This window comes from Oryctolagus cuniculus, chromosome 9 (genome assembly GCF_964237555.1).
Source record: "Oryctolagus cuniculus chromosome 9, mOryCun1.1, whole genome shotgun sequence".
Classification (NCBI taxonomy): domain Eukaryota; kingdom Metazoa; phylum Chordata; class Mammalia; order Lagomorpha; family Leporidae; genus Oryctolagus; species Oryctolagus cuniculus.
This window is the reverse complement of record NC_091440.1, coordinates 56,642,643-56,786,821: the sequence shown is the minus strand read 5'-3', so window position 1 is coordinate 56,786,821 and position 144,179 is coordinate 56,642,643. Positions and strand designations below refer to the sequence as shown.

The following is a 144,179-nucleotide window of genomic DNA, read 5'->3' as shown; positions in this document are numbered from 1 at the left end:
GAATGGTGTAATATTGTAAACACGGTAAGTAAATGATGTGTATCTTTACTGTGAAGACAAAATGTAATCACCTTAAAATGTTGAGGTGGTATTGAAAGAAAGATTTAACATCAAAAACTGAATATGAGAAGAATAAAGAACAAATGTAGAGTTTTTTTATTAGGATTTTTTCTCTTTTTTTAGTTTGTTTCTTTACCTTTGCTTATAATACATTATAAATTGATATTTCAGTAAACTTTATTTATAGCCAAAACAATTTTTGTAAGCCTAATTATAGTCACAAAGCAAGAATCTATAAGAAGCTCACCAAAATCTATAAGCAAGGATCCAAAATACTGCATTTGAAAAAAAAAAAAAAAAACACTTACCAAAAAATGAAAATTCTCAGAGCAGGAGGAAAAACAAGTTACTACAGTAAAAAATACCAATCAACTATAAAAATGGCAATATTAAGATGTTATACATCAACAATGATCTTAATCATCAAGAGACTAAATTCTCCAATTAAAACACATAGAGTTACTGGATGTATCAAAAAAATGACCCAACTATATGTTGCTTACAAGAATTATACTTTACCTCTGAGGACACAGATAGACTGAAAGTGAATGAAAGCAAGAAGATATTTCATGTAAACAGAACCCAGAAGAAAGCTAAAACAGATATACTTCTATCAAAAAATACTATATAAAAATTACTAAAAAGAAACCTGGATGATAATATTGTAATGATGAGGGTCTCAGTCAAGCAGAGAGAAATAGCTCTTATAAATATATATGCCCAAAACACTGGAGCTTTGGATCACCCAAACACATAAAACAGATTAATACACCTAAATGGAGAGAAAAACTATAGACTGCTATACAATGGTAGTGGGGGATATAATGTACACTTTCAGAAATGTGCATATTATCCAGAAAAATATCAATAAGGAAAGAGTAAAATTGAACTACAGATTGATGGAATTTAATAGACATCTACAGAATGCTCCATTCAACATCTTCAGAATAAATATTCATCTCAATGGTACATGAAAGGTTCCCCTACATAGGTCATGCTATAAGTCATAAAACAAGTCTCAACAAATTTAAAAAATAAAAATCATATCAAGTATGTTTTTGAATTAGGATGCAAAAGTACCAATCAATAAAAATAAAATTATTGAAAACACACAAAAGCAGGGAAATCAAACAACTTGCTCATGAGGCAAGCATTGGGGTATTGTAGGTTAAGCTGCCTCTTGGACTGCCCAATAGCTCTGCTTCTGATCCTAATCCTTGGTAATGCACCTGGAATGCATCATATGGTGTTTTACATACATGATTCTCTGCCATCCCTGCGAGAGACCAGGTAGACTCCCTGACCCCTGGTTTAACCTGGCCTACACCTGCCCTGACTCTTTCAGCCATTTGAGAGAATGAACCAGGGGATGGAAGATTGGAAGATTCTCTCTGTCTCTCTGTGTGTCTCTCTGTCTCTCTCTCTCTCTCTCTTCCACTGTCTTCCTCTCTCTCTGCCTTTCAAATAAATACATATTTCTTTACAAATGTAAATTAAGAGCAATATTTTTTGAAAAAAAATCTTTGTTTATTTTGAAAGGTAAAATTACAGAGAGACAGGGAGATACAGAAATACAGATATATTCTCTGGGTAGCTCCCTAGATGGGCACAATAGTCAGCATTACACCAGACTGAAACTAGGAGCCAAGAGCTGCATCTGGGGCTCCCAAATGGGTGGTAGGAGCTCTATGCCACATTGATAGCTCCAGTAATTTACATTTAGATGATAAATGGGTCAAGGAAGAAATTGAGAGGAAGGTAATTAAAAATGACTTGAAACAAATGAAAAGGGATACTCAACATCCCAAAACATATGGGATATAGCAAACTCAGAACTAAAGTAGAAATTGATAGCAATTAATGCCTGGAAAGAAAAAAAAAAAAACTGAAAAATCTCAATAGTTTATTATTGCATTCCAAAAACCTATGAAAAAAGAACAAATTAAACCAAAAGTTGGTAGAAGGAAGAAATAATAAGTACAAATTATAACATAGACACCAAAACATACACACATACACTACACACACATTTTTTTAAAATTAAACAAAGAGCTGGTTCTTTGAAAAGAAAAATGAAATTGATAACCCCTTAGCTGAACTAACCTAAGAAAAAAGATAAGATTCAAGTACATGGAATAAGAGGTAAAAATGGAGACACTTCAACTGACACTACAGAAATATAAATAATTGTTAGAGATTTTTATGTACAATTAAATGGCAACAAATTTTGATAACATTTAAGAAATGGACAACTTCTTGAACACAAGAACCTTACCAAAAACGAATCATGAGGAAGCAGAATATCTGAAATTGAATCAGTAATTTCAAAAATTTTTCAAAGAAAAGCCCAAGACCAGATATATTCATTCATTAAAAGTTTTAGCACCAATTAATTTCTATTCATTTCAAAAATTTTAAGGGAAGGTAATGACTACAAAGTCACGAAATCAAGATAAGAACAGGACAAGAAAAATTATGGACCAAACCTTGATGAAAATAGATACAAATATCCTTGACAAAATGCCAGAAAATTGAATCCAATAATAGCACATGGAAAAAATCTTTCATCACGATTAAATGAGATTCATTCTAGGGATATGAAGGAGAAAATATAATCTATCATTTCATTAAAATGGATGCAGTTGTAGGGCATTATGTTGAGTGAAATAAACTGGACTCAGTAAAAAAAAAGGTGCATTTTCTTCTTTATATGTGAGAAATAAATTTTGTAAAAAAAATTCAAAAAACAAAAACAAAGTACTCAATGCCTGTGTGTATCAGCATTGCAGCAAATAAGGTTTTATAAAGCATTCTATTATACCTTGTCAAAAAATGCTTATGAATGTTATGCCACTATAATTGTAATGATCTCTGACTATTTTAGAATTTGCTGTATATAGGTGAAATGGTCATTTTTCCATATGGTAGTTCTTCATTATTCTTGCTTGTATTGCAACTGAACTGGGGTATTTGCCCTTTTGCTTGTTGAACTTCTTGTCTGGTGTAACATGGATTTAAAATCTTATCTGAAAAATGAAAGAAAGGAAGGAAAGAGAAAGAAAGAAGGAAAGAGGGAGGGAAGGAAAGATACTAAACAAGACAAGAATGCTCACTTGTACCACATTTATTCAAGAAAGTACTGGAAGTTCTAGCTAGACCTGAAACTTTGAGACTACTATATGAAAACATGGGGAAGACATTTCAGGACATTGGTAAATGCAATGATTTACTAGTAAAATATAAATGGAACTCAAACAACTCAATAGCTAAAAATTAAGAAATTTTATTTTTTAGAACTAAACATACATTTCTCCATGTAAGACATAAAAATTGTCAACTCTTGCCTGGGAAAATGTTCATCACTAATCATCAGAGAAATAAACATCAAAGCAACAATGGGATGTCACCTCCCTCATTAAAACATATTATATATATATTTATATATAAAGTATTATAATATAATATATATTATATATACTATAATATATAATATATAATACATATCCCTCATTAAACATATTATATATATTTATATATAAAGTATTATATATAAGGGAATCCTTGGCACACTGTTGATGTGAATATAAATTAGCACAACCAATGTACAAAATTGTATGGAGGTTCTTCAAAAATAGACCTACCATATGATCCTTCAATCACATTTCTGTTTGCATAGCTAAATGAAATGAAATCTGTCTGCATTTTCGTGTTTATTACAGCACTATTAAAATAGTTAAGATGTGGAAATAACCAAAATGTGTAGCTACCAGTGAATAAATAACTGTGGTACATACACAAAATGTGATGTTATTCAGCCATTTGAAGGGATCAAATCAAATTATACGCAACGACATGCACGGACTGGAGGTTGCCGAAATAGTCAATCAAGAAGGAAAATACTAATCGTAGGTGGAGTCTAAAAATATATGACCTCATAGAAGTTGAAAATGTAAGGGATGGCATTGTGGCACAGCAGGTTAAGCTGCCACCTGTAATGCTCACGTATCATGTCAGAGAGCTGGTTCAAGTCCCAGCTGCTCTGCTTACAATCCAGCTCCCTGCTGATGTGACTCGAAGGCAGCAGAAGACAGACCAAGTACCTGGGAACATACTACACATGTAGGAGACCCAGATAGAGTTCCTGCCTCCTAGTTTCAGCCTGGCCCAGTCCTGGATGTGGCTGCTATCTGGGGAATGAAGCAGTGGGGGTAGAAGATAGATTGCACTCTCTGTCTCTCTCTGTCTTTCTTTCTCTCTCTCTCTATATATATATATATATCTTTCTGTGTCACTGTTTCAATAAATAAATAAACCTTTAAAAATTATAGAATGGTGATCACCAGAGGATGAGAAGGCAATTCAGGGCCAGGGATTAGGAACAGTGGATTTTTGAGTACTAGGTTGTACCTACATAGGAGTCAGAAAGTCTGGGGTTCTCTTTAGAACAGTAGGGTAACTATACATGTTAATGTGCTATATATTTCTGCATTTTAAAAAAGTGAAAGATAGGAATTTAGATGCTTACTGTATAAAGAAATATTAAATGGTTGAAAGAATAAATATATTTAACCTGACTGGATATTACATATTGTATACATTTAATAAAATATCACATAATACCTCATAAATATGCACAATTTTATTTGTCTAATAATTCTTTCAAATATAAACATTAAAACTTTCAGAAAAAAACTTCCTTAATTCTATTGATTAAATCATGTCTGATTAAATGGTTGGATATCAGAAGCCTATTTTTGAAGCGCTAATAGACTTCTGAAAAACATCTTGAATTGAGAAAATTTTATCCTAGAACAAAATGTATTTTATTTTTTATGGTATGTTTTTCATACAGTTGAACAGAAAAGAGAAACACTGATAGTCTATAAGAATTACTTAAAATTTCATTATATTCACTTTTAATAATCTGAATTATAGAATTCCATTGAGAGAAAATTCTTTAAATTTAATATGATGAAATATAAGCTAAGGTATTAATAGATTTTCATTATGAAAACAACAACATAAGAACAGATCCTTTTATTTCTAAGATACAAATGAGAGGAAGCTTCTACCCATAGATACTTACCTAATCCTTCATTGAAAGAGCCATTTTAACTGCTAAAGTAATGTCCTTTCCTGTGTATTCATTCTAATTTTTAAATTACTGGTAAAAGAAAATATAAACATTTCAAATAAATTAATAAAATAATAAATTAATATGAAAATATATAGAGACTTGGAATCTGTATTAAATATTATATAGCAAAATTGGTATGATAAAATAGACTTATTAACTGTAATTAAAGAAATAACTAATACTCTAAAATATGGTATCAGTGAAAAGAACCGTGAATGTTTATTAAAAACATACAAGGAGCCAGTTTTTTGCCTGGCTGTAGTATAAGGAGTGTCATGGCTACTTGCTGTGAGGTTTTGAGTTAAGATATTAATTCATATTTCTGATCATTTGCCTAGTTCCTTGTAATTACTTTAATTTTTTAAAGATTTGTTGTATTTTTACTTGAAAGGGAGAGAAATAGAAAGAGAAAGAGAACTTACATCTGATGTTCAATCCCCAAATGGCCAGATTGCCATGGCTGGGCCACAGCAAAGCCAGGGGTCATGAGTTCCATAATGGTCTTCTACATGGGAAGCAGGAGCCTAAGTACTTTGGACATTTTCAACTACTTTCCAAGGTGCATTGGCAGGAAGCTGGATGAGAAGCAGAGCAGCCCAGATTGAACTGACACTGATAGGGGAATGCCAATGTCACAAAGGGCGGCTTAAGATGCTGTGCTACAACACCAGCTTCTGTACTTATTGTGTAACTTACACTGCTATCAAGAATTTTTAAATTTTCTTATCATGACTTGAAGACTATTCAAAAGACAGCTTTTAATGCCCAAATCCATATTATATCCTCTATTCAGAGTAGTCCCTAATCAAATTTCCCATGTATATACATCAAGCTCACTTGTGTCACATTTCTTAGATTTAATTTTTCTTTTCAGATATTTGCTAAATTTTAATATTTAACAATTGAAAAAAAGCACTAGTATTCATTTTTGTATAACAAAGTAACAAATTACCACAAAATTGGTAGTTTAAAACCATACTTCTTATTATTCCACAATTTTGTTGGTCCAGAATGGTTCAGCTGAATGGTCTGCTCAATATCAGAAACCCATCGATGTTTTGGCCCTACAGGCTCTTATATTTATGCTCCAGGTGAGAATCCAATTCCAAGCTGATTCAGGTTGAGAGAAACCGGTTTCTTAGTGATATGGGAATTTATTTCCCATTTTCTTGCTGGTTGTTAGCCAAGAGCTACTCGTGACAGCCAGCTGCTTCGCTCTTCCGTGACCCTTTCTGTACAGAAACTAGCAGAGTGATGGCATAGCTTTCTCATGCTTTGAAACCCTCTGCTTTCCTCTTTTAACCAGATGTGACTTTTTCCTTCTGTTTTTAAAATTCATGTGGCTAGATTTTACTCATCAAGATAGTCTCCCCCTTTTTAGGTCACAAGGATGATAGTCACATACAAGATGATAGTCATACACAAATTCTAATAATTAGTGTGTAAAATCTCAGGAAAGTGAATTTTTGGAATTCTGCTAACTACAATCCATATCTGAGAGGCTTAAATAAAGGCAACACACATCAGGAAGTGTTTGGGGGAAAAACTAGTAACCAGAAACACGGGGTCCTGCCATTAAGACAAAGGATGCTATGCATTTTTGTCAACATTATGATAACAGCAACAGAAATAAAAGCTTGTGCTGGTAACATGTACTTAGTTTCTAGAAATTCACAGATTTATAGTTCCCCTTACTAAAACCTTGTATCAAATCATTCTAAAATGTAAAATTAATCATTCTTTATGCTTACAGATCTCCTGGATCTGGAATTCTGACAGCTTGTCTCAACCCATGATATCCAGGGCCTCAGCTGGAATGTTTGAAGATCAGGGTTTGGAATTAGTTGAACACTTGTTTTGTCATGTTTATTTTTTGATGCTGGCTGTCAGCTGGGATGCAGACCTGGCACAACTATGTGTAGTCTCTCCATTTGCTCTGGGCTTCCTTACAACATGGCAGCTGGGGTTCAAGGATAAGCATCCCAAGAGAGAAAGATCTGGTTTAAATTCAGGTTGATTTTTATAAGCTTGCCTTGGAATTCACTGTATCACTTCCACTGTCATGAAAAATGGACTGTGCCATTCAGAACAAGAGATGGCAACTACATCCAAATTTGTAACTTTAACTTTCAAAAAAATAAATCTCTTTTTTTAAAAGATTTATTTATTTATTTGAAAGTCAGAGTTACACAGAGAGAGAAGGAGAGGTAGAGAGAGAGAGAGAGAGAAAGAGAGAGGAAGAGAGAGAGAGGGAGGGAAAGAGAGAGAGAGGTCTTCCATCTGCTAATTCACTCCCCAGTTGGCTGCAATGGCCTTAGCTGTGCCAATCCAAAGCCAGGAGCCAGGAGCTTCTTCTGGGTCTCCTGGACAGATGCAGGGGCCCAAGTACTTAGATCATCTTCTACTGCTATCCCAAGCCGTAACAGAGAGCTGGATCGGAAGTGGAGCAGCCGGGACACGAACAGGTGCCTATATGGGATGCCAGCACTGCAGGTGGCAGCATTGCCTGCTACGCCACAGTGCCAGTCCCAAATAAATCTCTTTTTAAAAGAGAGGTTGCTCCTCCTCCAGTCCAGCTCTCTGCTGTGGCCCGGGAGGGCAGTGGAGGATGGCCCAAGTGTTTGGGCCCTGCACCCGCATGGGAGCCAGCAGGAAGCACCTGGCTCTTGGCTTCGGATCAACTCAGCACGCCAGCCAAAACGGACATCTGGGGGGTGAACCAAGGGAAGGAAGACCTTTCTCTCTCTCTGTCTCTCTCTCTCTCACTGTCTAACTCTGCCTGTCAAAAAAAAAAAAAAAAAAAAAAAAGCTAAGTTGCCCTGCACTCTGTTCTGGTGATCCACAAGAAAGAAACTATAATATACTTCTTTGCTATCAGAGATATAAGATCAGGATCACTAGTTGCTGGTTGTCATGTAAAATTTTACATTTAGTATGTTTGTGAAATATTTTGCATTCTTTTTTTATTTTGGAGAAGATAAAAATACCCCAGTCTAAGTATGATCTGATTTTATTAGGTAGAAAAAGATGTGAGAAACAAATTAACTCTCTTTAAATATTAGTGTCATTCTACCACACAAGCATAGGAGTAGCAAATGAGTTTGTCAGCAAGTGAAATTAAAATATGGAGTATTATTTTAATGATATGCCTTCAGAAACAAAAGAATTTTCTATATCATGTTTCAGAAACTAACAAAATACAACATAATTCCTTTCCAGAACAATGAAAGTCCTCAGTATTGGCTTACAAACTTAGTAAATATTATTTGTCATCCTTCTAAGATTATCTCACCACATACTAAAGGTGATATACTTCAACATGCTTAAAACTAAATCTAAGGTAACTAGCATCAACCTACTCATTGGAACTGTTAATTTTATTATTATTTATTATTTTTCTATGTTATTCATGATTAGAACATTTCAGTTGCAGGATTCTCTGTCGTTCTCTTCTAATTGATTTCCATGTGGATCTCTTCACTTTATTCACATTTTGCCCAAAAGCATCTCATGTACCACATTCAATCATTATTCATTGCTTTCCATTCATTTATTTTTCTTGCACTTTTCTCAACTGAATATTTTAGTTATATATTTACGTATTCATTTTTATTATATTAATAATAATTTAGCTATTAGGAGTAACAGGTGGATGAGAACAACTACTCAGGTGCACTGCCATTTCCCAAATACCTTTAAAAAAGCTTAGCAAATTAAGTGTGGAATAAATATTTTGGGAAGGAAAGCAGGAACTATTGGACAAAGGAAATGATGAAAATGTTGGTCCAAATTTTGGGGAAAAATTAAACAACAAATAACTGTCATGTTTTAAAATAAATGATGCAATGAACATATATAGACACAATATATATATTCTTATATACAGTGGCCCTTCCTTACCTGTGAGGGTACATTCCAGGAGTTCCATTGGATGCTTGAAATTCTGGATAGTGCCCACAATGCTTTCTAGTGCAAAGTGTTGCCGCCAATTGGAACACAAAATTCATTTGTGTCTTTCAACACAAGTTTTATGTATTTTTTTAACTTTTATTTAATGAATATAAATTCCAAAGCACAGCTTATGGATTACAATGGCTTCCCCCCCATAACTTCCCTCACACCCACAACCCTCCCCTTTCCCGTTCCCTCTCCCCTTCCATTCATATCAAGATTCATTTTCGATTCTCTTTATATACAGAAGATCAGTTTAGCATACATTAAGTAAAGATTTCAACAGTTTGCACCCCCATAGAAACACAAAGTGAAAAATACTGTTTGAGTACTAGTTATAGCAATAAATCACAATGTACAGCACATTAAGGACAGAGATCGTACATGAGGATTAAGTGCACAGTGACTTCTGTTGTTGACTTAACAAATTGACACTCTTGTTTATGGCATCAGTAATCACCCTAGGCTCTTGTCATGAGTTGCCAAGGCTATGGAAGCCCTTTTGAGTTCACCGACTCTGATCATATTTGGACAAGGTCGTAGTCAGAGTGGAAGTTCTCTCCTCCCTTCAGACAAAGGTACCTCCTTCTTTGATGACCCATTCTTTCCACTGGGATCTCACTCGCAGAGATCTTTCATTTAGGTTTTGTTTTTTTTTTTTTTTTTTTTTTTCCCAGAGTGTCTTGGCTTTCCATGCCTGAAATACTCTCATGGGCATTTCAGCCAGATCCGCATGCCTTAAGGGCTTATGAGGCCAGTGTGCTGTTTAGGACATCTGCCATTCTATGAGTCTGCTGTGTATCTCACTTCCCATGTTGGATCGTTCTCTCCCTTTCTTATTCTATCAGCTAGTATTTGCAGACACTAGTTTTGTTTATGTGATCCCTTTGGCTCTTAGTGCTATCATTATGATCAATTGTGAACAGAAATTGATTACTGGGACTAGTGAGATGGCATTTGTACATGCTACCTTGATGGGATTGAATTCGAATCCCCTGGTATGTTTCTAACTCCACCGTTTGAGGCAAGTCAGCTTGAGCATGTCCCGAATTGCACATCTCTTCCCTCTCTTATTCCCACTCTTATATTTAACAGTGATAACTTTTCAGTTAAGTTTCAACACTTAAGAATAACTGTGTATTGATTACAGAATTCAACCAAAACTATTAAGCAGGACAAACAAACAAAAAAAAAATACTAAGAGGGATAACATATTAATTGTTCATCAACAGTCAGGGTGAGGGCTGATCAAGTCACCGTTTCTCATAGTGTTCATTTCATTTTAACAGGTTTCCTTTTTGGTGCTCAGTTAGTTGTCACCAATCAGGGAGAACATATGATATTTGTCCCTTTGGGATTGGCTTATTTCACTCAGCATAATGTTTTCCAAATTCCTAAAAGGGATCACTTTTCAGTTAAAATTTAAACACTTAAGAATAACTGTGTGTTAAATACAGAGTTCAACCAATGGTACTAGCACAAAAAAAAATACTAAAATGGATAAAGTATTACATTGTACATCAACCATCAGGACAAGAGCTGATCACATCACTGTTTCTCATAGTGTCCATTTCTATCTTAACTAATAACTAAAACGTATGGGAGTCATAACTTTTCAGTTTAAGTGTCAATGGTTATGTTGGCATAGATCTGGATTTTTCTTCACTAGTTCATGCATAGAAGATTTATTATTACCATAGTTCTTAGCAATCTAGCAACTTTAGCAATGATAATTTTTTGTTTATTATGTCAAGAACTTCAACCTTTTTAACGAAAGGAGGTATCATACTGCTTCTCTTTGACATACTTGACTTTCACCATCATTAATATTGTACTCTCAGGCTATTGTTAAGTAAAATAAAGATTAACAGAAATACTTCAACACTGCCACGATGGGTTTAATAGCAGAGATAGCTATGATGTGACTAATGGGTGGATAGCTTATATGACATGGATAGTGTCAGATAAAGAGATCATTCTCATCCTTACCTGGACAGAATGCTTTTTTAATCATAGTATGCAGAGCAGCATGCAATTTAAAACTTAATGAATTATTTTTCCAAAACTTTCCATTCAACATTTTTTGGAGAGCTTGACAATAAATCACTAAAACAACAGAAGCAAACATGCAGATAAGGAGGGATTATCATAAATAAATACATTAATTATATACAATAAATGCACATGTACACAAACATCAATCATTTAAATTATAGTCAATTGGACATAAATATTTGCATAAACATTGGGGATATGAAATTTTTAAGCCACTTTAAATTACATGTGATTTTGGACTTTATTTACCTTATTTTTCCTTGTACTACCTAGACATGCAATCAGTAAGAAACCAGAAGCAGAAACCTACTCAAACTACACTAACATATTGATAGGAAAGAGTCAATTGGGAAGATTTTTGAATATTTCACAATATTGTGGCAAAAAGGATAGTTACTTACACAAGATACTCACAGAGATTGAGAGAACAAAGAAGAAAGATAGTAAAAGAGGGAGAATTGCAGAAAAAAAAATTTTAATTTTAATTTGATTTGATTTTGTTAACAGGGCATCTTACTTTTGTCAATATAACCATTCAACTATCATTATGATTTCCAGCTGTTGTGACAACATAGTATAGGTTTTTGGTCCTACTTCTATTCTGGAACAAATAAGTTATACCTCAACATGCAGATAGAATAAATTATCCAAGAAAGTGGCCCAGACTGATTTATCCCACTCTCTGAGTCACCCAGTGACATGGAGCATTGTTTTGTACAGGGCTATGGCAAATATTTCATTTATATGGGCAAATGTACTTATCTTTCAATTTGTGTTTTAGTGCAATGAGCTGTAGAAGAAGCTTATTCCCTCATCTGTAGTGCCATAAGTTTTCTGATTTGAAGAAATAGTCCTTTAAATACAATTATAAAACAATGAGTCCTAGTTACCCAAAATACAGTTTTCTACATTATCAAGTTTAATAAACAAAATCACTGTTAGCTTTTCCAGGATATTTAAATATCTATTTTGATTTATTTCTAGAATAACAAGCTATTTTTATGTACTCCTTCCCTGCACATTAAAATTATAAAATCACTAACGTCTTCTCCTTGCTTCTACTGAACGGATGCACTGCAATATTCTCATTCACTTGGTCATATCATGAGTCAAGAAGGTAAACCACTGAACAAAATGCAGCTCAAAAATGTTGTATTTCATTGTTCATGTTTTTCTATTTTCTTAGAACATTTGAATAAAACTCTCTCAGTCTCTCATCTTCTTTATAAAATGAAAATAAACTCAATTAGTTCTACCTGCTTGAGGTCTGGAAGTCATGCTATGTTAAATAAATATAAGGCATAATTTTTATTTTTCATATTTTTTTTTAATTTGACAGGCAGAGTCACAGACAGAGGACAGAGAAAGGTCTTCCTTCCCTTGGTTCACCACCCAAATGGCCCCCCTGGCAGGCACTGCGCTGATCCGAAGCCAGGAGCCAGGCGCTTCCTCCCAGTCCCCCATGTGGGTGCAGGGCCCAAGCACTTGGGCCATCCTCCACTGCCTTCCCGGGGCCACAGCAGAGAGCTGGACTGGAAGAGGAGCAACTGGGACTAGAACCGGCGCCCATATGGATTGCCGGCGCCACAGGCAGAGGATTAATCAAGTGAGCCAGAATGTACCTGCTCCCTATAAGTTATTTTCTGTCACTTTAATATTATAAATAAGTACACAATAATTAAATATTTATAACATCTTCTATGGAAAATGATATACCAAGACTGTTGTAGTTTCACCTATTCATACTACATATAAGTATAAATGAAAAAGCAGATTATGTATATTACATTTTAAGTTATAAAAGCAGTTTCTTTCATTAGTAAAAGAGTGGCAAGAATAATCAGATTAATTTGGTGATTTTTAAGTACTAACTAGGAGGTAGAAATCTCTTAAAAAAAAAAAAAAACTACTTCAAGATACCTATCTGGTTTTGATTATTTGAACCAACCAAGTAAAGATTAAAGTCTTTGAACTGGTCTTCTTCCAAATAGATAGTCCCAGAGATAGGACTGCCAAGAAGAAGAATTCAGATTCTATTATCTCCCATTATCTTACAAGGCATTTTACTTCTGCTAGCTTTAATTAAGTTAAAATCTGTTTCACTTACATTATTGATTAAAACTAATTGAGTTTGTTGCTTAATCCTATCAAGAAAGTCTTCTGTTGCTTAAAACATGTTTAGCTCCAAATGGAATTGTTCTAGAGAGGAAGTGTGTACAATATTAGAGTCAGAATTTACTTCAGCAATTTTATTAATACATTCCCAGGATTTATCCCATTTAAGAAAATTTCTCACATTCAATTACTAAAGAATATTTGTTTTATACATTTGGGCAAAAAGAATTATTTAACAGTGATGAAACATAATCTTTGTAATTTAATGAAAAAGTTGGTAAAGTGAAAAAGAAATCTTGCAATGTTTCGATTCATAGAGACCAGTTTGCTTTACACTTTATCTAATTTCAAAAATATGCTAATATGACATAAAAGTTTTTTAATAAATGGTTTAAAATATTAAATTGTAAAATATTATATGAGGTAGTAAACATTCTATGTATATAATAAAAAGGTCAACTAACCTTGTATAAAAAAGAAAGAAATAACATAGGAACTCTTGTTTTGTCTTTATTCTGAGTTTTAAAAATATAGCATCTTAAAAACAATCAATATTGATCCAAATTTACAATTGATGTTGTTTTACAAATTTTCCAGCTCATGTAGTTCAACCATTGCACTGTAGCCAAATCTCATAGGAGCTCTTTAATCTTCAGCAACCACTGAGAAGATGGCAAGAATATAATCCTCAAAGCAGAGAAGAGCTAGGATAAAACACAAGTCCCAAGCTCACTGGTCCATGGCTCACAGCAGGCTGAAATCAACAGACTGTCACTCTTGGGCTATTTTGCTTTAGTTTTGCCCAAGGGTCATTATACCTCTGGCAAAAAAATCTAATTTGTAAATAGAAAAGAAAACAACAGCAAGATCTGTTCAGAAACTTGCAAGCTAACAGTTAACATAACTTTCCTTTTGTAATTAAGGTAGTATATATTTTTAGACATAGTGATATCTTAGCTACTTGAGATTGAGCAATCGATTTTCATGCTTAAAAACATTTACGATATACTGTCATTTGGAGATATTATCAAGACATGAATGTGAAATCTGGAACAAGCATACCAACTAAGTATGAGTACCTGAGTGTGTACCTCACATAACACAATGCAATATTACTGAGCACTGTGCACTTCTGCATTTAAACAGGTCTTTTTGAAGTGAATATAAATCAGCTTATTTTGCATTAAGATATATTCCCCAAAAGAAAGCCCATTAAAATCTTAATTATCTTTAATTTGGTGGAAGCATTACATGCATAATATGCCTGTACTGTGTTCTTTAAGAGAATAAGAAAAACAGACTCAAGTTTTACAGAATAATTTATGGCTGTACTTCCAAATATGGCTATTTGCAAAGCTATCATATTTCTATATCTCTGGAACTTAGAAAAAGAAAAAGTCATAGAGAAAGTGTAGTTTCAAGTGGGTTCCCCATTCTCATGTCTTAGATTCAATGATGTTTGATGTAAGTGTGATATTCTTAGTATATCTTGCCATCAATCATGAGAAATACCAATGATATTTCAAGAATAATTATAACCCGGATTTTAGGAGGAAAAGGTAATGTTAAACTTTTGAAATTACATCTAGGGAGAAATGAAGTATTAACAATGATTTCCTAACTATTGTTCTTATTTTGTTTTAATATGAGAAATTTGGTGCATTGAAAGAATATACATTTGGTGGGAGATGGTATTTGGTTTCCATGCCAACAGGTTAGGAAAACTAACCCACAAAGTAGAATTTGTCCGTATTTAACACTTTCATTAAGTAACACATACATCAGCTTAAAAATCCCTGAGTGGGAATTTTTAAGTGTAATTATTTTGTAAGGTATACATTCTTATATAATTATTTTAAAATTCTAATTTATGTATAAATTTTAATAAAAACTGAAAGATCAAATATGGAATGTGCTCTTTAGAGAGATAATTATATGAATTGCTTATAGATGAGTATTGTTCTGTATATCAGTATATCTTTGCTTATAGATGAGTAATGCTCAGTATTTTGAACATTAAAATGTATTATTTTAAGTTTTGAAGATAATACTAAAATACAGAAAATTAAAGTTGAATTGTAATATTCATAAAGTAAACAATATACAAAATCTTACAATTATTTAAATATTCTACATCTAATCTATGCTCTTCAATTTGCCATTTTGTACCCTAAACAGCAGCTTGACGTAATGTATTTAATATATTCTTAAGTAAAATGGACATTAGAGATATAAATACTTCTCTAAAAATAATATAAGCAGAATAATTATTGGTAGTTAACTATTAAAAAAGATTCCCAATTCATCTGGACAGCCTCATTTTCTGAATTTGTAATGAAAGTCTTGCTTCAGGCTGGTAGTGCTGTGGTGTTTTTGTTACCTTTCTCAGAGCCATCACAGCTAGATAATTCCCTATGTATCAGGGAATGACAATAATCCTGTGTTGAATTTCAATACCACCAGTTCTCAGTAATTCAGTGAAGTGTAAAGATCTATCCTAGATGTACTTTCCTTCAAGCAATGCCATACACTACAGTCTTTGAAAACCTCAGAGGCCCATGGCTCAGCAGTATCCGGCCAACCTGGCAATATGCCTGTAGCAGCATTAACTTGATTTTTGCTGTTGTTTGTTTTTGTTTCTTATTTTTAATATTACACATGAGTATCGGAATTCAGACAGTTATATAAATGGTAATACCCAAAAGCAGTGAGATCATTGACTGTACCAAGCAACCATTCTTTATTTCCTGAACCCCTTCTTAACCACATAATTTGTCTCTAATCATTATGATGGACTTATCACCGTTAATGTTTCTTATGCATTTTGAATAGGTGGTGAAAGCAAGAGAGGCTGGACAACTTTAAAAGGATGATTTACAGTGAATAAACTTGCTTTGTGGCCTGGAACCTGTGGCTTTATCCTTACGGTGTTTTCTGATTGAAGACCAGCTTCAATTCTGCATAGTGTGCAATGCATCTAAAAACAAATCAAAATTTTGAGAGCACTCATAATAGATCCTAGGTAGCCTCAGCAACGAAGAGATGAGAAAATGTAATTATCCCTTAAAAATTCGCATTTTGAAAGAATATTAAGCTAGAAGTCAATGAATAATTTACAATAGCATTAGGAGAAGTAGTTCTTGGAGAGGTAAACAGAGTTATTTCTACAAATAAATTTCAATGTACCAAGTTACACAAGAAACAAAATACACCGACATATTACCTATATGAATTTAGCATAGAATAATTTTGGAAAGGACGAATAGTTGTTTAATAGCTATTTACTGGAGCCAACATTAAAGTGCAGCAGACTAAGCTCTGCTTGCAACACTTGCAGCCCATATCTACACTGAGGACTTAAGTACCAGTAGCTCTGCTTCTCCTCCAGCTTGCTGGAATGCTCCCTGGAAAGCAGTGGATGATAGCCCAGGTACGTGGACCCACACCCATGTGGGATTCCTGGATAGAGTTCCAGGCTCCTGGTTCAGCCTGGCCCAGACCAAGCCACTGGGGAGTGAACCAGAGGAGAAAAGACCTCTCTCTCTCTGTCTCTCACTTCCTCTCTTCTCTCTTTCTCTCTTCCTGTCTCTGCCACTCTGTCTTTTAAAAGATGAATAAATTCAAACATTTTAAATATCTATTTACTAAAACATTAGTAATCTTTATGAAACCATTATTTAATTTGAAACCATTTCTAATAAGTGTAGGGATTCAGTGTCTAGTCACATAAATGTGACAAAAAGGAAATGAAAAAAACATGGACAGAAAGTTACAAAATTCGGGGCCAGTGCTGTGGCACAGCAGGTTAAAGCCCTGGCCTGAAGCGCTGGCATCCCCTGAGGATGCTGGTTCTAGTCCTGGCTGCTCTTCTTCCAATCCAGCTCTCTGCTTTGGCCTGGGAAAGCAGTAGAAGATGGCCCAAGTCCTTGGGCTCCTGCACTCACGTTGGAGATCTTGGAGAGGCTCCTGGCTCCTGGCTGTTGGGACCATCTGGGAAGTGAACCAGTAGATGGAAGACCTCTCTCTCTGCTTCTGCCTACCTCTGTAACTCTGTCTTTCAAATAAATAAAATAAATCTTAAAAAAGTTATAAAATTCAAATATAATAATTAATAACAAGAAAAATTCTGAGCATAAAGAGACCCCCCAAAAAGAAGCAACACTCTGAGATGATTTTGCACATGTTTAAATGACCCTGAACCACAGAGTGAAAACAAGGCTATAAACCATGAACCCGTGAACAATTACACAACTGTCTCAATATAACAATATTTAAGAAAGGTTTCAAAACTCCCTGAAAATATCAAGAAAACTATATAGCTTTGTGTCTGTGTTGATGTAGATGTGCTGTTTCTATAATTGAAAACAATTTCCTGGTTTATATAATCTGAATTTGAACAGATATATTCCATTGCATAGCTGAATAATGAATTTAAGTGGAAAATCATGAGATAGAGCAGTTCAGAATTTTCTTTGAATTAATTTGCTAATGAATTATAGATTTGCAAAATAACTTTTCTCTTTAATAGTGATTACCTATAAAAGGTTTGAAATTTTTATAACTATCATAACATTAGAATAAGGCACAGAAATGCATGTTTAAAAAGGACCTCAGTTGGACCATGTTAGAAGCAGTAGTTATGTTGCCTCTTTTAACACCCATATCTCATATCAGAGTACCTGACTTTTTGTCTGACCTCTGTTTCTGATTCAGGTTCATGCTAAAGCACACTGGATAAGGCAACAGATAATGATCTGATTACTTGGGTCCCTACAACTCACATGGGAGGCCCATATTTAGTTCTTGACTTCTGAATTCATCCTGGCTCAGCCATGGCTGTTGCAGGCATTTAGGGAGTGAACCTGCAGATAGAAGATCAATTTTCTCTCTCTCTCCATGTGTGTGTGTGTGTGTGTGTGTATCTCCTCTATCTGTATGTTTATTCTCTGCCTTTCAAATAAATAAAAGGACATATACTAAATGATAACCTTTATCACAATTAGAAGAGTTAAACTAGCTTTGAGATGAACATTTGAGAGATATCCCCAGAGCGTAACCCTTAATGGCTTCTTTAGGTAAATCTCTGAAAGAAACTCCTGAGCTTAGTGCATATTCAGTGTACCTGTATTTTCTTTTTATATTAAAGCAGCAGAGAGAGAGAAGGGACATTAATAGAGTTATCAAATGTAGACAAGACTGTGCACACAGGTTTTTAGGAAATTTCAAGGTCATTCAGTGTTGGCTTAGAAATCTCTGTGGAGGAAATACATATCAGGATTGCCTCATATTTTGCAATGCCTAAGGATGGCTTCAGGCATTGTTCAATCAAAGGAAATGTATAATACGGTCAACAGCTTCCTTGGGGCTGGTGCTGTGGCATAGCGGGCAATGCTGCCACCTGCAGTGCCGGCATCCCATATGGGTGCCGGTTTGAATCCCAGCAGCTCCACTTCCAATCCAACTCTCTGCTTTGGCCTGGGAAAGCAGAGAAGATAGCCCAAGTCCTTGGCCCCCTGCACCTGCATGGGAGACCCAGAAGAAGCTCCTGGCTCCTGGCTTCGAATCAGCTCAGCTCTAACCATTGCAGTTTATTTGGGGAGTGAACCAGCACATGGAAAACCTCACTCTCTCCCACTTTCTCCCTGGCTCTGCTTTTCTCTGTAACTCTGCCTTTTTTTTTTAATTTAACAGGCAGAGTTAGACAGTGAGAGAGAGAGAAAGACAGAGAGAAAGGTTTTCCTTCCATTGGTTCACCCTCTAAATGGCCGCCCCGGCCGGCGCTGCGCCTATCTGAAGCCAGGAGCCAGGTGCTTCCTCCTGGCCTCCCATGTGGGTGCGGGGCCCAAGCACTTGGGCCATCCTCCACTACCTTCCCGGTCCACAGCAGAGAGCTGGACTGGAAGAGGAGCAACCAGGACAAAATCTGGTGCCCCAACCGGGACCAGAACCTGGGGTGCCAGTGCCTCAGGTGGAGGATTAGGCTAGTGAGCCGCGGCGCCTGCGGTAACTCTTTCAAATAAATAAAATAAATCTTTAAAAAACAAAAACAAAAACAAAAACAAAACAAAAAAACAGTTTCCTGACACAATTTTCTTGCCATCTTGGTTTTTCACCTTTGTGCTGTAAATATCATCTTCTATGTAGATTAGGGATACAGTCACTTGGTGTCCCTCCAAGAGAAGTAACTTTAGGTTTCCTCAAAGGCAAGAGAAATTTTCTAAACTGATTACAGCAGATACAATTTGAAAAATATTTTCCCAGCCTGGCACAACTTACATGTTTCTATCAGAACAAATCGCTATGACCTATCTAGCAAATATGAAACCATAGTTGTATAGTCTGGGTTAAATGTTCTCTTTGAATTTGTTTAAGAATAGAGTGGTGTGACTGAGAGCCCCACCAGGTCCACAATAGGAGAACAATTCACCAAAGGAAGAAAATACTAGCAAATGCAAACTTTTTGCATTTGATAGTAACTTAGGTCAATATTCTCACAGGAAGAATGAACAAATGCTTTAAAGAGAAGAAAGCTTATGTGACTCCTTATAGGATGAGACCACTAACCCATATTCTATAAAAGTACTGACATGTTGGGTAAGGTATGTATGAGAAAACAAAATTTAAAGTAATGTGATCTGCTGCAATTACTGAATCTTTATAATACTAAATTTTACTATAGTGATGACTATTATTACTCTAACTGATATATATTGAGCATCTGTGATAAGCCTATATTAAGCCTCAATGGTATGCTGTGTATACTTCATCTTATTTGATTTTAAACAGACATTAAGCGAGACAGATTTTATTATTGCCATGTAAGGAAAGGGGAGGCTGAAAATTTTCTAGTTTCATTAACTTGCCCAAGTTCATAACTAGTATAAGCAAGACATAAGATTCACAGTCTAATTTGATTTCAAATGCCATGTTCTTAACTAAATAGCACATTACATTTTTAGTTTCTCAAAGCAGGAACTTTGCTTTTTAAATGTGTATGCAGAGTGGCTATGATTTCATCTGGCATATACAGTATGTGAACATGTGTTTATTTAATGACTGTATAAATGCAGCTTGAAGCCTCATATTTTCCCTTTGACCTATGCTTAGCACAAAGCTTCCCAACACAAAAAGCAAAATTTCTATCTTATATACTTAAAAACCAGCAGGAGGAAAGGCCAGCAAATATTGTTTCTTAATGTACTAGTAGATTCATTCACTGTGTCACTCAAAAACACAAAGTTAGAGGATTCTAAATTCCAGATATTGCTTTGGCCCTGAAGACCAAAGAAAGATATCTGACTGCAGAATTTAAATGCTTGGGGAAAAATAGGATAAAAGGGAATTGAACATACAGAAGGTTAGAAAAGACAGTGGGTAGTAAATGAGATCTAGCTTGAAAACATTTAGTATTGATTAGTAGTTGCCTTGATATAGTCAATGCTTATAAATATAAGTGAGATTTTAAACTTAGCTTAGTAAGCATCCAGTGGATTACTCTGTTTTACTCTGTATTTTGATTTTTAGCTCATTTATTATATGAATGCATAATATAACATGCCTTTTGAAAATATGGACTGGGAGATAATTACCATGAGTTAAGACTGCAGGATACATATAAAAAGAAAAATGCTATGTAACATTTACATAGTAGTGACAGATTTGAGCTGTTTAAATAAACAGTTTAATGTTAGCATGCGAAAAAGGAGGAATGTATTCGACTCACTTTTTCATTGCTGGAATTCTACCGACCTAATTGAAAAAAATCACAGCTTTGCTTCTGTCTATAATGGAAAAATAGGTATTTTTGCCTACCTATAAGACTATATAATTAATTAAGGAAGGAATTAATATTTCAATTTTCTGGGAGTTATAACATATCACATTAACTTATTAGATAAAATATATTTGACCTATATATATTTGATAAAATATATATAAATAAATATATAAATATATATAATATATATAAAATTTATATAAATATATATTAGATAAAATATATTTGACCTATGATAACCCAAGTTAACATAATGACAGAAATGCAGATTATAAGAGATTTCTTTTGTAGCTTCTTGATAATACCTAGAGAGCATCTCTATGATGCAATCTTTAAAAACTACTAACAAATCTGTAATTACCACATGATTTTACAAGCACAAGCACCATCAAAATGTTAAATGTTCTTAAAAACACTGTTCTCCAAAACATTTCAATCTTTCCCAGAAAACATATTTATTTTGGTTAAACTTCAACACCAGTTTAGTCAACGGAAGAAACTTTAACCAGATGCTATGAAAATTATCACTTAATTCTGAGTTTGTGAAATATAAATTAATTATCTTTGGTGGTTACCATTCAATATGTTATCTATCAGGTGTATTTTTAATTAAAAAATAAGTATATTGGAATATCTGCTCAGTAACTTAGCCTACTACTGCATAAATAAGCAATTTTAATGACAGTTCATATCATGCAGTATCACTTCACAACACTAAAAAAGCTATGATTATATGCCCTTTATAAAATCTGTTAATATATGAATGTGTAAACAATTTTATTTTAAATTGTCCACATTTCAAAAAACTAAATATGAGTAAAAATAACATGAAAATTGAGAAATCTGAATTCATAGGGCCAGCTCCATCACTCACTAATGACTTTTTTGCACCTCATTGAGTTTCATTTTCTTGACCTAGAAAAGAGCAAAATAATGCCTAAATCACAAGAGTTTTCTGAGAATTAAATTGCTAATGTGGATGGAATCGCTTGGTAAATTTATAAGTATATTATGACTGCATAGCAATATTCTTTTGCAACCAGAAAGCAGAGGTTTTTTTTTTTTTAATTTTTTTTCTCCAAATCTAGTTTCTGGCATCTAGATGGCTTTTTGTTGAATGTTGAATAAAAGTCCCCTATAAGAATAAATTCTAAATGAAGCTCTCTGATAAATTTTTAACACTTTAACACACACACACACACACACACACGTTTTTATCCATTCATGCAAGACCATTTGCTAAGTAAATATAGAAAGTATATGGCAAGCCAGCAGTTAGCTATAAAAATTAAAGGAAAAAAATATTGAGAAAAATAAAAGGTTACTGCAGAGCAGTTGATCCATTCTGTCAAAATGCCAGCTGTCTCTTACTCTTTGCTTCTGGATATTATTAAAGCTGGCTTCAAGACTTCTGTGTCTATCTTTCTCTCATTTTCTTTCTCTCTCCTTTTCCCAATCAACATGCTGTCTGCGTTACTCAATTAGGAGACAAATGTATCTTCCTGTCTTTCTCTGCCCAACCACTTTTATAGCAGCACTAGCAGATGCTATCATTAAGACCCTCAATGAGAAAGCATGAACTAAGCATATTCTCTGCCCTTTCTGGTTTTCAATTTTCTTTAAAATATAAACCATATGCTTTAACCCTCTTAGAATTTCTTTGTGATGACAGTTGCATTTATCTTAGTAATAAATAGAAATTTAAACCTCATGTTTGAAAGTTTAATTTTGTGTAGCTACTTGTTTGTGTTGATATAAATTCTCAGTGTCATAGACTTGGTCTTATTTTCTGGTAATAATTTAATATTTTAAATTATATACATATAAACCCTAATGATCACGCTTATCAGATTTTATCCTGTGCAGTTTTAGCAAAACATGTACTTCCATTAGATATGCAGTAAAATTGTTCTGAAAACATTAAATAAATATTGTGCTTATGGGGACATTAAGGGATATTAACATTACATGGACAATTAGAACTAATAGTGATATTTCTATAAAAATTATCAGTACTAGCTTACTAAATATATAAAATATCAAACTGAAACAAATTATAAGGTCCTGGTACTTAAATGAATAGGTTAGGTTATTAAAATAAAGGACTATCTTTGAATTAATTCAAAGTTCAAGATGTGCATTAATTGCATTTTGAGTTCCATGAATGACTTTATTCTACAAAAACTTCAAATAATTATGTCATTATATCTCCACCTTAATTCTGTGAGTTATGGAACATTGATAGAGTTTTTTGTAAAAATTAGCTAAGAGTTTTGAGAGCTTAATTTAGATAGAGGGTAGATTTAAAATATTTTTGTTGTTTTTATTAGTTTCCAGTTATGAAATTGCTGCAGCAAAATAAGATGCATAGTTCACAGCCATAATAAAGAACAATTTTACTTAGATTATCCACTGTCACTATTGTACAATCACTATTCCCTTTCCATTTACCTACCAAATGCTTACTTTTTATTAATTACTCTTCCAGGACTCTGAATCTGAGAACCTGTGGTTTCTTTGCTTCCTATTACTTCCCCAGAACTGCACGATTTCTTAGGCGTTTGACTGTAAAGTTACTAAGGATTCAAAAATGTATATCACCAAACTAAAGTTTTCTCCCAATACACATTTCCATTTTAAAATATCCTACTGAAATCTTGATTTCCTGTTCAAAAATAAAATTCCTTCTCCCTGCCCATAAATAACTCATATATAACTCAGTAAATATCACCTTACTCACTCTCCTATTTTTTTCTTATTTTGCTTCAGAATTGCTATCAAGTGAAATATTATATATGTTTATGTTCATGTCTTCAAATCTGCTACAGCCCATGTCTTAGAAAAGAACTTAATGCACATTTCTAAAAAGAAAGAATGAATATGAAAGTAAATAAGAATCCTGATGAACCTTTAACAAAAAAGTGATACATTTAATGTTATATCAGTTTTCTATACTTCTGTAACAAATCACCACATATTCATAGACTTTAAGACCACTTTTTTCCCTGTAGGATAGAAATCTGCAATTGTCTCAATGGGCTAAAATCAAATATCATATCCTTGTTTTCTTGAATTATCTGGTGAGAGCTTATTTCTTCCTTCTTTGTTATTTATAGACCCCGTCCTCATTTCATGGTTTATTTTTCTCCTTCTCCATCTTCAATCCAGCATTATTGCATTTCCTTGATCACCGTTCTCTAATTCCTTTTCCCTTTGCTTTTCTTCTTCTAACTTCCCCTTTCCCTTCATCTTCTAAAGTCTTTTGTGACCACACTGGTCTTGGCTGAGTAATAAAAGGTACTTTCCTATTAGCAAACAATTTCATCTGCAATTTTGTCATGAAACCTAGAACAGTCACAGATAGGAATTAGGATTTGGATATCTGACTGAGAGACATTATTCATTCTACTCCAGAAAACCCAAAATGCAATCATTACATAATATATATACAATGTGGGTTTTAAAGTCTTTAAAGAAATGCAGGGTACTAGGGTCTGCCTTGTGGCACAGCATATGAAGCTGAAGCCTGTGAGGTCAGCAGCCCAAAGGGGCGCCGGTTCGAATCCCAGCTGCTTCACTTATAATCCAGTACCCTGCTAATGGCCTGAAAAAAGCAGCAAGGATGGTCCAAGTGTTTGTTCCCTGCCACCCAAGTGAGAGACCTGGATGAAGCGCTTGGCTCTGGATTTGGCCTGGCCCAGCACTGGCTGTTGTTGCCATCTGGGGAATGAACCAGCTGATGGAAGATTCTCTCTCTCTCTCTCTCTGCCCCTAACTCCCCCCCCCCCCATAACTCTGACTTCCAAATAAATGAATAAATCTTAGAAAAAGAAATATAGGATACAAAAGTAAAAATTCTTGCAAGTTGCCCTCTCATTGATGATAAAAGCATTAGTGAAATCATGCCTTCATGGAAGATCTCACAAAAAACACCAGAATATTGTGCTGAAAGAGGAAAAAGAATAACACAATAACATCATTGTACTGTTGGGAATGGAGTTGGAAATTATAAAAACACCAATTGAGTGATGAATTGTAAAAAGTTATAGAATTCATAAGATACAACAACTTCATTAATAGCAAGGATTAAAAGGCACAACTCGAAATGAGAATTATACGTTTAGCGAACATGAAAGATACGATGCTGAGGCCTTAGATCTAAAAGAATTCTTGAAATGTATTTAAAAGCAAAAAGGGAGAGAAAAAAAACAACCCAAAATGTATAAAAATGAAATTCATAAAATCAAAAAATTAATTAATAAACCAATGAAAATTTTTGATATCATAGTAGTTAATTTAATGAATTAAAATCTTCTGTTCATAAGGTCTCCTATCAGAAAGTTGAACATGATAACACTATATACTCACTAGGCTATAGTAAATCACTGGATATTTCTTAAAATTTTAATGCGGAATTTTTACTTGAGGTCTATAAATCAGTTTATTTTATCATACCACTTTGAATTATTGTATAGCATTTTGTAAAATTTTATTATTTTTATAATTATTACTGGCATAAATGGCTATGAAATGCCTGGAATGGTACAGGGGAGGAGGATTTCTGTATCAGTTTTTCTGTTTTTCTGGGGTTGGTGCTGTGATGTAGGTTGCCTCCTACAGTGCCGACATCCCATATGGGTGCCCCTTGGAGTCCCTGGTGTTCCACACTTGATCGGCTCACTGCTAATCCTCGTGGGAAGCAGCAAAGAATGGCTCAAGTACCTGAGGCCATGTACTCACATGTGAGACCCTGAAGAAGCTCCTGGCTCCTGGCTCCTGGCTTCAGCTGGCCCAGTAATGGCTGTGGAGTCCATTTGGAGAGTGAACTAGTAGATGGAAGATTCACTCTCTTCTCTCTCTGTGTCTCTGCCTTTATTATATAAATAAATTCTGGAAAATGACCTCAGGAAACTATCTTTTTTTGTGTGTGTGACTCATACATTTATTTGAAAGGAAGAGTTACAGAGAGAGAAAGGGAGAGATAGAAACAGAGGTCCTCCATCCACTCGTTCTATTCCTAAACGGCTGCAATGGCCAGGGTTGGGCCAGAACTGAGGACCCAGGAGTTTCTTCCATATCTCCCATATGGGTGGAGGGGTCCAAGCCATTGTGCCCTCTTCTGCTACTTTCCTTGGCACATTAGCAGGGAGCTGGATCAGAAGTGGAATAGCCAGGATTCTAACTGGCTTTAATGCATATATTGGTTGCCAGAGTTGCAGACAGTGGCTTAACCCATTTTTCATGGCACCACCCACAGGGAAAAAAAATAGTAAAATGCTATGAAAATTATAATAAGAATAAGAAGTAGTGGAAAAGAAAGTGGAGACAGAAGCAATATCAGGAAGAATCCGTAGTTCAAAACCACTTTAAAATAATGTATTCAATTCACTCCTCTCACATCTAACTGAGTCCCAGAATCCTGATATGGAGTTTGTTATTGTTTTGCTTCATTCTATTTGACAAAACATAATAATGTCATTTTTTTCCAATTGTATCATTATATAAAAATGATGAAGTATTGGAAAAGTATATACACACGCACGCGTAAATTGTCCTACATCAAAATTAATTGATGCAACACCTAATATTTCACTGACCACTGAACACTACTTTTTTTTCTGGTTAAAGGTGACCTGAAAAAATTGCTGACAATTTGTAATTACCTTAGTAAAGTCTGTCCAAAGCCTGTTGCTTTCCTTCCCCGTTCTCTGTCTAGTGTACTTTATTCTAATTATGGGATCTGTCCTTTTGGGATCACAATGTTTCCTGGCATTTGTGAGGAATTGAAATTCATTTTTAGAGCTAAGTATGCCTAGAAGTCATGAGCAGGTTTAGATAACAAGTTGGTATTTTGTCATTTTCTGTGTTATTTATTATTTTGCCCTTATCTCCCTGAGTAAAATAAAGTGTATTGCTTCCAGCCTTTTCACCCACAATAAGAATGGATAAAGCTGTTGTAATAATATTTTCACCTAAAAATCATGTGAGATAAGATTCAGGGTTTTTGTTTGTTTGTTTTTTTGAAGACTGATGTTATTATTTGTTTGGTTTTGTTGAACAAAATATAAGTGAATTGACAATGGAAGGAAATCACAAATAAAGTGCACTTCAGTGCTTAGAGATGAATACTCAGTCAATATAGTAGTTCTATTTGGGGGATATTTGTACTCACTCAGAAATAATCTGTTATATATTACTTTATAACTTCTTAATAATCTATGAGAAATATACTAATTTCTATTCATTTGTTCCGTTAATTTATTTTGTCACGACTATATTCTTTAGTGCTATTTTAACTAAGCATCTTAATCTTTTCCTTTTTTGTATTTATGTTTTTCCTTTGTTATTAAAGACTTATTTTATTGATTTGAAAGGCAGAGTTATCAAGAGAAGGAGATGGAGAGATAGAGAAAGAGAGCTCTTCTATCTGATGGTCCACTCCCCAAATGGCTGCATTGGCCAGGGCTGGGCCACGCCAAACCAGGAACCAGAAGCTTCTTCTGGGTTTCCTATGTGGGTGCAGAGGCCCAAGCACTTGGATCACCTTTCACTACTTTCCAAGGAGCATTAGCAGGGGTGAGATTGGAAGTGAAGCAAATAACACTTGAACAAGTGTCCATGTGGGATGTTAGTGCTGCAGGTGGCAGCTTAATCCACTATGCCACAATGCTGACCCCTTCTGTGTCATTCTGAGATGTGAAATAGCAAGCTAAAGAAAACTTCAAAGCATTCATTACGTAATAGATGCAAGATAAATGTCCTAGGAGAGGAATGTCTCATGGGTCCATCATTTACTTCCTCACAAGTTGCTTTTGCTTATAAGGTGCCAAGGAATATTTGTTCCTACTTACAAATACAGTTGATTCAAATTACTTTTTATTCCAAATAGAATATTTTGTTTTTACTTTTTTTCCATGCATACAAAGGCAACTGTTTGAGAAAAACTATAGACGTTTCTAAATACTTTCCTTGTCTGAAAAGTGCCATGCAGGTAGCTCAGATAATGATCAGATCCTTGAATTCCTGAACACTCCCTGGGTGACTCTTCCCTGAGGTTGCAAGCTTGTGACACTCCTAAGCAATTGATCCCCAGGCACAGGCACTGTGAACCAGCAGCTCTCCTCTCATTAGCCTTCAACTGTGCAGGCTTTCACCTCCATTCAGGGCTAAATTAATCATTATTACATATCACATTGACAATGTTACAAAGGACTTTACAATAACTTGTATTCTCCCTTCCTCAGGTCAGACCTGGCTACTCTGAAGGTCAGAGACTTCTAGGCGATTATTTCAGCCTATGTTATCTTCCTCCATGAGTTTCTCTCCTGCCTTCCAATTTAAATGGTGTAAGGACTTATGTTTACCTAGCCCTCTCTGTTCCTTCCTCCTGTCCTCTGCCTAGTTATCTTAATGGATTGAATTTTTATCTTCTATTATTCAAAAGATTGAAAGAATACTTTAGAGTAACTAGCAACCTTTCTTTCAAATGATTTTATAATCTTTATCATTTTCTGGGAATTATATTCACTCTTCAGAAAAGAGCTGATAATACTCTTCATTATTTGTCTTAATATAAAATTGATTAAAGGTCCTTTCTCCAAAATATTTTGTTCATTAAGTTGTTCTATGGGATGAACATGAGTTAATGTGGTTTTCAGGGGGCACACACAGGTCTGCAGTCTCTATATCAAGACATGCCACAGCATATTCTTCTTTAAAAAGCCAAATTCATTCTGCCCTACTACCGAGAATCTATTTGGGTTATTTGGAAACAGTTAAAATGCCATCTTTCTTTTGTAAAAAGGCTCACTAATACAAAGGTCAATTTTTGTCTGCCTTTAACAGAATAAATAGAACATCATACCCATTAAATTTACACAGATGAAACACCTTGCCTTGGAGAACTATGTTGCAGATAGGAAAAGGAAGAGAAGATACCTATGAAATAATATCTATTCACAAGCATTTTCTTCAATATAAATGTGTGACAGTGAAAGATATGGATACAAAAGATTTAATTACCATAAGCTATTGGCAAAAAGAGAATATAATAATATACAAAAAAGAAAAGTATTTAATTTTTAAAAGATTTATTTATTTAAAAGGCAGAGTTATAGAGAGGCAGAGGCAGTTGCAGAGAGAGGCAAGCAAATTAGCAGGGAGCTGTATCAAAAGCAGAACAATCAGGACTAGAACCAACACTCTGATATGAGACCCAGGCCTCCCAGTGGCAGCTTAACTTCCTGTACCACAACACCTATGCTGGGATGCATTACTTTCAACCATTTAATTTTATAAATACAGAAGGAAAAAGGATGAGATATGCTGCAAGATAATTACAGGAGAGCAAGAGTGCATTTTCTCAGTGCACTGAATATCAGGATGTTGTCTTCTAGAGTTGTAATTCTGAAATCATGATAGCATAGAATTATCACTACTATAATTTTGCACCAGTGATTTTACCTGTCTGTGTCATTGTTTCTTCATAAAATGGGCATATGGCCACACACTGTCTACACAGGAGTATTACAAGAGTTGATAATGTGAAATTATCTGAAATTCTGAGTCTGTTATTGGTCTTCTGGGCACATCTTATTTCTCTGGGCTGATAGACTGACTACCTCAGTAAAGCCCACTTTTCTTTATATTCTTTTAATATCAATCTTAAAGTAGAAAACAATAGCTTTAGCGGTGATATGAAAAGCATTCACTATTCCTACTGAAATATAATTTATATTGAGAGTAAATAATATATATATTAACTTTAAAATATTATATCCATATTGACAGTTTTAAAGTGTAATTGTGTATTATTTTCAGTATTTGTTAGTTGAGTCTAAAAAATAGAATGAGCTAGAATTACTTTCCTGCAGAATGATGATTTCTAGATTGAAACCTGCTTTTTTCTAAGTGTTTCTTTTCCCTTTTTTCTCTTTGCTAGCATCCCCTAAGATGAATAATACTTTCTCTAAGGCAACATTTCTACATCTGAAACTTAATAGATCCTTCTCTTTCCTTTGTACTCTTTGTTAAAAGCCTTTGTAAAGGAGAATACCTTTCCTTGCTTCCTGCATTTTCCCTTATCTAAAGAGAGGGCTGCCTGCAGGCAGTGCCTTTGAGTTCTAGGAGGTTGCTATCACCTTTTTTTTCTTGTGATTAGATTACCATCTCTCTGCTACTTTTCTACACAATGCATTTCTAAAACACTAATGAAAGAAAAATGATCCAAACAATGACTTCCTATGGTTAGGGTGGAGTGGAAAGTGAATCATTGTTCTGTCCTCATAGAGACAGAACATTTATAATATCTCACTTTCAGCTCACCATTATTTTGGTTTCTGCTGCTTACTTTATACACAATGGGACTTGTTTAAACTATAGCTACGTTAAAAGCTATGGGGAGGGTATTTGGCTTAATGGTTAACATGCTACTTGGAATATCTGCATCCCATATTGTAGTACCTGAGTTAGAGTCCTGACTCCAACCCCTGATTACAGTTTTCTGCTAATTGTGGACCCTGGGAGGCAGCAGGTGATGTGTCAAGTACTTGGGTCCTTGTTATTCATAGAGGGGACCTGGACTTAGTTCTTGGCTCTTGGCTTTGGCCTGATTTGTCCCTAGCTTTTAAATCCAATTTGGTAGTAAACTAGCAGAGGGGAAATTCTCTCCCCCTATCCTTTCTTGGCTTTCTGACTTTCTGCGTTCCAAGTAAGATAAAATATGTTTTTAAAAAGGAGTTTACATATTTTTTACTGTAGGCATCCTAATGACTTTTTATCATATAAATAATACACAAAGAAAACTTACACTAAGTATGAAAAAAAACTTTACAATCTGTACATTTTTTCTTGCAGTTCGTATACAGCATTCATCTTTAGACAGAAATTCACAAATGATCAGTAAAAAAGGAAGTTCATTAACACAATGACAGATGACATCACTATTAAATCAAGATTTGTCCTTGCTTTTGGCAGAGAAATATTTAACCAAACTTAAGTCAGAGTGAGACAAATTTACATTCTTGGCTTGACAACAAAAAATTCGTTTTATATTATTTCTTAGATTCCACTAAGTCTCTAGCTAATCATGAATAATAATATTTTTTAACTTTTATTTAATAAACATAAATTTCTGAAGTACAACTTTTGGATTATAGTGGCTTTCCCCCCCCATAACCACCCTCCTACCCGCAATCATCCCATCGCTCACTCCCTCTCCCATCCATTCACATCAAGATTCATTTTCAATTATCTTTATTTACAGAGATCAATTTAGTATACACTAAGTAGATTTCAACAGTTTGCAACCACACAGAAACACAAAATATAAAGTACTGTTTGAGTACTAGTTATACCCTTAATTCACATAGTACAACACATTAAGGACATAGATCCTACATGGGGAGTAAGTGCACTTAACATAGTAATATAGTAAGTAACATAACATAACATAGTAAGTAACATAACATAGTAAGTAACTTAACATAGTAAGTAACTTCTGTTGTTGATTTAACAGTTAACTTCTGTTGTTGATTAAACAGTTATTTATGATGTCAGTGATCACCCGAGGCTCTTGTCATGAGCTGACAAGGCTACGGAAGGCTCTTGATTTTGCCAGCTCCGATTTAGACAAGGCCATAATCAAAGTGGAATTTCTCTCCTCCCTTCAGAGAAAAGTACCTTCTTCTTTGATGGCCCGTTCTTTCCACTGGGATTTCGTTCACAGAGATCTTTCATTTAGGTCATTTTTTTTTTTTTTCCAGAGTGTCTTGGCTTTCCATGTCTTAAATACTCTCATGGGCTTTTTAGCTGGATCTGAATGCCTTAAGGGCTGATTCTGATGCCAGAGTGCTGTTTAGGGCTTCTGCACATCTCCCCCCTCTTTTATTCCCACTCTTATATTTAACAGGATCACTTTTAAGTTAAATTTAAACACTAAAGAATAATTGTGTGTTAATGAAAGAGTTTAACCAATAGTATTAAGCAGAGCAAAAAAATACTAAAAGGGATAAAGTATTAAGTTGTTCCTCGACAGTCAGGACAAGGGCTAATTAAGTCATTGTTTCTCATAGTGTCCATTTCACTTCAACAGGTTTCCTTTTAGGTGCACAGTTAGGAGTTTAAATATTATTAAAGCTAATTTTTTAACATTTTCATGCTTTTTTAATTTATGTAATTGTGGCATGATTCTGTATACCTTTAAAATGCTTTTCCACTACGTGATAAGAGTTAAAGAACAAAATGTGATAAAGTACATCAAGAATTTCTCAGTATATTATAATCCTAACAAAAATGGCAAACTGTCATGTAGCATCCACAAACTAATTAACAAAATGTTGATTTTTCAGTTGATTCAATAATATTTGAATAAATGCAGAAGCAAAACTGCTCACTGAATTTTTACATTCTGTATTTGGAATGGGATTTAAGGAATTATAGAAGAAAATATTGTAAGTTTTAGGAGAAAACAAACATTTTGTTCTGTCAAAAAACATTCAGGACAGGCTTTTGGAAGACAGTTCTCAGGCCACCCCTTGAATTCTCATGAGAAAGATTTGGTATATGAAGCAAGTCTGGTGCTATCCTTCTCTCTCTGCTTTCCTGGCTGACAGAGTGGTCCTTCCTCTGAACGTGCTCAATCATCCATCATCAGTAATGGACTTGTCACAAAATCCAGAGCATGCACCACACTGTTTGGACTTTGAACTTCCAAAACTGTCTGATTAATAAGTCTCTTTTTCTTAAGTAGCCTATGTCAGGCATTTTCTTATGGTAACAGAAAGCTGACCAATATAACTACTAAAGAATCAGCTCCCTGTATCTGTGGGTTTCTAATCCATGGATTCTATTAACGAAAGTAGAAAATATTCTTAAAACCAAATATATCTCTTCTGAACATGTAGATACACTTCTGTCATTATTCCCTAAATTATATACTATCTACTATTTACATATAATTCATATTGTATTAGGTATTGTAAGTGATAGAGTTGGATTAAGATATGCAAAGGAATGTGCATAGGTTATTTGCAAATAGTACTTCACTTTTCTTAAAGATACTTCAATGCTCACTGATTTTGGTAACTTCTGGGCCCTGTGGATACCAAGAGGCAACTCTAGCAATTGTAAAAAACTCAATGTGATGCAAGAGAATACAGATAGCTTAAATACATGAGGAAATCAATAGGGGAAATGAATGAAAATTTCACTAAGGGGATTGAAATCATTAAGAAGAGGCTGGCGCCACAGCTCAATAGGCTAATCCTCCACTTGCCGCGCTGGCACATCGGGTTCTAGTCCCGGTCAGGGCGCCGGATTCTGTCCCGGTTGCCCCTTTTCCAGTCCAGCTCTCTGCTATGGCCTGGGAGTGCAGTGGAGAACGGCCCAAGTGCTTTGGGCCCTGCATCCGCATGGGAGACCAGGAGAAGCATCTGGCTCCTGGCTTCAGATCAGCGCAATGCACCTGCCGCAGCAGTCATTGGTGGGTGAACCAACAGTAAAGGAAGACCTTGCTCTCTCTCTCTCTCTCTCTCTCTCTCACTGTCCACTCTGCCTGTCAAAAAAAAAAAAAAAAAGAAAGAAAGAAAGAAAGAAAGAAAGAAAGAAAAGAAAGAAACAAATCTTTAAGAAGAACAAAGCAGAAATTTGGGAAGTGAATATTTCAATTAATGATATAAAAATTAGAGATCTATGAGTTTCAAGAGCAGAATAGACCAAGTGGATGAAAGAATTTCTGATGTGAGGATAAGACTTTGAAATAACCCAATCAGAAAAGATCAAGAGAAAATAATTTAAAAGAATAAAGAATGTCGTTTATAACTATGACATACCATTAAGTGAACAGATATTTGTATTATGGTGATTCCTAAAAATAGAGAGAGAGAAAAATCATTAAGAATCTGCTAAATAAAATAAGAGACAAAATTCCCAAGTTTGGAAAATGACTTGGACATCCAGATACAAAATTTTAAAGGACCCCAATCAGACTCAATTAAAAAAACATCTTCTCTAAGGCATATTTTAGTCAAATTGTCAAGAGTTAGGAATAAGGAGAGAATCATAGACAATAAAAGATAACTATCAAGTTACAAATAAAGGAAAACCAACTAGACTAACAGCAGAATTCTCAATAGGTATATCACAGGCCACAGAGAGTGGGATGCTATACTTAAGTTATTTAAAGTACAAAACAACCTTCCTCCTAAAAAAAAAAAACCCACAAAAACCAAAACAATCATTCCAACCAAGAACATTATATTCAGTGAAGTGTTCTTTAGAAGTGAAGGGGAAATATGTTATTTCTCTAGTCAGCAAAAATTGAGCAAATTCACAATCACAGCAGCATTACAAGAAATTCTGAGTGGAATCCCACAGTTTTAGTAGGCATTATAGGCCGGCGCCGCGGCTCACTAGGCTAATCCTCCGCCTAGCGGCGCCGGCACACCGGGTTCTAGTCCCGGTTGGGGCACCGGATTCTGTCCCGGTTGCCCCTCTTCCAGGCCAGCCCTCTGCTGTGGCCAGGGAGTGCAGTGGAGGATGGCCCAGGTGCTTGGGCCCTGCACCCCATGGGAGACCAGGAAAAAGCACCTGGCTCCTGGCTCCTGCCATCGGATCAGCGCGGTGCGCCGGCCGCAGCGCGCCAGCCGCGGCGGCCATTGGAGGGTGAATCAACGGCAAAAGGAAGACCTTTCTGTCTCTCTCTCTCTCTCACTGTCCACTCTGCCTGTCAAAAAAAAAAAATAAAAAATAATAAAAAAAAAGTAGGCATTATAAAAACATTGTATACTACAAAAATTCACCAACAGCGTAGGTGTCATCAGTAACCAAGTGATGAAATGGCAGGTGTTAGTTTTTATATATTACTGTGAATCAATTAATGCCCCAGCAAAAGTATTTATATTACCTGAATGAGAAAAAAAAAAAAAAAAACACAAGATTCAACTATATGCTGCTTACAAGAAACTCACTTTACAAATGAAATATACATAACTTGAAGTGAATATCTGAAAAGATAAACCAGGCAAATGGAAGCCATAAATGAGCAGGAATAGTTCCTCATATCAGATAAAACAGACATTAATTTAAAAACTATTAAAAGGGACGAAGATACACATTATACATTGGAAAATGAACAATTTAGCAAGAATATAACAATTGTAAACATAAACACACCTAATTCAAGAACACCTAGATATGAACAGCAAATACTACTAGACGTGAAAGGAGAAACAGACCCCAATACAATCATAGAAGGGACATCAACATCCCACTGTCATCAATAGGCAGATCAAACAGACATAAAATCAACAAAGATGCATCACATTTGAACCATACAATTGAGCAAGTGAACCTAACAGACATTTTCAAGACATTCACCAACGAAGGGCAAAGCACACATTCCTCTCATCAGTACATGGAACATTCTCTAGCACAAATCACATATCAGTTCAGAAATCAAGTCTCAGTAAATTAAAAGGCATTGAAATTGTACTACATATCCTCTCAGAATACAAAAGAATAACATTAGAAATCAAGAACAAAAAGAACAGAACATTCACAAATACATGGAAATTAAAATAACCTGCTACTGAATGACCAACGGGTCATTGAAATTTTAAAAGGAAGTAAAAAACTTTCTTGAAATGAATGAAAATGAAAATACAACATATCAAAGCCTGTGGGATACAGCAAGAACAGTATTAAGAGGGAAGCTTGTTTATTTTTAAGATTTTTTTTTATTTGAAAGAAAGGATTTGGAGCCCGGCAGAGACAGAGAGATATCTCCCATCCTCTGGTTCAATCCACAGATGGTCACAACATCCTGGGCTGGGCCAGAACAAAGCCAGGAGTCAGGAGCTGCTTCTGCATTTCCCATGTGGGTGCAGGGGCCCAAGCACTTGGGTCATCTGCTGCTGCTTTCCCAGGCTCATTAGCAGGGAGCTGGATCAGAAGTGGAGCAGCCTGGTCTCTAACCAGCAGCCATAGGGGATGCCAGTAGGACTCACAGGCTACACTACAATGCCGGACCCACAATTTCTATTTTTTAATTTTGGATCTTTTATTTAGTGAAGCATTTAGCATTTGACTATAATTCAAATTAAAGCGCTATCTCGGGAATTATAAAAGAATGACAGAGAGGAAAGTGTGAATGAAAGTGAGAGAGAAGGAAAGAAGGAAGGAGGGACATTTCATGTCACTTCATGTTTCTGAATATTTGATTCCAAAAGATATATGCAAACATTTACTAAATAAGTAAAACTTCCTATTTTCCAAAAGAAACATATAGCTTTTTAAAATCACAGAAATAGCAGAAAGATCTACTGTTATTTGTAAACTGCACAATTTTCCTTGGCTGGTAGCATAACGGTTGCATTTTTTGGCCACAGGAGTCAGAGTGATATAGTTCAGAGCCTATGAAATAAAGCAACATGAAGACACCTATTTTTAAGTACTTTATAATGCATTCACTTTTAGTTAAAACTGAAGGGCACTTTCTGTTTTTTTTTTTTGTTTTGTTTTGTTTACCTGTATTCTTTTACTTAATATCAAGTAAATACAAGGTGTACAAAGATTTTGCTTTTCCCTAAAAAGACAGCAGTATTTGCTACTTATTTACATTGCAAAGTTGCATGTCATGCTTGATACATTCTTTAATATAGTTCTAGCAACATAGATCATGGAATAGCTGTTTTTGACTCACACAAATCAGTGGGTGAGAGATGTAAAGGATTGTGACCAAACACAATGTACTCAGTCGCAGTAAGTACACCTCACTTGTCTTCATGTCAGACATTCATGGTTCCTTTAACAATTGACATTTTTCAGATTTTGCTTGTTGATTGGGTAAATGGAGTATTTTTCTCTTCAGTTCGTTTAAGAAATATAAAATGCAGTTTTTATGCTGGTAATAAGATGCTTACTTTGGTAACACTTTAGTGTTCATTTAGTCTATTTAACATGCTTAAGTTCTATTTCAAGAAATCATTTTTTGAATTAAAAAAAATTTCCTAAATAGCATCTAAGAAATACTCCCTTGCTTTATAAAGTTTTAAGAAACTTTAATTATAAAAATTGTTCCATTGGAGGGAGACACAAGTATCAAAGAAAAATAAAAGAGTTGAAAGGTCCTAGAATATTGGAACTTAAATTATTATAACTCATCTTACAGAAAGTATGTCAACTTTTGTACAAGAATATATTCACTAAGAACATGGATTAGTATCAACAAAATGATGAGGGTGGAGAAATTCAAATCAAAACTAAAATAAAACACCCTCACACCTCTGTCAGAATAGCTATGAAAAGAATGTCACAAATGGTGATGAAGAGAATATACTGTTGAGGAAACGTAAATTAGTACAACTACTATAGAAAAGAGTATGGCAATTTCTTTTCAAAACTAGAAATAGAATTTGCCAGGCCAGCACTTTGGCACAGTAGATTAAGCCTATGCCTCTGGTGTCGGCATCCCATATGGGCACGAGTTCGAATGCATGCGGTTCCAGTTCTGATCCAGATCCCTGCTAATGACCTAGGAAAGCAGTGGAAGATGGTCCAAGTGTTATGGCCCCTGCACACATGTGGGAGACGCAGAAGAAGCTTCAAGCTCCTGGCTTTGGGTGGCCTCAGCTCTGACCATTGCGCCCATTTGGGGCGTTAACCAGTGGATGAAAGAACTTCCTCTTTGTCTCTCTTTCTCTTAGTTTATTACTCTGTCTCTAAAATAAATAAATAGGTCTTTTAAAAATAAACAGAATTTTCATATGATTCAGCAATCCCATTACCTGATATATATCCAAAGAAGTTCTAATCATTTTGTCAAATATATTTGTGATCCACCATATTTATGGCAGCACTATTCACATTATCTGAGACATGGCATCAATTAAGGTATCAATTAATAGAAGAATAGAAAAAGAAAATGTGGTATATATAAATTGAATGTTATTCAGCCATAAAAATTAAAATCTATCATTTGCAGCAAAACAGGTGGAAGTAGAGAAACTCAAGTGCAGTGAAATAAACTACAGAGAGACATATAAAGCATGTTCTTTCTCATGTGTGGATGCTACAAAAACACAAAAACAAAAATGAAGCAAACAAACAAAAAAAGCCTCAATCTTCTCAGAAAATAGGGATTATCAGACACTAGGAGGTTTAGGTGAATGGAAGGATTTTGGATAGTGGGAACCAAATGCAAGTGTGATCAAAGGAGTACATTTCTAGCATTACAAACATAGTGACTATAGTTCATAACAAACTATTATATATTTTATAAGCAAGCAGATGAAAGGGTTCCAAGCCTCCCCTCATAAAGTAATATCATAAAAGGAAAAATATTGTTTATTCTGATTTTGTCTGTGTAAGTTATGCACATATTAAAATGTCATACTGTAGCCCATAAATATGTATATTTATAGTCAATAAAAGTTTTTTTACAGTTAAAGAAAAATTAAAAAAAAATGTAATTGGCTGCAGTATAGGAAGTGGTTAGTATTCTTTTTTCCCCCAAAGGAACTTTGCTAGAGATCAGCTCAGTTTTTTTTTTTTTTTTTTTTTTAGAGTAACAGTAATTTTAAGCTTCTGTCTTTTTTTTTTTTCCTAATTCTGAAGACATTCATTCTAGCTAATTTGTTGCAAGCATTACTGAAATTCATACCTGTGAAATGCTTCTGTGGCACTGTAAATTTGCAGATGAGTAGCTTAAGCTAAAACTCATCTCTGTTATACTGTAAAGCAGAGTTGGAAAACTTTTGGTCCACAGGCTCAAAAGGCCCTCAAAATCATTTGGCTTAGCCCTGCCAAGACAACCACAAGGAGGAATTGAAATTCAAACTAGGAGTTTTCATAGCAGCATAAATCATAATAATAATAATGTAAATTTGGAGACAAAAAAGGAATGTCCATTATTACAGAGAACATAAAAGTACCTGAAAGAACAAACGTGTATGCTCTTCCTCAGCCGGCAAAGCCTGTCCGCCTGTTTGACTCAGAGGACAATTCCAGGAAGCATGGGATTGTACATGTGCCAAAGTGTAACACACTATGGCTAATCTATGACTATCTAGTGATAATGAGACAAGATGTGATAAGATGATTCCTCCCAACACTGATGACCTTGCCTCTGATGATTGACCATGAAGTTGTTAACTAAGCAATGCTGCAATGCAACCATCATACACATGTCCAAGAATCTCAGGTGAGAATTAAGGAAATTGCAGTATGAAGAAAAGACCTGAGAATTGATGATATGAATATCGGATATGTTCTCTTTTTTAAAGATGTTATTTATCTATTTGAGAGGTAGAATTACAGAGACTGAGAGGAAGGGACAGAGAGAAAGGTCTTCCATCTGCTGGTTCACTCCCCAAATGGCCACAATGGTCGGAGCTGCTCTGATCCGAAGCCAGGAGCCAGGAGCTTCTTAAGGGTCTTCCACGTAGGTGTAGGGGCTCAAGGACTTGGACCATCATTTACTGCTTTCCTAGGCTATAGCAGAGAGCTGGATTAGAAGAGGAGCATCCGGGACTAGAACAAGCACCTATATGGGATGCCAGCGCTGCAGGCAGAAGATTAACCTACTGTGCCACAGCATTGGCCCCGATGATATGAATGCTGGATATGTGCTACATTTAATGCAGAATTATAACAGCAATCAAAGCAAAATAATCACATTACTGTCAATCTTCAAACTGGATAATTATCAAAACATTAGTGTGTGCCATCCTACAAATGGCAATTACAAAGGAAAGTTAGTGCAGTTGTTGACGTAAAAGGCAGATCTGTATGCAGTTTATGGTGTTGGATTACCAATAATGGGAAAAAGCTAATCTGGAGTATCATTACAGTACAAAGCAAGCTAAGCTCAGTGATTTGGGAAGCCAAATGCATCTGGATAAATCAACGTTCTTCAGCATAGTTTCGAATCACAAGAAGCCACTTTCACAAGACCTCCTTGTAACAGAAACAATATTATTCAGAAAAGTCATGTAGTTAGCAAGCTAATCACAAAGAAGCTAAAGCCTCATTTAGAGGAAGAGTTTGTGAAAGAGTACATGGTGACCGCTCTGGAGTTGTTAGTACCCGACATAGTAAAATTGCTTCAGAGTATTTGTCTTGGAAATTCAACTCAGATCTGATTACTGACTTAGCACAAGATGTTGAAAAACACTGAAAGATTCTGCAGGAGACTTCCAATTTTATCTCTGGCTTATGATACAACAAACATAGCAAATACCACCCAACTGGCTATTTTCATTAGTATGATAACTGCAGATTTTGATGTGTGAGTGGAAATGTTGTCATGGGAAGTTGTACATGACAGTACAAGAGGGACAAGGACTTAAGTTTGAGAGGCTTGTCTTATGGAAAAAAAAAAAAAAACTTGAGTTTTCAAAAAGTGTTAATTTTTAAAGATTTATATGTGGGGAGCAACCCGGACTGGACTGAGTTGCTGGAATTAAGACTTATTCTATGCATCTGCTCTCCCACAATATGGCGCTGAGAAGGGAGAAGCAGCTTCTACACAGCTGCCTCCAGTTCAACCAATAAACAGCAGGACCTGCTCCTGATTGGAGGAGAGCAGTGTACTCGGCGTGTGGGTAGCAGAGTTGGGATTGGTGGAAGAGGACTATAAAGGAGGAGAGAGACAACATGCACCAGGAACATCTAAGGGGAACACCTGAGGAACATCTGAGCAGCCCCCGAGAGAGCCGGCCGGCGGTGTGCCGCTCCCCCGCGGAAGTGGGGAATGTGGCAGGAGGAACCGCCCTTCCACGGAGGTGGAAGGGACGGTAGCCAACCCGGGAAGAACCAGCAGCAAACCCGGGGAGGGCCGAGCAGACGAAAGAACAGCGCAGGGTCCTGTGTCGTTCCTCCACGAAGATGGGGAGCGACATAATGGTGCCGTGACTCGGATATGAAGCCTAGGCAGGGTTTACTGTCGTTCCTCCACGAAGAGGGGAGCGACATTTATATATTTAACTAAGAGGCAGAGTTACAGACATGGATAGGGAGAGACAGAGAGAAATGTTTTCCATCCACTGGTTCATTCCTCAAATAGCCACAACAGCTGGAGCGAAGCCAAGCTGAAATCAGAAGCTAGGAGCTTCTTCCTTGTCTCTAATGCAGGTGCAGGGGCCCAAGCACTTGGGCCATCTTCCCCTGCTTTCCTTGCTAATGTGTCTCATTAGCAGAGAGCTGGATCAGAAAAGGAGCAGCAAATGGCATCCAGATGGGATGACAGTGCCACAGGCAGAGGCTTAGTCAACTGTGGTACAGTGCTAGTCCCATGGCTGGTTCTCAGAAAGGGTTAATTGCACTTGTCAAGAAAGAGAGTCATCTCAGTCTTGACCCAAGTGATTTACTTTTATGCCAATGCATCATCCACCAAGAATGTCTCTGCATATCCGTTGCAATTCAACAGTGTGATGACAGCAGTAGTGTCATTCATGAATTTTACTGAGAGGTGATTTACCCACCACTGGTTTAAGGATTACTGAATTATCTTTACTCTGAATACAGTAATCTTGTGAAGTTTGTGGTTGAGCCACAGGAACATGCTCACAAGGTGTAACTAACTGTGGGATGAAGCCAACTATTTTGGGGGGATGTTAGGGAACTCAGTGAAAACAAGAGGCTGTGTGATCTAACTTTCATGATGGACATTACCAAGTAGCTCTTAGAGCTGAATATTAACCTGGAGGGCCCCAAGCAGTTTCTCAGATACTTGCCTCCAAAAATGAAATCATTTGAAGCTAAATTAAGGCTGTGGAAAGTATAGCTCAAAAGGAATAACACAATATTTCTCTCTCTGTGGATGAACAAAAGCCCTCTGTGACACTTGAATATGCTAGTGAATATACAAAACCAAAGTAGACATTTAATGAAAGATTCAAAGACTTGAAAAATAAATAAATGAACCAGTATACCTTTGCTACATCATTCCATATAGAATCTGCTGATTTGCCTGATAACCTCCAGAAGGAAATAATTTGGTTGCAAAGCAATGTTATACTGAAAACAAGGTGCAACAACTCAAACCACTTGAGTTCTATAAACGTTACATAGGCAATGAAGAATTTTCCCCTTTGAGGATATATGCATTAAAATATGCATTTGTGTTTGGAACAACTTATTGTTGCCAGCATTTCTTTTTAAAAGTTACTATCTCAAAGAGTTGACTGTGTGGTAAAATGACACGCAAACCTGAAAAAAGCAGTTATAAGGAGCAATATTGTCAATACCAGCTACCATCACACACCTCACAAAAGAGAAGCAGGTCCAGCTATTACTTTAAGAATGATTGAATTAAATTTCTGGCCAAATATAGCACATTAATTTTTGAGCTGGTAATTTTTTACAGTCCATGAATGTCGTTATAAATATCCAAATGGTCCTTGACATGACAATGTTCCCTACACCTAAAATAAAATTTTCTATCTGTAAATACCTAGTTAAATATGTGACTGGTAATTTCTTCATTTTAAATAGCATTTTAAAAGTAACTGAATGTGGAAGTAAGAATAACTGATTAGAAATCTGCAAAATGCAGTATTACAGAGTTCTGAGTATAAAAGATGCAAATCTCACCTAATTCACAGGATATTAAGATATGGCTATGTGAACAAATTAGTCTAATGTTATACTTAAGCATCACAAAAGTAACCTAAAAAACTAATACTGAAATTGTAAAAATGATATCAAAAGTTAGGCCTCTTTTAATGATAAGATTCATATTTATATAATTGCAAGGAATGCCTAAGAAGATATAGTTTTACCATTGTGTGCATAACCATATGGGAGCTTCACTTTCTACTCTGCGTACAGTTGATTTATGCCAACACATTAGCATTATTTTCCTAAGTATATTTTTAACGGGGTTTCCATGTAAAGCATTTTGCATTTCTGGGCTTAAGCTTTGAAAAGGTGAAATATGTATCAACCAAAGAACTATAGAATTGACAGAATCATAAAAAAAACACTCTTCAAATGTTTTTCCTTATTTTACTGACAAATTTTATATAGACTTATAAAGAAAATATAATATAGTACAATTTCCTAACTGATGTCAGATGGCATTACTTGGGCTAATCAAATAAGATTTTTCAACTTCTATCTGCATACTGTTTATTCCATCTGCTTGCTTGCTTCTTCCCATATATTTTAGCATATGAAAGCCTTTTAGCTTTCAAAGTTTTCAACTTTTAACATTCATTTTTATGTGTACTTTGCAGTTGAAGAGTTGGAAGAAGGTCATTGAAAATACAAAAACTTGTTGTTTTTTTTTTTTTTTTTTTTTTTTTTTTTTTTTAAACTTTTATTTAATGCATATAATTTTCCAAAGTACGACTTATGGATTACAATGGCTTCCCCCCCATACCGTCCCTCCCACCCACAACCCTCCCCTTTCCCACTCCCTCTCCCCTTCCATTCACATCATGATTCATTTTCGATTGTCTTAATATACAGAAGATCAGCTTAGTATACATTAAGTATGGATTTCAGCAGTTTGCTCCCACACAGAAACATAAAGTGAAAAATAATAGATGATTTTTTTAAATGATGATGAAATCAGAGCAGACCTATTGTCATGTTTAATCCCAGTGAGAGTCAAGTTGGGAATTGATAATTTCTTTTTTTTTTTCTTTTTTTTCTTTTTTTTTTTTTACAGAGGATCAGTTTAGTATGCATTAAGTAAGGATTTCAACAGTTTGCACCCCCATAGAAACACAAAGTGAAATATATTGTTTGAGTACTCGTTATAACATTAAATCTCAATGTACAGCACATTAAGGATAGAGATCCTACATGAGGAGTAAGTGCACAGTGACTCCTGTTGTTGACTTTACCAATTGACACTCCTGTCTATGGCATCAGTAATCTCCCTATGCTCCAGTCATGAGTTTCCAAGGCTATGGAAGCCCTCTGAGTTCTCCGACTCTTATCTTGTTTAGACAAGGTCATAGTCAAAGTGGAGGTTCTCTCCTCCCTTCAGAAAAAGGTACCTCCTTCTTTGATGACCTGTTCTTTCCACTGGGATCTCACTCGCAGAGATCTTTTGCCAGAGTGTCTTGGCTTTCCATGCCTGAAATACTCTCATGAGCTTTTCAGCCAGCTCCGAATGCCTTTAGGGCTGATTCTGAGGCCAGAGTGCTATTTAGGACATCTGCCATTCTATGAGTCTGCTGAGTATCTCACTTCCCATGTTGGATCACTCTCCCCTTTATTTACTCCATCGGTTAGTGTTAGCAGGTACTAGACTTGTCTATGTGTTCCCTTTGACTCCCAGTCCCTTCACCATGACCAACTGTGAACTGAAACTGATCACCTGGAACAGTGAGATGGCATTGGTACATGCCACCTCGATGGGATTGAATTGGAATCCCCTGGGAATTGGGAAATGGGAAATGGTGGCTTGATCAGCATAGCCCTGACTGTTAATGAACAACTTAACACATTATCCCTCTTAGTAGTTTTTTTTTTATCTGTTCTACTTAATATGACTGGTTTAGATCTGTAATTGATGCACAGTTATTCTTAAGTGTTGAAAATTAACTGAAATGTGATCCCTGTTGAACATGGTGGTGGGAATGGGAGAGGGAAGAGATGTATAATTTGGGACATGCTCAGGCTGACTTGCCCCAAGTGGTGGAGTTGGAAGCATACCAGGGGATTCCAAAAACTTGTTTTTAAGGGACTAATGTTATAGCACAGCAGGTTAAGCTATAACCTCCTTCAACTCCAGCATCCTATATGAGCACCAGTTTAAGACCTAGCTCCTCTACTTCCAATCCAGTTCCCTACTAATGTGCCTTTGAAGGCAAGGGAAGATGGCTCAAGTAGTTGGCCTCTCGCTACCCAAGTGGGAGATTTGGAATGGAGTTCCATGCTCCTGGCTTTGGCTTGGCCCAGCACTGGTCCTTGTGGCTATTTGTGGAGTGATCCAGTGGATGAAAGATCTCTGTATGTTTCTCCTTTACTCTATTTCTGTAACTCTGCATTTCAAACAAATCAATAAATCTTTCAGAAAAACTTATTTTTCAGTGATTAATATTTCAAATTCAAAATTTTATATCATTAACGGGCATCAATCACTTTTTTGGGGGAGATACTACTCTCAAGATGTCTTTCTGTTTATGAAGTAGACAATGTTCAGTCTAAACTACATGTTGAGATTTCATTATTGTTTGTAGCCTTTGTTAATATTTTGAGGAACAGTAACTTTTCTACACACTGCTTGTTGAAGTCTGTGTTTAGTGTAGGGTTAAGCTTCTGATGGTAAAGAAAATTGAAACTATGTTATTGTAAAAAATTAAAAGAAAAATAAGAAAAGAATGAGGAGGAAATTTGGGAGTGAGGAAGGGATGGGAAGTAGAATGGGAGATACCATCATGCTTTTAAAACTTTCTATATGAAGTATATGAAATTTGTTCCTTTAATATAAATGAAAAAATTTAAAATTTATTTAAAAATGTATTTGGGACAGTGCTTACTCTTTACCTGTGATGCTTGCATCCCCTAACTGAGTGCCTAGTTTGAGTCCCAGTTCCTCTGTTTTCTTTTCTTTTCTTTCTTTTTTTTTTTTTTTTTTTTTTTTTCTTTTTTGGCCAGGCAGAGTTAGACAGTGAAAGAGAGAGACATAGAGAAAGGTTTTCCTTTTTCCGTTGGTTCACCCCCCAAATGGCCACTAAGGCTGGTGTGTTGCGGCCAGCACACTGCGCCAATCTGAAGCTAGGAGCCAGGTGCTTCCTCCTGGTCTCCCATGCGGATGCAGGGCCCAAGCACTTGGGCCATCCTCCACTGCACTCCTGGACCACAGCAGAGAGCTGGACTGGAAGAGGAGCAACCGGAACAGAACTGGCGCCCCAACCGGGACTAGAACCCTGTGTGCTGGCGCCGCAGGTGGAGGATTAGCCTAGTGAGCCTGGGTGCCGACCTCCTCTGTTTTCAATCCAGTTTACTGCTATGTGCACCCTGGGACGCAAAAGATGATGGCTCAAATTCTTTTGTTCCTGTCAACTACTTATATACGGAAGTGGATGGAATAAGTAAATAATTAAAAAAAAAATGTATTGGTGCCGGCGCTGTGGCGCAGGAGGTTAATCCTCCGCCTGCGGCGCCAGCATCCCATATAGGCACCGGTTCTAGTCCCTGCTGCTCTTCTTCCAATCCAGCTCTCTGCTATGGCCTGCGAAAACAGTGAAAGATGGCCCAAGTCCTTGGGCCTCTGCATCCACATGGGAGACCAGAAAGCTCCTGGCTCCTGGCTTCAGATCGGCGCAGGTCTGGCCCTTGCAGCCATCTGGGGAGCAAACCAGTGGACGGAAGACCTTTCTCTCTGTCTCTCCCTCTCACTGTCTGTAACTCTCTCAAATAAAAACAACACATAATTAATACATAGAAACGTTCATTATCAGGTTGATTGCCAATTGAGGGACATGTTATTTCAGTAAGTTTCTGTGCATACTTAAATTTCCCTTTGTCATGCCATGCTTTCTTTTCTTTCTTTGCATGTGTGTGTGTATGCATGTGTGTTTGCGTGTGTGTGTGTGTTTGTGTAGAAAGAATTGTTTTCAGAATTTGTAGGTTAAGTTCTAAGGGTCTCTGAAATAAATCAGAAGAACGGATTTTATTGACAAGCAGAACATCTCCTAGAAACAGATATGTGGTTATTCATCAAATTGTGTAATTTTATAGCTCCTTGTTTGATCCTCGAATCTTTTTGTAACAGCAAAAATAAGAGTAAACACTGCAGCGATGGACTCTTCCAACCCTTTCAAAGGCCGAATTTATTTCTAAATTTGATCTGATCCCATGAACCACTGCTTTTCAAATTCCTGAACCTGTAGATGAAGAATTTCAGTCTAGGCAATTATCTTGAAACCATAACACATGAAACTCACTCTAATTTATCAATCTCCTGTAAAGCATGAGTGATACATTTGAATAGATAAGAAAACAATCCAAAATTCCCTTGAACACAGCATTTTTATTCTCAAGTCAAGACCCGTTTTGTTATTACTGAGTTATGAAACAATATATTAGTAACAAGAGTGTAACCTGATGGAATAAAGTTGAATTTTTTTAATATAGGGAATGTATTTTTAAAAGATTTATTTATTTGAAAGGCAGAATTACAGAGAGAGAAATGGAGAGAGAGAGAGAGAGAGAGAGAGAGAGAAGAGAGAAGAGAGACAGAAGAGAGAAGAGAGTGAGAGAGAGAAAGAGAGAGAAAGAGAAATGCTCAAATGGTTACAACGGCCGGAGTTGGGCAGGTCCAAATTCAGGAGCCAGGAGCTTCATCCAGGCCTTCCACATCAGTATAGGGGCCCAAAGACTTGGGCTATCCTCTGCTGCTTTCCCATGCACATTAGCAGGAGTTGGATCAAAAGTGAGCAGCTGAGACTCAAATCAGTGCCTAAATTGGAGGCTGATATTGCAGGCTGTGGCTTTGCCAGCTACACTGGATCCTAATGTTAACTCTTGTCAATGTTAGGGATTGTCTTGAAGGAAGGAATTCATTTACCAAGTTTGTATCCAGGTATCAGAAATGACCAATTGGTTTTGCTGCCACACAGATGACATGAGGCACCTGAGATCAATTCAACTATTTGTAATTGGCCAAAACACTCTTTTAGATTCTTAAATACTGTTGTGATATTCTGGTGCTACTCATTCAGAATGTTCCAGTGCTAGGTAATCAAAAATGTAATGGCAAGATCATTAGGTAGTTCTAAAACTGAGAAGAAATTAAGCCTTACTTTAAGAACTATGAAAATGAGATAAGCTCTAAATATGTACCATCTGTTCTCTTTCTTTATTCCAAGTTCTATTTCCTTAAAGTTCAGTTACAAAAGCTAGTTTCCACATAAGGTCCCCAAGTCATATTTTATTAACCAAAGTAATTTACTTTTCTATGAATGGTGGAATTTTTAGATTTTTGGATGGCTGTCCTGTTGCTATTTCTAAAGTCATGCATAGGAGGTGACAAGAGAATAAACTTGTTAGTCAACTGGCGCAGGCGCAGTCTCCTATCTGTGGCATGATCTACATTCTGTGCCCCGGTACCCGCCACCATTACTGACATTCTATGCCCCGGTACCAGCTGCCATTACTGAAAGCCAGGTAGCCACATGGCCCAAATTACCTGTGCCTAGCTCCACCCCCAACCTAATGGGATTGGCTAATTCCTACTTCACTGCCCACCCCCTGGAAAAACTATATTAGACCCCCATCCCAGACACGCGGCCTCTTTTTTCCCTCGCCGCCCCTTCACTCTGGTCTGTAGGGTGTTCCCCAATAAACCCTTTCCCTTAATCCGTTGTCCGGTGTGCTTTGCGATGGCTAACATTAAGATATAACAAAACTGATTCATTACAAAGAACTAGTATCAAAGGAAACTGATAGTTCTCAAAGATACATGTACTAATACAACACTCTATTTTTTTGTATTAGTGAGTTTCACAACCCAACTGTAGCTAAATTTTGGATTCATACAAAAAAGTACATAAAGAGGACCAAAAAAGCACACAGAGTTAAAAACAAAAAAAGCAATGTTTAGAATATGGGAAAGAAAGAAAGAAAGAAAGAAAGAAAGAAAGAAAGAAAGAAAGAAAGAAAGAAAGAAAGGAGGGAGGGAGGGAGGGAGGGAGGGAGGGAGGGAGGGAGGGAGGGAGGGAAAGAAAAAAGGAAGGAGAGGTAGAAAGAGGGAGGGAGGAAGAAAGAAACAAAGAAAGAGGGAGGGAAAGGGTTTGAGGGAGAAAGGGAATGTCATAATTTTAGAGTTGTATCTATGAACTACATTGAATCTGTTCCCTTTGTATTATCTGTGTATTAACATGAAAAAAGCATTAGAAAGAAAAAGAAATTTAAAAATGAGTTTAAAGGAGACCCTAAAATAGAATCACCAGAAGACTTCTGTGTATGTAGAATGATTCTTATTAAAATTAAAGTGTCTTGGTTTTGCCACAGGATACAGAAAGACAGTTGTTAGCTATTGGCTGAGGGTCATTTCCCAAACATTAATCAAGAAACTAAGGCCTTGTGCAAAGAAGCCCTCATATATTAATAGGCAGAAAAGTTTACAAATATCAAGCAAGCCCATGTAAGATTTTCTGAAGAGCTAAAATTAGCTCACATAAACACAAAATCTGTCCCTCTTTAGATTTCTAGGCAAGAAGCTCAATTAATAAGGATATGATTAATTTAAGGAATATTGATACTAACTGCCTGCAGTATTCAAAAACACTCAGGTGTTTCTTTTAACTGTGCCTGTTCTATTTTCCAGGTAGAGTTTTGAATGGTTTTTAATCTGTCATGAGTAAGAAATTTACCTCTTTGAAATAAAGCATATCTTAGTTAATAAAATTTATTTACAAAAATATGTAAATTTTCTTTGGAAACCTTATGATATTTTTAAACTCCAATAGTAAGCAAAATTATAAAATCAATTGCAGATGCATCATTATTTTTAAAGCACAACAAATGATTATACACATATTGAATAAGGACAGAATAACAGAGAGAAGTAATGTTTCCTGTCTTAGGACTTGTGAAAACAATGATTCCTTACTAAATCCGTGGGGTATAATAACCGTGGTGTTTGTTATCTTGTTTTTGGTTGTTTTGTCCCCTGCCACACTGGAGAAGGCAAACAAATACTCACTATATTTATCAGTTCTAAAGAAATACAGGTGGGAAAAAAAGCACAGAGAACCACAACTGCAAATTATGTGGAGTCAGAGCCAGGAGCTACTGAAGGTTAAAAAAATAAAATTAAAAAATTCTGTCTGTACTACAGTGAAACAAAATGACTATTACTTTTTCCATGCTACTCAAGTGTTAAAGTTATATCACTGCAGTGCCCACTGTATTTTGCACAGGGAGGTAGAAATATTCCAAAAATCAGGAAAGGTGTGATGAGCCCTTTCTTTACAACTTGACTTTGACTATAGGTTTTTGCATCTTGACAAACTTTTGGTTCAAGAGTACATTCAGTGACTCTGGCAAGAGGTTTACATATGTCATTGTGAATATGAATGCGTTTAGTCCCAATTCCTGATCATATAACCTATGTAAATGTATTTGTTTTCCCCTCACCGAAGTTGATGCCTCATTGAAGTGTTCAATTTGATTTTCATTAATGCAAAGAGAAAGCAAGAAGTCATTGTTTAAATTACTAGTGACTTTATTGTGACGAGGCAACTTCTTGAGGATTTCGAGGAAGATATTACCAGAACATTTAAATAGGTTGTTCCTTTCACACAGTTAAAGCCTCAGACTGTTTTAATTGTGTGTGTGGTCTCAAAAAGAAGAAAAACGGGGCTGACATGGCATAGTGGGTTAAGCCACAACTTGTGACACAAGCATCGCCTATGATTGCAGGTTGTAGCCACAACTGCTCCACTTCTGAACCAGTTTCCTCCTAATGGGCCTGAGAACACAATGGAAGATGGTCCAACTAGTTGGGCTCCTGCCACCCATCTTGGATGGAGTTCCAGACTCCTGGTTTTGGCCTGGCCCAACTTGGCCCATTGAGGAGTGAACCAGCAGAAGGAAGATATCTCCATCTCTCCCTTTATGTTGTATAGATCAGCATTTCAAATTAATAAAAAATCTTAAAGAAGAATGTTGCTTGTTTAGACATATGTCATGTCAAGAATCAATAGGTACACAACGAAGTTTGAAAAATTGTTAAGAGATACACAAAATCTGAATAATTTGCTGATCCCAAAAGAGAAATTGTACAACATTGGTGGGAACTAAGATCATATAAAGTGCCCACAAAAAATCAGTCTTTTTAAAATTTTTTATTAAAAGAATAAACTTCTTTATTCATCCTTTATTTTTTTTGTGTGTATATATCTGAGAAGCAAAGGGAAGGGGGTAGACAGAGCAAGCACTCTCATCTCCCCATCTGCTGGTATACTCTCCTAATGCTATCAATGACCAAAGCTGAGCCTTGGGCCAGAATCAGAAGCTGAGAACACAATTCAGGCCATCTACATGGGTGGCAGGAACCCAGTAACTGGGACTAAGTTCTCCATCGGCAGGAGGCTGAAGTCTTGAACTGCAGCCATGAATTGAACCGCGAACTTGAATGTAGGATATTGGCATCTTAACCTCTAAGCTAAATACCTGCTTTTGTGTTCACTTTCATTTTACAGTTTTATTTAATATATATATATTTCACATACATAAAATCCGCCTAAATAAAGTGTACATTTCTGTATTTAATATATCCAGAGTTATGTATCATCTAGGTTTGATTCTAGAACACATTTACTACTCCACCAATAAAATTGTATATACTGGATATCACTCCACATTGGCACCCAACCTCCACCTGAACCTCAAACAAGCAGGAATCAAATTTCAGTCTATACGGATTTGCCTATTTTGGAAATTACATATAAATTAAATTATTTATTATGAAAATTACTCAAAAAGTTCTTAGAAAAAACTTATATGAAAAAAATTATTCATGGACTTCAAAATAAACTTATTTGCACTAAAACAAATTTATTTTAATTCTATTTTACCCCAAACATATTGGAGTACATTAGTGCATGGTCTCTGTTACTGTCTTCTTTGATTTAACATATTTGCAAAGTTCATCCATATTACAGAATGTATAAATTCTTTTTCATTTCTAAGTAATATTTCATTGCAAGAATACATCAAACTTTGTTTATTCAGACATGAACTGATAGGGATTTTGTTATTTCCACTTCTATTATTTATGAATAATATATTACTATGTTCCTCTGTAAACAAACAAAAAATCCCTTAAATTTGTTTACAAGTTTCTCACTCCACATATATTTTCACTTCTTTTAGACATGTAGAGTGCCTGAGTACAAGTAACTCTATATTCAGGAGTTAGAGGAATGACAAATCCTTTTTCAATGAGCCTGAATGAGTCTTCTCATGTATTCACATTAGGAATCTATGAAGAATCTAATTTCCCCACATTTACACTAACATTTCTTGTTTCATATCTTCTTTTAAAAAATTCATAGTGGTTATAAAGTGACATTTCATTGTGACTTTGCGTTGCAATTCCCTAGTAACTAATTATGTGTATTTATTCATTTGTTTACTGGTCATTTGCATATTTTATTTTTGGAAGTGTCTGTACAAATCATTTACCAGTTTGTATATTTTTAAATTTTTAATTATTTATTTGAAAGGCAGAGAGACAGTCACAGACAGATCCTCCATCCACTGCTTCACTCATCAAATATTTGTAAGAGCCTAAGGTGAGCCAGGAGCTAAGGAACCAAGAACTCAATCCAGATCTACCATATCAGTCTCAGGAACCCAAGAATTTGGGCCATAATCTGCTGTCTCCCAGAGTTCTCATTAGTAGGTAGTTGAATCAGAGGCCAAGGCAAGACTCAAACCCAGGCACTACAATATGGGGTGTGATTATCAAATGGCATCTTAACCACCTACCCAAATGCCTGATATTGTGCCTATTTATTTACCTTGATTGTTGAGTTGAATTCATTATATTGCCTGTTGAGATATGTTGGATCTGGAATTATTTGTTTAAAAAGTATTATTTCCTCTTTGAATTATAGTGAAGCTTCTGTTCAAAATCAACTGACCATACATTGAAGGTAAATCTGGCTCTGGGTTCTAATCCCTTGATCTGAATGTAGATTCTTATTGCAGATCTTTGCTGCCATTTCTACTAAAATTTTGTAGAACTTTTTAAAAGATTTATTTATTTATTTGAAAGAGTTACACAGAGAGAGAAGGAGAGGCAGAGAGAGAGAGAGAAAGGTCTTCCATCCACTGGTTTGCAATGGCCAGAGCTGCACTGATCTGAAGCCAGAAGCTTCTTCAGGGTCTCCCACGTGAATACAAGGGCCCTAGGACTTGCGCCATCATCTACTGCTTTCCCAGGCCAAAGCAGAGAACTGGATCAGAAGTAGAGCAGCCAGGTCTTGAACCAGTGCCCATATGGGATTCCGGCACTGCAGGCACTTTACGTGCTATGCCACAGCGTGGGCCCCTAGAATATTTTAAAGTTAAGAAAAATTAGTGTCAAAGGCTTGTCAATTGGTGTAGTTTGTGGGAGGATGCAATCCAGGGCTTCCAGTAGTGTGGTTCTACTGGTATTGCCATCTTTGCAGGTGACTTTCTATCCCTTGAACCACAGCATATTAGCACTTGGCTCCAGCATGCAGTCATTGTTCTAACCAGGTATTGGCACAAATGCTACTGCCTCAGGGTTATAGCCAATTTTTTTAATGTTCGTGCTCATCTCCTAAATGATTTCCTACTATCTCTTCCAGCTGAAGGGTTGCTCAGTGGAATCCATCATGATGACACCAACAGTTAGCTGTTTCATATCAGTGTATAATACAGAGGGCAGGGTCACTGATCTGCCCATTCTTGGAGATAGCAGCTTCCAATTCTCTGACACTAGCAGCATGGTCAGCATGAATGTGCCTGTAGTCATGTTTTTGGTAAAGTCTCTGTGTCCTGGGACATCAATGATCTTCACACAATACTTGATGGGCTCAAATTTACACAGGGAAATGTTGATGGTGGAAACCTGCTCACACTGCTGGAGCTGGCAAGATGACCAAGTCTGCCCAGAAAGCTTAGAAGGCTGAACAAATATTATCCCTAAAAGTTGTTACCCCAGTCTTAATCAGTAGTGGAAGAACAGTCTCAGAATTGATGTCTCAATTGACACTTAAGTTTAATGGTAAAAGATTGGTTAATGATAACAAGGCATCGTAAAACTTTCAGAAGAAGAACGCTTTGTGAACCATTTGTGTGTGTGTATGTGGCAGCTTTAAGTTACTAGTTTTTAAACTCAGTACTTTTTAATGGAAAAAAGTGACCAAAAATCTGTCACAGAATTTTGAGACCCATTACAACAAAGTTGAGTTAAAAAAAATCCTCCAAATTTACTAATTTAATAATACTTTTGGTTGTTTTAAATATTGTATTTCCATATAAATTTCAGGTTTAAATTGTCTATTTCTCAAAAGAAAGAAAAAAAATACTTGGAGTTATAACATTCAATATGTATACCAATTTGCATCTTAACAATATTAAGTAGTCCAATCCATGAACATGGACTGTCTCATTTACTAGATAACTCAATTTCTTTAAAATTTATTCTATAATTTTCAGTGTAAAAATGCACATTTCGTTAATATTTTCCCTAGTATTTCACTCTTTTTGATACTACTCTGAATAACGATATTTTCTTATTTTCATTTGTAGATTATCATAACTAGTGGAAAAAATAAAATACATAGTGTGTATTAAAATGTATACTGTCAAATTGCTAATTTTTATTTGTTCTAATAATTGTGTGTGCTTCTAAATATTTTGTACATAAAATAATGCTATATAGAAATGGAAATAGTTAACATCTTCCTTTCCACTCCTGTTGCCTTCTACTTCTGTTTTGCTTAATTACTGTAGCTAAAACCTCCAGTATCATTGCTGAATAGAAATAGTGAGACTGGATAGCCTTGCCTGGTAGCAATTAAGTCTTTCTGCATTAAACATGATGTTAGTTGTGACTTATATGTAGATGTCCTTCGATAAATGCAGAAAATTTCCTTCTATTACTGGATTCTAAAGTGTTTTATTTAAATACAAAAGGATTTTTGGATTTATGAGATGATTTTCATGTGTCTTTTGAAATGATCATGTGTTTCTTTTGTCTTGTATTCTGTAAAAATGGTGTATTGTACTGATTGATATTTAGATGTTAAATGCATATTATATCCTAGGAAAATTGCTTCTTGATTATACTATACTATACTGTGCTATTATATTATATAATATTATGCTAGACATTGCTACTTGGTTATAGTTGTTGCTGGTTTCAACTTTCTGGTATTGTGTTGAGATTGTTTATATTTGTACTCATAAAATATGTTGATCCATGTCATTCTTTTGATGTTTTGTTTGGTTTCGCTATTAAGGAAACAATGACTTCATAGAACAAATTAGCAAGTGTTCCTCCTCTCCTATATATTGAAAAAATTGTGGAAGACTAATTTCAATTATTTTTTTAAAGATTTATTTGAAATCAGAGTTACAGAGAAGCAGAGGCAGAGGTAGAGGCAGAAGCAGAGAAGTGTTCACTCCCCAGATGGCCGCAACTGCTAGATTGGCACAGGCCAATCTGAAGCCCGGAGCCAGGAGCTTCTTCCAGGTCTCTCACATGAGTGCAGTGGCCCAAGCACTTGGGCCATCTTCCACTGCTTTCCCAGGCCACAGCAGAGAGCTGGATCAGAAGTGGAGCAACCAGAACTCAAACCGGAGCCCATGTGGGATGCTGGCACGGCAGGCACTTTACCAGCTACCACAGCACTGGCCCCTCAATTATTTTTGAAATTCTTTGTATAAATAAATTAGACATTAAAATTATGTGTCCCTATAGTTGCTTTTGTTGTTGCTGAGATGTTTTTAATTAAAAATTAAGATTTTTGTCTTATATATCTATTCGGATTACGTATTTCTTCTGCAGACAGATCAGTAATTTGATTATATCTAGGTATTCAGTCATGTTGCTAAAATTATACTATTTGTTAATTTGTAGTTGTTCATAGTATTGCTATATTAACTTTTTATCTTCTTTAAAGGCTGGGATGATGTCTTCATTTTCACTCCTCTTTTCAGTTTGAATCTTTTTCTTTTTTACTGGATCTACCCGAAGTATTTTTACTTTATTTTATTTTTAACCATTTCAACCATATAGTTTTTGCTTAATTAATTTTCTCATTTTTACATCTTCTCTATTTCAGTAATTTTAATTTTAATTTTTAATTAGTAGTTGATCGGTTTCAGTTTGGAATTCTCCCATTTTATTGAGTTTTTTGAGGTGTTTAATTGTTGATTTTATGTCTTGTTTTTTTTTTCAAATTAATTAATTTATTTGAAATTTAGAGTGACAAAGAAAGACAGACATAGCATGATCATCCATTCACTGATTCACTCCCCAAATGGTTGAAGCAATCATGGTGGGGCCAGTTGAAGAGAAGAGCCAAGAACATCACTCAGGTATCCCACCTAGAGGCCAAGTACTTGGGTCATCCATCGTCTGCTACTTTCCTAGGCATATTATCTGAAATCTGTATCACTAGCAAAATAGCTAGGAACTGAACTGGCACTCTAACATGTGATGCTGATGTCCTAAGAGGTGGATTAACCTTCTGAGCCACAATCATAGGCCTAGCTTTCTTCTTCTTCTTCTTTTTTTTTTTTTTTTTTGTTTTTGGTAGGCATTTGTAAGTATATAAATAAATATATAAATACATATATATATATAATAAACAAGTACATACATTAATACCATAAGCACTATTTTTGCCATGCTCTATAATATTTGGGTTTTTATTTTATTTTCTTTCATGTATAAGAATTTCCTAGTTTAGTTTTACTTGTGGTTTTGTTTTTAACACATTAGTATTTATGTGGGATCATTGGACTGAGAATCATACTCCTAAATTCACCCTCATCCTGCCCCAGCTTTTCATTTGAGGAGTAAAACAACAGATGTAAGATCTCTCTTCATCTATCTGTCTCTCTGCCTTTGAAATAAAATAAAAATAAGCAAATTAAAAACAGAGAACAAATAGTAAAATATATTTATAGTTCAAAGTGACAGATAATGAATTTATAATCACATTTTTTCTAAAGTTAATGCTCTAAGATATGGGGAGGGAGCTGTGGTTATGCCGTAAGGCTAGAGTGAGACCTAGAGGCAGGAAGAAGCCTGTTTAAGTCTATTTGAGTTGGCTGAAATGTTGCTACGTAGTTAATGGTCAGTCAGTGACTGATGGTATTTTTCTCAAATGATTCTGAAGTCGCACGCTCTTTACAACAGTGTTCTGTATCAGATGGTATGGCTTCAAGCTTCAGATATCCTACATGATATTCTTAGCTTTCAGTACCTGATTGGGCAAGACTTAAGAACCAGAGTGAATGATGCATTCTCCTTTTTTCAGATCTTCCTTGGGTAAGTATAAAACATTGCATAAGACCCCCAGGGACATGTCAGAAGTTTTCAAAATTTCCTGTTTTCTTGAGGATTTTATTCTAAAATTTTGCACAAGTTTTTGTTTTCCTCAATTAAAGTCACAGCCTTAGGCATCTGAATTTGCTATTATTCAGGTAGTGTCCAGGGAGTAAATTACTGCCACCCTACATCCCTACTAGGTGCAGAGCTGAGCTTGGGGCAAATCAATTAAATGCCACATTCTGAGGACAGAGAATTTCCTGGGGGCTGCAAGTTCAGACAAAACATTGACTGTTCCTCTATATGGAGCCTTTTACAGAGCTGCAATGCTGTGTTGTCTGCAATGCAGCAGTATATCTGCTGTCATACCACTGGGCTATGAAAGGAGCAGGCATGGGAGCAACTTCAAGTTAAATGTGATAGAACTCATCTTACTGAATTTAGTAATTGCTGTGATATAGATAATGTGCAACTGATTCCATGATTTTGATTAAAATTGCTAAAATTCAGGTATGGCTATTTTGTTTTGTTTTATTTTCTTGCCTACAGTTTTTCTGCTATAGCAAGATAGCAAATTCCCTTTCCACACATTCAAGCTGGAAGTCAGTTTCTCAAGTTGATCTTAAATACTTTGAGAAAATTCTTGTTGAGTTGAAGGGAACAGGAGAGTGTTCCACCTTTCTGTAATCCGCCCTTATTGATCATTAACTTTTTTTTTAGCCAAAACTGTACACTGCTTTTAAAATCAGTAACCTCCCATTTGCAGTGTCCAGAGACGCTGCTTATTCGCTAGGATGTGAAATTTATTTATTTGTTTGTTTATTTATTTATTTATATATTTATTTATTTTTGTTGTACAGTCTGTAAAGCAGCACATTTATCTTCAATACATTCTGATCTTTATCTATGTCTCTTTTAGAATGTTTGCCTGAGTATTAGAGGTTTGACAACAGGGTGATTTCTGATCCTAGATTTTTTTTCTTCTCTGTCAAATCCTCTGTTTCTCAGGTAAGACCTTAAAATATCATGTGAAGCGTGCTGGAGTAACCCATAACTTAGAATTTACTACTGAATGTTATCTCTTCAAAAATGGTTAAAGAATTTCCTCTAAAATCTCCAAAAGACTAAACACTAAAAAAGTGCTGAACCATGATAAACCATTTCACAGGAACAACTTTGGAAATAGGCGCTAAAATGCCATGTCTACTTCTAGTTGTTTTCTAAACATTTCTGATTTCCAAATTCAATTTGAGCATTTTTTAAACAGCTTTTTAAAAATTTATTTGAAAGAGTTACATAGAGAGGGAGAAAAAAGCCGATAGACAGGTCCTCCTTCTGCTGGTTCACTCCCCAAAACGGTCTCAAAGGTCAAGGTTGTGCTAGGCTAAAGCCAGGAGCCTGGAATTCCATCCAGCTCTCCCAAGCGGGTGCAGGGGCCAAATAACTTAACCATCTTCTGCTAAAGTCCCAGGCATAATATCAGGGACCTGGATAGGAACTGGAGCAGGCAAAGCAGGAACAGGCACACAATATGGGATGCAGGAGTTTAAAGTGGAGGCTTAACAGGCTGTGGATTTCTATAACACTTGAAATATTCTCTTTCAGTATGTTACATTACACTTTTTTTTTTTTTCTGCTTAGATTGCTACGAACATATGAATTGGTAGATGTGTATCGTGTATCTAAGAGCATTGGGTTACACATTCTTATAACTAATTTATATTCCACTGCAAATTTCTTTCTATCTTGTGTAAGCTTTGAAAAGTCTTTGATGATGGCTATTAGTTCAGAGCTAGACCATTTCTTGAAATGCTCTTTCCCTTTTCTAAGAATGATTTAACTTTGAGAAGCAATTTAGTGTTCGGGGTTTTTGGCCTGGCAGAGAGGGAGAAGGGCAATCAGAGAGAGATAGGGATAGAGTGAAATGTAAGAGCAAAGAATAAAAAAAAAAATTAGTAACATAAAGGTATTTAGCTTCTGGTTATCATGCATAGAATCTAAAAGACTAAATTTTATCTTTGTTTTTATAATTTCTCTTAGCTTTAACTTAGGAAAAGCCTAAATAAATAATTTTTGAATCCAAATTGTTTTAGGAAGTATTCTAATTCAAATTAAAATACACTACATTTTGGTAGTATTTTTTTCCTTTCTTGTCCACACAAGAAAGACATGGTAAGAAAAGAGTTCTTTGATGCTATTTATCAAGGAGTTGAAAAATTTCATATACAGTTAAGCATTTCTTTCAAAATTTCCTGGAAGAAAAAATGATTGTTTACAGTTGTTATCTTTCAGTGCAAACATTTTCAAGAATAGTAAAACCATGTTGATAAACAAGGTAAAATAGTACTATTATCTTAAAACAGATAAAGGGTAAACTGTGTTTATGCAGTGTCTATTCTCAGTAAAAATGCCCAAAGAACAGTGAAACATAATTATCCACAAATTTTCACATTACCATCTACGTTACTGTTCAAAAAAATAAAGCAGAAAATGATGATTTCAGATCATAATTTAAGGGATGTATTCAAGGTAGCTTTTTTCTGTAATTGTTATGTGATACATGCTATACTCATATGTGTAGGACAGTTAACTTCATAAATGTGAGATAGTACATTTTAATGTTTTCAGATTGACCGCTCATGAAGCCACTTGCAAAATATATTAATGTTCAGAAACATTTTGCAAAACACTTGGTTGAACATAAAGTTAAGTGTGATGCTTAACAAGGTAAATGGAGAAACACAAAAGGTAAAGTCTCCTTCAAAGTGGCATTGTAAAAATAGGCACTTTTTTTTTTTTTTTTGACAGGCAGAGTGGACAGTGAGAGAGAGAGAGAGAGAGAGAGAGAGAGAGAGAGAAAGGTCTTCCTTTGCCTTTGTTTCACCCTCCAATGGCCGCCGTGCCCTGCACGCTGGGGCCGGAGCACCGCGCTGATCTGAAGGCAGGAGCCAGGTGCTTCTCCTGGTCTCCCATGGGGTGCAGGGCCCAAGCACTTGGGCCATCCTCCACTGCACTCCCTGGCCACAGCAGAGAGCTGGCCTGGAAGAGGGGCAACAGGGACAGAATCTGGTGCCCCGACCGGGACTAGAACCCGGTGTGCCGGCGCCGCAAGGCAGAGGATTAGCCTAGTGAGCCACGGCGCCGGAAAATATAGGCACTTTTAACAATTCCCACTGTCTGTTGCTGGCTGTCTTATATGGTGTGGATGATTTCATGAATTTCTAAAAGCTCAGGGCTTCACATACCTGCCTGAATGTCGGGACCTCACGTAAAGGAGTGTTTCAAAAGCAACTAAAATGTAGTTAACTTTTCTATGGTCTATACATTTAGCTCTTAATTGAAAGAAAATATTTTTTGTATCCCTGGGGACTAAAGTCACCTTTGCAACACATTTTCTGCTTCAGTCTGTGTTTCCGTATCTTTAAAATGTAAATAAAATACTTCTTACCTAAAGGGATCTTCACAATTAAAATTTCTAGAATAATGCCTATGACAGTTTTTTTTCTTACCGTTTACATTTATCAATGTCTAGAGGGAAGGAATTTTAATTAATCCAAACCTTATAAAATTATGAAGACTTTGGTTCCTGAACTTCCTCAGGTGGAAAAACAAAATTCATAACACTTTTTTAAGTTTATTGAACATTTTATTTATAAAGTTTGTTACTCCTGAATTACCTTGAAAATCCATGTATATTGCTAGGCTATGCAATTTGAGACCCAAGAATATTTTATAAGCCTTAGAGAAGATTCAAAACGATGGCTTTTTAAAAATATTATCTTTCTCCAAAGTGTAAATATGAGAACTAATGTTGCACTATTTTTCAAAATTCCATAGCCCTTTTCTATGGAACCTGAAGCCATGAATATGGGTTAGTAGCATTTTTGAAAGTATTTGCATAACTTCTTACTTACTCTTCATTCAGTTTCTCTGTGTCTATTTCTCTCTCTTTGTCTCTATTCTCTTTGTGAGTGTGTGTGTCCAAGATTTATTTTTATTTATTTGAAAGTCAGAGTTACAGAAAGAGAGGGAGAGAAATACAAGGAGAGAGTTTCCTCCTGTGGATTCACTTCTCAAGTGACCTCAATGGTCAGGGCTGGGCCAGGCCGAAGTTAGGAGCCAGGAGCTCCTTCCAGGTCTCTCACAAGCATTGTTATTGAAGAAACGTAGATAGTCAGCTGAGGTGTATTCTTGTCTTAAAGATCGATAATCACAAAAGTAATAATAATTTATTAAATGATTTTTATGATTTAACAAATACTTGTTTCCTCAGCATTTTTATACATGTCTCTAATGAAATACAAGGAATCTTTAGAAAGGGAATTTTTGTATACATTATTTTGCTAGTATCCACACATATTTTCTTTCTTTTTTTAAAAGATTTATTTATTTACTTGAAAGGCAGAGTTATAGAGAGACAGAGGCAGAGAGAGAGAGAGAAGTCTCCCATTCCCTGGTTCACTCCCCAGATGGCTGCAATGGCCAGAGCTGCAGCAATCCAAAACCAGGAGCCAGGAGCTTCCTCCAGATCTCCCCTGTGGGTGCAGGGTCCCAAGGATTTGGGCCATCCTCTACTGCTTTTCCAGGCCATAGCAGAGAGCTAGATGGGACGTGGAGCAGCCAGGACTCTAAACAGGGCTTATATGGGATGCTGGCAATTTAGGCGGTGACTTTACCCACTACACCACAGCACCAATCCCTCACACATATTTTCAAGTATGTGTGTATGTATAGAATCAAGGAACCTATATTGGAATATGGATAATCATTGTTTATGACATTTATTTCTAGTTGTGGGCTCCATGCTTACTTATTACCTCTTGTGAAATGAAAAACCCTTTCAAACTGAGTTAGGTTAGATAAAAATATAACATTATTTTATATATCTATTCTGAAGACTTATTCTTAAATGAATTGCAAATTATTTTGTGATTGTACTTCTTTGTATTTCCTCTTAGTGCCTAGTGACATAAAAACATATTTCTGGAATTCAAGAAAGGTGTGTAAGCATGTCTGTAGTAATGTAATTGCCACCCTGATACTATTGAAATCATAAAATCAGAGCTGAGATCTTTAGCAAAGCAACAGATATGAGCAGTCCTACTAAAAGCTTGAATAACTTTTTTGTTTATTTTGAATCTATGTACTGACTAAAATATGTTAGAAAATATTAGAATTCCTTGATAATGGCATTTTTTCATTTCTATACACATTATTATGTTGCACAACATTATAATAAGTATTTTATAGTTATCCTAAACTTTCCTACTGTGTACCATCCATGAATTTCTAAATAAAAATAGTAAAATATCTAAACATGAATATTTAATTGGTTAAAAGGAATAAGAAACATTTAATTTCATACAGATTTCAAATGCTAACTTTTGTCTTCTTTGGGATTCTATTTCACATCATAATATGTAAATAATATTATATTTAAGTAGAAAATGAAGTATTAGCTCCATTTTTTTTCTTTTTTTAAACTTTTATTTAATGAATATAAATTTCCAAAGTACGACTTATGGGTTACAATGGCTTCCCCCCATACCGTCCCTCCCACCCACAACCCTCCCCTTTCCCACTCCCTCTCCCCTTCCATTCACATCAAGATTCATTTTCGATTATCTTAATATACGGAAGATCAGCTTAGTATACATCAAGTATGGATTTCAACAGTTTGCTCCCACACAGAAACATAAAGTGAAAAATAATAGATGATTTTTTTTTAAATGATGATGAAATCAGAGCAGACCTATTGTCATGTTTAATCCCAGTGAGAGTCAAGTTGGGAATTGATAATTTCTTTTTTTTTAGCTCCATTTTGTACATTTACTTTTAATTTTTTAAGTTTCAGTAGGTTTGAAAAATAAATATGTTTTATTTGGATTGAACTCTTTCTATTGTGTATTTCTCAGTATAGCAAACCGTTTCCTCAGAGTTATTGCTCATCCAGTTTTTGAGCTCTGAAATTTATTTCATTTGATCAAACATATTTGTATTTATGCTTGAAATATTACTGAAAATAATATTTATGAAAACATTTCTGAAAAATAACTAAATAATTCATAATAAACTATACTATCTGAAGCTACATTCAGTCCAATAGTGACAGATAAACATGTCATGGTTCAGACCTATTCCAGTCATTGAATTCCAGTCAATGAGCTGTTTGAGTGTTTCAGGTGTTGCATTCTTCATGCCCAAGTTTATGATTCTTTAAACACCAGTACCAGAAAATATTTTGGGGAGGATGCAACAAAGTCCTAATGTATTTCTCTTCCAAAATGGTTAAAAAACAAAACAAAGTAAAAAATCAACTTATAATTGAGAAATAAGACATTCCTTACTAAATAAGCATAGACTTGGCAGACAATAGTAGTTGAGTCTCCCTGGGTAAGACCCTTGTGTATGGTTACACTGATAATATGTCTGCCTGGATGAGAGGAGAAAGAATACCGACAAAGCAAAGACAAATTGGAGATTGTGGGAAATCATCACGAATTTAATTTTTCAAAACAGTATTTTTTTAACATCAGGCACACATAGGGGAAAATCATGAAGGTGAGTTTTTTTTTTTGATCTTCCAAATGAAGATTTGCTCTTTATTTATTGAAAGTAGCAATTACAATAATTAACTCCACATCAAACTGCACTGCAAGTTCGAAATTCAAAACTATATTATATTAGGCAGGTAGTTTACAGTCTTTGCATACTTCTTTCATAATATATAAACAAAGAAATTATAATGCCACAAAATAATACTTTTATTGATTAAGAAGCTTAGTATTAGCAGAAAATATGGGATATACAGATAATTATTAATAAATGTTGGTTATTGTGGCATATGTTCCTTTCAATCTTGTGTACTTTCAAAGTAGAATGTTATATGCCACCTTCTGTCAATAGAATGACTACTACTTGAATGGAAAGTTCAATGTCATCATGAATAATAACAATTTAAAATAAAATGAAAAAACTCTTCCAAATGTGCTGCTAGAACAAGGAACAGGATAACTGAAGAAAAACTGAGATATATTTAAAATATCTAATATAGGCTATGATCATATTAGATGGTGAAATTCTAGCAATTATTTGACTTCCTGATTTTTCAGAAAATTATATTTATTTATGTATTTACTTGAAGGAGTTACAGAGAGAAAAGGAGAGACAGAGAGAAAGGAAGAGATTTTCCATCCACTAGCTCAGTCCCACAGTAGCTAAAACAGCTGAAGCCAGGAGACAGGATGTTAATGTGGGGTCCTCCCATAGGTGGCAGGGGCCATGCTCTCTGTCCAATATCAGGGAGCTGGCTCAAAAGTGCAGCAGCTGGGACACAAACCAGCACTTACATAGGATGCAGCATTTCAGGCGGCAGCTTTACCCACTATGCCATAACACTGGTTTTTAAAAACTGACTTCTCTTTTCCCTCCCCTCCCCTCCCCTTCCCTCCCCTCCCATTTTCTTCCCTTCCCTTCCCTCTTCTTTGCTCATTTTTTTGCTTAATATTTTATTTATTTATCTGAGAGGTAGAGTAGCAGAGAGAGGGAGAGACAGAGAAAAAAGTCTTCTATCCACTGGTTTACTCCCCAAATGGCAGCAACTGCCAGAACTGAGCCACTCCAATGCTAGGAGCCAGGATCTTCAGGATTTCCCATGTGGGTGTGGTGTCCCTAGCACTTGAGCCATCTTCCACTGCTCTCCCAGGCCATAAGCAGAGAGCTGGATCAGAAGAGGAACAGCCAGGACATGAACCAGCACCACAGGCGGAAGCTTCGCCCACTACAGAACATTGGCCCCTGATTTTTCTTTAACAAATGTGTGCAATCACATGTGAATGATTTTACTTAATAACATTATTCATATAGTATGTGAAGCCTGAATAAATATAGATCTTTTGAGAAAAAATGATGTAAATACTAATATATACATATTTCCAATGACCACACAATTTTTATCAAAATACACAGCTTTATATGACTTATTTAATGTAAAGACAAAAAATAACAATCTTTACTTAGTATCACTCACTGTGGACAAGCTTAGACTTTATTTCTCAACACACTGGAATGAAACACTCACATATTTTCTCTATTTGAACATGAATATAAATATGTTAAGAATGCTCTAGAGTAATTGCAATTAGTGCTTGATAGGGGTTTAATTAGCAACAAAGAAAACATACATTAATGAAGTAGGCTATTTTTATTAATAGATTATCTAAATTAATTATGAACAGTATGTTACTATTTAATATATATTGTTTAAAATATGGCTCGAATTCTGAAACAAGTGGAAAGAAATTATTTTGTTGTACCTTATTTTCAGCATCTTAGCCTGAAAAATTTGTTTCAAAGATTTATGTATTTATATGAAAAACAGTGCTACAGGGAGGGAAAGGGAGAGGGAGAGTCAGAAAGGTCTTCCATCTGCTCATTGACTCCCCAAATGGCCAAAAGGTGGGAGTTGTGCCAGACAGAAGCCAAGATCCAGGAGCCTCTTCTATGTCTCCCACATGGGTACAAGAGCCCAAGTACTTGGGCCATCCTCCACTGCTTTCCCAGGTGCATTAGCAAGGAGATGGATCAGAAGTGGATCAGGCTGGGACTTGAACTGCCTCCCACATGGGATGCCAGCCTGCAGGTGATGGCTTATTCTTCTATATCACAACACTAACCTTGCCTTAAACATGTTTTACAGATTTTTTTATAGCCTTAAAAATAGAAAATACAATATACAAATTTTGCAAAGCTAAATCATATTAGTAGTACATATTTAGTACATTATTTTTATTTCTCCATGTTTATAAAATGCTGTATTATATTTGTTTAATAACTCCATCATCCAATAGGTCTCTCTGATAAAAAAAAAATCTCTGAAACATACAGTGATTGACTTAAGGAAAGAGTCTTTCATTTCTAAATGATGACAGGGGTCTTAGTAAGTTATTATATAAAAATAGATATTAGCACAAAAGGACTCCTGAGAAAGTCTTTTTCTGGCTCATTTTACTAGGGATTGATATTGGCCTAATGGCTAAGATTCCATTTTGGAATCCCATTTCAGAGGAGATGGGTTCATTCTCAGTTCTGACTGACAACTCATACTTAATGCTGATGGTGCAAGTAACTCTGCTCCTGTCACCCATACAGGAGACATGGATTCTACCCTCAGGCCCTGGCTTCAGCCCTAACCTAGCACTAACTACTGTGAACATTTGAGGAGTGAACCATCAAACAGCCGCTCTCTTTGTCTCTCTTTCTCTCTCTCTGTTTTCCACTCTCTGTCTGATCTCTGTTTTTATGCTTCTAAAATTAACTAAAAATTAAAATTAAATTATTTGAAATTTTAATGTGTTCTTTCTTTACTACTATCTATGGAATGTAATGTCATAAATATTGAATAAAATAGATCCAATTAATGCTCTCATTTAATTTACTTCACAACTATTTTCATGACTCTTTTTTATTAAACTGTTTATTTTTAAGATTGTATTTTTCTACTCGAGTTGTAGTGTCATAGACAGTGAAGGAGAGACACAGAGAGAGGTCTTTCATCCACTGGTTCATTCCTCAAATGACTGCTAATGATGGAGCTGGGGTTCTACGAAGCCAGGAGCCAGGAGCCAGGGGCTTCTTCTGGATCTCCCACACTGGTGCAGAGGCCTACACATCTGGGCCAAAGCAGAGAGGTGGATTGGAAGAGGAGCATCTGGCATGAACCAGTGCCCATATGGATGTTGGCACTACAGGCAGACGCTTAGCTCACTATGCCACAATGTCAGCCCAAAACTGTTTTTCTTTATTAGCCCTTGTTGTATCACACACTTTTTCTTTCCTTTTTTTTTTTTTTTTTAATTTGACAGGTAGAGTTATAGATAGTGAGAGAGAACAAGGTCTTCCTTCCTTTGGTTCACTCCCCAAATGGCCGCCATGGCTGGCGTTGCGCTGATCCGAAGCTAGGAGCCAGGTGCTTCTTCCTGGTCTCCCATGTGGGTGCAGGGGCCCAAGCACTTGGCCCATCCTACACTGCCCTCCCAAGCCACAGCAGAGAGCTGGACTGGAAGAGGGGCAACCGGGACTAGAACCCGGCGCCCATATGGGATGTTGGTGCCGAAGATGGAGGATTAACCAAGTGAGCCAAGGCGCCGGCCCCCTCTTTCCATTGTTTACAAGTTAGTAATTCACTTTAATCACATATATTTTGTAATATATTACTTTAAAATACTAATAGACATTGATCAAATCAAAACTTGATTAAATCACTGTGATAGATTTTCTGTGTAAAGTCAGATAAGTAGACCTTTTAGAAATATGCACATTATTTTAATTCACAAATTTCTTAGGTTTGACCAGAGGTAAAGAACAGAGATCCATGGACAACAAACAGCATGTTTCAATTTAGCCTTCAGCTAGGTTTGTTATCTAGGAAGGATATGAATGTATCTTTTTTTTTTAAATGTGTATTTGAAAGATGAAAGGAGAGACAGAAACAGACATTGGGAGATATTGTGTCTGCTAGTTTTCTCCCCAAATTCTCACATCAGTTGAGGCTGAGCCAGACTGAAGCCAGGAACTCAGAATTCAGTTCATGTCTCCCTTGGAGTTGCAGAGATCCAAATTCATTAATAGGAAAATAGAATTGTAGGTGGAGTGTGGACATGGCCCTAATACTCTAATAGAAAGTGAGGGATACACCAAGCAATGTCTTAACTGCTGTGTTAAATGTCCACCTCCCTCCTATCCTCTAAAACATCATATTGTCTTAACAAAATTTAGTCCCTAAATACTAGATAAAAAACTTCAGCAAATTTGGTATTTCCTTAGATAAATCTTTATTTCAAAAAAATATTTATTTATTTATTTATTTTAAAGCCAGAGTGACTGAGAGATGCTGTGTGTGTGTGTGTGTGTGTGAGAAAGAGAGAGATGGAGAGAGATATCTTTCATTGGCTGGTTTACTCTCCAAATTACCATAACAGCCAAGGTTGGACCAGGCTAAAGTCAGGAGCCAGGAACTCCATCCTGGTCTCCTCGTGAGTGGCAGTGTCCCAAGCATCTGGGCCATCTTCTGCTGCTTTCCCATATGCATCAACAAGCAGCTGACATTCCAATATGGAATGAAACTGTTACAAGTATCTTAATTAATTGAGCTACCATAATCCCTCAAATAAATCTTTCCTGTTATCATAGGTTAATTTTTGATAGTTTTTATTCTTCAAAGAGATAGAGCATGTCATTTATCAATATATTTTATTTCAATATTAATCGTATACATAAGGTTATACTAGGTACAGTTGAAAATACTAGTTATTTGTTGAAAGCTTTTGAAAGATTTTTCTGAAATCTGGAAATGTGTAAAAGCATTCATGAAAAATACCAACAACCTTCAACATTTATGTGTTTATGCACTACATATACATTATTTATAAGAAATAACAAACACTCTTTACCTGTAATTATGGTTTATTTTTAAAGCCTAAATTATTATGATTCTGCTTTTAATAACATATAGTAATTTTTATATCAGTAAAATGCTATTAATAGCAATAGTTTCATTTTATTGCCACTGCAAAAAAACTAAAAGGCTAGATTAAGAATATTAGGTACTGTAAAGTCCCAGTGTATTGGAATTACTGGCCACAGAATCAATGATTATATTTCCCCTTTGTTTTAGACTTAGTTTTAAATGTAAATTTTTTGCTCTTGTCAATACAGTGAAAATAAAGCAAAAATCAATTATTTACATAGTATGTTTTGTGCATCATATATGCATGCATTCTGAGAAAATAACCTTCAAATTATTGTTTATAATAATCATTTGGAAAATTTCTATAGTAGCAATTTCTAGATGCAAAATCATGGGGATTTGAATTCAACGATCTAATAACATAAATCTAAGAAATACTGACTTTAAATCACAAGAAATACTAACTTCAAGACATGGTTAAGAGAAAGAGACCAAAACATATGATGAATGATGAGAAAAATCTGTTTAACTCTTCCATAAAATGATTTACATACAGTGCTAATCTGAGAGTACTACATTCTGTCAAATCAAAAGGCTATTATCTTTTATGAAGGAGTATCTCAATTACAGTTTTCATTCATATTTCACTTAAAGACATGTACCTTACGTGCTTGCTTTCTGTGTACGAAACACCAGAAATACATAAAGTGAGGTCATTGCATCCAACGTATAATAATTGCAGCTGGTAAAAATATGGGGAATTTTGTTTTATGTATGAATATCTGATAATTTAAACTGTTTAATTTAAATTGTTCTTTGTTCTTCTATGTATGCATATGTTTATATATGTTATACCTATATATTTTAATATGTTATCTAAAATTAATGGCAAGAAGAAAATAATGAATGATTAAGTCCATCATGAATTACAAGAATTTAAAAAATAAGACTATGCTTAAATACAGGTTTTTGTTATCCCTTTAATAATATCTATGGCTATCTATGAAAACTTTGGGCATTTTAAAAACATGGAAAGCAATAGGAAATAACTACAGAGTCACTGCTCAAATTTAATGTAAGTTAGCTTTTCTGGACAAAGTTGAAGTGTGAGTAAGAGAAACTAGGAAGAAAAGGACAGGGAGCCACTGTAGCATGTATCTCTGAAGATTCCCTCATTTCCACATTACTATCCCCTTGAGTGAAAAGGTAATTGCTCACAATCCACAGAATGTGAGAGGTGATAGGACGGCATTCCCATGAAGATATTGCTTTGTACACGATCCCATCCTAGCAGACTATGGAAAGAAGAAACTGTTCTGCTGGCCTTGACGAAGCTACCTGCTGTGATCATCCCTTCTATGTGGTAGTGGGATGAGAAGTTAATTTGGGAGTCAGTATGACACACTTTCAGAAACCTTTTATTTTTCCGTTGATCAAAGGTGTATTGAGAGTGCATGTTTCATCTAGTGATTGAGCCCTCCAATCAAATACTGGAGTGCCTGGTTTCAGTACCTACATATGACTTCAGCTTTCTGCTAAGGCAGACGCTAGGAAGCAGTAATGATGGTGCATGTAACTGGGATCTCATTACCAGTTTCTGGTTCCCAGCTTCAGCTTCAACCCTGCCCTGGTCATTGCAGACATTTGGAGAAGTGAACGTGTGTACAGATGATCTCCCTGTCTGTATCTCTGCTTCTACAATAAATGAAATAAATTTTAAAAACACACACTGAAAAATTTAGTCAGTACCATACTGTATAATATGGTGTTATTTTATAATAGTTTATTTTCCATCATTTAAACACAATACCAATTGTAAGTCTATGGATATACATTAAATCAAGATCAGTGAATAAATAAGTTGACAACAGAAATAACAAAACAAATGGGCAAAGCACATATTTGTTCTATCAGAATGTTCCTTTCTCATCCTGAATAACAGATTTGTTTTATCCTGTCTTACAAATCATATATCTCTTTGCCAGTGAGTACTTTTATAAGTCTACCCTTGATGGAGTAACTATGGATTGCCTCTTTTCTTAATCTCTTATGATGCACTTGACACTGTCTTAGAATAGTGATTGATTGTTAATTTATTGGCTGTTCTTTTGAATCTCCACTTAAGATCCAAGAAAGCAAGGTCTTTGTTTGCATTTTTCATTCCTGTTCTTCCAAGAACAGCTCTTCAGAGTTGGCAGCCCCTTACATTTATTGAATGAACAGAAGCTGCAAAAAAATAGATAAAATTCACTTAATGCTTGAGTAGCTCATCCTTCAAGAAAACAGCAAGTTATTTTGCATTACCAATGAAAAACAAAAAATAAAAACTTATTCCACAATGAAGAAATATGCTTACTACTTAGCCTATAAAGTTACCTTAAAATTAATTTTCTACTCACCTTTTAATGTATTTATTTTACTTAAAAGTTAAATGATTTGTATGAATATAGCAAAATGTTGAGATATTCAATAAAACTAAAACAAAATTCTGATCATATGTGAAACATGCAAGTTAAAAACTAAATGAACAAAAGTAAATCATTTGAAGTAAATAAATAATTATTGAACATAACTAATATAAGAAAAATATTTGTACAACATTCAAAAATTCTGTAATACAATGTACTTTTATAATTTCACATTATGATTTAGAACTTTTCATAGGATAAAATATTGACAAGTTGTCATGCTGAATTACAGTCTTTTGGGTAAAGAATCATTTGTAGTTGCCTGAGAGTGTTGAGGTACAGAAGGCAAAAATCACTAGGTCATATGAATAAAAAAAACTGAAGAGTTTTAAGTAATAATCATTGAACATTTGACTCACACTTTGTTGTTCTTATGATCTTATGAACTTTCCTTTCTATCCTGATGTTATCCTTTTATAAGCAGATTTTTCCTCATTCAGTATGTTTTAAATGTGGAAGAAATGTATTACTACTCCACATAATGTTCCTTATGTTGCTTATAATTGCAGACAAAATTTTATGTTCGAATAAAGCAGTACAAATTTTATAGTGTTGTATATGCCTTGCTTTACTTTGTTGGGTCTGCAAATCCTTTTTAGCTTTTTTTTTATTTGTTTACTTAGTTATATTGTTAGATGCAAACCAAAACCCAAATACAGTAAATTATTATCAACAACATGGTAATTGGGGGTTTTGATTTTTTTTTTGATAGGTTCTTTCATTTTTTGTTATTCCAGTTTTTGTCACCATGGTAGTATTCACACTGGATCTACTAATTTTCTTATTTTAGTATAAATTTAGGTACAAAGAAATTTATGCTTCATAATTCTTCATTTTAGTTAGCACACGTTGGAGTACTTTTAACTTGTTCTTCAAGATAATGCCTCAGGGTCCCATGTTATGGCATATTTGTTTATCTCCTGCAACCTGGTATCCCACATGGGTGCCAGTTCTTGTCTTAGTTGCTGCTCTTTGGATCCAGCTCCTTGATAATGCTCCTGGGAAAACAACAGAAGATGGCCCAAGTGCTTTGGACCCTGCACTCACATGGGAAACTGGAATTAAATGAAGCTCCTGGCTCCTGGCTTCTGCCTGGGCCAGCCCTGGTCATTGTGGCAATTTGGGGAGTGAACCAGAGAATCAAGGATTCTCTCTCTCTTTCTCTCTCTCTCTCTCTCTCCCATCTCCCTTTCTCGCTCTATCTCTCTGTAACTCTGCCTTACTCAATCAGTTTATCATTTTATCGAAAATAATAGTTCATTTTTATTCCTTTTCTTGAATTCAGATTTGTTGATTTTTTATTTCATTTTATTTTAAACAAATTTTGTTTTTCCAAAGAAGGAAGCACTAATAATGTTTAACATTCTTTTAAATTAACCCAAGGAACAGTGACATCGAATGAATCTAATATTCATTGAAGGTGACTGGAATAGAGTTTTAGGGAAATAAAAAATATAAACATTTATATATAGACTCATTCCTAACTCTGGTGACAAGCACAAATGTAGCCATAAATGACAATCCATTCATTTCTATGTTGTATCTGTAAAAGATTGTGAGAATGTTCATTCAGTTGGGAAATCAAATTGACTTCATGACACCATTGTGAAATAGTGGGAAATGTTACATACTTCTGTTTTGAAAATATATTTAAATTTATGTATGCATTTCCAGAAATAGTAATCTCTCTACACATATATTAAAAGCAATTTATTCCAATATAAATCATTTTGCTGTCATTCTGATATCCTCAGGAAATATTCAAATTTAGTTGATGTTCTAATACAGAAAACTGAGGCATCATGAGATTATCATATGAGTACAATTTTGCTTCTGACATTTATTTCCATGATTTTGGGCTTAAGTGGGCAGAACAGTAAGCAACTTTTTGTCATTATACTTTATCCTATTCTGTTTAAATATATTTATGCAGGCATCTGTTTGAGAAAAGTCTAGGTGTCTTTTACACTTGCTTTTACATATTGAGTATATAGCACATAAAATCATGCTATTAGTAAATTGTGTTGACTTGATTTCAACATATAGCAAGTATCCAAACTCTTTCCAACATTTTAGTGAACTGTCATATACATCCATCACTACAACATCTTGCCATGCCAAAGATACAAAACTGAGCAAAAATTTGAAAATGTAGTGTTGCTTTGGATTTAAAACTAATAGTTTTGACGGATGTAAAAATAGGGTCTAATTTCTACGGTTTTTCAGATAATAAATATTTGTCTCAGTCATAAAGTTCATTATGGTCTTTAAAGTTATAATTTATATACACATAAAGACCTAATTTTCATATTTTATAAGAACATGACTGATTTGGATGTGAGATTTTCATAGTGCATGTTAGTAGATGTGTTTCAGCTGAATTTCTAGCTAAGTATTTATTGAACTTGCCCTGATGTTTACACTAGGATATTGACAATTACACCCTCTTTTGATTCACACAAAATCCTGCAGGTTGTAGTGCTATTTTCACTTCATTAAAGATAAAAATCCTGAAACGGCCAAAGAGAATCTGTTTCATTGTTATTGCTTTGTAGAGAACTAGATAATAAATACTTTTGCAATGTCCACACATTCTTTATTGCAACTTTACAATCCTGGCATTGTTGAGAGGAAACACCTATAGGAAGTAATTTCAAATGATTAGATGGGGATGTGTTACAAGAAAACTTTTTTGTTATTTTTACAAAAACAAGTTCAGGCCATATTTGGCTAACACTATTCCATACTACAAAAGCTATGACAATTCCAAAGACAGAAAGTTTCCAAGAAAACATTATGGAATTAATATGTACATTATTATACAACATTATGTAAGTTTTATCAATATTGAAGGACCTGGGGTACTATTAAACACATTCTATAATTACATTTTTTGTTATCAGTAAAAAAGTTGGTAAACACACCTAATATTTATTTTAAACTTTTACAGAATTATATTTAAAAGAATGAATAAATAAATACACACGAGGGCACTTCAAAAACTTCATGCATAATGGAATCCCCAAAAGACAAATATCATGCTTTCTCTGATTTGTAGTAACACATATAGAGTACGAAACTTGTGAAGTATATGAGTGAAAGTGACATTTTGTTACTTTGTTATGGCTTATAGCCCTAGTATATTCTCCCAAGGAACACTGTTTTTTTATAGTTACTATTTGTTGAATTCTTTATTTACTACTGGATTAAGCTTGTGATTAAAAAGGGAAGTGAAAGTATGCCATTGCAAATATTAAAAGAAAACATGAAAGGAAGCTGGAAGGAGAGTGAGAGCAATGGAGGGAAGGAGAGTAGGGTGGGAAGTATTATGTTCTTAAAATAGTCTATATGAAAGACATGAAATTTGTTCCTTTTATACTAATAAAAAAGAAAAAATAGCTTATTTTGGTGCAAAATTTTTGAAATTCATTCATAATTTTTCAAAATATACATTTTCCAATAGCTATTTGGATTATTATATGATTAGTATATGTATTTTTCATTGGTAAAAACTTAGTTTATACTACTTTTCAAATTTATTCCACTTTATATAATAATATGCAATATTTATAGAGAGGAACCTATAAATTACCTACTGTCCCATAACTCAGCATCACAAATTGATGTGCCAAATATCGAATTACTTTTTGTACAGTTTTATGCATGGTGAAAAGCCAATGTAACACATTTCTATAAACATTATCTTCAGAGTATATCATTTTTCTGATTTTAACTAGAAAGTAGGAAGTATAGTTTGATTATACATTAAAATTGACAAGCATATTTAAATGAGTGTCAGTATATGAAAACTGATTTGCAAAACATTCCATTCTCTTGAACACTTGTGCATTTATTTTTATTATTTAGGTTTTTAATGCTCCTAACTAGGGGCATGTCTTTATAATAGCTATCTACTTTTGATTATTAAATATGTCATAATCTCCACATGTTTAAATGTAACTGGAAATTCAAAGGCTCATAAGCAGTAAAATATAAGCCAACTGTTCATACATCCCTGAGGCTGTGGATTAGTTATTATGTTTTACAGTTCTTTACTTTTGGTTTGTTTTAAAATGTATTTATATGATTTCTATTGAAAATCATGTTCATTGATTTTGTTCAAGGTTTACATTACATGTAACTTCAAAATTGTTAATCTTGGATATCTGAAATTCTAAAATTGTTTGCCGTATTCTAAGAACAAGCTGTGTAATCTCAAATTGGACACTGTCTCTTCTTCATCATTCAGCTCATAATTTGAAAGTATGGTATTTGGGGAATTAACTAAGAGTACAAGGTATAATACAGTTTTATAACACATTGCACCATTAAAAGATATCTTCAGTTTTAAAAATTCCATCTTACTTTTATTTTTTATTTTGGTTTAATAAAGTTTCTGGTACCTAAGTTTCATTCCTATTAATTCCATTGAAAACATTCATTAATTAAAATTATACAACACTGCTAATTAAGTTTCCAAATATGATTAACATTTGAATGTAGCTTGGAATGATTAGATTTGATGCATTACTTAATGCAATTTTATTTTTTCAAAGGCCAAAAAAGTTTATGACTTTCAATGAGTCACATAATTATAATATCAATGATTTTTCTTATTTTTAAAATAAACATTCCCAATTCTTTCCAATAAAAAAAAGGTTGTAGGTCTGCAACTTAATGGTAAATGCACAATATGGTGGATGGGGACAGAGAAGATTGTACAGTATGACGTGCTAGCTGGGTAAGAGAAATATAGGGTAACCAAATGAAGGAGGATGTTTCCCATGCAAGGCGTCTTTTGGATTATCATTTCTCGGCCTTTTGGCTAAGATCAAGATATCTTTTGGGTTGTAAAAGTTATGATTTCTTTCTTTTTGGTGAACTTTTTGGGTCACGGATTGAATAGTTTCTTCAGAATTCATGTGTTGATGTCCTAATCCCCAAAATGCCTGTATTTGGAGAGACAGTGTTTAAGGTGGTAGTAGTTTTAAAGAAATAATACAGATAGGAAAATGAACTACAATCAGAGATGTCCTTATAAGGAGACAAAAAGACATCAAAGTTGTGTACATAGAGAAAAAGGCCCTGGGGGACAACTTTGTGGCATAGCAAGATAAGCTACTGTCTCCAGCACCAGTGACTCAAGTCATAGCACTAGATCAAGTCTCCAACTGTTGTTTCTGATGCAACTCTCTCCTACTGTGCCTGGGAAAACAGCAGAACAGAAGATAACCCGACTACTAATCCCTCTGCCACCCATGTTGGAAACTTGGATGGAGTTCTAGACTTCTGGCTACAGCCTGGACCAGCCCCTGCCGTTCTGGCCATTTGTGGGATGAACCAATGAACGGACGATCTTTCCTCCGTCCCTCTTTACTATTCTTCCTTTCAAATAAATAACTAGCTTTTGCTTCTTTGTTTGTGTAAGAAAAGATCATTTTCGGCCGGCGCCATGGCTCACTAGGCAAATCCTCCACCTGCGACGCCAGCACTCTGTGTTCTAGTCCCAGGTGGGGTGCCAGATTCTTTCCGGTTGCTCCTCTTCCAGTCCAGCTCTCTGCAGTGGCCTGGGAAGGCAGTGAAGGATGGACCAAGTGCTTGGCCCTGCATCCGCATGGGAGACCAGGAGGAAGCACCTGGATCCTAGCTTCGGATCAACGCAGCACACCGGCTGTAGCGGCCATTTGGGGGGTGGTGAACCAACGGAAGGAAGACCTTTCTCTCTGTGTCTCTCTCTCTCACTGTCTAACTTTGCCTGTCAAAAAAAAAAAATAATAAGAAAAGACCATTTGAGGGCACAGTGAGAAAGCAGTCATCTGTAATCAAAGGAAGGAGCCCTCAGGAGAAACCTGTCCTCTGCATACTTTAAGCCTTCAGAACTCTGGTTTAAGCTTCCTTGTCTGTGGTGGTTTGTTATGGAAGACCAAGCATACCAAACTAATTAGTATGTAGCATAAGTATGGAAAAATATGCAAATTATACATATTGCTTGATGAAGTTTCATATAGAACATAACACACATATCTAATCTATACAAATATGTTTACCAGCACTCCCAGATACACAGTCTCTCTCTCTCTCTCTGCACACACACACACACACACACACATACACATCAGTCACACTGGATTTTTTTCTCTAGCTTATTTAGCTTATTTCTCTACTTATTTGTCTTCTGTGTATGCATATAGTGCAAGCCAGTTACTAATCTGTTGTTGGTAGGCATTTGAGTAATTTCTGGTTTTTTGTAGCTATCACAAATGTTATTCTATGACCATTCACATATATATATCACTTATGTACACATTTCTATTGAATATGCAGCTACAATTAAAATGGTTCCATATTTTTATGTTAGTATATAATATCCACAAAGTCTAACATATTGGCATGTTGGTTGGGACAATTTATAGTCACTCTGACTCTATATGAAACTTCCAAGTTTCTATAAACTTGACTTGCACATGGCATCATCAGATTTTTTGTTTTAGCTGTTGTGGTGCAAGTGTAATTGCATGTGAATATGATTTTACTTTGCATTTTCCTACAACTGATCAAATTGAAAATCGTTCTTTTATGTTCTTTTACCTATTTCTTTTAACTAAGGAGAAAATAATTTTGATGCAGATGTCCATTTGACTAGAATTATAGCATTGCTACTTCACTTGTGATTACAACCATAGTTGGAATAAAAGACAGATGAATATATAATTTTTCTGTGATTTTACCATATCTCCCTTTAGGTCTACTTCTGGTCTCATTGGTTTAGGAGCCTTAGAGATAAAATTAAGTTTGCATGAATTGAGAAATCAAGTTATATAAAGAGATTTAGAATACAGGAATGAGACACACATATATGGCATATCTTCTATTTTATATTTTTGTATATATTTCCTCACATATTGATTTTAGAATTTTTTAAATGCAAAAGTCCTCTGGGTTATTGTTCTACTACATGCATAACTATCATTATACTTGTTTTTATGTCAACTTTTGAGATCACAGTGAGAGACAAACAACCATGTTCTCAAATTTTGAATTATAAGATACTAGTTAATAAAAGCCCAAATTAAATTTTGCTTTTAGCAATATGAAATGTGTCGCTCCCCCTCTTTGTGGAGGAACGACACAGGACCCTGCGCTGTTCTTTGGTCTGCTCGGCCCTTCCCGGGTTTGCTGCTGGTTCTTCCCGGGTTGGCTACTGTCCCTTCCACCTCCGTGGAAGGGCGGTTCCCCCTGCCACATTCCCCACTTCCACAGGGGAGCGGCACACCGCCGGCCGGCTCTCTCGGGGGCTGCACAGGTGTTCCCCTTAGGTGTTCCCCTTAGATGTTCCCCTTAGATGTTCCTGGTGCATGCCGTCTCTCTCCTCCTTTATAGTCCTCCTCTGCCAATCCCAACTCGGCTGCCCACACGCCGAGTACGCTGCTCTCCTCCAATCAGGAGCAAGTCCTACAGTTTATTGGTTGAACTGGAGGCAGCTGTGTAGAAGCTGTTTTCTTCTCTCCCAGCGCCATATTGTGGGAGAGCAGGTGCATAGAATAAGTCTTAATTCCAATAACAGTCTAGTCCGAGCTGCTCCCCACAGATCCCCCTTTCTTTTTATTTTTTGGCATTGATACGCACCTGTCTTCGGTGTCCCGCGGCACACACTCTGCTCTACTTGCTAGAGTTGCCACAGGTTCTTACAAATCCTATCAATCAGGCAAACCGAATCCGGGTCCTCTCTTCGCCATGTTGTGAGGAGGTTTTTAGGCGCTGATACGTGCCTGTCTTCGGTGACCTGCAGCTCATACTCTGGTTGAGCCGCCTGCTGGTGCTTACCGCCTTACTAATCAGGCAGACCGAATCCAAGCCTTCTCATTGCCATATTGTGGGGAGGCCTATTGGTGTTGATTCGTGCCTATCTTCGGTGACCTGCAGCTCATACTCTGGTCGAGCTGCCTGCTGGTGCTTACCGCCTTACTAATCAGGCAGACCGAATCCAAGCTCTCTCATTGCTGTGTTGTGGGGAGGCCTTATTGATGTTAATTCGTGCCTGTCTTCGGTGACCTGCGGCGCACAAGCTGCTAGCCGCCCGCAGGTGCTCATCGCCTCACTAATCAGGCAGACCGAATCCAAGCCTTCTCATTGCAGTATTGTGGGGAGGCCTTTCTATTTCTCTATTTCTCTATCTCCGGGCATTCCTACCTCTCCCATTTTACTTCTGTCTGCCAACATTCCTATTTCTCTCACTTTACTTCTAAACTTCTGTTTCTCTTATCCCCACGGCCTCCCGGCGCCCGCCCCGAGGCTGCCTCTCGGCGGCTTTCCGGCTCTGAGCCGCTTCAGCCCGCGCCTCTCTCATCTGCGCGGCTTCGCACTGACCCAGCGTTCCTTATCTACTTGTGGCCCGCATGCTCTCTCTGTGCACGGCAGCCTCCGCGAGTCACACAGCCCCAGCTCACGTCTCCGCCACTAGCATTCAATCCAAGTTCCCCGGGCTAGTCTGGCGAATTCAACCCAGCTTACGTCTCCGCCCCACGATTTGGCTTCCCGTCCTTTGCTCCCCGGGCTAATCAGACGGATCCCAATCTGGCTTACGTTTCCGCTTCTGATTTCAACTTTTTGCCCCCTATTCCCGGGCTAACTTGAGAATCCCAAAGTGGCTTTCGTTTCCGCCTCGGCCTGCCCCCCGCGGCTTCAATTTCCCTAACATTTTTCTCTACCCGGTATATTTCCCCAAGCTTTCCTCCAACAATACTCCTCCCTCGTTTCTCCTGGCCTCTCCCCACAGTCCGCATCCGAGTCTGTTTGTTCTAGCTTTCACTTTCGCTTTCGACCTTAGAGATTTCTCCCAGCTTCCCCCTGTAGTCCGTATCTGAGTCTATGCCTAGGCTTTCAATAGCTCCTTCCGGCACCTTTTTCGTCCGGCTTTTCCCTAGGCTGTTTGCTAGTCTCTCTCTCCGATATTTTCCACTTCTTCCCGTTTCTTCCCTCCTAAGTTTCATATCTGTCCTAAGTTTCCTATCCGTCCTAGGTTTCCTATCCGTCCTAGGTTTCCTATCCGAGTCACGGCACCATTATGTCGCTCCCCCTCTTCATGGAGGAACGACACAGGACCCTGCGCTGTTCTTTGGTCTGCTCGGCCCTTCCCGGGTTTGCTGCTGGTTCTTCCCGGGTTGGCTACTGTCCCTTCCACCTCCGTGGAAGGGCGGTTCCCCCTGCCACATTCCCCACTTCCGCAGGGGAGCGGCACACCGCCGGCCGGCTCTCTCGGGGGCTGCACAGGTGTTCCCCTTAGGTGTTCCCCTTAGATGTTCCCCTTAGATGTTCCTGGTGCATGCCGTCTCTCTCCTCCTTTATAGTCCTCCTCTGCCAATCCCATCTCGGCTGCCCACACACCGAGTACGCTGCTCTCCTCCAATCAGGAGCAAGTCCTACAGTTTATTGGTTGAACTGGAGGCAGCTGTGTAGAAGCTGTTTTCTTCTCTCCCAGCGCCATATTGTGGGAGAGCAGGTGCATAGAATAAGTCTTAATTCCAGTAACAGTCTAGTCCGAGCTGCTCCCCACAAAATGCTTCACAAAATCAATGTTTACTTTTTTTATACCTGCTTTTATTTCATATCTTCATCATCTTTCACCTTAATAATAGTCATCACTTATTTTAAGAATTATCTATATCCCTATCTCTCTTGACCAGTGTTTCTGTCACATGTGCTACATGTCTTTTTTACAAACAGCTAATGTTAGTAAATTTTATGCTATTTTTCTTGACACTTGGCTGTAGATTTCATCTTCTTCCTCAGCTTGAGAAATTTATTCTACGTCTTGCATCAGATCCAGCCATTTCTTTGACATTTTTGTTTTCCTCTTTCCATCTTCAGTGTGATTTTCAGTTCTCTAGAAATTGTTCCCATGGCATTTGCTTTTCTCCCTTGGTTTTCTATTCAACATAGCTATTTACAACTCTCATCCTTTTACCTTCAATACATGGATGTTTATTGAGATACTCCTTTATTCAGCTTTGTTTCTCGTACCCACATATGGTCTCTTGACTCACTTCACTGTTCTACAATGACATTGTTACCTTAATGTGAAAAAACATATAATTTGGCTCCTACTTGAACTTCTAAAACAAAAGACTTTTACAGTGAATTCAAATGAAATGAAAAGCTATGTCAAGTACACAGATAACGGGAATAGTCTATCCCCCTGTGAACATATCTAGTTTTGGTGTATAAGCACCCTTGTATGTTGACGATTCCACATGTAGTAGTTACAAATCTGTAAGCACTAAAACTGATTATTTTTCATTTCCCACCTGAGGAATCATAAGAAAATTAGATTCCTTAACTAAATCTCATTTTCCCAGGTGTGTAAATGGAGAGAAAAACATCCTAATTCATATTGTTCTATATGTGGTAAATATGCATTATTGGTAACTTCACAAAGTAGAAATGATAGATTCCTTAAAGTCAGGTTGCAAGTGAAATTGTCAGCACCAATAAAATACTTTTTATTTCTTTCCTCACTGACTTCAAAATGCAAAAAAAAAAAAAAAAAATGCACCTGAAGCCTGACTCACAGTCCACTTGGAAATTGGAAATATGTGACTTTCACATCTATAGATCCTGTGCAATTTATTGTTTAGAAAATTAAAGGAATGAGGGCTGGAGTTGTAGGTATATTGCAGAATGAGCACAAATGTGTCTTACATAGGGGTTGCATCTGTGGCTTCAGATGTGGCACTGAGCAGTATAGCACTGTATCTATACCAGCATTGTGGTTTTAATACACTTCTGAATAATCACTTCAAGATTTATGTTCCTTTCTTTTCACTTAATTTGAACTGACTTAAATTTTAAACATCTAGATTTGAATTCATTACATACATTTATAAAATTGTTATGACAAATAAAAAAGATAAAATATCTTTTTTCTCTTTTATTAAACTTGTTATAGCTTAACTCTGACACATTTCATGATTGCCTTTCTAAAATATTTTCTTAGACTGCATTATGAATATTGTTCTAAATTACAAAGTGCTTAGATAAAAGGAATATAATAAAATCTATTGTATCTTTTCTTTCATCTGTAACTTTTGAAGAGCTAACTTCTGGTCAATAAATTTGCAAGATAAGCTAGTATGCAATACTAAGCATATTCAATAGTCTGCTTATTTTGCTTCAAAATAGAAATTCTCTCAAAAACTTTTATAGGGTGTGCAACCATTGAAGCTATACAGGGACCTGAATTATCAGTTTTTAAAGCAAGATGCATATTTACTCTGCCTGGAATATACATGGCAGCAGCACAGATATTTTAAGTGACCTCTCCTGTGGTGCAAGACTCAAGTATATACATGAATTAATGTATTCCATAGAGCAATCACTGAGCAATTTCTTATTAGTAAGTGTATTCACTTGATTATAGATAACTAATCATGTAGTATTTTGAAGAACTCTATTGGTTATAAATTTGAGTAAGAGAAACAGGATTGACAATTCACCCTAGCTTGTGAAATTGTGTGCAGAGAATTGTAGATTTCACACTCCTGTGCATGTGCGCTGCCTAAACATGGATATTGAATATAAGATTTCAATGTTCTAATCCACCTAGGTACAATTGAAAATAATCCCTTTATGCTTAAGACATACAGAATCTGTAGTTAATTCTCAAAAAATTAACTTTTTCCCAAAGTGTATTTTATTTTATTTTATTTTTTTATTTTTTTTTATTTTTTTTTTTTTTTTGACAGGCAGAGTGGACAGTGAGAGAGAGAGACAGAGAGAGAAAGGTCTTCCTTTTGCCGCTGGTTCACCCTCCAATGGCCGCCGCTGCAGCCGGCGCACCGCGCTGATCCTGGCAGGAGCCAGGAGCCAGGTGCTTTTCCTGGTCTCCCATGGGGTGCAGGGCCCAAGCACCTGGGCCATCCTCCACTGCACTCCCTGGCCATAGCAGAGAGCTGGCCTGGAAGAGGGGCAACCGGGACAGAATCCGGCGCCCCGACCGGGACTAGAACCCGGTGTGCCGGCGCCGCAAGGTGGAGGATTAGCCTATTGAGCCACGGCGCCGGCTCAAAGTGTATTTTATGAAGTGATTATAAATGTGTATGCCAAATAGAAAATATATTTATTAGGTAATCTGTGTTGTTTTGACTTCAGAGACACTGAATTAAAAAAAACATTCTAGCAGCATATTACCCTAATATTCTACTTTCCTTTTATAGTTTTATTTATTTATTTTTCATTTTGTTTCATAGTTCTTGAGTATAGAGATACTAATATCACAAAGTAAGTTATAACAATATAAGAAGGGGAAAGAAGGGATATTGTCATTTACATGGTATTATTTAATGAAACAATATTAACGACTATATACCAAAACATATAATATACACACAATTTTTATACTTATATGATTCTAGTTTTGAATTTTCCTGTTATAGAAATGCTTTCTTAAACAAAAAAAGGTTCAATGTAACTTGCTATGCTTAATTGTAATGCATTTTTGCTCCTATATGCATAGAAATGAATGTATGATAGATGTAACAAAGATTTCTAGAAAAGGCTTCAAAATAATAATTACTTTTATTAAATTTCCCATAATTAAGGCTGGCGCCGTGGCTCACTAGGCCAATCCTCTGCCTTGCGGCGCCAGCACACCAGGTTCTAGTCCCAGTAGGGGTGCTGGATTCTGTCCCGGTTGCCCCTCTTCCAGGCCAGCTCTGTGCTGTGGCCCGGGAGTGCAGTGGAGGATGTCCCAAGTGCTTGGGCCCTGCACCCCATGGGAGACCAGGAGGAAGCACCTGGCTTCTGCCATTGGATCAGCGCGGTGCGGCGGCGGCCATTGGAGGGTGAACCAACAGCAAAGGAAGACCTTTCTCTCTGTCTCTCTCTCTCACTGTCCACTCTGCCTGTCAAAAAACAAACAAACAAAAAATCCCACAATTATAGATTGATCATGTATTTCCTGAATGTCTTGTGGAGATCTATTTAGGGTCGTTATCTGGAAAGTACTGTATTAGATCTATGTTTTCAAACAGAGATCACATTTAGTAATTTCAGAGCACTGGAAAAACACACTATTTTTTTATTCAAAAGGCAGAGAGAGAAAGAGAAAGAGAGAGAGAGAGAGATGCAGAGAGATAGAGAGACAGAGATAGTGAGAGGGACTGAGAGGAGAGAGAGCCCACATCTACTGTTTCACTCCTCAAATGCAGAAATGGGTCTTGTCAGGGGCCCAAGCTGGAGATGGGAACTCAATCTAGGTCTCTCATGTTGGTCCAGTAAAGCAACTGCATGCCTCCCAGGATTTGCACTGGCTGGAAGCTGGAATTGGAGAGACTGCTAGGTATCAAACCCAGGTACTCCAATGTTGGACATGGGTATATTAGCCACTAGTTCAAACTCTGTCCTTGGTATCTTTTAAATATTAATTATTATTTTAATATTTAAGATGATACCTAAGATTTACAGAATATGTTTTATAAACTGTGCCTAATTTTAACTCTCAAAAATAACAATACTTATAGATTACATTGCAAAGCAGGTTTATTTCCATTAATTTATTCAGACAGAGTAACAGAAACACTTTTATTTAAACAGAACTAAATTATCTTGCTATATTTATCTTTTAAAAGTGGTGGATGGAGGGAATCGTTCCTAGAAGGCAGCCTCTTCATCATGAACACATGCCCTTCTCGGTCTACTGAATCCTTAATCCCAGTATCCCTTCACATGTACCATCAGGTTGTAATCAAAGTCAAGTCTTCTGCTACAGACAGGGAGGAGACAGCATCAGGAGACCAAACTTAGTGGCCAGCTGCAGAAATCCCTGGAACAATAGAAAGAGAGCACTTTATGTAACTTTATGTAAATATTTTGGCCCTTGAAGATAACTGAGGGAGAGAACAGCTCTGGACAGCGGAGATCTCTGGAAGAATTCAGTGATGTTGCTCATTCCAGGAAGCACAGGGCAGCAAACCGGGTCCTGTAATCTCCACCCTTGTGGCTGTGGATGAAATTTTCTCACACGAGGAGACTAAAGATATAGTCAACCATTTTCACCACTGATTATGATCCCTGATATATTTAGCAATGCCAATGTGCAGCATTTTCTTTTTCTTTGTCTTTTTAAATTATTTATTTGAGAGGTAGATTTATAGACAGTGAGAGAGAGAGATATAGAGAAAGGTCTTTCTTCCTTTGGTTCACTCCCCAAATGGGCACAACGGCTGGAGCTATGCCAGGAGCCAGGAGCCTCCTCCTGGTCTCCCACACGGGTGCAGGGGCACAAGCACTTGGGCCATCTTCCACTGCCCTCCTGGGGCACAGCAGAGAGCTGGACTGGAAGAGGAGCAATTGGGACTAGAACCCGGTGCCCATATGGGATGCCTGCGCCGCAGGAGGAGGACTAACCTAGTGCACCACTGTGCTGGCCCCTCAGCATTTTCATCTTTTCCAATATTAATCATCTACTGTTGTAAAGGTAAAATTAGAATCTCTGGTATTTGGACACATAATCTCCTGGAAGAAAAGTCTACTAATTTAATTTGCATCGCTGCATGACTATGTGGTTAAGTTCTGACTGAGTGGATTGAGATATCATAAAGTATAGTTTTGTCAAAATTGTTGCACATAAATCAGGGATTTTATCTGTTATTTCCCTTTGCTTGTAATTTCAAATACAGAAGTTTTCACGATACTTTGTAAAAACAGTGGTCCCAATATCCGCTCTGATTTTCCAGGTTTTTTCTCAATGCATCAGGCATGCTCTGGTGGTGAGTGAAATAATTGAAAATAGTTATTAGTAAGAAATAAGAAAGGGAATAGGAGAAGGAGGAGATAGATGGTTGGGTACCATGGGAAGGATCACTATGTTCCTAAAGTTGTATTTATGAAATTCATGAAGTTTATATTCCTTAAGTAAAAGGTTTCTGAGAAAAAAAATAATTTCCCAAAAACAAGTATTATATGTTTTCCTTGATTTGTAGTTACTAATATACAGAGCACAAAAGATGTAATGTATCTGAGCAAAATTGACATTTTGAGATTTGATTAATATATATAGCACTTATCTATACTCTGGTGGAACAATGTTTTTTCTCTTACTACTTGTAGAATTCTTTATTAAGTGGAACATTAAGCCTGTGATTATAAAGTTTGTCATTATAAAAATAAGAGAAAATAATAAAGAAGAAGGATGGTAGGAGTGAGTAAAGCAGGGAAGGTATGGTGGGAAGATTCATTATGCTCTTAAAACTGTGTATATGAAATATGTGAAATTTGTTCCCTTTATATAAATAAAAATATATAAGGAAGAACTGATGAATCCAAGTGATGCCTGTAACTCCACTACTTACACTGAGAGTCATCTTAATTCTGAAGAATTTTATATTAATTCAATAATAAAACTTTGGTAAGAAGTTCCATGGAGTCATTGTCTATCTAGCTATAGATGTCATGTTTGTTTGTTTTTATAAACAACCCCATATGGTCTGCAAATAATCTCCTACAAAAATGTCCCACATATACAGACTCAAGTACTGACAAATATCATAGTTTACCTCCCAAGAAGTCTGTGATTAACATGCCTATAAAAACATTTAAGTGGTCATCAATTTATTTCTTTCTTTGAATGCAAATTAAATTATCAACATTTTCTTTCCCCTATAAATAAACGCCAGTGTCTCTAAATTCTGGACAATAGCTTTTATATGGAAGGAGCTCTTCTTTTTCCCAAAGTGAGAATATGTTTCTTGGTTTTCATCCAAGCTTGTGAACTGTGTGAGATAAGAATTCAAATCAGAGACATAAATAACATGCAAAACTGAGAGCAGGATTTATTTAAAGAGATAGAACAAGTATACATTCATAAATGAGTGTGGGGAAGCTGGCAAAGAGAGATACCTGCTTTGAGAGGGCCAGGAAGATGCCTGCCAGGAAAGAACACATGTGATAAAATAAGAGAAGGTGGTAACAGGAGGCAAAAGGGCTTCTTCTCCATTCTAGTCATAGATGCAATTCATTTGTATCATGGGAAAGGGAACATACTGGGTTGACATCCAAGGGGATGGAATTCCATGCTGAGTTGTGATACGGAAATTGTGGGAAAATATCCCAACCCATTTGTTCTTATCTAAGTTCCCATCACATTACCCCCTATCAGATGGACATCTGTCAACTAGATTGATCCCTTATATGACTGTTAGGATGCAAACTTTGCCAAATAATAAAAAAAGACTAACGGATTCTATATCTCCAGAAACTTGAGATAATATATAAGTATTAGCATGCCTCTTTCAGTATTTTTTGGCATCACAGAAAAATATAACCTGCTTGAACTTGAGGTTTTTTAATGTATTGAAAATCTCAGGTGATTATAATGGTAACTAATAAAAATGTGGAATCTATAGAGGTAGAGTGCTGTGGATGACAAAACTACATGATTGTGAAATAATGGGAGTAGACTGGAAACGAGAATCAAACAGTTGCATATTGCAGTCTGGCAGTCATATCCTAACAGTTGTATAGAGTTAATAGCACCAATGGGAGAAAAAGTTGAAAATCAAAAATGTTGGTGTTGATTGTCTATTTCTCCTTGCCATTCCTAATAAAGTCTTTTAAGAGAAATGTACTCAGATACAATTAGACAGGCATTCTTCAAGTGGGGATAGAAGGCAATACAGCATTTTTTTGGGCTAAAATAAGCACAATCAGTGGCTAAATATCACGTAATTTGGAGCTTTGCTAAGATGAAAATCTAATGACTTCTATTTTCCAAACCATATTATTATAAACTATGGTTGTCAGTCCTAAGACTATATAGATAATCAGATTAAATATTTTTGATTTCCTGGCAGATCAGTGTGTCTATGTTACTAAGATTTGTCAGAGAATATAATTAGATCTATAAATAATTTTTGGTAACTGTCCGTAAATAAATAGGGAATTCCTTCTTTTTCCTACTTCCTACTGGTGGAATATAAATAGAATTTCTAGAGCTCCAGTGACAATTCTGGAACTTAACTTGGTCTTAGGGAAGAAAATCATACAAGGCAGAGTAACATCACTGAATAAAGCTGGAAATCACCAAACAAATGTCACATCATCCTAGATTTCCATACTTCTTGGATATGAGAGAATATGAAGCTTCTATTAATTTAATTGTTTCTTTTAGTGTAAATAAAATGAATCTCAGCTATAAGATATTTATTAGAAGTAAAGTTTTAAAGGAATCTTGACATAACAAATGTAAAAGAATATTGAAAGAAACCAATTAGAAAGTTACAGAAAATCTTCTTTTATTTCTGCATTTATACATAGGAATTTTATGTTGAAAACATTAAGTGTAAAGAGGGATGAAATTATATACTGACAAAAGACTAAATTTCCCCCAAGTTAAAAATCATAAACAGAAACACATTGAACAAAGTAAACATTTAGGGGTTAGTGCTGTGGTGTAATAGTTTGAACCTCTACCTGCACTACCAGAATCCCATATTTGAGTCCTGGCTGCTCCACTTCTGATATGGACTGCTTATGGACTGGGAAACCAATAGAATATGACCCGAGTGTTTGTGCCCCTGCACCGGTGTGGGAGAGGAAGAAGCTCCTAGCTCCTGGCTTTAGATAGCCTCAACTCCAGACTTTGCTGCAATTTAGGAAGTGAACCAGTGGAAGGTATACTTTTCTTTTGTCTGTAATGCCTCCTCTCAAATAAATACATAAATAAAACATAAAATAATGATATTTTAATATGGTATTTCACCCCAAAAGTGAATTAGTATTCATATGCAATGTAAAATCTATAAATTTGCTCCAAATTCTTATGCCTGTAAGCCTGGTATGTTACTCTTGGAGTTAACCATAGGAATTAGAGCAAATTTTGTGCTTAATTTTATGGAAATGTAGCTAACTGGTGATTCAAATTTATAATCATGAATTAAAAAGCCAAAAACAAAAGTTTTAGGAGTAGCATTGTGATATTTATGGTTTCTACTTCCTTTTGATCTTGAACAGTGTCAGTATAGTGCTGCAGCTTTAACTTCAATAGTTGAAGAACAGCTTAGCAGCCAATGGCCAAACACTTTGAGCCCGAAACAGTTAAAACACCAGAGAAAAATACTGAAAATCTATCGAAGTGAAATGATCCTAAAGTATGATACAGAAACTTTTATTATCTTTATATAAATTTAGGTGGATGAATAATTTATCTAAGGGGCCTGTGAAATGATTGCTGGATAGCCCAGTAATGGTTCATAGGCACATGTAATTTTTTTGATAAGAATCATCACAATTTGATAATCAATTTAATAATGTTTCTCTTTATGGTTTTTGAACTCTCTGGTGTCTAAAATCAAGAGCTTACTGACTATACAACATAGATTTAGAAAATTATTTTTTGCAAAAACTAAAAAGGGAATCACAAGAACCCTTAAAAATACAGATTTAGTAAGATTTTATTTTGCTATAGCTGAATTTAATTAATTAGACAAGGTTACTAATATTGATTCCCCATTATAGCAGTCAGGTAACAAAACTTGAAAACGAAAGAAAAAGCATCTTTTCAGATGACAGTTTTAGAATAGTTTCAGTTAGGATTTAAATGTAGCTTGACTATAGAAGTCTGGATATTCAGAGAGGTGTCCAATTTCTCTGTAACTTCATCAGTTATGTTTGAAAAAACTTTGCTACCTACTTTAAAGGATCCTGTGAATAAAAAGAGTGATGATCTTATGCATTTGGCTAACCTGAATTTTCTTTTGCTAGACAATGTATAAAAACTTGACTTGCTTTGGCTGTTTTTTTGGTGGTAGTTTGGAGGTGAGAGCCACATTTAATATAGTAATTCACTAGATCTGAGAGGGTGAAGGTGGAGTAATAATGTGAAATAATTAAAAAAAAAAAAACAAAAAAACATGGATATACTGCTGTGGATATTGAACCCAGGACCAATGAAGATACTGATCAGAGAGTTTAGGTCAACTCTCTTAGTCAGCAAAGAATATTTCTTTTTTTTTTTTTTAAATTTATATTTGCATTCGTCATTATGTTCACTTTTTAATCCATGTTTCAAAATGGTATCCCATGAAATCTCTGAGTGAAGTACTAATTTTATAATACTTTCATGTGACAATCAGCACTTATCTAATCATGTCATACTCAAATTATAATGGATTGATCTCTGTTAATAAGATAATGTCAAAATCTTTGAGATTTGAACTTTGATCCTCAAATTTCTTCAAATCTGCACTTTATGTCACAGATCCTAAAATTTATTACGATGTCACCTATTTTCTTTTGATATGTGATACGTATAGCCTATTTTACTAACTATTCAGATTGCCATCAATCTCATTTTTGTAATTCTTGGACATCATTCATTAAAATAGGATTAGACAGGCATGAAAATGTTGGTTCTGGAGTTAATCAGACACTCTCTGGTAGTGGGCTGACAAATGTAGTCTAATTCAGTGAGAATTAGAAAACAAATTTTATAAATAATAGGAAATAATGGAGCATATTATCCCATTAAGTGAATGGCACTTGGTAATAGTGAATATGAGAGTGTATGTATGCCATCACATGAAGTGAATAAACAATAGTTTTATAAAAAGCGCCTTTTGACAGACCTTTTTATTTATCGTTTGTTTGAGAGTTGATGCATTGTGATATATATGGATTCTCTTAAATGTTTGTGGTATTTATTTTGAAGCTATAGGGTTTTGACTATATTTTGACATCAACATTTCTGAAGCAAATTCTGGAAAATAGGGACAGAAGACTTGAAATATCAATTGTGCTAAATTGGCTAAGACAGAGAATTACAGAAAGTCTAAGCATGCTTATGTTTTTTAGTCAGTAACTTTGGACTAATGATAGGATATTCATAAGAGTGATTATTAACATAGATACAAATGCAGATCATAGTATATTTGAAACATGTACGCCATAATGAAAAGTTCCATTGCACATTTTTCCATCTTTCACTTGAATTGTCTGATTTATTTGCTAATTTGAAATCTTATTTCTGATTCTAACATATATAGACAGAATATATATATTATATTAAAGTTAATTTTCTTGTTTGTAGAATTCATTAATCATGTATAAAAGAGATTTTACTAGTAAATTATCTTTTAAATGAAAGATATAGATGATGACAGGTAGATGATTGATTAATAGGTGGAAATGAAAGGAAAATAGTGAAAGAGAGGAAGTTAGGGGCACCATATCAAAAGGACTTGGCATGTTCATTGGTAGAAATAATTAATAGAATGGATTTTAAATATATTTTTAGCAATTTAAATATCAGCATGGGATACATGTTAACATCCTTAAATCTTAGATGTGTACTCTTTAATCAATTGTCATTTTCAATTTGTGCTGTTGAGTTAATTTGAAATAATTAGATCTCCTTGTCCATTTTATACTTTGAGGCTTCCTAGAGTAAGAACGAAATGCCAAATAAAATTGAAAAATGATTGGACGTTAGTTCTTTTCAGAAAAATAAATATACAATCAGAGCATGTAAAGCCACTGTCACTTCGTATAGTAGCGATCTAGAAGTTAAATGAAGATGAAACAGCTTTCTTGGCTGGAATGAAGATATCAACTGCATTAAATTAGATTTTTTGGTACTTAAGTGAAAGACAGTTTTTCCAGTATCTGAATTACCTGCCTCAAATCACTTCATAAATTGGACTAAACAGTATTGAGTTTTGGGGTTGTTTTTCTATTCCCTTCGCTTGACACAAAGTTCAGCACTCCATTTCTTCTTTTACTATGAGAGAAGCTTTAATAACAGAAGCTACACAAGTAATGTAAGAATGAAATGTCTCAAATTGCATTTATGTCTCCAATGCCTACTTCAGATTTGTCCCAAGAAATGCACATACTTTGAAGTAGTTTAAAGGGCTCTACTTCAGAATAGATAATAATTTCATGAGATACACACTTTCTCTTTTTTGAAAACAAGAGGAAAATAATTCATCTTTGTTCATTTTGTGTAGAGAATGTTGTTTATACTGCTCCTCTCAATGTTTTTAGTTTTATAATTCATATTTTAACCACAAATGATCATACACTCCTCATTAACTTAATACTAATTTTCTTTTTTTGAACAAGAGAGAGATATGCCACTTATCAGGATTATTTTTAAAATATTTAATTATCTGTTTATTTCCTTGAAAAGCAGACAAAAGAAACAGAAAGTCTGGTTCACCAGCAAATGCCCACCACAAGCACAGCCGGGCCAGGCCAGAATCAGGAGCTGGAGTCTCAACTCTGCTCTCTCATCCAGGTGACAAAGATCCACATACTTGAATCATTGCCTACTGCACCCCAGAGTGAACACTAGCAAAACAGCTGAAATCAGGAGCAGAAAGAGCTTGGACTCGAACCCAGGCATTCTCACTGGGATGTGGTATCTTAATCACTGTGCCAAATACCTGCCTCACATTTTTGTAATGGCCATGTTAATAGTTCTCTAAATACAAGTTCATTGATCTGTTTAGCTGGTAGGGAGGAAAGAGGCTCAAAAGACTTTTTACTCCAAATTCTCTCATTTGATAAGTTTTTTTTTAATAAGGAGAGACCAGACTTTTCCTTTTTTTTTTTTTTTTTTTTTTTTTTTTTTTTTTTTTTTTTTAGATTTATTAAGAGAGAGAAAGGGAGACGGAAGAGAGAAAAGGTCTTCCACCTACTGGTTCACTCCCCAGTTGTCCACAACAGCCGGAGCTGCGCCGACCTGAAGCCAGAAGCCAGGAGCTTCTTCCAGGTCGCCAGTGCAGGTGCAGGGGCCCAAGGGCTTGGGCATTTTCTACTGCTTTCCCTAGCCATAGCTGAGAACTGGATTGGAAGTGGAGCAACTGGGACTTGAACTGGCCCATATGGGATCCTGGCGCCACAGTCGGTGGCTTTCCTACTATGCCACAGCCCTGGCCTCTTAACGTTTTAAATATATGGGTAAACATTAATGAATTCTTAACAATTTTATGCTGTTTAGGTATCCATGTTTTGTATAATTTGGACTTCCTCTAATAACAAGCAAGCCCAAGTATCACAACAATAGTTTCCGGTTCTACACCTCTCCCCAGTTTCACGATATGATTGATCCAGACATGTGCCCTACAACTGCCTAATGGTAAGTAACTCTACTGAGATAGCAAGAAAGAACTTAGGCTTCTGGCTTCACAGACTCCTGCATGTCTTATGAATTGCACAGTTGCCTGCAGTGACTGACTTGTTTTAAAAAAAATATTTATTTATTTATTTGAAAGACAGCGTTACAGAGAGACAAGGGGATACACAGAGAGAGATCTTCCATTCGCTGGTTCATTCTTCAAATGAATCAATGACCCGGGCTGGGCTGGGCCAAAGCCAAGAGCTGGGAGCTTCTTCCAGGTCCCCTACGTGGTTGTAGGGGCCCTATCACTTGGGCCATCCTCTGTTGTTTCCCCAGACTCATTAAGAGGAGACTGGATAAGGAATGGAGGAACCAGGACAAATGCCAGCACCTGTATGGGATGCTTGCATCCTAGTTGGCTACATTACTCTCCACGCCACAATACCTTCCCCAGTGACTGCCTCCTTATTCCCAGTAGGACCTCCTTGAAATCACACTTGCTGGCTTTAAACTCACCAATTTTAACTCTTCCCTGGGAAACTTATTTGGATATTTATCTGGTCCCCATTAAAGGTGTTGGTTCTCCGTGCCCTGTCTCTTCCTTTTTCATTCTCTCCTTCTCTCTGTCTCATCCAGAGATCTCCTTGTGTGTGGTCTCCATGAGTGCTGTATATCACCCATTACTTGAAAGTTCAGAATTACTTGTTCTCTTCAGGGGCTGGCACTGTGGCACAACAGGTTAACACCCTGGCCTGAAGCGCAGGCATCCCATGTGGGCACCAGTTCGAGACCCGGCTGCTCCACTTAGATCCAGCTCTCTGCTATGTCTTGGAAAGCAGTAGAAGATGGCCCAAGTCCTTGGGCCCCTGCACCTGTGTGGGAGGCCTGGAGGAAATGCCTGGCTACTGGCTTCTGATAGGTGCAGCTCTAACCTTTGTGACCAATTGGGGAGTGAACCATTCGATGGAAGACCTCTCTATCTCTTTCTCTCTCTCTCTCTCTCTCTCTCTCTCTGCCTCTCCTCTCTCTGTGTAACTCTTTCAATAAATAACCTAATCTTAAAAAAATCCTGTTTCCCCTCTGATCCCTAATCATTGACAGACTACTTTACATAAAGATCTCAACTTTAAGCAGAAACAGATATAAATATAGACATTATAAACAGTAAGTAGATTTATAAAAATAAAAATGGAGTAGAAAAGTAGGGATTCAATTAAATGTTTGTATTGTCCTTTAAAGAATGCCGCGGCTCACTAGGCTAATCCTCCGCCTAGCGGCGCCGGCACACCGGGTTCTAGTCCCCGTTAGGGTGCCGGATTCTGTCCCGGTTGCCCCTCTTCCAGGCCAGCTCTCTGCTGTGGCCAGGGAGTGCAGTGGAGGATGGCCCAGGTGCTTGGGCCCTGCACCCCATGGGAGACCAGGAAAAGCACCTGGCTCCTGGCTCCTGCCATCGGACCAGCGCGGTGCGCTGGCCGCAGCGCACCGGCCGCGGCGGCCATTGGAGGGTGAACCAAGGGAAAAGGAAGACCTTTCTCTCTGTCTCTCTCTCTCACTGTCCACTCTGCCTGTCAAAAAAAAAAAAAAAAAAAAAAAAAAAAAGATATAGCTCAAGTTGTTGGTTACTTGCCATCTACCTGGGGAGTCTGGATTGAATACTTGAATTGGGTTCACAACTTCCAACCTTGACTAATACCTGGCCTGTGGTACTTCCTTCTTTGGTTATTTACCCCTCTCTTTCTTTCTCTCCCCGAATGTCTCTAAATAAATATTTAAAATATATAGCAAAAGCAAAAATCAATACATAATCAGTCATTTTAACTGAGAACAGGAGTTTTTAAATGCTTTAATTGCTATCTTATTAAATTAATTATGCTTTTAATAAGAACATCGCAGTGAGGAATGAATGAGATTTTCCACTATGTCAATCTTATAAAAGCTAAAATACTGTAATGTACACATTGTATATTCATTGGCTAGGTTCTCAATTACTACTTATGGGACTGAATTTAAAATAAATAAATAATTCAAGTGAAATTTCAGAGTTAGTCTTAAAACTGTTTTACTGTCCATGCGGCCACTCTTATTAACATTATATCCCCAAATCATAACTTAGACTGTTTAAAATAAATCTTTATTTTATTGAATTTCAAATTAATTTTAGGCTTTTAAGGATTTAGTAACTCAATTTCAAGTCAGATATTCCCCTTCTGCATTATAATTTTGCAAAGAAAACCCAAGATACTTGAACATCCAATTGCATCTCTATTAGATTTTAGTTGTACCTAAATCAATAGCATTCTATTTAAAAGAGGACATTTGATTGTCAAGATATTTAATTATAGCTACATTCCATTAGTTGGAATAATCTAAACTTGACTTGATCTATTAAATCATTTGATCATTTTATCAGTTCATTCCCTTCTGAAGACTATTGATCCGATTGTTCCTCAAAGGTTTCACCTTGCACACTTTTTAATTTCCCAAGTGATACCTGAAAAAGATTATTAAATGCCAAGCCATATTTTATTCTTATTCCTAGAATTAACATATATAAATGTATTTATATATAACTTAGTGAGATTCAGTTTCAATAATTTCTGATGTTAAAATAAAAACTCAAAAATGATTTTTGAATAGTAATTAAATTGGAATAATAATATATTTCTTGCTTGTAAGCCAGTATTTACTTGGATTGACTGCCTTTTTTAAAACTGATAAAAGCAATAATAACATGCAATGTGTAAGCAAAATGTCAGACATGTATAGCTTATACTTTACCAGACCTTTAAAGGAAAACTCTTGCTTTCAAAAACTTCAAATATTTAGTGTTCATATTTATAATTACAAGGTACCTAAGAAAACATTTTCCTAGTTTCTTAGTTCAATGATATATTATAAATATTTATGTAAATATACACATATTTATAATTTTTTCCTGATGTTGTGAATGATCATTCTCCAAGATCCCATCCGTGCTTTTTTGTTTAATATTTGTGTATGTATGTATGTAAGTATGTATGTGAAAAGTAGAGCAACATAGAGAGAAAAAGATCTTCCTTCTGCTGTTTTATTTCTGAAATACCTGTGATTGTCAGGTGCAGGTCAGCCTGAAGCCAAGAGTCGATAAATTCCAACCTGGTTTACCACATAGGTGTCAGGGCCCAAGTACTTGGGCTGGGTTCCACTGCCTTCCCAGGAACATTAATAAGGAGTTACTAGCAAGTGGAGTTGCCGGGACTAGAACCAGCACTCATGGGATGCTGGTGTCTAAAACAATGTATTGAGCCTCTGTGCTGGAATATGGGCTCTTCCTTGTGCTTTCTCATAGTAAAGATTATTCTTTAATGATTTTCTAATGAAGCCAATGGCAGTGATATCTATTAATATCTATACAATAATTACTATTTGTTAGGCATTGTTAATTATTTCTAATTTAGTTTAGAGATCTAACATGAAGCCATTCCAGCAGCAAAAAATAAGTATTTCTTATGATGATATTATTTTATTTTCTACAAGAGACCTTGTCATAATATCCAAGATTGTATGTAACTTGGACCTTGTTAATACTGATAAGTCAAAAATTAATATGTCTATTGGGTGTCCACTCATTCAACAAATATTTAGCATTTACCTCAATACTGGAAGATTCAAAGGCAAATAATATGTAATCCCTAATATTGATAAGTTGTTCCAATCTTGTAGTAGAAACATTTAGACATAAACAGTCAATAACTTCCTCCATCATATCATTTATAATACTGTTTTTTTGTTTTTTTTTGTTTTTTTTTTTTTTTTTTTTTAGAGAAAGTTTCTGCAATTATGTCTATGTTCTTTGTGTCCATAGTTCCCTACTGGACACATTTCATGGTGTTTCTATGTGTCTGACTCTTGCTAAAATAATGCTTTATTATGTTCCATGTATTCAAAATTTGTATTGAAAATTCAAGATAAATAAATATTTTAATATTTATAGTTTAGTATGTGTTGACTTATTACCAATCAAGTCTATTTATTTTTATTACTATACCTATTTATTTTTTCAAACATCTAACATTTCTTTCTTTTTTATTTGAAAGGCAGAAATGATAGAAAGAGACTGAGAGAGGGGGCTGGCACCGTGGTGCACTAGGTTAATTCTCTGCCTGCTGCATCCCGTATGGGTGTCGGCTGCTTCTAGTCCCGGTTGCTCCTCTTCCATTCCAGCTCTCTGCTGTGGCCTGGGATAGCAGTAGAAGATGACCCAAGTGGTTGGGCCTCTGTACCCACATTGGAGACCGGGAAGAAGTACCTGGCTCCTGGCTTCAGATTGGCGCAGCTCCAGCCATTGTGGCCATTTGGGGAGTGAACCAACGAAAGGAAGACCTTTCTCTCTGTCTCTCTCTCTCTCTCACTGTCTTTAACTCTACCTGTCAAATAAGAAAATAAAATCTTTAAAAAACAGAGAGACTGAGAGAAGAAGGGAAAAAACAGACAGAAATGTAGAACTTCCATCCACAGGTCACTCCTCAAATGACTGTATTGGGCAAGATTGATCCTGACTAAAGTAAGCAGCCTGCAACTCTATCTAGATCTCTAACAGAGGTAACAGAGTCCCAAGTACTTGAACCGTCTTTCACTGCATTCCCAAGAGCATTAAACAGAAATTGCATTGGCAATGGAGCAGACAGGACTCTAGTACTCTGATATGATATTTGCATTGTTAAGTGGTTGGTTAACTCACTGCACCACAACACTGATACCCAATGTTTCTTTTTAAAGAACTTATGTTAATTTAAAGATAACAGATTTCATAGACAGGCTTCTAAGGAAATAATCATACTTCCCTCCCTCTCTCCCTCTCTCAGTCACCCCTCCTTCCTGATATTTTTCCTTTTAATTTTTGCAATAACATATTTTCAATTTACTTTATAATCACAGGCTTAATACACCATTATCCATCATGTTCAACAAGTAAAAAGTAGAAAGACCACTGTTCCACAGCAATATAGAAATTGAAAAATTCCAAAGATCCAACCTTCTAGTTTATTTGTATAGAGAAATATAGGGTAAGTTAAGGTATCACTCTTCACCCTGAAGTGAACTAGAGCCCCAGAACTTCATACTCACATGTAGCTATAATTTTGTATCCATTAATCAGATTTTTCCAGTCCCTCCATCCTTATTTCTCTTGTCAGCCTATAGTAACCACACTTATATTGATTTCTATGGAACCAACTTTATTATTATTTTTTTTAGATCCACATATCAGTGAGACCATGTGATACTTATCTTTCTGTTCTGTGCTTGGCTTATTTTACTTAGCACAATGATACCATGTTGTTGCAAATTACAAGATTCCATCTTTCATGGTTGAATAATATTGCGTTATGTGTATGTGTCACCTTTGACACAAAACTTAGCAAATATGACTCCATACTTAGTGAAGAATGATTGAATCTGAATGATACTAGTTAAATGACAAAGGGTCTTCCCGTCTGCCATTTTATCATTACCCATGGAAAATCAATATGTGTGCTAAATATAAAAGTAAGTAACACACATGAAAATTAACTGAAATGTGATCCCTGTTGAACATGGTGGTGGGAATGGGAGAGGGAAGAGATGTATAATTTGGGACATGCTCAGGCTGACTTGCCCCAAGTGGTGGAGTTGGAAGCATACCAGGGGATTCCAATTCAATCCCATCGAGGTGGCATGTACCAATGCCATCTCACTGTTCCAGGTGATCAGTTTCAGTTCACAGTTGGTCATGGTGGAGGGACTGGGAGTCAAAGGGAGCACATAGACAAGTCTAGTACCTGCTAACGCTAACCAATGGAGTAAATAAAGGGGAGAGTGATCCAACATGGGAAGTGAGATACTCAGCAGACTCATAGAATGGCAGATGTCCTAAATAGCACTCTGGCCTCAGAATCAGCCCTAAAGGCATTCGGAGCTGGCTGAAAAGCTCATGAGAGTATTTCAGGCATGGAAAGCCAAGACACTCTGGCAAAAGATCTCTGCGAGTGAGATCCCAGTGGAAAGAACAGGTCATCAAAGAAGGAGGTACCTTTCTCTGAAGGGAGGAGAGAACCTCCACTTTGACTATGACCTTGTCTAAACAAGATAAGAGTCGGAGAACTCAGAGGGCTTCCATAGCCTTGGAAACTCATGACTGGAGCATAGGGAGATTACTGATGCCATAGACAGGAGTGTCAATTGGTAAAGTCAACAACAGGAGTCACTGTGCACTTACTCCTCATGTAGGATCTCTATCCTTAATGTGCTGTACATTGAGATTTCATGCTATAACTAGTACTCACACAGTATTTTTCACTTTGTGTTTCTATGTGGGTGCAAACTGTTGAAATCCTTACTTAATGCATACTAAACTGATCCTCTGTAAAAAAAAAAAAAAAAAAAAAAAAAAAAAAAAGAAATTATCAATTCCCAACTTGACTCTCACTGGGATTAAACATGACAATAGGTCTGATCTGATTTCATCATCATTTAAAAAAAATCATCTATTATTTTTCACTTTATGTTTCTGTGTGGGAGCAAACTGTTGAAATACATACTTGATGTATACTAAGCTGATCTTCTGTATATTAAGATAATCAAAAATGAATCTTGATGTGAATGGAAGGGGAGAGGGAGTGGGAAAGGGGAGGGTTGTGGGTGGGAGGGACAGTATGGGGGGGAAGCCATTGTAATCCATAAGTCGTACTTTGGAAATTTATATGCATTAAATAAAAGTTTAAAAAAAAAAAGTAAAGTCACAGCTTTGAAAAAAAAAAAGTAAGTAACACACAAAGAAAGTAAGCATTTCTATGTTAAAGACAAGAAAACCATGTGTGACCATCCTTAATCCTAGACTTACAACAGTATTGGCATCTTCATAAACTTCAGGTATCTCTTTCCCAAAAAGGGAAAATTATTACATTTATTTCTCAGGACAACAGAAGTTGATACACTCACTAACATATCATCATGTTCATTGAATTTAACTATTATGGCAATTGTAAGATTAATTAAATTTTAGTTTATTTATTTCATATTTTAAGCACTGATATAAAACCCTATTGTCTATTATTTGAAATTGAAGACTAATAACTTCAAAGATCTAAAGTATGATGTTTTAAATAAAAGCTATTATAATTTATGTGTAAACGCTGACACATAAGCAAAAGTCTTCAAAACGTTCATTGAAAATGCTTACTATGAAAAATAGTCCCTGGATTTGAACATTTTTGTAACAAAGTAAGCATTTTCTTTTTAATTTGTGGAAGCTTAAAGACAAACTTGACAGAAAAATGAAAGAGTTCCCATTCACTGATTCCCCCTCTAAGTTTCCTCAGTGTCCAGGGCTGTGCCAGGTTGAATACAGGAGTTAGAATCTCAGCTCAGTACCACCGGCTGCCTCCAAGGATCTACGATAGCAGAAGTTAGAGTTAGGAGACAGAGCTGAGACTCAAAACCGGGTACTCTAACGTGGAATATAACTATCTCCATTGGTGATCATAACTGTTAAGCCAAACATCTACCTCTGCTAATCTTTTAATTCCATTTTTGAACATTTTGAACCGCGGCACCAGCCGCATTATACTATTTTTCTCCAGAAAGAATGAAAGATTTTGTAGGTATTTAATAATGTAACAAAAGAAAACTTGCCAGGAAAATTCCCGAGGAAGAATTAAGATTCCAAGTGGATTTTAGAAGTATAGAATTGGAAATAGGTGAAGATGCTCTCTCTGACACTTACCAGAATATGAACTTTGTATTAGATGTCCATAGATGTGTCTGAGTTAACAGAAGCAATATACTGATGAATATTGAGAACTATTAAACTTCCAGAGATGTAGCAATACATATGAGAACTATCATTCCCTTCTACCAACACATTTGTGACTTAATTCATTGTTTGTATATGTTGTTTTATATTTTATTACAGTCCTTAAAAATCCAGTAGAGTTACAACACTGAATTATGAATTATTTATGATATAAAGACCTCTGAAGGCAGTTTAATACAAGGAACGTTATTCTTGTTGCATGGGGCAGGGTTTGACGCATAGTTAGGTGCACTTATAATCTGCATATGGGCCTCATTAATTCATTTTTATTTCAAATGTCAAGATTGTTCTAAAAAATATTAATATTAATCAACTGTAAACCAAAGGAATAATTTTAATTGGGCACAATTAAGTAGAAACTATGCTCTAAGATTGGAAGGACTTATATTTGACATGAAAACTTAGTAAATGTCTAAATTTTATTCACAATAAAAAGTTTTGACAAGCAAAAATTGCATATTCTATCAATGTCGTATATATGAGAAAAAAGTCTAGGACATTTAAACATTTGAAATTTTTATTTCAACAAATCATTTAAATCAACTCTATTTCCAGGGTCACAAATTTATTACTTTTCGTAATCTATTTTTTCTCATTTCTGAAATTCTACTGTTGACAGTGAAGTCCAAAAACTACAGATTTTTCTTATTTAATTCCATCTAAAAATTTTGCTTTTTGTCTAGTCACGTTCCAGGAGTATGTCTTTATTATGTATTCAAGCTTGTCATCTTAAGAAATGTTAAAATAATCAAAATCAGTTTATTTCTCTTTTCAATACATGCATTAGTATTGTTTCATATTGAACCTTTACAATATATATAGACAAATTATTGTTTAAAAATATGAATATTTTGTGATAAAATTCAAATAATATTTGAATCAAATTATGATAACATCAAATCAGTATAGATATTTAAATGTAAATAGTTGCTCATCTAGTTTCCATGTTGTCAGTACAAGTGTATAATTTATATTTGCCTCTGAATTTCAATGTTTAGCAATTATAGCAATTTACTCTCCCATACTGCTCAATTTCAAAATTTATGATGACAAATGAAACTTAGCATATAATTAACTCTCCTCAAAAAGTAATCATTTAAATTCCAGTATTATTTTGCCAACTTGCTTAAAATAAAATCTGACTATTATCTCCAATTGGTACAGATCCTCACTCCACTCTAGTTTTCTCTTATTTCTCATAAAGGAAATCTTGAAAATATGCTTAGCATCTTCATCCCGGGTGAACTTTTTCCACCACCTTCTCACTTGGTCTGTGATACCAAAACATTTCATTCCTTGCTGATGTTAAAAACATTTAGATATATTGTTTAAAATAAGTTAAATATTATTCTTTTTCTGAGTGTGTGTATATATATATATATAATTGAAATTATTTAGGTTGAGGGAAGATTGACAGGGCAAGTGTATTATACAGAATCTTATATTATTTTTAGATTATAAGCTTTTAAATTCTCTTGCTTATTTGAATATGCAGTTCATTTGCTGGAGTCTTAGTTTGCTTATAGTCTGAAGGCAATAGAAGAGGTTTTGAGGATAATATAATACAGAGCATTGTTTGATCAAATAATTTGAGGAATATTGAGTAGGGCAACTATTTGTGTCTTCCAGTTCTATTTGAACTGGACTCCAACTGTAACATTTATTAATGAATATCACTGTGTAATCTTGCCTTTATGGATCAGCTTACATGAAATAATGATGCTTACTTGGAGTTTAAAAGTAAAGCACTGAGGTGACACCAGTACCCAAAAATGTTAAAAACATTTTCCTAAAGTCCCCTTTTTCTTCCCAAAGAGGCTATAGGTTTCTCAAAACTCTGTAAGAAGCAAATTTGAATTTCCTTGAATGTTTTTCTACATACTGAAAGAGAATCTTATACTATCATATAATTTTAAAACCGTTATGACTAATATTTTCAGAACCATAGTAGATAATATATATAGCTATTATATATATAACTTCTATATATGTGTATATATATATATATGTGGAAATTGGGCACTCCTTAGATGTACAATTCACATATTTGAGGGGTGTCCATGGAGTTGTTAGGCGAATGTGATGTAAGATTCACATATTTGAGGAGTGTCCATGGAGTTGTACAATGAACTGAACAATGTCTCCTGAATGTTGTTTCTGATGTCTGAAATGGTTGTTAATAACAAGGAAGAATCTATATGGGAAACTGCACTAGCCCGAGTGACCCCATGATGTGTAATTATGTCAGGATAATTTCAAGTGTTGTATCATAGGTCATCAAAACGTGGATGCCCAGAATTGCTACCCCTGTTCTTGCACAGATGTGTGTGCTCTCCTCCCTAAAGGTGTTGCCAGTGTTTTGGAAAAGAAAAATCTTTCTTGATTTTCTTAGTTGAAACAAGAGTTCAGGATATTAAGTGCATAAAACAAAATCTTCCTAAGTCCTAATTTCCTTCCTTTACATAGTGTGAATGATATCTGAATAAGAATTTCATAATACACAGCCACACAAAGGATTGTAATCTATGTACAAGATATCAAAATAAACTAAGGATTTCTAGCTAGTGCACCTGTATTTGTAAGTTCAGCTTCACCTAAAATTATGGTCATTCTTTTTTTCTTTGTCTTACACACTTAAACAATATCCTCTCAAATATTTTTTTCAGTTTTTAGAGTATATATTGGCAGAATCTTATATTATTTTTAGATTATAAGCTTTTAAATTATCTTCCTTATTTAAATATGCAGTTCATTTGCTGGAGTCTTAGTTTGCTTATAGTCTGAAGGCAATAAAAGAGGTTTTGAGGATAATATAATACAGAGCATTGTTTGATCAAATAATTTGAGGAATGTTGAGTAGGGCAGGAATTGTTAGTCACATCCGACATGCCTCAGTTGGAAATACAGGTTGATTTGGAGTCTGGATATTTGGTGTATTTTAAAGTAGCCGAATATCTCAATATGTCCTTATACCTACACTCGGTGTTTTATTCTCTGGTTATCAAAGATCTGTCACATTTGATGTATTGTCAGACTCTTAATTCAGCCTGCAAAAGTCGGAACCCTTAGGTAGGATGAAGCTTTTAGTTTGATTTTCATCTATCTCAGCCTAAAGGCAAAAAGAAATGAAAGATACTAAAAATCCTTGGTTGTCTGTATGAGTTAAGAGCTGAGAATTTAGGACCTTGAGCTTGTCATACATTTTGTTTAAGTTGTCTAGAAAAATTAAAAGTAAGTAACCCACCCTGGAGTCCTGAATTCCTTATGTACTTAAATCTGTCTTTTTTGAGAGGTGACTCAGTCTCTCAAATTTTTGTCACTAATAGACACTTCATTTTAGGTGACCACAGGTAATCATTTAATTAGCTCTTTTGCCACTGAATCCCAAAGGCTGTCAGAATCCCATGTCTTAATCCAACTTGCATGTTCTCTGCCTTTAGCCACAAATAGACAAGATAACAAATAACATCTTCCTATAATGTTCCTGAAATTTTCATACCTACATTAATTCAGTTATCCATTTCTGTAGGAATAGGTGATCATAGTTCTAAACAACCAAGCTTACTCTGTAATTAAGTTGATAAGTAGTTTTTAAAATGGATACTAGATAATTAAACTATTATTGATTGTTGAGTATATAAGATCTATTCTGATTCTAAAAATAATTGCTTCTAAAAATCCCATACTCGAGTATAACAATTTTACTATTATTTCTAACATGTCTGTAGAAAATTCTGTGTGTGCATGTGTTTGTGTGTGTGTGTGTGTGTGTGAGAGAGAGAGAGAGAGAGAGAGAGAAAGAGAGAGTCACTGGAATGGCATCCATAGAAACAATTTAAATCCTGAAGACTAGAACTGATTGAAAAAGTTCACTGCCCTGGTGATCATTGTTTGTTTTTCAAATTTAAGTCTAAATCCTTATAAAATTGTTTATGAGTTCTGTTTATGTTTGGTGGCATTGTTGGAATCTAATTTAGATTGAATGAGTGAAGAAAAAAAATCTGTACAGGAGGGTAGCTATTACTAGAATATAGATATGATGAAAATTATGATTGTTGTTTTCTCTCTGCCTGAGGTGCAAGGAGAGTGAATGAGAAAATGTTGGCAGGGATAATCTACTCTAATAGACAGACCTAGTTTAATCCTTATTTTATGCTCTACTCAATGCTGCTCTCATCCGATACCTGTGGTTTCTAAGTACTAACCCTGTCTAAGGATGTGCAGGCCTCGTGGTCTCTCTTCCTAAGTGACTATCACAGTTTGTATAATTTTGTTAAGATTCTTCCTTCTTTAATTATAGTGAAGCTTTAGGAAGCTTAAGTGCCTCTTTTTTATCTTGTCCCAAAGGCAAAGAAGGTATATTTAAGAACCCAAAATGCAATTTCAAAATATAAGTTGATTTGATAAGCAAAGAAGACACAGGAAAATAAATCAATAGTGAGCAATGTTATTTAACTACTTTGAGTATTCTGTTTTCATAGCTGACATCATCATTTTTATTTCAGGTTTAACATATAAATTGTCATTGTTAAACTGAATATTTGCATGTATAAAATTATTTTTGTTTGGTTTTAGAAAAATACGATTATGCATGGATTTCAATTTTTTTGTAGAAAATAAGCTTCCTGTTAAATCTCTTATCCATGAACTTTTTTATATTTCCTCATATGTGTTTAACATTATTTTATTGTTTATTTAATTTGATCACAAATGACCCAGAAACTCCATTAGTAGCCTGATAACTTGAGGTGGAAGAAATGAATTTATGGAAAAAAAATCAACAAATGGCTGTCTATCCACAATCTACTACCATTTTTAAGATTGGAAGTAATGTTATGAAATAAAAATCTTGTAATTTTTCCATATAATTTTATCTTAAGTTTGCTTAAATAGGAATTTGAAAAACTTTCACGGATTGAATTTTAATCATGGGAAACTCCGATGAACCATAGGACTGGATCTTATAACTCAGTACTGAGCTATGTGAAGCTCAACATTAGGCAAAAACAGGTCAGTATCTGTGAATAGAGCTTTTGGAACTGTCCCAGTACAAAACTGATTCTGTGGCCCCTGTCAATCAGATGATTTTCCCAGCCAGCATTCACCTGTGGCTGGTTCACAGCTTTTGCCACTGTGAACATTCAAGGTTGAGATTGGATACTAGTCCACTATTGATGTGTTATTTTGGCCTGAGAGGGTGACCAAATCTAGATTCATCCCCTTTCTGTGGTTAGCATATTGTCCTGAATGAACTGGAAGAACGTCTAGAATGAGTAGTTTATCTCTCCAAGCTTCTACCTGCTACTGAGTTACACCTAAACTCCTGATCCCTGCAGGGTATGGCCAGATCACACCTGACTGCACAGTCCAGTGAGCTCAGTGAAGCACAGGGATAGAACCAGGGCCTACACAGCTTAAATAGCTAAGGCAGCCAATCTAGTCAAGGGGCGGTCTATGCCCTAACCAATCACAGCCTGTTGCCAGGCAGTTTCCAAAGCCATCCAATCACAGCCTGTTGCCAGGCAAACTCTGTTGCCAGCGGGCATCTTGGCATGGTCTTCTCATTCTAGCATACCAGGCTGCAGCAGAGAGCTGGATTGGAAGAGGAACAGCTGGGACTAGAACCAGCGCCCATATGGGACCCTGTTGCTGCAGGAGGAGCATTAACCTATTGTGCCACAACGCTGGCCCCAGTTAAATTTCTTACTAAACAATAAATAGCTATCTAGCTCATCAAGGAAGAAACACTAGAGAGACAAATACTCATCTCATAAATAAAAATATGACATCACTAGCAATCCTAATGGCAGTCAAATTGTATAAAGTGAAAACAACATTTTTTCATATTTCATTGAATCCTTAAAAGAAGTACATTCCTGGAAAAATAAACTAGCTCTAACTTATGCAAGAAAATATCTGAATAGCTGCATAAACTGAGGAGGTCAATCCATCGTCACAGTTTGTTACAGGCAACAGGTTAATCACTTATGACATCATCATGATTCTCAGTAAACAATTAAGAAAAAATATACTTTTAAGAAAACATGACTTTTTTTAAAAAAAGAAGGAAACATGGAATCTGATCTATTCATTTTCAGAAGGCATTATAAACAATGATACTATGATGTCTAATTTTAGGCATCAGCTTTACCAGACCATAAGGTTCCAGATATGTGTTGATTGTTCTGAGCATTTCTATAAGGATATCTCTGGATCAGATTGATATTTAAATAGATAGACCACATAGAGCATGCTTTGTATGGGCCTCTTCTAAAAATTAAAGACCTAGATAGCACAAAAGTACTGAACTTATCCCAAGAAAGAAAAAAAAATTTCCTTCCTCATGGCTTTCAGACTGTCACATCTGTCTTTCCTGTTTATTGAAACACACTGAAATGTGTTCTTTCTGGGCTTTTCAGCCTGCCAGTTGAGAATATAGTGTCAGTTCTCCAGGTTCTCAAGTCTTCATACATGGACTTTACTACACTATTAGCACTCTAGGATATGCAGCTTGCTGATACACCAGGGTCCATTTCCTATCTCTGAATTTTTATTCCAATTTCCGATTAATGAGGACCTTGGAAAGCAACCATGATGGGTCAAGGAATTGGGTGTCAGCCATCCAAATTGGAGACCTGGATTGTCTTCCCACATCTCAGCTTTCACTCTTGCCATCTATTGTTGACATTTGGGGAGTGAGGAGGTGAATGGCAGTGCTGTGGCAGGTGGAGGTGGTCCAAGCTAGGCTTATTACAGGCTCTTCCTTCCATGTGTGAAAGACTTCAACAATAGAGTCATAAACTTGTCCAGGAGGACAGCATCTATTCAGAGAAAAACAAAAGTGCAACCTCAAGAGACAAATGATACATGAACAAAACAGCCAAATGTATAAAAGCCCCCCCCACACAAAAAATAACCCATATGCAAGGAAAAACTTCCAACAATGAAACAGCTGACCACAAAGGAAAACAACCTCAACAAAGGATAAAGCCACATCAAGAGGTTTAAACTCTCCTTTAGGCCCTCCGGAGGCATAGGGGATATTGTCTGGGGTGGAACTCAATTGAGTATTCAAAAGGGGCAGATTATCAGAAGAGAAGGGTTAAGCATCATTTGTGTCTCCCTTTTAGGAAGTAGAGGAAGTGTCATTGTATCAGGTGCAAGGTGTAAGTGAGAATGCCTCCCATGGTAATTCTATATTAGTGCAATAATGATTTGAAGGTAATAAGGGGACACTTCCAGAAGCTATGTTTCCAGCTAGTGTTGATCGCGAGTTTGCAGCATTGTGGAACCTGTAGCCTCTGCTACTTGGAGAGGGGCTGGGGATTACTGCTACATGAGAGGTGGTCTTGCATGGTGCACAGAGAAAGGGTCTGGATCGTTCGTAGGAAGGGAAGGGTGCATGGACGGTGCGCAGAAGGAGTCCTGTCATGCTGGCAGGGCCAAGTTGTCTTTCGTGCTGAGAGCTGTCAAAAAGTGAATTGTCTGAATCTGTCAGTCAAGGTCCTTGGCTGGTCAGCAAGGAGCTGTCAACAGTGGTTGTCTGGCATTGTCAATTACAGACCTGCACTAGCACGTGTTTCACCTAGAGCTGTTAACCCTCAGGTTGGCTGGAGCTGTCAGTTACCAGCCCATACGTGGCAGGTTGGGAAGCACCCGTGAGACTTCAGTTTCTCTCCTTACTACCCACTTTTCCACAACAGCAGTGCTCTGTCATTTGCTCTCAAATATAAATAAAAATTCAAAATAAAAAGGAACACAACCCAGCTTACCTTTTATCATGTAGCCCAGGAACAATCATGAAAATTTTTTCCATGTTGCTAAGGAGAGGTTTAATCACAGATTATTGGTGTTTTGTATTCATGTCATCAGACAAGTAAGTATTTGATAGCATTACTAACATATGGACTATTTAAGGAATGTTGCCACTCACTGTGCTGACTTCTTTTGCACCTTAATCCAAACAGGATGATGTGAATTATGAACATGAACACAAATTGTCATGCCTGGCACCAAGAAGATGTGGGAAGTGAAGAAATTTGCCAATAGACAAATTACAATCCTGTTCTCTCTATACAATTATCACAAATAGTTTGTTATATGAAGGGATAGAAGCTTTGCAGTCCAAATACAATTTTAAAAATGAATGTCTTATCAAGTTTGTTAAATAGCAGAAATTTTCATTTTAGTGCTTGTAGTCTTTCAGGTTTTTTTGTATTTGTAATTTCTTGTGCTATCTCTTCTCATTCTGAAATAAAGCACTTTTGTACAAATACATAAATGAATGAAATCCAGACACTCCACAATATACATCTCCCACCGTGGCTACTATAACCAACTAGGCACCGCCAGTACCTGCAGCCACTGTTCAGATTTTTCTCATCACACTTGCTTTATTACTATTCGTGCTCTCAAAATAGTAGTCTGCAAAAATGCATGCTAAAAAACCAGTGGAACTACAAGTCCACTCACTTCCCCTACCTGCTGTATATTCTTCACCTTGCATTTTTCTGCTTCAAATATCAATACTGACATTCCTGGTTTCATCAAGTGACTGAAATTTTTTAAAAGAGATTTATTTATTTGAAAAGGCAAAGTTACAGAAGGAGAGAGAGAGAGCTTCCATCCACTGATTCATTCCCCAAATGGCAGCAGTGGGCTGAGCTGGGCTGATCGGAAACCAGAAGCCAGGAGCTTCTTCCTGTTCTCCAATGTGGGTGTAAGTCCTTGGGCCAACTTCTGCTACTTTCGCAAGCACATTAGTAGGGAGCTAAAATAGAAGTGGAGCAGCCAGGATTTGAATAGGTGCCCTTATGGGTTGCTGGCACCACAAGTGGTGGCTTTAACTGCTATGCCGCAGTGCCATCTCCAGAAGGTTTCTCTCTCTAAAACGCTTGCCACCCTTATACTACTACCACAAAGTCCACTTGGATTGGGAAGGTCATCTCCAAATTCCCACCTGGATAGGAAAGCAACAAATGTAGAGGCTTGTGAAATGAACCTTTTTGCCTTGTGGGGTCTCTTCTGATATCTCCGGTCTTCATCACCCTCCTCCATACAAAGTTCCCCATTTGGATTTCGCCACACACACACACACACACACACCTCCATGTGTGTTACATATGAATGTCATCCTATGGTCACCACAGCTCAGTTCAGCACTTAGTATTTCCCCCAAATCAGTTGACATTTTATTCTCCTTTCTGTTGTTTGCACATATTCTTACTTTTCTGTAAACAGATATTGTTGAGATCTAGTTTTAAATATTTATTTTGCCACGTATTTCAAGGTGGTTAAATTTTAATTTTGTGGCCAGTTATAAAAACGTGATGGGTCCGTTAATCTTCTAATGTGGGGTCACATGCCTATTCATGGTAAAGTTTCCTAAACTCACTAACGTTCCAGGGGAGAGGATAGATTTGAAAATCAAGGAGAAATGATATGATGTCCCTTTTTCTTAGATTGTTGGAGAGTGACTATCTTTCCTACAGTAAGTCTCTATAGTATCTATAGGTGTTCTTTCATTGTTCACTTACAGGTTGAGTATAGATATAGAGATGTAAGATTGTACATCTGCTAAATATAATAACTAGATGATGATCCACACACCTCACGTCTGATCCACAGCTCCAGGCTGTGGTGTCTGTAGTGCTTGCTGAGCCTAAACATTGCATCCTAGGCTTCTCAAGTCATGTTTCAGAAAGAAAATCTTTTGGAATTATAATTACTCCATCTTAGTCCCCCTTGCTCTTCCTATTTCTAGGAAATGTCTGCAACATTTGCTAGCTGTTTTACTAAATATGGGAAAAAAATAAGCACATCCCATATAGATGTCACTTTGAGTCCTGGGTTCTCCACTTGTGATCCACCTCCCTGCTGATGTGCCTGGAAAGGTAACAGAAGATGGTCCAAGTATGTTGGTCCCAGTACCCACATGGGAGACCCTGCTGAAGCTCCAGATTCCTGACTTTGGTCTGGACCAGCCCTTGCCATTGTGGCTATTTGAGAAATCTTGGGAGTGAATCAATGATAGATCTGTCTCTCTCGCTCGCTGTCGCTCTCGCTCTCTCTCTACCTCGCCTCTGCTTCACTGTAATGCTGACTTTAATATAACAAATAAATCTTTAAAAAAATCACTTGATATACCAAATATGTAAAGAATCTACATGTAGTGAGCTTTTCAGTACAAGGAATATTCATCTCTAATAAACAAATTCAGCTGCATACTGAGGCAACTGTGAATTTGGTTGATATTCTTCCAGCTAGTTGAGTGTGTCTACGAATTTACAAATCTTACATGTTATATCAATGTGGATACATAAGAAGTGTATAAAGATTAATTCCCACCAAATTTATCAGCCAGGAGCATTTAATTTTGATGCCTTTTCTTCTCACATTTCAGAACTGATCATGCTTGTCACACTCTAGACATTTTTAGTTTCTGGTTTTTCATTATTATATTGCTACTACAGGATTACAGTAACTGTTTTAACCAACCACAGTACTATATAGCTTATACAGTGTACTAAAAGATTCAAACAACTAACACTGGGATAAAACATCCAGTGTGCCCATAATCACGGAAATACTGTGTTTGTAGAATGAACTAGGAAATGATAAGGCCATCTTGTGTAGATTACAGTATGAGATGTTTGTGATTGAAATATTCAAATATATACTAATTTAGCAATCTGTTTTTAACCAGGACTTCAAAAGCTGAAAGAGGACTCAGAGTATTTTTTATTAAAAAGAATAATTTGTTTTTTTTTAATAATAATAACCAGAGTATGCTATAAAATAATAATAAAATTACAGTTTAAAAATTACCCTACATTAAACATAATATCTAATAATTTTGTTCAATTTCTTCAAAAGTTATAGCAGTAAAAATAAAGTATACAGGGTACAAACTAATGGAAGAATATACCATGTTTGTAGATGAGAAGTTTCAAAATTTTAAATATATAATATCCAAATGAATCTATACATCCATTATGATCTTAAAGTCCTAGCAATTTATTTGAGACTCCACAATTTTTAAGACTCCACAATTTTTAATTAAGTTAAAACTTAAATATGATGAAATTACATTCTCTCCAGAATGGTTGAAATAAAATGATTGACCATTCCTGGTTTTGGTGAGATGTGTAACTCAGGTAGTTGAAAGCTGGTGAGAGTGTAAATTTGTATATAATCTTTGAAAATATTTAGCAATTATCTATTTAAGCTTAGCTCAACATTTTTCTACTGGTTAATGTTTTCTTACCAAATCCTTGTGTACAATTCAATTTCATTTTAATGTTCCATATGGAAAACTTGTTCTGCCTACAAAAATGAATAAAACAATGTCTGTATCACTCATTTTAACCCTGGAGCTAAGAATATGCCATATCTAAAGGAAGCATGTACACATATCCTCTGCTACCAATGAAATTTCAATATATCAACTATATATTATCAAAATCACGTATAATATATGTATAGTACAGGGATTATGAGCATGTTGTATACATATATAATCTCTACTTAGAAATGTGATATGTTCAGTGATCCATAATTTACCAGGATAACTCTTTGAAGAGTGACTAACACTTAGGAAGTGACATAGAAAAAAAGCATAGAAACTTTTCCTAAAATCTGCCAAATCCCAGCACAATTCAACAGTGAAAGATATTTCATTCTCATCTTCAATCTCATGAGCTACTCCACAAAACATCTGCAATTGTATTTCTGTTGTTAATTACCTTCAGTCATAGCCTGTTAGTACCACTTGTATTACACTTTACTGGCATAGTCACACCTTGTCTTGTTGTAAGAAGTATTGGAATTCCTTTCCCAGAATAATTGGCCTTTTTTTCTAATATTTAGTTTAGCATATTGAGCTTCCAATAGGTTATTTTCATTAGAAACTGACTTATAATTGTGAGATTGCATACAATTCAGGATACTTGATTTTTAGGGTTCTACATTTAGTCATCTTAATTAGTAGTTAATTGTAATGAGATGATAAGAAAATATTGGGTAAACAGAAACTGATTTATTTTTGCTTCCATGTACAGATATTTAATGCATGCTAATGCAAAAATATATTTGAGAATGTGGAAAAATATCAACTTTATAAACACTCTTGTAACTAAACTGCTGAAATATAAACAAAAGCTCCAGGCTTCAGCGCTCACTCTAGTCCCAAGCCACCATGAGTTCTTGGAGGAATGAATGAGCAGATGTGAGCTCTCTCTTAAATAAAATGCATATTTAACTCATATAATTTGGGAGACTTTAAACCTGAAATATCCTCCCTGTATTTTAGAATGCCCTGACAGTCAGCAATACTTATGTAAACTTATGTACTAATATAAACTTCACTAATATAAACAACTGAGCAAATTCTTAGGAAACACAGTCAAATACCTGTAGTGACAAATAATGTGTATGATCTATGTAAGCCTCTGGTAAAACATAATAATATTAAATCTAGATAGAATGTCCTAGAGTAGATAATAAGTCAGTATTAATCTTTCAATAAAGAGCAAGTTGATATGAAAGTCATTCCCATGGCAAGTATGTATGTCTAATACTTGTTAAAAATGTAGTTAAAAATAATAAACCTGCTCATGTATCATCAGAGTAATAGAATCAGTGGATTAGAATATGAATTTTTACCAAGAAAATTATTTTAGATATAAATAAACTTCAGGTGTGAAAGATGAATGACTATAGCTGAAACATAAAGAATAATAATAAAGCATTTCTTGTTTTTTTTCTTTTTAAAAATTATTATTTAAGTTATACAAGTTTCATTTGTTTCATATATACCACTTTAGGAACACAGTGACGTTTCCCTCCCTCCCGCCCGTGCTCCAACTGTTCCTCCTCTTCCCTCTGCCATTCCCACTCTTAATTTTTACAGAGATTTACTTTCCATTTACTTCATGATTGTAAGGTTAACCCTATGCTAAGTAAAAGAGTTCAACAAATAGTATGAAGAAAAAAAAAACACTGTTCCTCATCAAAAGACAAAAATTGTAAACAATCATTGAATCTCAAAACATCCGTTTCACTCCAATATATTACATTTTAGGTACTCTATTAATTATCCCAGATCAGGGAAAACATACGATATCTGTCTTTTGGGTACTGGCTTATTTCACTAAATATAATGGTTTCCAGTTGCATCCATTTTGTTGCAAAAGACATGATTTCATTTTTTTTCAGCCCATAGTGTATATATACAATAATTTCTTCATCCAGTTTCAGTTGATGGACATCTGAGTTAGTTGATGGACATCTGAGTTGATTCCATATTTTATCTATTGTGAATTGTGCTACAATGAACATGAGGGTACAGATTACTCATTTATATGCTGATTCCTTTTGGTTCAAGCAAATTCACCGGATTGAATAAACAAATGAAAATCACTTGTGCCCAATAAGCTTTGGGAATAGTTAGAAATGACGTGTTTGTTGGTGGGAATGTAAACTGGTCCAGCCACTGTGGGAGACAGTATAGATACATCAATAAACCATATTTTGTATGTGAAAAAATCACAAAACAACTTACATGATATTTATGACTCAGGACATAACACTCTTGGAGACTCCTTACTTCAGGTGCTGGAGTATCCATCGTTGTTTTGAGAGTCAGGATTCCTGGTCTTCCAATTCTGAAGACTATGCCTAAATTGAAAGTGTAAGTACTTTCTCTATTCTTATGTCATAAGGGTCAAAGGCAGGACATTTTTTCCTTTGAATGGCATCAGAAAATTTGGATAGGAATTGGAGATACATCATTAGCAAATTTATCCCAAAGGGTCTATAATATTTTGAGATTTTGTTTAATTTCCCTTAAATTTTCTAGTTGTTTTAAAAGGCAATTTGTAAATTTTCCTTCTTCACTACTACTATAAATACCATTTAATGTCAAGCATATATATTAAAGTGGTTATTGTGCTTTTGTGATGTGGAGAAGATAAAAAACTTCTTTATTTTTAATTTAGAAAAAAAATGCTTTGAGCAGGGAGCAGGCTTTTGGCCAAGCAGCTGACTCTAGGATGCTGGTGTCCCAAGCTAGAATACCTGGTTTTGATTTCTAACTGTCTGCTGATTTTAGCTTTCTGCTAATGCTACTCTGGGAGGCAGCACTGAGGACTTATATGTATAAATATATATATATATATATATAAAAGACTAATTCATAGAATTTACTTTTCAATGTCACATACTCTTCTCATTTAACAGAATGTGAGAATCTCATTCTTGCTTCAGGAGACATAATCATCTTTAAGAACATTGGCTTAGGACATCTAGGCAAGATGATAATTTATAGGCTAAATGCATTAAAAAAGATTAAAATCTCCTTAAGTATAACAAAACTAAGGAGAAAAAACATTCCTGAGATGTGGCCTAAAAGATCAATATAACTGAATGTTCAATATAGATATTTAACAGAGACTTAAGGTGACAAGAGTAGTAGTCTACAAGGAAAGGAACCTCTGGAAGTAACATCTGAAATTTCAGAGGCCTTTGGAACTGATGTCCTTTTTCAAAAGATCATGACAGCCATGCACAAGAAACAAGAAAGAAAAGACATGGTTTGTGTCTTTCTTTCTTATTAATTATTATTTTAAATTTTGAATTGACATGTACTACTTGTACATTTAAATGGGATGTAATGTAATAATTCTACACATATATAGAGCACAACTAGGCAACTGGTCTTCCCATATATTTATTTTTGCGTTCCACACCTACCAGTTTCCTACTTACACTTCTCTGTACAGATTATCATACATTATCATGAACCACAGAGCTGTGAAACACTAGAACCCAGTGCCTTAACCCAACATGGCACAGCATCATATTGATGGACCTGATCAGTTCCTGCCTCTATGTGATTTTATTGTGATTCATTTATAACATTGAAAGAGATAAATACTAACAGATTTACATAAATTTTATCTGAGAAAGGGAAATTATGATCAGTTTCCACTGTCTTATGAAGCCAGTGTTAATTTTCTTTTAATTTTTATTTATTGAGAAGGAGAGAGAAGGAGAAATACTGATAAAGAGAGGGCTCCTACCTGCCAATTCCATCCATAATTGAAAACAAAGGCCAGAATCAGGCCTGGAGCCAAAGTTGAGAGCCCTGGACTATTAAGTTATAAGTAACAGTATTTGTAAAAATCAAAAATCATACATATTCACAATGCCTATCAACAAAGCAATGGAAAAGTAAATGGTTTTATGTTCACTCAAGGGTAGTCACATAACACTGAGCATTATCAATACATGAATACAGCAATAAGATGATGAGAGGTAAACTTGGATGGGCCCAAAGCTTCATTTCCTTTATATTTTTGGATGCTTATCATGCAGCTGTTTCAGTGGAATGCAATGTCACAAGCTTGACTACAAGAAATCTCCCCAGGACCTAAGTACACAGCCTTTGATGTCCACTGTAAATACTTCCTAAGCATTGCTTCTGAGTCGTGGCTACTGAGCTCATTTCTTCTTACCAGGTTGCTGCCTTATCCCATATGAGGCCATGGATTTATGAATATGTACCATAGTGTCTGCGTTGGAGTTGTTCTTGTTTTTGGAAGATTTCCTGCTTCAAGTCCCTTCCAGTCAAGATCTGGACCATGGAATGGAGTAAATGACTGTCTCTGTGCACTCTACTGTGGAACAAGTCAAAGTGTTACTGACCCTCTCCTACACTCCTGCATTTTTAACCCACAGAACCTAGCCCCTGCCTTCCAAAATTTCTTCTATCTACCGTATGTATACACTTCAGTGAGGATTAACTAGCTCTTATAATGGAAGACCATGTGGAGATTGAGAATTTAATACTGCTCTGAGTATTTATAAGTTCAAGTTTGTTAAATTTCTCAATATCCCTTAGCTTAAAAAATTTATATGTTTAGTAAAACAGTACATAGAAGAATCCAGACTCCCTCATATACAGTTTTCCAATGGAGAATTAGCTCAGTGAGCATCTGCACATCTATTTTGGACCATCTCTGAGATGCATATGGAAGTTGAAAGCAAAAGCTATATCATCATATGGGGAAAAAGTTTGTGCTGTTTTTCCTCAATTACTAGCTGTGCCAGCTTATGCTAGGTTTTACTGTTTTTTTGTTTTGTTTTGTTTTGTTTTCTTCTCTTTTTGGCACTCAATTATCTCATTTGTGAATTAACATTACCTGTTTTATAATAATGTTACACAAAAAAAGTATTTACAAAATACAAATTGTTCAAAGTAAGTGGTACAAAAAGACAATTATTTTTCAAGAAGTTCATAAAACTTGAGAGTATTGGTCAAATGTTATGACTATTATAGCTAAGGTACTGAAATATTTATTAAGTAATCCTTACAACAGTTTGAGAACTATTGCGATTTCACAATGTTAATGCTGGATATGACAATCAGGCACAGCAATAGGAATGTGAAAGAAAGCAATAGATTAAAAGTTGTAAGCAATAATTTAAAAGTGAAAAATAGCTGTCACTTTATAGAAATACTGTATTTATAACTTAAATGTGTTAGATATATTCTCTCATAATATAATTTAATATGTATCAATAAGGACATTAATTTGGGTTAAGTGGTTATTATATGACAACCTTTAGTAGATACACTTCACTTACCTGGAATAATTGATGGATATGTTAAAAACAAAGGTAAGGGCTCTATTATTACTACTGTTTCGAAAAATAACACAGTGAAAGTAGCAGACCAACCTGAAGAGTATCCAACCATGAAACTGAAATCAAATGTGCAAATTAGATAATTTATGTGGAATCTAAGTAAAGTTGCAGCATAAAAAAGCTGAAGGTGCTGACAGCAAACAGTCGTTACTGATTGTTTGCAAAGTTGCAGTCTAGTGTCCCATAGAAGAATGGGAGTAAGCATCTTTTGGGTAATCAAAGAAATATATTTCATTATTTCCCAAACCAATTGCTATACAATATTCTTTTTGCTAATAAATTTATGTGCTTACTTTAGGACTTATTATACATAAAATTTTATTACTGTCAGTTAATATCATATCTAGAGAGTCTAAACCCAGACTCTTAAAATTTTATTTATGAATTATTATAATAACCAAAGTATAGCAGCATAATTATAGTAGAAAATAATCTTCAAACAACAATGATCTAACATAAGTGAAAACTCCATCATTCAAGCTTATAAATTGGCCAGAGTATCTTATTTACTTTTTAATGACACTTTATGATATTTTATATGTCCATGCATTGGATGTTTAACTACCAAGAAGTTTTCCCTAGTAAGTCTAGCCATAATTATTGTTTGAAATCTACATGCTACATTATCAGTAAATTCTGTTATAGATTATATATTTTAATATATAAACAAACTGTTTCCTGTAGATTTAATCTCTTTAAGTTAGTTTCTCTCAAAAATTTCAAAAATAGAAATATAGTGCAAAGTTAATTATAATAAAAATAAATGAAATGAAATAAATAATAAAACTAAATAAAATAAAATAAATAATAAAATAAAGGAAATAAGCAAAAATAAAGAAATCAAAGAAAGACAAATGTAGAATGGGGTTCTTATTTCTCAAACTTTGTCAATCCTCTAAAGTCTTAAAATTTTTACTCTTCATGGCATGACACAAATGCCTGTAAGTTTATGCAAAGGTTTATGTTCATTAGTTATTTTAAATGAATAATTTTCTGTAGTTATTTCGAGATTGATTAGGAGAATTTATTAGTCAATTAAAATATGAATCTAGGACAACTTTTGCTGTATGATGATTTTAATCTTTAGAGAAGGTTGCCTTTAGTAATTAACAAGTAAGAATTAGGGGCCAGCGCTATGGCACAGCACGGTAAAGCCCTGGCCTGAAGTGCCAGCATCACATATGGGTGCTGGTTCTAGTCTTGGCTGCTCCTCTTCCAAACCAGCTCTCTGCTATGGCCTAGAAAAGCAGTAGAAGATTGCCCAAGTGCTTGGGCCTCTGCTCCTGGCTCCTGGCTTCGGATCAGCTCAGCTCCGGCTGTTGTGGCTATCTGAGGAGTGAACCAGCGGATGGAAGATATCTCTCTGTGTGTCTCTACCTCACTCTGTAACTCTTATCTTTCAAATAAATAAAATAAATCTTAAAAAAAAAAAAAAAAAACAGGTAAGCCAAGGCTCACTGGGCTAATCCTGTGCCAGCGGCACCAGCACCCCAGGTTCTAGTCCCGGTTGGGGCGCTGGTTCTGTTCCAGTTGCTCCTCTTCCAGTCCAGCTCTCTGCTGTGGCCCGGGAAGGCAGTGGAGGATGGCCCAAGTGATTGGGCCCTGTACCCGCATGGGAGACCAGGAGGAAGACCTGGCTCCTGGCTTTAGATCCGCGCAGCACCAGCGGTAGCGGCCATTTGGGGGATGAACCTACGGAAGGAAGAGGACCTTTCTCTCTGTCTCTCTCTCTCACTGTCTAACTCTGCCTGTCCAAAAAAAAAAAAAAAAAAAAAAAAAGGTAAGAACTGTGTCTGGAACTGAACTTTCAGCATGGAATGTAGAGAAACTCAAACTGAAGTTGATAAAATCCTCCAGACAATGGACAGCCATAAAAGCAAAGGAAATAAGTGATTTATTTGTATATGATGCCATGAAATATTGCGTAGGATGGGGTTTAATTGTGAATATACCTCATGCCCTATATTTACAGGCCTAAATTCTAGCATAGCAACTTAAATATATATATATATATATAAAAAATAATTGTAATATAATGCATCTTCAATTCAAAACATATTTTTGAATCTTAATTTTGTAGAAAGATCTATACTCTATATAAAATAAGTAATAAAAAGAATAAAATTTTGTTATTATAAAACGTAAACATTAAAAATAGGTTTCTACTTGTTACTGTTTTCTTCTAATTTTTTAGAAATATCTTTTTCTTTCAGTTTGAAAAACCCCTTTATCATTTTTATTGAAACAGGTCTGATGTGGATAAATTTTTTCAACTTTGGGTTACCTGGTATATAGCTTTATTTCTTTTACACGTCTGAAGTTAGTTTTTCTGGTTGCCATATTCTTGGAGGCTTTTTTAAATTCCATATTATAAAAATGTCATCCCACTCTTTTCTGGTCTGTACAGTTTCTATTTAGAAGTCTTCAGTCAGGGAAATTGGAAAATACTTATGAGTTATTTGTTATTTTTGTCTTGCAGCTCTGAGAATCCTCTCTTTAGCTTTAAACTTGGATGCATTGATTATATGATTTTGGATTTCTTTGTTAATGTGTAAGTGATGGGCAACCTTTTATGTTCTTGTAATTAGATTGGATAATTTTATCTTCAGGTTTTGGAAGTTTTCTGTTATACATTTGAATAAATTTCTACCTACTTGCCATTTTAGAGTTCTTCTTGAATCAAATATATTGGATTCTTGCTCTTTTTATGCTGTATAAATATTTCAGTAAGCATTTTTCATTCTATCTGATGCCTTTGTCTGCTTTGCCTGTATTTTCAAGGAGTCTATTTTAGATCTAATTTTCTCTCCTGTTGGATCTATTCTGATACTGATCCTTTCTACTGTGTTTTGTTTTCTTTTTTTAAAATTTTATTTAAGGTAAACACATTTCATATATTTCATATATGCAGATTTAGGAAGATAGTTATTCTTCCCAATCTACCCTCCCTCTGGCCCTAGCTCCCACACTTCTTGTGACTCCCTTTCCTATTCCCATTCTAATTTCATTACAAATACCTAGTTTCATTTTACTTCATTTTATAAGGTTAACCCTACACTAGGTAAAGAGTTCAACAAGTAGTATGGATTAAAAAAACACTGTTCCTCAACAGTAGAGGCAAGGGCTATAAAAAATAATCCAATCTCAAAAATGTAAATTTCACTCTGCTGTGTTACAATTTAGGTACTCTGTTACCCCACATCAGGGAAAACATATGGTATCTGTCTTTTTTGGGGGTTGAGATGGGCATATTTCACTAAGTATAATGGCTTCCAGTAGCATCCATTTTGTTGCACAAAATAAAATTTCATGTTTGTTTTAACCTCTGAGTAGTATTCCATAGTGTGTATACATGCCATAATCTCTTTATCCGATTATCAGTCAATGGGCATTTGAATTGATTCCATATCTTAGCTATTGTGAATTGACCTATAGTGAACATGGGGGTACAGATAACTCTATCATATGTTGATTTCATTATGTTTGGGTAATTTCCTAGGAGTGGGATTGGTGGGTCATATTGTAGATCTATTTTCAGAGTTCTGAGGTATCTCCATACTGTCTTCCACAGTGGCTGTACCAGTTTACATTTCCACCAAGATGGGATTAGGGATTAGGGTACTTTTTAACCACCACCTTGTCAGCATTGATTTTTTTGTTGATTTCTATATGAGAACAATGCTAACTAGGGTGAGGTGAAACCTCATTGTGGTTTTAATGTGCTTTTCCCAGATGCCTAGTGATCCTGAGCAATTTTTCATGTGTTTATTGGCCATTTAGATTTCCTCTTTTGAAAAATGCCTGCTCCAGTACTTTGCCCATTCTTGAACTGGATTGCTTGTTTTGTTGTTGTTGAGTGTCCTGAGCTCTTTATAGATTCAGGATATTAATTCATTTTTAATTTCATAGTTTGCAAATATTTTCTCTCATCTCTCAGCTGCCACTTCACTGTGCTGAGTGCTTCCTTTGCAGTGCAGATGATTTCAGTTTGAAGTAACACATTTGTCAATTTTAGCTTTGATTATCCATGCTTCTGGGGTCTTTTCTAAGACATCTTTGCCTATGTCAATGTCTTGTAGATTTTCCTCAATGTTCTTTGGTAATTTGATGCAATATGGTCATAGATTTAGGTCTTTGATTCCTTTTGAGTGCATTTCTGTGTAAGGTGTACAATAGGAGCCCGTTTTCATACATCTGCATCCAAAGACCCAGTTTTCCCAGAAGTATTTTTTGAAGAAGAGACTGTCCTCTCTCCAAGGATTGATTTTAGCTCCTTTTAAAAGATACATTGGTTGTAGATGTGTGGAATGATTTCTGGAGTTTCTTTTTTTTCTTGAAAGACAGAGTTACAGAGAGAGGTAAAGACAGAGAGAGAGGTCTTCCATCCACTGGTTCACTCCCCAGATGGCTGCAACGGCTGGAGCTGTGCCAATCTGAAGTCAGGAGGCAGGAGCTTCTTTCCGGGTCTCCCATGTGGGTGCAGGGGCCCAAGCACTTGGGCCATCTTCTACTGCTATCCTATGCCATAGCAGAGGGCTGGATTGGAAGAAGAGCAGCTGGGATTAGAACTGGTGCCCACATGGGATGCCAGCACGTTAGGCCAGAGCTTTAACCTGCTGCGCCACAGTGCCAGCCTCCTTCTGGAGTTTCTATTCTATCCCATTGCTCAACACATCTTTTATTATTTTTTTGAGTACCATGATGGTTTGATTATAAATGCCCTATTGAATGTGTTGAAATCTGGCATTGTGATGTTTTTGTTGTATAAAATTTTCTTTTCTGACCACAATGTAATGAAGTAGGAAATTAACAACTCGAGAATCTCAAGAACATATACAAACACATGGAGACTGAGCAACATACACCTGAATGAACAGTGGGTAATAGAAGAAAGCAAAAGAGAAATAAAAAAAATTTTCTGAAAATGAATGAAGACAGCAATATCACTTAAAAAACTTATGAAATCAGCAAAAGCAGTATTAAGAAGAAAGCTTATACCAGTTGGTGCCTACTTCAAACTATTGGAATGGCAGCAAATAAATAAGCTATCACTGCATCTCAAGAACCTATAAAAGCAACAGCGAACCAAACCCAAAGTTCGTACATGTAAAGAAATAATTATAATTAGAGAAGAAATGAATGAAATTGAAACAAAAATTACAAAAGATTAGTAAAATGAAGAGCTTTTAAAAATACACAAAATTGATATGCCATTGTCCTACCTAACCAAAACAACAACAGCAACAACAACAAAGAGAGAGAAGACCCAAATCAATAGATATGCAGAGAGAATTCCAAGATGGTTGAATAGGAAGGGAGCTTACAGGTCTAGGCTGGGGGAAGATACTTAAAAAAAGTGAAGAGTGTGCAGTCTCAGGAAAGAGTTATGGAGAGAACTGCAGACACAACTTCATGCAAATTAAAGGGACATTTTGGATCAACATGGAGGTTGTGGATGCACACAACTCAGGATCCCAGAATTTGAGAGCTTCAGTACCAGTTTTCAAGAGTCAGGTGAGACCAAATTGCATCAACCAAAGGCATTGCTGATAAAGTTATGGGAAAAGCCTGGTTTAAGTAGAGCTTGGAAACTTTTGGGGGACAGTGTACCTGCCAAACTATTGGGAAAAAAAGTGGGCAAGTTTCTCTCTCCCTGACCACCCAGCGCTGGCATCCTATAAAATCACTGAGAGAGGGTGTGATTCATTATGGACGTACATAACAGCTGTGACAGCTTGTGTTTGCACGCAAAGCAACCAGCCAAGAAGAGACACCTGAGTCTGTCTGGGAGCATTGACAGAGGCCTGAATGCTCATGACTGTGAGAATCTTGTGTGCTGGGACTGTGAAAATACTGTGTTCTCTAATAAGTTGATAGATGTAGTTATTTTATACATTTTGAATGGATTTTTGTGTGAGGTGTAAGATAGGGGTCTTTGCTTCATACAATCTGCATGTGGAGATTTAGTTTTCCCGGAACCATTTGTTGAAAAGATTGTCCTTGCTATTCATGGCGTCCTCTGCTTCTATATGAATTTCCACATCATTTTCTCTATATCTGAGAGGAATGTGCTTGGCATTTTGGTTGGTATTGCATTGAATCTGTAAATTGTTTTTGATGGAATGAGCATTTTGATGATATTAACTCTTCCACATCATGGACATGGAAGACATTTCCATTTTCTTAAATATTTTGCAATTCTCATCAAAGGAGTCTTTGGCATCCTTGGTTAAATTTGTTCCAAGGTATTTGATTTTTTTGTAGCTATTATGAATAGGAATGATCTTAGAAGTTTTTTTCTTAGCAGTGACATTATCTGAGAATACAAAAGCTAATTGACTTTTGTGTGTTGATTCTATATCCTGACAATTTATTAAAATCTTTTATGAGTTCCAATAGTCTTTTAGTGGAATCTTTTGATTCCCCTATAAATATAATCATGTCATTTGCAAATAGGAATATGTTGCCTTCCACATTCCCAATTTGTATCCCTTTGATTTCTTTCTCTTGCCTAATGGCTCTGGCTAAAACTTCCAGTAATGTAGTGAGCAGCAATGGAGAGAGTGGGCATTCTTGTCTGGCTCTGGATCTTAGTGGGAATGCTTTCAACATTTCCCATTCAAAAGGATGCTGGCCGTGCATTTGTAATAAATTGCCTTGATTGTGTTGAACAATATTCCTTCTATACCCAATTTGCCTAAAGTTTTCATTGTTAAAGGGTGTTGTATTTTGTCAAAAGCTTTCTCTGCATATATTGAGATAATCATATGGCTTTTGTCCATCAGTTTGTTAATTTTATATACCACATTGATCTGTTTGTGAATGTTGAACCATCCCTGCATGCCAGGGATTAATTTCACTTGGTTCTGGTAATTGAGCTTTCTGATGTGTTGTTGGATTCAATTGGCTAGTATTTTGTGAGAATTTTTGCATCTATAGTCATCAAGGAAATTGGTCTGTAGTTCTCTTTCTCTGTTGTATCTTTTCTAGCTTTAGTAATTAAGGTGCTGCTGGCTTCATAGAAGGTGTTTAGGAGGATTCCCTCTCTTCCAATGATTTTGAATATCTTAACAAGAATTGGAATTAATTCTTTAAATATCTGGTAGAATTCAGAAGCGAAGCCATCTAATACTGGACTTTTTTGATTGGGAATGTCTTCATACCTGATTCAGTTTTCCTCTTGGTTGTTCATCTGTTTAGGCTTTCTATTTCTTCATGGTTCAATTGAGGTAGATTGTATACATCTAGAAATCTATCCTTTTCTTCTATATTTCTGATTTGTTGGTATATAGCTGTTTGTAGTAATTTCTGATGATTCATTTTATTTCTGGGTATCTGTTGTTACCTTTCCTTTTTCATCTCTAATGTTGTTGATTTGGGCCCTCCTCATCTTTTATTCTTTTTTTAGTTAGTTGTATCAATGGTGTGTCAATTTAGTTTATTTTTTCAAAAAGCAAGCTCTTTGTTTTTGCTGCTCTTTTTTTGTTCTATTAAATTTTACTTACTTATTCTCTAATTTTAATTATTTCTTTTCTCTTACTAATATTGAGTTTGATTTGCTGTTGTTTGTCTATGTACTTAAGATGTATTTGATAGCTCATTTATTTTGTATCTTTCAAATTTATTTTTTATTAAATTTAATTAATTTATTTGAAAGGCAGAGTTACAGAGAGGGAGAGGCAGAGTGAGAGAGGTTTTCCATCTGCTAGCTCACTCCACAGATGGCTGCAATGGCCAGAGCTGTGCCAATCCGAAGCCAGGAGCCAGGAGCTACTTCCTGGTCTCCTACACGGATACAGGGGCCCAAGGACGCAGGCCATCATCTACCACTTTCCCAGGACATAACAGAGAGCAGGATCAGAAGTGGAGCAGCCAGAACTCGAATCGGCACCAATATGGGATGCCAGCACTACATGTGCTGGATTTACCCACTACACTAAAGTGCTAGCCCCTACAATTTCTTGATGTAGGCACCAATTTCTATAAACTTTCCTCTTAACACTGCTTTTGCTGTATTCTATTCTCATGAGACTTGGACTATATCTCATCATTCTCTCCTAGCCTATAGGGTTTCTAATGAGAAATCAGTTGTGAACAAATTTGGAAATCATCCGAAATTAATCTTGCCATTCACTTGCGCACATTTTAGAAACTTTTCTTTATATTTTATTGTGGAGAGTTTGACTACAACGTGTTGTGAAGATCTTTTCTAATCATGTCTATTATGAGGTCTCTGAGCTTCCTGTACTTGAACCTCTTTTTTCCTTCTCTGAATTAGGGAAATTGTCTCTAATTATTTCACTGTAAACACCTTCTAACTAATTCTCTCTTTCCATGCCTTCAGGAACTTCTAAGACCTGTATGTTGGGTTGTTTGGTAGTATCCCATAAATCTGCAAAAACATTTTAAATTTTCGAATTTTTTTCTTTCTTTTTTTTTGGGGGGGGGGGCTGACTACAAAATATCCAGAGATCTGTCTTCTATCTTCAATATTCTTTCTTCTGCCTCAACAAGTCTGTTGTTAAGGCTTCTCACTGCATTTTTATTTGATTTATTGAATTCTTCATTTCCAATATATTGTTTTGATTTCTATTTAAAAATCTCAATTTCATGGGAAACATTTTAATTCATGTCATGTATGGATTTCTTTAATTCATGGATTTGCTTTCGATTACTTCTAACTAATCCAACCATCAGTTTTTTGAATTCCATTTCTAGCATTTCTTCAATCTCATCATCTTCACAATCCAGTATTAAAGTGCTGTTGTGTTCCTTTAGGAGTGTCAAATTGTCTTCCTTATTCTTGTTTCTTGAATTGCTATGTTTATTTTTAGGCACTTATGGAGATACTTCTTGTTGTTGTTGTTGTTTTCCTATGATAGCTTTTATCTTTGCATTATGTCTCTTTGGCTTAGTGGAGTGTCTTTTCTTTCAGTGGAAGGTATGTGTTGGTACGGCAAGGAAGCTCTGTTCAGTGCTCCAGGGTGAGGGGAGTGTCCAAGGTGACATCCAAGTTGGGTGTGTTAAATCTCCTTTTTTTTTATCAGAGAAGCTTTGATCAGCAACTGTGGGCAAAGTCTCATGCACACCCCTTCACCTCCAGGGATACCAGTACCTGGGAGCTAGCCCCAGTTGGTTAAATATTCATCTGAACTGCCACAAGAACCACACAAAGGATCTGTGTGGGCATGGATCCGAGAGCAATGACCTTCCATAGGAAATCAGGGAGCCCCAGACATGTGGAACTGCCCACAGTGACTGCTAAAAGATCCAGCCACATTCTGTCTCCTCCCATGCAGCCAGTGTTTTCACAGTCATAGTATCCCAGGCTCCCACAGTCATGAGCACTCAGCTCCCTTTCAATTCCACAGCCAAATGCAGGCATCTCCTCTCAACTGAGCACTTGGACACAAACTGGTGCAGCTGTTATTTATATACAAAATATCACCTGCCTTCTCTTCAGTAGTTACAGGATGCTGGTGCTGGGTGGTCAGAGAGAGAGAAATGTACCCACATTTTTTCTCTCTAAGTTGACAGGTACAATGTCCACCAAAAGCTCCAAGCTGGACTCACACCAAGCTCTTCCCACGGCTTTATTGCCAGTGCTTTGGACTGCTGCAGTCTGGTCTCACCTCACTCTCTAAAGCTGGCACAAAGACTCTCAAGTCCTGGGGTCCTGAGTTCTGTGCATCCACAACATCCATGTTGATCCACAGTGTCCCTCTATTTTACATGGAGTTTTGACTGTGGTTTCCTCCCTAATTCTTTCCAGAGACTGCACTCTCTCTACTTTTTTCCTGGAAGTTTTAGCCAGAACCATTACACAAGAAAAAGGAATCAAAGAAATACAAACTGGGAAGGAAGAAGTCAAACTATCTCTATTTGAAGATGACATGATTCTGTATATAGGGAATCCAAAAGACTCCATGAAGGGACAATTGGAACTCATAGAAGAGTTTGGTAAAGAGGAAGAATATAAAATCAACACACAAAAATCAATAGCCTTTGTATTCTAAGACAATTCCACTCCCAAAAAAGAAGTTCTAAGAACATTCCCATTTACAATAGCTACAAAAAATACCAAATACCTTGGAACAAATTTAACCAAGGATGTCAAAGACTTCTATGATGAGAACTACAAAACATTAAAGGAAGAAATAGAAGAAGACACATGAAAACATCCTCAAGATCACTAGCCATCAGGGAAATGCAAATCAAAGCCACAATGAGGTTTTACCACGCCTCGTTAGAATGGTTTTCATATAGAAATCAACAAAAAACAAATGCTGATAAGCATGTAGGTAAAAAGTTACCCTGATCCAGTGTTTGTGGGAACACAAATTGGTACAGCCACTGTGGAAGACAGTATGGAGATACCTCAGAAAACTGAATATAGACCTACCATATGACCCAGCCATCCCACTCCTGGGAATTTACTCAAACAAAAGGAAATCAGCATATGAAAGAGCTAATTGTACTCCTATGTTTATTGCAGCTTAATTCATAATAGTTTAGATATGGAATCAACCCAAATGCCCATCAACTGAAGGCTGGTAAAGGAATTATGGGATATGTACCCCATGGAATACTACACGATGGTTAAAAAAGCTGAAATCCTGTCTTTTTCATCAAAATGGATTAAACTGGAAAACATCATACTTACTGAAGTAAGCCAGTCCTAAAAGGACAAATATCATATGTTTTCCCTGATCTAAAGTAAATAATAGAGCACCTAAAAGGTAATCAATAGAAGTGAAACTGATACTTAGAAATGCAATGACTTTGATAAGCTTTCTTTCTATTGTTGAGGAACAATTTGTTTTTAAACTATTTGTTGAACTCTTAGTATAGAGTTAATCTTATATTAATATAGTTTATTTTAAATAAATCTTAATAAAAATTAATAAGGAGAATAGGAGAGGGAGGAGGAGGAAGGGTGAGAAAGGGTGAGAAAATAAATTTCTATTTATGCAATGCATAAAGTTTGTATACCTTAAATAAAAATGTTTATGAGATAAAATACGTTTGTATATGAGAAACAAAATATATCAACAGTTACACAGAAATAAAAAGAACCATCAGGGATTAAGGCAAAGAAATGTATGCCAACAAATTTGAAAATCTAGAAGAAATGGATTGATTCCCAGACACACATGTTCTACCAAAATTGAGTCATGAAGACATAGAAAACCTAAACAGATCAATAACCAAGAAGAAAATTGAATCAGTCACAAACACCCTCCCAACAAAGTAAACCTAGGACTGGATGGATTTACTGCTGAATCCTACCAGATATTTAAAGAACTAATTACAATTTTTCTCAAGCTATTAAAAACAATTGAAAGGGACAGAATTCTCCCAAACTTCTTCTATAAAGCCATTATCATCTTAATTCCTAAACCAGAAAAGAAACAACAGATAAAGAAACTATAAACAAATATCTCTGATGAACATAGATGCAAAAATCCTTAAGAAAATACTAGCTAATCAAATCCAACAACACAACAAAATATCATTCATCTGGATAAAGTGGGATTTACCCATGGTATGCAAGGATGGTTCAACATTCACAAATCAATAAATGTGATACATCACATAACACGCAGAAAATCAAAAACCATATGATTTTTTTTCAATTGATTCAGATAAAGTATTTAACAAAATACAGCATCCCTTCATGATGGAAACCTTAATCAAATTGTGTATAAAAGGAACACTGCTCAACACCTTCAAGATAATTATGACAAACCCACCTTTAGCATGTTACTGAATTTGGAAGAGCTGGGAACATATTCACTAAGATCGAGAACCAGATCGATGTTCACCCCCATCATTACTACCATTACTATTCACTATATTCCTGGAAGTTTAAGCCTGAACCGTTAGGCAAGAAAAATAAATCAAAGGGATACAAATTAAAAAATGAGGAACTCACACTATCCTTATTTGCAGATTAGATGATCTTAGATATAGAGGAATCAAAAGACTCCTCAGAATGACTAATGGAACTCATAAAAGAGTTTTATAAAGTGTCAGGATATAAAAATAATACACAAAAATCAATAGCCTTTGTATACACAAACTTTATCATGGCTAAGAAAGAACTTGTAAGATCGGATCCATTCACAATAGCTACAAAACTTTAAATACCTCGGAATATATTTAACCAATGAAGTCAAAGATCTCTGATAAAAATTAAGAACGTTTAAGAAATAAATAGAAGAAAACACAAAAAAAGGGAAAGATCTCCCAGGTTCGTGGATTGGAAGATTCAAGATCATCAAAATGTTCATAGTTCTAAAAGTAATTTACAGATTCAATGCAATTGCAATCAAACTACCAAGCACATTCTTCTCAGATCTAGAAAAAAAAAAGATGCTAAAATTTATATGGAAACACAAGAGACCCTGAATAGCTATTACATTTAAATTGTGTGTGTATGTTTTTCTTTTTTTTTAAATTTATTTGACAGGTAGAGTTATGGACAGTGAGAGAGAGAGAGAGAGAGAGAGAGAGAGAGACAGAGAAGGGTCTTCCTTCAATTGGTTTAGCCCCAAATGGCCACTATGGCCGGAACTGCGCCAGTCCAAAGCCAGGAGCCAGGAGCTTCTTCCTGGTCTCCCATGTGGGTTCTGGGGCCCAAGCACTTTGGGCATCCTCCACTGCCTTCCCAGGCCACAACAGAGAGCTGGACTGGAAGAGGAACAGCCGGGACTAGGACTGGTGCCCATATGTGATGCCGGCGCCACAGGCGGAGGATTCACCAAGTGAGCCACAGCACCAGCCCTGTGTGTGTATATTTTTCATGCCATAAGTTTCTGATTTTTTTTCCTTACATTTCTCTTTGAAATGACCCTGCCAGTGTACTGAATCAGTTTACTGTTTTTTAAGCTTATTGAGTTTTCTTATAACAAATGTTTTGAATTCTCCATCTGAACTTTTGCAAATATCACTTGTTATATGTTTTGTTTCTGGCAATTGCTTTTTGTTAGGAAAGGCCGTGTTTCCTTATGTCTTCTTCATACAAGCATATGAACCATTTGTAAGTTAAGAGTTATCTATTTATACCAGACTTCATAATCTGGCTTGTGCCTATCCTTCAAGGAAGGCTAAGATATCTTGGGGGCCAGTGCTGTGGCATAATAGGTTCAGCCTCCACCTTCAGCACTGGTATTCCATATGGTTACTGGTTCATGTCCCAGCTGTTCCTCTTCTGATACAGCTTTCTATTTATTGCCTGAGAAAGCAGTGAAGAATGATGCAAGTGTTTGGGTCCCTAAACCTCGATGGGAAATGAGGACGAAAACCCTGGCTCCCGGCTTCGGATCCCAACCTTGGACATTGTTGCCATTTGGGGAATGAATCAGCTGATGAAAGATTGCTGTGTGTGTGTGTGTGTGTGTGTGTGAGAGAGAGAGAGAGAGAGAGAGAGAGAGAGAGAGAGAGACTCCGTCTCTCTGTCTGTAACTCTGCCTCTCAAATTAATCTTTTAAAAAATAAGTCTTCTTACTTTATCTGACACTACTGAGACACCACCTATTTCAGTTCTAGCTGGTATCTTTAGCACAGATTTTCCATGAATCTAGTCTTGGAATATTGTCTGAACACTTGTATTGCTCCATATTTGTATTTGATGTGTTGCTCAGAATGGATTGTCATAGTGTATTACATTCCTGAAATTCAGTACTTGGCTTTCAGTAATCCCAGGCACCTTGTTCTCAGTCACTGGCATGTAATCAATCACTACGAGATTTTTCACTTTTCTATGCTTCATCAGGGAGCACCAGCCCCAACCTCATATACAGTAAGTAGGCATCCACTTCCCTTTCCTATACCAAATGGACAAATACTCTGTGTTGTGATTTCTGAGGTGGGGAGAAGGAATCATGTCAGCTATCCTGTAGTCAACAACACCACCATGATGCTAGATTATACCTGGACTCCATTGTCTTCCAAAACCAGTGTAGCATGGGTGTAGAACAAAGGCTCATCCTTCTGTGGACTGTCTGCTGATGAAGTGCACTCATGGCCTGAAGTCATGAGCAACCAGCTGCTGGGATAACAGTAGATGAACTCTCCACAGACACTGGCTTGGAGGGTAGAGACCATTTGGGTTTCATCCCCAAGGACCTGCACAGACTCTGGGCAGGTTTCATGGCAAGCCTACACACAGCTAGCAGTGAAACAGTTCCAAACACAACTCCTTCCCACTAGTTCAGAGTTTTTGGCTGATTGGGAACACATTTAGCAGCTCAGTCTGAGAGCACTTTGTTGGGGATAGAGGCTTTGGAGATTTATCTGGTGCTGGATCAAACCATGGCAGGGCTAGGACTGAGCTCCAAGGGAGAGTCCCGTGTCCCATTCCTCTTGTGCTCCCTATTGCGTGGATTCTTTCTCTATTTTCTGTTTAAATTTGGGGAAAGCTAGAAGAGACAGTGCTTTACGTCACCTAGAAAAGAAGGGTACAGAGACCTGGTCTGCAGGTACTGGCTTGGAACCAGGGGCTATGGGCTATGGCTAAAATTGAGTTTTCCCATGATAGGCTTGACAGAGAAACTTAAATCTAAAGTTTGAATTTAATTCCCTCTCCCACATGGGATGCCTCTCTCTAAACTACATTAATTGGGGTTGAGGGCAATAACATAGCCAACTCTTCCCTTTCCATCTTCTTCAATGCATTTTTCTTGTAATTTTTATTAGTAAAACCAGACATTGTTATCTTGTACCTGACTTCCTTAGCTCTTATGAAGGTAGTTTGATGTGGGAATATGTAACCAAATTGGTGTCTCCGTGGAGAGATGATCACATGTCTGTCTTATTCAGATAACATCTTGCTCCAACTATCAATAAATTTAAGCCTTTAATTTTTATTTTGAGTCAAAATCTCCACATCATTAATAGCATTTCATAAACAGAAAGGCAAAATGTGGTTATGTTTGATAGAATGATATATATATGGCAGTTAACCCATTTAAAATTCTTTGTTTTTCTATTTATCCATAAATCTCAACAGGAAACCACAATGCCATTTCAAAAATGATTCTACAGAGTGATAACAGATGAAACTATCAATATTTTAATATTAGAACAAAGAACAATCAATCTATGACAGAAAATCATGATATGAGAGAGAAATTTAAAAATATGATTTATCCGTTTGAAGTATAAATAAAAATTAAAAGTTAACTGTCTCACCTTGTGTACTGCTTTATGATTTAAATTTGACTTGGTTATTTAAGTAACATCAGTTTTTTGGGGAAAAATTAAAGAAATATTTGTCAATTCATGATTTTGCAAGCTTATATGTCACATATTATTGAAATATATATTTTGCATGTGTAATTAACAGAAGAATAAGTACACTTGATATAAATCACTGAACCCTATACTTATTTCCATCTAAATATTTAGTATATTTTATTAATTACTATTTTCCAAAGGTAGCCACGTTCTTGCTAATAGCAACATAAACATAACGGAGTTGTCTGAAATGTACATGAAACCAAAGTGCATAATTATCCAAGATTTCTCCACTACCAGAAAGAAATATAGTTGAGATTATATTGTTTTAGTCCTGACATGTAACCAGCCCAGATACCGTATCGGAATGGGTAGTTCAGAATGCTCTCACTCCTCTGCCATTTTGCATCAAATTTTCAGGGTATCAATGATAACTAGATTTCAAAGTATGTCATCATCATCACAACTATGCAAATCTGTTAAAATAGACAGCAATTTAAAAATAAAAATCGAACTTGAATGGGACACTATGGAGATGATGTAAATTTTTGTAACAAAAAGTTGCATTCGTCTTTCAAAATTGCAGTATAAAATATAAAAGTCTAAATCTAATAAAATAATCTAAAACATAAGACAACATTAACCTACTACATGTCTTTAATTCAGCACAAGCTGAGACATCTCAAAGCATATTATCATAAATAAGACCAGTTAGTGCAAACCTTACCAGAATTATCTTTATTCAAACAGATTTTCTTTCTGGCATTGCTGGATGTCTGCAAATCTCTGTTTTAAACATGTGATTTTATGATTTATCAATGACTTGACCAGACTTCAGCACAGCATGCCAGGTTTAAAGCTATGTCAATTGCTATAAGCTCATTTTACAAATGTAAATCTAGTAAGTCTCTTGATTGTTTATGGATTGAATTTTGTACATTTTATAGTGTCTAATTTTGAGATGAGTTTTGTTAGAGCTTATTTAGATATTTTAAATGATTTTTTCCTATTAAAACATCAAGGATATTCCAAGTCCTACAGAGAAATTTGCCCTGCAGCAGCTTTTATTTTTGATATTCAAAAGCTTAATAATTTTGAGTTAAATGTAGTACCATATTTTAAAATCCATATGTAATGTTTAAAAAGTTGTAGAGAATAGATGTGAGAGCACGGAGTTGTTGTGGTAAAAGAATTAAAAATATTTGTACAGCAAACAAAGTCCCATTCTAAAAAAAAAGAGAAACATATATTTCTCTTTAAATTATCCAAAAAAATCTAAACTTTGAAAATAAGACATAGATGAATGTTTGAAATTGCACTCTTCCATATAAGATTTCAAAATAGACAATAAATATGTGAACATGTACTTACTCTAATAATTATTAACACTGAAACACATACATACACACTCCAGATAATGAAATTCTAAAAACTGTCACTATATCTTGCAGTATTGGTGAAGGTGAGGAGCAACAGAAATTCTAAAATGAATGAAGAAATGAGAATGTATTTGGAATGTGAAGTTTGGGTAGCTCTAAATGAACACCGACATGGTGAAGGGATCAAAATAACTTTGTGATATTTAGTATTCAGGGAATCTCACAATATGTAATATAATTACAAAATTTGTGAGGAAAAGAAATGTATAGTGTTCACTTTTCAATTTTTATTTATTTTAATTTGAAAGAGAGAGGTGTGTGTGATAGATGGGAGAAAGAGAGAGAGAGGCCGGCGCCGAGGCTCAATAGGCTAATCCTCCGCCTTGCCGCACCAGCACACCGGGTTCTAGTCCCGGTCGGGGCACCGGATTCTGTCCAGGTTGCCCCTCTTCCAGGCCAGCTCTCTGCTGTGGCCCGGGAGTGCAGTGGAGGATGGCCCAAGTGCTTGGGCCCTGCACCCCATGGGAGACCAGGAGAAGCACCTGGCTCCTGCCTTCGGATCAGCGTGGTACGCTGGCCGCAGCGCGCCGGCCATAGCGGCCATTGGAGGGTGAACCAATGGTAAAGGAAGACCTTTCTCTCTCTCTCTCTCTCACTGTCCACTCTGCCTGTAAAAAAAAAAAAAAAAAAAAAAAAAAAAAAGAGAGAGAGAGAGATTTCTACTGATTCACTCCCATATTACAGTGCATGGGCTTGAGTTCTGCCTGTACTTCTGATTATTGGCAGCTTCTTCTTAATGTATACCCTGAGAAGTAGTAGGTGACGCCTCAAGTACTTGGGTCGTTGGTCATCCTTATGGTAGACCTGGCTAATGTCATGATTCCTGGCTTTGGCCTGGCCCAGACACCAAAAACTTTTGTGGGAATCTGGGGAGTGAATCAACAGAAATTTCTCTCTTGTACTCTTTCTCTCATCTCACCCTTTAAAATAAAAATGAATAAATAAAAACTAAAAAACTGAAAAGTGAACACAAATAATCTTTTTGTAAACTTTTTTAAAACATTTATTTATTTGAAAAGCAAAATTACAGAGAGAAAGAGAGCAAGAGATAGAAAGTTCTTCCATCCTCTGGTTCACTCCCCAAATAGCTGCAGCTACATGGGTTCAGGGACCAAAGCACTTGGGCCATCCCCTGCTGCCTTCCCAGGGGTATCAACAGAGAGCTGGATAGGAAGTGGATCAGCAGGGATTCAAACTGGTACCCATATGGTATGCTGGTGCTGCAGGAGTTGGCTTAACCTGCTGCTCCACAGTGCCAGCCCAAGAATCTATTCTCTCTTAATTAAAATTTGAATTCTTACTGTGCTGGTATTTTCGCCTTTCTTGATATAGTGTTGTACTCATATTGATACTTATGATTCAGTATTTTTACCAAGTTTCTCTGAGGATTAACCAAAAAGACTAAACTTATACACAAATTTATGAAAGCATGTTATTGATGCAATTTTTTATATACAATTACATCTTATAACCTTACTATACTGAGATTATTCCCCAAAACTGAAAACTGAGGACTGGGGAACTTGAAAGGAAATGGATGATATCCAAACTTATTGTTGAAAACAAAATACTGATAGACAATGCAAGGAGACTGTAGCTATAGTTTTTTCAGGTGCTTGGAAATATCACCAAGGAATTTTTTGTTGTTTCTAGAAAAATAGATGGAAAATGTTCAACATGAAACATTGAAAGTTACATTTGTAATTCCTTTAGTATAAAAAATCACACTGAACTCAATCCAACACTTTCCTTTATAGCATTTAATGAAAAATACAAATCATTTAGATTACAGTATTTTAATCAGACCCATATTCCTTGAGTTTAATTATCTCCTTTTCTCTGAAAATGGGTAGCAATAAAGGAACACTGTCTTTTAAAAGGGGACTAGTAAATTACTGGAACTGCAGAACACTGTGAACTTTGCATGTTCTCAAGTTCAAGACTGAATCAGAAAACAATAGATGTCTGATGAATTGCATTTCTAAAGTTTCTTTTAAATCACTCATATTATTAAGTTATGTCTGTGCAGTAGTTTGGAAGATGACAGATTTTTGTCCTTCTACAAAAATCTTAAGTTTTGGAACACAAAATCGCATTCATCAACATAATCATCCATTTAGGTCTTTAGCAATTACTTTTATGTGAGTCATACATTATGCTTCTGTAATGCAAATATTCATTTTCTTGATTCAAAACCCTACTGATTGCAAATGCCAGAGTTTGTTTATGGAGGATAAATAGTTGAAGCCTGCCTCTCACTATCAATTTGATTGTCCTTCTGAATAATAGTTTCTCACTTCCTAAATAGCTGGTACTTATGATTTTCATTTTACAGCAATGAAACAATGCATGCTGAGACTGCTGGTTACATGCAGCTCTTGAATTCCATGTGTAGCATATTTATATTTATGTTTTTATTTATTCTTGAAAGTTCTAATGGACATTGCACATAGTACGTGGACATTAGGTAAAATAACATTTGAATGACTTCTCAAATAATAAAGTGTATTATAAAATGAATAACATGTTAAACATTTTAAAATGATGCAATCTTGAAATAACCCTTCACTGGTAAAATAATTTACTCTAGGAAGAGATAATACCTTGGAAAACATTGAACTAAAATAAGAAACAACAAGTTTGGAAATTTCTGAAGCAGAAATAGTAAGATACGAGTTATGCAAATTGGGATAATCTCTGATGCAAATGATTCTTGCTTTGCTGTATTTTCAGGTGAAAAATTGGATAGCTTTCCTTGTAGAACAATTGGAAAAGCTACTGTTCTGATACTGTTTAAACAAATTAAATGCTAGCTAAAGCAAGCAGTTGTAAATATTGAGGAAATTTAAAAATTTTATTGGCTCAAGATGGTAAGGCTAGCTTATGTTTTGTAGTAAGAAACTTAAAAGATACTTGCTCTTTGTAAAAGATAAATAATAGACTGGCTTACTTTAAAATAGAAATCAAACACATTTTAAGATGTTTGTGAAATCTCTCATTAGGCTAAAGATGAACTACTCCATAAAATGTATTAGCTGATAGAGCACCAGTCACATAGCAGTTGCTGTTTTTGAAATCATCCATACTGCTGATACAGTATTATATCTTATCCAATGTTATTCTATCCTTTCTTAAAACACATTTGTGATGAGAAATTAATGAAAGGAATGAAATATAAGACTTTAAGAATTTTTAAAAATTTGGCTTTTATGGAACAGGCCTATTGAGATACACTAAATAAAGAAGACAGTCATATTTAGACATGCTCATTCTTTTACCATTCACTTTTTGTATTTATAAGTTTGACTTCATTTATTTAAAAGTGTGTGTGTGCATGAACACACAGATTGGCAGGAACTCTGCTTGAGACATCATCCATCACTTTCTAGGAACCTTAGCAGGGAGCTGGACTGGAAGCAGAAAGGCCAAGACAAAAACCTTACTCTGATATGAGACATGCAAGTCCCAAGCAATGGTTTAAACCACTGTGAAACAACACCATCCCCAATATTTGCATTTGATCTTTTTTTTTAAAACTTTTATTTGGTAAATATAAATTTCTAAAGTACAGTTTATGGATTACAATGGCATTTTCACCCCCATAACTACCCTCCCACCAGCAATCCTCCCATCTCCCGCTCCCTCTCCCATTCCATTCACATCAAGATTCATTTTCAATTCTTTTTATATACAGAAGATCGATTTAGTATATATTAAGTAAATATTTCATCAGTTTGCACCCACACAGAACATAAAGTGTAAAATACTGTTTCAGTACTAGTTATAGCATTAATTCACATTGAACAACATATTAAGAATAGAGATCCTACATGAGGAGTAAGTACACGGTGACTCCTGTTGTTGACTGAGCAATTTGACACTGTTGTTCATAGTGTCAATAATCTCCCTAGGCTCTAGTCATGAGTTGCCAAGGCTATGGAAGCCTTTTGAGTTCGCCAACTTTGATCTTACTAACAACAGATGCTGGTAAGGATGTGGGGAGTCCAAACTTTTAATTCACTGACTTATCCTGGCCAAGATAAATAAATGTTGTCTACCAAAAAAAAAAAAAAAAAAGTAGTTACCTGGGTGGAGGGGCCCACTGCTGGTGGGAATACAAACTGGTAAAGCCACTATGAAAGTCAGTCTGGAGATTCTTCAGAAACCTGAATATAACCCTGCCATACAACCTAGCCATCCCACTCCTTGGAATTTAATCAATGAAATTAAATAGGCAAATAAAAAAGCTGTCTGCACACTAATGGTTATAGCAGCTCAATTCACAATAGGTAAGACCTGGAATCAACCCAAATGCCCATCAACAGTAGACTGGATAAAGAAATTATGGGAAATGTACTCTATAGAATACTATACAGCAGTCAAAAACAATGAAATTGGTCATTTGCAACAAGATGGAGGAATCTGGAACACATCATGCTGAGTGAAATGATCAGTGACAACTAACTAAAGGAAACCTGTTGAAGTGAAATGGACACTATGAGAAACAGTGACTTGATCAGCCCCTGTCTTGACTGTTGATGTATAATTTAATACACTATCCCTTTTAGTATTTTTTTTTTGTTGTTCTATTTAATACTATTGGTTGAACTCTTTAATTACACACAATTATTCTTAGGTGTTTAAATTTAACTGAAAAGTGATCCCTGTTAAATATAACAGTGGGGATAAGAGAGGGAGGAGCTGTACAATTTGGGACATGCTCAATCGGACTTGCCCCAAATGGTGGAGTTACAAATGTGCCAGGGGATTCCAATACAATCCCATCAAGGTGGCATGTACCAATGCCATCTCACTAGTCCAAGTGATCAATTTCAATTCACAATTGATCATACTGATGGGTCTAAGAGTCAAAGGGATCTCATAAATAAGACTAGTGTCTGCTAATACTAACTGATAGAATAAAAAAGGGAGAGAACAATCCATCATGGGAAGCGGGATACACATCAGACTCATAGAATGGCAGGTGTCCTAAATAGCACTCTGGCCTCAGAATCAGCCCTTAAGGCACTTGGATCTGGCTGAAGAGCCCATGAGAGTATTTTAGGCATGGAAAGCCAAGACACTCTGGCAAAAAACAAACAAACAAACAAACAAACAAAAACCACTAAATGAAAGATCTCTGCATTTGATCTTTTTAAAGCTTTTTAGTTCAGAATAGTTTTAAGTTTACAAAAAAGAGTCTTCATATATCCTATACCATCAGTTCCTATTGTTAACATCTTATATATTTGTCCCAATTTATCAATCACACCCAGCTTTACCTATTATTAGCATTTCATTTTAGAAAATTTGTCAGAATTACTGAACCACCCATAACTTTCCTATTTTTTTGTAGCCAGATTTTCTCTATTTTTAAGGAAGTGATATTTTGTATTAACAGTAATTCACTTAAATAAAGGATGGTTTTCTTGTTACTTAAATGTCACAGATATACATGTAGACATTGTCCAACAATTAAAAAGTTATATAGAATCCAGTTTTGCTTTTTTATTTTCTTCCTTAGTGCATATGGATAGCTTTTTATTTATTTTTTTAAGTTGCCTATTTTGTTCTGACATAAGATGAACTTTATTTGGGAAAAATAAATTCGGCAAAAGCAAAACAAGGAACTTTAAGTTTCTGTCATCATTAAATATTCTGTAAAATATAATATACTTAGAGTGGTACAGTAGTAAGTTATAATCCACAAAGAGCTTTCACTTAACTTTCTTTGGTAAGATTTACTCTGAAAGAAAACACAACTAATTTTGGTGTTGTTGCATTCATTAATCATAGAATATGACAAACAATTCATGGAAACATCACCACAATGTAAAATTCTGTTTTTATTTTTTCTGTAGTTAATTATTTAAAATTTTATAATATCTTTTGTAGACATGAGCTGACAAAAGAACCAGACTGGTCCTTGAAATTTTAGTATTTTGCATGACATTAAGCAATTTTATCTCTGCAGCAGGCAGAATTCTGCAGCAAGGAAAGTATAATAGACTGACAAAGCTGTGTAAAGATGTAATTGGTTGACTCAAGGAATAATGAGCTCCATACCACCAAAGTTCCTCAAACAGGGTCTGCATGGTCACTTGGTGGGTGTGTTGCAGATATCATGCAGCAATCAGTTGGTGGGATACAAATCCTTCTGATTCTTAGAGTGGCAATTTTTTTTTTTTTTTTTTGACAGAGTGGACAGTGAGAGAGAGAGAGACAGAGAGAAAGGTCTGCCGCTGGTGCACCGCGCTGATCCGATGGCAGGAGCCAGGTGCTTATCCTGGTCTCCCATGGGGTGCAGGGCCCAAGTACTCGGGCCATCCTCCACTGCACTCCCTGGCCACAGCAGAGAGCTGGCCTGGAAGAGGGGCAACCGGGACAGAATCTGGCGCCCCGACCGGGACTAGAACCTGGTGTGCCAGTGCTGAAAGGCGGAGGATTAGCCTGGTGAGCCATGGCGCCAGCATAGAGTGGCAAAATTTAACAACTTCATTAAGATAATGTGGAAAATCTTTGTTTAAAAATAAAAGATGGGGGCCGGTGCTGATGCACAGCTGGTTAAAGCCCTGGCCTGAAGTGCTGGCATCCCATAAGGGTGCCGGTTCTAGTTCTGGCTGCTCCTCTTCCAATCCAGTTCTCTGCTATGGCCTGGGAAAGCAGTAGAAGATGGCCCAAGTTCTTGGGCCCTGCACCAACGTGGGAGACCCAGAAGAAGCTCCTGGCTCCTGGCTTCGGATCGGCGCAGCTCTGGCCATTGTGGCCATCTGGAGAGTAAAGACCTCTCTCTCTGTCTCTACCTCTCTGTAACTCTGTCTTTGAAATAAATAAAATAAATCTTAAAAAAAAAAAAAAAGATGATAAGTCCAGTGCTATGGAATAGTGGGATAAGCCACTGCCTGCTGCACCAGCATCCCAAATGGGCTCATGTTCTAGTCCCAGCTGCTCCTCTTTCAACCCAGCTCTCTGCTATGGCCTGGGAAAACAGCAGAGGAGGACCCAAGGGCTTGGGCCCATATCCCATGTGGGATATCTCAAAGAAACTCCTGACTCCTGGCTTTAGATTGTCCCAGCTCCAGCTGTTTCTGTGATTTGGGGATAGAACTAACAATGGAAGACCTCTCTCTCTGTCTCTCCCTCTCTCTGTCTGTAAATCTACCTCTCAAATAAATAAATAAAATCTTTAAAATAAAAAGCACATTAAATGTATAATTATATATATGTTCTATGACTGTTCTTGCTAGGCACTGATATACATTGAATACTGAAATGATAGTAGTCTTAGAGATTTGTGAGCAAATTCCATGATGTGTATATTTCTTCTAGCAATAGCCATTGACCAGATAGAAGTGCACAAATCTAAAATGCAGAGTTAGCAGTGTAATCTTGGTCTTTGGCCTTTGAAATTTAATCTTTTAATCACAAATAGCATTCTGAAATGTAAATGAATACCACAAATATGCAAGCTACTAAACAATATTTTATTTCCCAGATCTGCTGTCATTAAATAAGTAAAATATAATACCATAAGTAAATGTGTTTAACAGTCACAAGAGCCCCTTTATTTTTTTTACATAAAATGAATGCTAAAGGAATAAAAACATTTAATATCTAGGCATTTTGTTTCTACTCCTTTATAACAGAAAAATATTTCAGTGACATGAAGATGGAAAACAATTAAAGGAAGAGTAATCATGTTTAACTAAATATCAATTTAGTTTCATTTAAATTTGGGTTGAAAATTAGCAAAGGTATATTAAATTATTCTTTATGATATTTGTATTTTATTTATAATTTTAGCTAGAAAGGAGAATTCCTGGCTTGAAACATGTATAAACTGGTGATTTTGAGAGCAAGGAATAGTAATAATAAAAAAAAATAATTTTGAATAGTGGCTGAATAATGAAGTCTCAGACAGGTAAAGGAGTATAGAACAAAAAAGAATAAAGAAGATTCCTTAGATCAGGCCTTATAAAAAGCTACAGGATAGAGAATGACACTGCAAAGCAAAAGGAGAAATAAGTCAGAAAACCCAAATACTGCAGAAGAAATATCAATGCGTACTTAAGTTAAAGTGGAGCAGTTCTTTATTTTTTAATTGATTATAGTATCAGGAATAAAAAGTATCAAGAATAATGAATCAACCACACAGGAATTTTAAATACCCTCTGCTATGTTTAAGATATGGCTTGAGTTTTGAGTTCATGTGTTGGCAGCTTGGTCCCTAATGCAGGGATTTTGGAAGACGATGTGTACCTTTAAGAAATGAGACACTGTGTAGGCATTGTGGTGGAGAAGGTTAAATCACCCTTTGGAACCCCAAATCTCATTTGAGAGCACTTTTTGGAGTTCTGGATTCTCTGCTTCCCAAATAGCTTCCTGCTAATGTAATCAGGGGAACAGCAGATGATGACTCAAGTACTTGATCCTCTGCTACTCACGTGAGTGACATTGATGAGTACTTGATTGCTGGCTTTGGCCTATTCCCAGCCCTGGTTGTTGAGGGCATTTTCAGAGTGAACCAGCGGTTGGAAGATACCTCTCTGTCTCTCCCTGACTGTCTCTCCCCCACCCTCATCTTTCTGAACTTCAACAGGATGAAAAATAAAAATAATATAAACATAAAAAAGAGGTGGGGCCTACCTAAAGGTCCTTAGGTCATTCTGGGAGCTGGTCTGAGAAGGAATTACTCCCTGGTTATTAGAGGACTCCTGAACTCTCACAAAAGCGAGCTGATATACCAGCAAGCCTGGCCTCTGAATTACCCTCAGGCTTCCTGTTTTGAGATGTGATATTTTTCTCTGGCATCAACTGATATTACTGGTTTGATCCCTTACCAGAATGTACACTACACTTGTGTACATTCAACCTCCAAAACTGTGAGTTACATGTTCCTCTTTTCTTTACAAAATGAGTCTGCTTAAAGTATTTCTATTATGGATGGTGAGCGGAGCAGGGCAGTGAGGGGAGTGTGTTGCCTTTAAGACTTTAAGACTCAGTGGGCAGGCTTGTTGGGGTAAGCATTAATCCCCTTTTGTCTTTTGCTACTAGGGGTGTTGTTCTTGTTCTGCCTCAGCTTCTATTTGTGGAGATTTATCCAATGTATGACACTGGAGTAAGGTCTTGCAGTAACTGAAGGTTTCTGGCTAAGTTGGCCCCCTGGTGTCACCAAAGGTCTCTTGATCAGACATCAACAAACACCCATTAGGATATTGAAATAAAATCAGCCCTTGTCCCCCTCTTCCTCCTTCCTGTTTGCTACCCTTTCTCACTCAGTCTCATATGACAGGAAGGATAGAATGGGATGCCTCTGACTACAAGTAGCCCAACAGCTTTCTCATCTAAGCTATAAAGATAGAGAGAGGCCTTAATCTATTAACTGTTATCAACATGATAGATTTTATTCTGCCTTCGGTGCAGTTTATATTTGGTTGGTGAATTTTTTCTTCAGCTCTAGAAATCAAGATTATCTCATTCTATACCTGTTTGTTCCATGGTATATTTAACTGCCTTAAATAATGGTATCATATGTTGGTGACATTTGCTAGTCCTTCCAGGTAAAATTTTTCTTTTCTTTCTCATGCATTCATTGTAAGTCAGATTTACAGAGAGGGAAGAAGGATGTAGGGAGGGTGGTAGAAAGAGAGAGAGAGAGAGAGAAAGAGAGATGGAATCTTTCAGCCACTTCTCAGATGGCCACAATGGCCAGATCTGGGCTGGGCCAAACCCGGAAGCCAGGAGCTCCTTCTATGTCTCCTAGGTGGGTCTCAAACTTGGTCCATCTTCTTCTGCTTTTCTCAGGCTATTAGCA

General features: G+C 35.9%; 1 pseudogene; it reads right to left on the bottom strand.

Moving 5' to 3' along the window:
• Positions 1-53,118: 53,118 nt before the first annotated feature.
• On the bottom strand, positions 53,119-127,390 carry LOC127491966 (putative elongation factor 1-alpha-like 3; annotated as a pseudogene).
• Positions 127,391-144,179: the final 16,789 nt, after the last annotated feature.